The sequence below is a fragment of the Astatotilapia calliptera genome, chromosome 10 (assembly GCF_964374335.1).
Source record: "Astatotilapia calliptera chromosome 10, fAstCal68.1, whole genome shotgun sequence".
NCBI classification, from domain to species: Eukaryota; Metazoa; Chordata; class Actinopteri; order Cichliformes; family Cichlidae; genus Astatotilapia; species Astatotilapia calliptera.
This window is the reverse complement of record NC_137431.1, coordinates 15,921,925-16,062,927: the sequence shown is the minus strand read 5'-3', so window position 1 is coordinate 16,062,927 and position 141,003 is coordinate 15,921,925. Positions and strand designations below refer to the sequence as shown.

General features: G+C 40.9%; 11 protein-coding genes and 1 long non-coding RNA gene across 16 annotated transcripts in view; 6 read left to right on the top strand and 6 right to left on the bottom strand.

The window, feature by feature from the left end:
- LOC113030932 (uncharacterized) overlaps positions 1 to 1,783 on the bottom strand; it is a 9,114-nt gene extending 7,331 nt beyond the window's left edge. The window contains exons 1-4 of the mRNA XM_080307533.1: positions 1,538 to 1,783; positions 746 to 952; positions 533 to 643; positions 199 to 298 (exon numbers count right to left, since the gene is read on the bottom strand). Of these exons, the coding sequence (XP_080163659.1) occupies positions 199 to 298; positions 533 to 643; positions 746 to 952; positions 1,538 to 1,703 (584 nt within the window). The 5' untranslated portion in view covers positions 1,704 to 1,783. The remainder of the gene's footprint in view (positions 1 to 198; positions 299 to 532; positions 644 to 745; positions 953 to 1,537) is intronic.
- A 5,126-nt stretch (positions 1,784 to 6,909) lies between these two features.
- LOC145431556 (U11/U12 small nuclear ribonucleoprotein 35 kDa protein-like) lies at positions 6,910 to 8,614 on the bottom strand. Its single transcript, XM_080307538.1, has one exon. It carries the CDS (start codon positions 8,387 to 8,389, stop codon positions 7,682 to 7,684), a length of 708 nt encoding a protein of 235 aa, XP_080163664.1. The 5' UTR covers positions 8,390 to 8,614; the 3' UTR covers positions 6,910 to 7,681.
- A 3,675-nt stretch (positions 8,615 to 12,289) lies between these two features.
- On the bottom strand, positions 12,290 to 23,530 carry LOC113030516 (uncharacterized). The gene is made up of 17 exons (XM_080307531.1): positions 22,284 to 23,530; positions 21,492 to 21,698; positions 21,279 to 21,389; positions 20,945 to 21,044; positions 19,897 to 19,964; positions 19,727 to 19,797; positions 19,553 to 19,635; positions 19,356 to 19,467; positions 19,099 to 19,239; positions 18,784 to 18,884; positions 18,435 to 18,600; positions 15,925 to 16,009; positions 13,831 to 15,834; positions 13,330 to 13,634; positions 13,128 to 13,236; positions 12,821 to 12,959; positions 12,290 to 12,718 (listed from the first exon to the last, which is right to left on the bottom strand). The coding sequence occupies exons 1-17, from the start codon at positions 22,447 to 22,449 to the stop codon at positions 12,547 to 12,549; spliced, it is 4,140 nt and encodes a 1,379-aa protein (XP_080163657.1). The 5' UTR covers positions 22,450 to 23,530; the 3' UTR covers positions 12,290 to 12,546.
- On the top strand, positions 15,610 to 25,499 carry LOC145431563 (uncharacterized). 2 transcript variants are annotated; one of them, XR_013911908.1, is made up of 4 exons: positions 15,610 to 15,744; positions 24,148 to 24,283; positions 24,961 to 25,171; positions 25,251 to 25,499. It is a non-coding gene; the product is annotated as an uncharacterized LOC145431563 (long non-coding RNA). The 2 variants fall into 2 exon arrangements; XR_013911907.1 differs by lacking the exons at positions 15,610 to 15,744; positions 24,148 to 24,283 and having other exon boundaries at positions 24,290 to 25,171.
- Positions 25,500 to 33,468: 7,969 nt separating this feature from the next.
- On the bottom strand, positions 33,469 to 37,227 carry bud13 (BUD13 homolog). Its single transcript, XM_080307530.1, has 10 exons — positions 37,025 to 37,227; positions 36,782 to 36,872; positions 36,287 to 36,371; positions 35,636 to 36,196; positions 35,135 to 35,439; positions 34,928 to 35,036; positions 34,621 to 34,759; positions 34,337 to 34,518; positions 34,104 to 34,185; positions 33,469 to 33,871 (listed from the first exon to the last, which is right to left on the bottom strand). The coding sequence occupies exons 1-10, from the start codon at positions 37,165 to 37,167 to the stop codon at positions 33,778 to 33,780; spliced, it is 1,791 nt and encodes a 596-aa protein (XP_080163656.1). The 5' UTR covers positions 37,168 to 37,227; the 3' UTR covers positions 33,469 to 33,777.
- Positions 37,228 to 51,950: 14,723 nt separating this feature from the next.
- LOC113030781 (uncharacterized) lies at positions 51,951 to 53,707 on the bottom strand. Of its 2 annotated transcripts, none has more exons than XM_026182495.2 (4): positions 53,571 to 53,707; positions 52,954 to 53,010; positions 52,518 to 52,844; positions 51,951 to 52,410 (listed from the first exon to the last, which is right to left on the bottom strand). In XM_026182495.2, exons 2-4 carry the CDS (start codon positions 52,988 to 52,990, stop codon positions 52,313 to 52,315), a joined length of 462 nt encoding a protein of 153 aa, XP_026038280.1. In that variant the 5' UTR covers positions 52,991 to 53,010; positions 53,571 to 53,707; the 3' UTR covers positions 51,951 to 52,312. The 2 variants fall into 2 exon arrangements, with proteins under 2 accessions (XP_026038280.1, XP_026038279.1); XM_026182494.2 differs by having other exon boundaries at positions 52,954 to 53,042; positions 53,571 to 53,706.
- Positions 53,708 to 56,628: 2,921 nt separating this feature from the next.
- nectin1a (nectin cell adhesion molecule 1a) lies at positions 56,629 to 83,885 on the top strand. Of its 2 annotated transcripts, none has more exons than XM_026183070.2 (10): positions 56,629 to 57,120; positions 68,263 to 68,375; positions 75,544 to 75,802; positions 77,121 to 77,238; positions 77,797 to 77,978; positions 78,080 to 78,197; positions 79,058 to 79,209; positions 79,406 to 79,538; positions 79,642 to 79,702; positions 82,841 to 83,885. In XM_026183070.2, exons 1-10 carry the CDS (start codon positions 57,063 to 57,065, stop codon positions 83,153 to 83,155), a joined length of 1,509 nt encoding a protein of 502 aa, XP_026038855.1. In that variant the 5' UTR covers positions 56,629 to 57,062; the 3' UTR covers positions 83,156 to 83,885. The 2 variants fall into 2 exon arrangements, with proteins under 2 accessions (XP_026038855.1, XP_026038857.1); XM_026183072.2 differs by lacking the exon at positions 82,841 to 83,885 and adding an exon at positions 81,171 to 81,638 and having other exon boundaries at positions 56,682 to 57,120.
- A 2,480-nt stretch (positions 83,886 to 86,365) lies between these two features.
- Positions 86,366 to 94,324, top strand: LOC113030929 (V-set and immunoglobulin domain-containing protein 10-like 2). The gene is made up of 10 exons (XM_026182738.2): positions 86,366 to 87,052; positions 87,613 to 87,988; positions 89,151 to 89,426; positions 89,988 to 90,263; positions 90,511 to 90,807; positions 90,916 to 91,173; positions 92,093 to 92,368; positions 93,135 to 93,410; positions 93,658 to 93,936; positions 94,035 to 94,324. The coding sequence occupies exons 1-10, from the start codon at positions 86,975 to 86,977 to the stop codon at positions 94,322 to 94,324; spliced, it is 2,682 nt and encodes an 893-aa protein (XP_026038523.2). The 5' UTR covers positions 86,366 to 86,974.
- Positions 94,325 to 94,885: 561 nt separating this feature from the next.
- On the top strand, positions 94,886 to 115,663 carry vsig10l2 (V-set and immunoglobulin domain containing 10 like 2). The gene is made up of 14 exons (XM_080307097.1): positions 94,886 to 95,285; positions 95,619 to 95,894; positions 97,042 to 97,320; positions 97,419 to 97,676; positions 107,761 to 108,036; positions 108,396 to 108,671; positions 109,769 to 110,047; positions 110,146 to 110,403; positions 110,482 to 110,772; positions 110,980 to 111,315; positions 113,694 to 113,816; positions 113,900 to 113,924; positions 114,023 to 114,123; positions 114,304 to 115,663. Exons 1-14 carry the CDS (start codon positions 95,036 to 95,038, stop codon positions 114,450 to 114,452), a joined length of 3,177 nt encoding a protein of 1,058 aa, XP_080163223.1. The 5' UTR covers positions 94,886 to 95,035; the 3' UTR covers positions 114,453 to 115,663.
- On the top strand, positions 97,683 to 102,565 carry LOC113030873 (V-set and immunoglobulin domain-containing protein 10-like 2). Its single transcript, XM_080307096.1, has 5 exons — positions 97,683 to 98,045; positions 98,515 to 98,871; positions 99,123 to 99,242; positions 99,337 to 99,361; positions 101,811 to 102,565. The coding sequence occupies exons 1-5, from the start codon at positions 97,910 to 97,912 to the stop codon at positions 101,854 to 101,856; spliced, it is 684 nt and encodes a 227-aa protein (XP_080163222.1). The 5' UTR covers positions 97,683 to 97,909; the 3' UTR covers positions 101,857 to 102,565.
- Positions 115,664 to 115,840: 177 nt separating the features above from the next.
- On the bottom strand, positions 115,841 to 124,232 carry chek1 (checkpoint kinase 1). The gene is made up of 14 exons (XM_026183050.2): positions 124,057 to 124,232; positions 123,759 to 123,824; positions 122,606 to 122,720; positions 121,736 to 121,844; positions 121,474 to 121,538; positions 121,305 to 121,374; positions 121,007 to 121,195; positions 119,211 to 119,315; positions 119,043 to 119,126; positions 118,886 to 118,970; positions 118,635 to 118,803; positions 118,290 to 118,421; positions 118,081 to 118,182; positions 115,841 to 116,149 (listed from the first exon to the last, which is right to left on the bottom strand). Exons 2-14 carry the CDS (start codon positions 123,821 to 123,823, stop codon positions 116,057 to 116,059), a joined length of 1,383 nt encoding a protein of 460 aa, XP_026038835.2. The 5' UTR covers position 123,824; positions 124,057 to 124,232; the 3' UTR covers positions 115,841 to 116,056.
- Positions 124,233 to 126,714: 2,482 nt separating this feature from the next.
- On the top strand, positions 126,715 to 140,178 carry LOC113030597 (complement factor B-like). 2 transcript variants are annotated; one of them, XM_026182194.2, is made up of 18 exons: positions 126,715 to 126,871; positions 127,620 to 127,826; positions 127,911 to 128,096; positions 128,367 to 128,543; positions 128,885 to 128,971; positions 133,516 to 133,655; positions 134,435 to 134,579; positions 134,672 to 134,797; positions 134,959 to 135,057; positions 135,254 to 135,388; positions 136,922 to 137,028; positions 137,428 to 137,557; positions 137,678 to 137,816; positions 137,926 to 137,999; positions 138,772 to 138,872; positions 138,966 to 139,095; positions 139,217 to 139,266; positions 139,770 to 140,178. In XM_026182194.2, exons 1-18 carry the CDS (start codon positions 126,814 to 126,816, stop codon positions 139,941 to 139,943), a joined length of 2,265 nt encoding a protein of 754 aa, XP_026037979.2. In that variant the 5' UTR covers positions 126,715 to 126,813; the 3' UTR covers positions 139,944 to 140,178. The 2 variants fall into 2 exon arrangements, 1 of the variants encoding a protein (XP_026037979.2); XR_013911710.1 differs by lacking the exon at positions 138,772 to 138,872.
- Positions 140,179 to 141,003: the final 825 nt, after the last annotated feature.

Sequence of the window (141,003 nt, the reverse complement as noted above, 5' to 3'; positions counted from 1 at the left end):
GGAACTAGTATAAACTGCACTTCCTGAAAAACAGGATAAAGGATTTATTTCATATTCTCCTACTGTCACGGTGTTACCTCTACGTAGCTAATTATGGATCTTACTACATAATAAAGTGCAAACACTGTCAAGCCCAAGTAAAAATATTTTTGTGTGTTTAACTTGTTTAGAATGCATGCAATGTAAAATGACACTCACTTGGTTCCAGGTAAGCAGGACCTTTGCATAGCATCCACTGTGCACCGCAGGAATTCATGAGCATCTTCCTGGCTTCCATAGCGGAAGTGGTTTGCAATCCCTGTGTGAGGGGAACGAGGAAAAACAGAACCAAAAAACAAAGCAGGAGGTGAATTATTGTAAAGGATACCACAGTTAAATGCAAGTTTACACTTATTTAAAAACAGAATTCAAAATCCCTCCAGATTATTTCCCTCCAAAATTACAAAAGGTAAACAGTCACACAGCGCCTCCTATCATTAAAATATAGGTAAACACTTTGCACAGAGCACAGCAACAACAGTCATCCACTTACACCCAAGCTCATTGAGTACACCAATGGGCTTAATGACATTCCCAGAGTTGGTAAAAACCTGAATGATGTGGTTTTGCATGGTACACATCATACAGAACCCTGGCTCATGACCTGCAGCAGAGACAGAGACAAAATACTGAGTGAGTAAGGAGTGATACAATGTGAGAATCAGCGCAGGACTGCGTAACACCACTGTTGGTGAAATAAACTTACATGTTTTGGAGTGCTCCCGCGTCAGCATGTAGTTTGCTAAAGGAGGGGTGTAGCTGAGACACTGCAGGGCTGAGTTGAGGAAGCAGGTGTTCCCCATGTTCTGGAGGCCTGCACCAATGAGGTGAACCTGGGCCCAATTTAGGCTGAGCCGATCTGGTGAGAACAGCACCTTCTGGGGCAAGTCAATTCCATCGCCACTGTTGATCACTGACACACAGAGCCACAATTATTACTAAAAATCTGTTTCAATACATTTTAAAAAGGAGATAATTTAATGCCACCTTACTTATACAACCACACACTGGCACATGGCAAAGTCATGTCAGGACATCACAGTAATAGCTACAACTATTAACAGTTATATAATGTGATTCTGGCCACTGTGAAAAACTCCTAAACAGCCTCAGGAAGAAAGATAGGACAATTTGCCTTCTCCTTTGTTTCTGCTAAACAAGTTGGGCTGCCGGTCTTTATATAAAAACAGCAATTGCATCACGAGCTGAAGTGACTGATCATCCAAAGCTGGATGCATTACATAACTGGATGAATGAACGGAGAAGGGAAGCAGCAACACAACACCCACAAAAGCAGTTGTCAAACTTGTGTGAAAGCAGAAGCAAAAAGATTAGCTGTACGTTACTAAAACCAATTCTGACAAATATGGGTAAATAATGGCTAAAAAGTGTGGTTCCATATTTGCTAAAACTGGTTGGAAAACTATTCTGTCTGACAATAAAAATCTTCAAACAGCTTAAAAAGACATTTTGAAAAAAAGCCAGGCTTTGCTCTGACCTTGGTCCTTGGGCTGGTCCTCAGAGGAGGGTGTACTCTGAGGACCAGCCCCTTGGTCCTTGGGCTGGTCCTCAGAGGAGGGTGTACTGTTGTACACAGCAGCTCCAGGTCCGAGTCCGGCTGACTCGTGGTCAGACTTTTCTGAAGATCTGTCAACTATGGTCATTGTTCATAGCTGCATTAGGAACATAGACACATACGTTTATGAACTGAAAACAAAACAAAACAAAAAAATCAACAACAACTCATTGTTATTTTGGAAAAAGGGAAAGGGAAAGAAAACTTAAATACTACATCAATCCTACACTGGTTAGGTAGCAGTACAGTGAGTTTGGACAACAACAACTAAATACAAAAGCCAAACTATGTGAAGTTTAGTAACACAATCCAAAAAGATCTGATTAAATGGGCTCCGCTTGTCAAGGACCTTAGCTCAAGAATAGAGGTAATAAAAATGAATGTGCTTCCCCGGTTATTGTACCTATTCACCTCATTACCAGTCCAAATAACAGACGCACAGTTTGGTAAATGGGATAAATTAGTTAGTAGATTTATTTGGAAAGGGACAAAGCCAAGAATAAGATTTAAAATACTCCAATCAGGAAAAGAAAAAGGAGGACTTGCCCTCCCGAATTTCAAGGAATATTTCTATGCAGCTCAGCTGAGATATACTGTTTATTGGTGTTCATCAGAATATACTTCAAAATGGAAGCATATAGAGTTAAATTATTGCCTATCATGTCATCCACAAGCAAGATTGGGAGAAGAAACTACCCAGCCCACGAACAAAAATCTCATCACTGAATTTACTATTAAACTCTGGTGGACAATAATGAAGAAATATAGAATTACAGAAGATTGTAAATTGCTGATTTGGCCTGCATACTCTCGAAAATTCCAAAGTGGACAATGGGATAGCACATTTTTAAGATGGGTCAATAAAGGAATTACAGCAATGTGTACATTAATAGATGGGACAACATTTAAATCTTTTGAGAATCTACAGAAACAATTCGGATTGGATAAATCAGATTTATTTAGGTACTTTCAATTAAGACACTTTTACAATACAGAAATTAGAAAGAAGCTCTCGAGAGAAAGAAATCGTATAATAGGAACAATAACAGGTGCATATAAAAATCTTCCATCAGGAATTCTGTCGAAATTATATGATGGCCTACAAAATTCGAATAGGAATGAAACATTATATATTAAACAAAAGTGGGAATCGGAACTACAAATTGAGTTGTCAGAGGATGATTGGCGATCCTTATGTCTCACACAGCATAACTCCACTAGCTCTAGACGATGGAGAGAATATGGCTGGAAAAATGTGATTAGGTTTTTTATTACTCCGTATATCAAAAGCAAGCAGTTAAAAACACCCCAACAATGCTGGAGATTATGTGGAGACTGGAACGCCAATCACTCACATGTGTTTTGGAAGTGTAAATATATTAAACCATATTGGGAAAGAATCGCGGCAACAATGACGAAGGTGCTGGGGTATGAAGTACTGTGTGAGGCACGAGTAATGTATTTTGGAATATGGGAAAATGTAAAAAAGGAGGACTGGTATTTGTTTAAGATTATGTTGTTGTCAAGCAAAAAGGTGATAACAAAGAATTGGCTGAAAAGCGATCCTTTAAAACTGGAAGACTGGATGGACGTAATCGAGGACATATATACAATGGAAAAAATGACTTACACTCTGAGACTGAAATCTGACAAACACCGAAAACAGTGGACAAAATGGATAATTTATAAGTCTCAGTCAGCCTTATAGGGCGGGACCTCTCGTGTTTTGTTTTTTTTTTTTTTTGTTTTTTGTTTTTTTTTTTTTGTGTGTGTGTTTGTTGTTGTGTTATTATTATTATTGTCTTGTCCGTATGTAATACAAAGGAAAAAGTACAAAATAAAGAGTTATAAAAAAAAAAAATACAAAAGCCACATTAACAGATTATACCCAATTTCGCTGTGCAAAAAACTGCACAATGACAATAAAAAGCTCTAAGTCTCTTATAGCTTATAGTTAAATAACGCTATATTAAACACTGCCCTCATACCATCGCCTAAACTTTCAGCAAACAAGTATCAGAAATTGTGTTAGATTGGATGATTTGTTTACATTCAAAAACAGACTAGCATAAGTGAGAGCCAAATATTAGTTTTTGACCGTTTGTTTTTATTTGAATCATCTTGTCAGATTCCTTTTAAATAACAAACACCAGTAGACAAGAGTAACTTTCGACATCTAATTTAACTCTGTCCAACTAACAAACTTAAAATATCGACAAAAATTAGTGTTTAGAAAACTCAAGAGGGGAAATGCCAGATAACCCACTCGACCGAGGAAATTTCCAAGTCGGAAGCACGTTTACAACAGAAGCAGCTGTTCCCTCCCACCTGCTCTTACAGAGTGGCTCACATTGGCTAAATGACGGCTGCTAGGCCTTTAACACGCAGCGTCGCAAAACCTCAAGAAAACACACAAAAAACCCTGATCATATCAGACGGAGAGCAAGTTGAGAGCTTACCAGTCTTGTCGATTTCCGAGATGGACTGACGCGCACTTAAAGAAGATGCAAAAACCATGGAAACCACATAAACATATTTGTACATTAACATAAAGCTGTTGTACACACACACACACACACATATGAAGAGAGAGAGAGAGTATGCATAGTATGCAAACGGCTACCAAACAGCCATCATAATTCGTCATACAATGAGAACAGAACAAATCAACAATTGTTATAAACACTGTTATAAACACTGAAAAGTTATAAACACTGAAAAGAGTAAAACAGAAATAGAAACAATGTCCTAGTCAAGAAATAACAAAAGGATTCAAAATTACCGTCATTATTTCTGATCTCGCTTTAATCTCGGTGCACATCACTAAATAAACAGACAGAAATAAAACTTTGTTTTGTTGTCACAAAAATCAGGTCTGTGTGAATGATTAATTGTCACTGCCATTACGCATATTTTATAGAATTTATATGCAAAGTAAACAAGCTGTGAAAAAGAGACCTAACTGGAAAGATTTCAGAAACTGTGAAACTTGTAAAATATGTGTACACACACACACACACACACACACACACACACACACACACACACACACACACACACACACACACACACACACACACACACACACACACGTAGGAAAATATTTAGTATACACATCCAGAAATGCATATACTATTATATATTGTACATATATTTATTAGTTTCAGATGTAGCCATTCTTGTGTTTTGCTTGTTTACATTATTGTATTTTGCACAACTCTGTTGCTTGTGAAGCTCGCACACAAGAATTTCACTCACATGTGCTGTACCAATGTACCTGCACATGTGATGTGACAATAAAAGTGATTTGATTTGATTTGATTTGATTTAACTGGAATCACTCCAAAGTAGTGGGTTAAAAAAGGGGAACAAGAGTCAACAGTCTACATTTCACCCTTTTTAGGATTCCTCCTCTACCCGGACACACCTGCTAAGATGGAGACCACATCACGTGAGGCTTTCTGCTTCAGGCCTATCCCAGACCAAGATCCAGGCAAAGGTCAACAGACTTGGCTCACCCTAGAGAGTAAACTCATCATGTCTGTATAAAGATAAGACTCATTTATGATGGCACGCAAGGCTGTGGCTTTCTGTTCAGTGCATGTGTGTGTCTTGGAAATGGTTTGGGCAGTGTGCTATGAGTGAGAAGGCAGAGATGGTAGAGATTATAAAGGTGATTTTGTGATTAAAGCTTAGATTAAAAAAACCCCTACACTGCCATTAAACTGAAAAACACTGTAATAAAGTATTTAATACCTCAAATAGAACATAAGAAAGACCATATAAGGTTAAATGTGAAAATGCTGTTATAGACACAGAGCATCTGGAGGAGTGATATTGTTTTCTCTGCTGTGCAGTGAAATTCCTGCCACTCTTACTCACAGACACAGGATTGGATTGCCCTCAGCAGTAATTATTTGTGTATGTGTTCCCGTGTCCTTCACACAGCTCTGCGACATCCAAAGCAAATGATTTATATTCATAAGAACATTTCATCTCATTTATGTATAAAGTATTATTCTCTCAAGATTAAAATGAAAAAAGCAAATAGTGTAATACATGTAGTATGATCAAGAAAGTAAGAAAGTTTATTTATGGAAAGTGTGATTACTGTTGATGAAATTCTGCCTTTAGCAAAGTTCTGATTACCCTTCAGCAGGCTGTAACACACAACAGGAATCTCACCATTCTCCTCCTGCATCCTCATGATAAACAGGAAGAGGAAACAGACGCGAGGACAGAGAAGTGAGAGGGAATGAGCAAGAAGGCAACCGTGATCACATGTCAGCAGCAGCAAAAAACGAACAGGAAACAGCCCAGATGCAGTCTCAGTATCAGAAAGACTTCCCTCCCCCATCCTCCTGCCACAGGAGGCGGACACCTGCTTTCCCGCAGCCTGACAACATTGGCATCAACCCTGCGTTCAGGTGAGAGCAGGTTTATCATCATCACAGTGTCCTTCATGTAGGGAGCAGCTACTCTGTGTCTGCGTGCTCTGATTCTTCTGATTCACAGGATCAACTTCAGCACGGTCCAAAGAGAGACTTACCCAGGCTGGCCCATCGTGAATGTCGGGTACGGTGGAAGGCAAAGACCAGCTAAGCATGACTTCTAAGCGGCAGTGGAAATCATCTTGCATGTTTGCATACATGCATGATTAATATTAAATGTCAAAGTCATATTTAACAAATGCTTGAAATTTGTCTTGTCCCAGCATGTATTCCCAATAATCATACAGTAATAAACACAAACCAGTGGAAAAAAGCCTCAGTTTTCAGTGTGTTTGACGTATATGTGTTTGCACTAACTTCATTGTCTCTTCGTATAAATAACACTACAATTGACAGCTTACTACTCAGAACATACTTGGAAATAAAAGTCAGTTCTGCCTCTTGTTTTTTTCTGGTACATTAGAGAATTACCTTTTAATGAAATAAGAGATTCATTTCCCGTCATCTTTCATATTGATGACTTCAGAAATACTTGTGCACAGTTTAAGAATCCACCCAGTGACCCATAACCGAAAGCTGATTGACCTCACTGGGCAGGACCGAGGATCAGATGGCTGAGTAAGAGCTGAGTAAGCATTTGATTCAAATTCCTGAGTTGCATGTATATGGAAAAAGGAGTAAATGTGTTTGAATACTGAGTTTTCTTCCCTCAAGTATAAATCTTGCACAACACATCATTACCAACTCTGAAAACAGGGGTCACATGAGGCTACACTGGAAAACTACCCAACTTGGGAAATCTTAAACATGTTGCAACACTTTGACAAACAGTAACACCTTAGATTTCAAAACAATGACGAATTTTATTGTTTATGATATAATCTGATTTACATTTTTTAAAAATAAATGGGGCTGACAATGTGCTCTTAAACTTATGCTTTTTTAAAAACAAAACAAAACTGCAAACTCATTTTACATTGTGAGTCACATATAGCCTTTGACCTTGAGTGGGCCGGACCAGCGAAACTTCCCTTTCTGTCAGTGAAAAGAAGTTTAACTATGCATTTAATCCCTGGAATATCTTAATATCAGAAAAAGAAATGCAGTTTTGTTTGTCTCAGTTTATCTAAATGATAAACAACATTCTGTAGTAAATGGGGAAAAAAGTCTGTTGAGACTTAAATTGCAAGAAATAAAATTTGAATTGTATATGTGGGGTAATAATATTTATGATAACTGTATAAAAGTACAGTTCCGATTTCCCAAAGCAATCCAATTGGACTCTTAAGCAGTGATTCTGGCTGCTGGCGCTCATGTTTGACATGATGGATGTAAGTCTCATTTGGCTGGACACCACCCGTATTGTAATTTTTTCGCTAGAATAAAGACTTGTAAAAAAAAAAAACCCCAACAAAACACAACAACCCTACTTTGTCATTCCTGAGACTTCCCTGAGAAGAACTGAATATGACAGCCACAGGCAGAGTCCTGATTACCATACAGTACAATCTGAAGAATATCAGCATACAAAAAAGTAACCTTTCACACAAACAGTTATCCAAGTCACACACTCATTCACTGTCCTCCTTTGAAAGCTGAAGTGCAGCCACATGCTTCATCTCCGGTCCCGGTGCCTGCTCCTGTCTCCGTGCCTGCGGTCATCCCACTCTCGGCCTCTGTCCCGGTCATCTCTCCTTCCTCTGTTGCCCCACTCTGCTGTTCTGTGTCGGTCCCGATCGTCTCTGGCTCTCCCGCTTGGTCTGTCCCACTCCCTCCCTCCACCACCACCACCACCTCGTTCCTGCACCGGGTCTACCCCGAGATTGATGGGTTTACGGAAAGGCCTGTCCCTGCCGCCGAACCGCAGCTGTCCGGATTCCTTTTTCCCTCCAAGCCCGCCGCCGAGCCGCCGCGGCACCCATCCTTTAAGAGTCCTCTCTTGCTCAAAATCCACGAACACTTCATGCTGGTCGACCACCAGCTTGTTGGCGTCCCGGCGGGCCCGGACCACAGATCGCTCCTCTTTGTACTCAATGAAGGCATATCCTTTGGAGAAACCCGTGACAATGTCCCGGACCAGCCGGAGCCGCTGGATGTCTCCGTACTTAGAGAACACTTTGTGTAGTTTATCTTCGGTGGTCTGTGGGTTCAAGCGGGACACAAAAAGCGTGAGCAGTGGGTCTCCAACGACGCCTTTGTTGGGCTTGTACCGGGCACCCATGGCCCTCCAGACCGCTCGATCATGGGGTTCCACGTCTGTGCCGTCGATGCTACCAGCTTTCAGCGGGTCGTACACCTTCGCTATCGGACTCCAGTCAGCCATTTTAAACTAGAACGATGGCACAGGAGACTGGCGGGCTTTACAAACAGTTTTCAGGGCTAATATTTCTCTGCATTAGTCGCCAATTACGCGTTAAACCACACCAGTACCGCTGAATCTATTCACTCTTCCAAGTGCATCAACAAAAACATTCCGTAATGAAACGGGGTCCAGTGTGTCACATTTTAAAGTCCCCCTACTCGCCCGACTAAGGATACTAGAGTTCCGCTGTGCTAAGATACTTAGACCAACTTAAAACTTAAATTAAAAATAGATAACGTAGATTAATTATAGCATCAGTCGACAAATTTGCAAGTATGAAGTAAGGTTAATTATTATTAATAATAAATAATACTTTTTATAAAAATAAAAAGTTTATAAATAAAACTTTTTATTCATTGCACAATACTGTCACTTTAAAAAATTTTTTTTTATATAATTACACCATAATCAATAGCATAGATAGTGACAGATTAAAGGCAATAGCATTGTTGTGTTATTAAGCCATTGGTCTAGCATGTGCAACCAGGACACCGATTCCTTGATTCTACAAATCATTCTTCCATAATTCTTTTTGACAGTGCTGGTGGAAAGTGCCTTAAAACTTTTACAGATGTTAGACTGAATCGGACATTGCTAGAAAAAATATTAGAGCCCAACCTGATTCCCTCACTGTGAGAGTCACAGCATCCTGTCAGTGTATGTACTCCCTGATTAATATGGCAAGGAATGGCTTATTTGAATGCCGCTTTTTTCACATCTCTGTAGGTCAGTCTTTTTTAGCTACACCACAGAACTCTCAAATGTGCATTTATCTTGTACACAAAACCCTCACAGCTATACCATACCATCGACAGTCAGCTGTGGACACTCTCTTTCAGCATTTGGTTGCTGTGCACTACGTTTCATTTTGGAGTCATGAGGGACATGTCTCTATTTCTATGTCCAGGACCAAAATATGTTGGTTGTAACAAGCGGTTATTTGAGTTACTGTTGCCTAATAAAATGGGTGGTAAGTGTATAAAATGATCTAAAAAGACTGAATGTCAAATGCTATCCAAGTTACAGGTGCCTGAACACTCTTGGGACAATGCATTACAAAAACATTCTTTAATAAAACACTGAAACCACAACAGCTTCTGCTCCACGGTGAATAACTTCTTACAAAAATTGTGAACATGCTTCACTTCATTTTTCTGTACAGTTCCATCTGATACACATGGTACAGTATCAAAAGGGTTTGGAAAGGTGAAACAAATTCTTCTATGTAGTTTATTTAAAAAAGAACTTTTGCTGCGTAGATGCATCTAGTCTTGTTGTTCTAACAGCATAAAAATTATACATAAAGGTTGAGAAGGTGTGCTCTTTAGCTCTGCTCCAGATTCATCATTTTCTGAAAGCCTTTACATATCCTCCACACTCCATTTATAGGCCGCTTCCTGCACAGCCTTTTTATCCTCTGGTAGCGTTTCTGTTCAAAACCATTTGACCTGCAAGACACAAATAAAATAACCCTATTAATTATGATACAACAAGCTAAAAGGCCAAAGACAATCCATTCAATTAGGCGCAAATTTAATATAGACGTGGAAAAAAATGATCACAATTTCTTTACCATTAATGTGCAAAATGACAAACTGATGTGTGTATTAAAAACATTCAATATTAAACTACAGTTCTGTCCTCAACAGTTTTCCTCTGTCACCGATGCACAAACTCTACCTGTCAACTCCGTCCCAGCGGTGCCCCGGTGGAATATTGAACCGGTTTGGAGGTGGAGCAGGGCCTTTATATTGAGGTTTCTCTACAAAAAATCAAAACAAACATACAAATAAATAAAAATACAAACAGTAGCAAAAGCAAAACTGCTGCTATTTAAAAGCTTCTTACAAGGATTGACCTGGTGAAATAAAATAAAGTCATAAATAAAATAAAACATATGTAATGTTAAACATCTTGTGTTTTTGTGCCACGGTCCTTTTTACGCCTGCGCATTGCAGCCATAGGATCGCCTTCTCTTTCCTGTTCTCTCAACATGCGGTCAAGATCCTCAAGTGGCTTAAGGGCTTCGCGCAGCGCTTCCTTAAGTTTCTGGTGATGCATCTGGATCTGTGCCAACCTATACATACATTTTAACATAAACCATTGAACCACTTTTATAATTTTTTATGTGGATATAATCACATAAACTGTGATATTTGAAATGATCATGCACATTTACCGTTTTCCCCACTGAGCGTATTTCTCGTCTCTTGCCGCTTTTTCACCAGCTTTCTTTTTCTGTTCATTTCTCTCTGAATTCAGATCCCTGCTTTTGCCACTTTTGTCTCTGAAAATCGCCTGAGCGTTACGCGATTCATCTGGTCAAAGGGGATGAATGGGTAAGTATGTAGAAACTTCATTATTTAATTTTAGGACTAAATAAAATACGACAATATAGATGATAAGCTGAAATGAGATGCAAAGCTGTATGAAGCTCTTCAATCAATGGGTGTAAAAAAATCTTAAGAGAGAAAAGTTGATGAAACCTTCAAGTGGCTGATTGTGTTTTTCTCTGCGTCTGTTCTCCTTTTGCTCTTTCCTTAGAATGTCCACAGAAACCAGGCCTGCCTTTCCACCAGATAGCATCCTTTGGCCCTGGTTATAAAAAAAAAAAAGACAATTGAAAAATATAACATTTGAGTGAAATCAGATTTGACATTAATCTTTGTTCCAACACAGTCTGCTTACCTGTGACTGGCCTGGCCTACGAGGTGGTGACAAATCTCCATCCGAGTCCCTTCCACTCGGTGGCTGCCCCCTGGGTGGAGACTGGTCAGAGTCTGAGCCCCGTTTAGTTTTTGAGGGCCTCCTTGGGGGAGATTGGTCGGAGTCTGAGGCGTTTCCCTTCAGGGGCCTTTTCCTCGGGGGAGACGGATCCGAGTCTGAATCATGTCTATTCTGACCCTTCTTAGCCACCGCTGACCGATGAGGATCCGGTGAGCGTTTTTTACTTAACAAGGATGAGCTGAGCTTGCTTTTGTTGGAGGCTGAATCTGACAAAGACACAGTTAATTTGTTAATTTTCATTTTGTAATGCCTTTTGAACAAAAATTAAAGATTTATTATTAGATCAAGCTATGTCTTTAAAATAAATTTCAATTCAAAACTCATGTTAAATGGGTCTCTGCTTTTTACTTTTATTCATATGCCACACCAGATTCCACTTTACAATTTAAATGGATCACTGACCTTTACTTTGCATTTTTTCTGACTTTCCTGAACACTGTCTTGGTGGTGACAAGTCTGGGGAGTCATGGCGTCTTCTCCTGGGAGGAGAGACATCTGGAGAGTCGTGACGTCTTCTCTTGGGAGGAGAGACATCTGGAGAGTCATGACGTCTTCTCCTGGGAGGAGAGACATCAGGAGAGTCGTGACGTCTTCTCTTGGGAGGAGAGACATCTGGAGAGTTGTGATGTCTAGTCCTGGGAGGAGAGACATCAGGAGAGTCGTGACGTCTTCTCCTGGGAGGAGAGACATCTGGAGAGTCATGACGTCTTCTCTTGGGAGGAGAGACATCTGGAGAGTCATGACGTCTTCTCTTGGGAGGAGAGACATCTGGAGAGTCATGACGTCTTCTCTTGGGAGGAGAGACATCTGGAGAGTCATGACGTCTTCTCTTGGGAGGAGAGACATCTGGAGAGTCATGAGGTCTAGTCCTGGGAGGAGAGACATCAGGAGAGTCGTGACGTCTTGTCCTGGGAGGAGAGACATCTGGAGAGTCATGACGTCTTCTCCTGGGAGGAGAGACATCTGGAGAGTTGTGGCGTCTTCTCTTGGGAGGAGAGACATCTGGAGAGTCATGACGTCTTCTCCTGGGAGGAGAGACATCTGGAGAGTCGTGGCGTCTTCTCTTGGGAGGAGAGACATCTGGAGAGTCATGAGGTCTAGTCCTGGGAGGAGAGACATCTGGAGAGTCATGACGTCTTCTCCTGGGAGGAGAGACATCTGGAGAGTCGTGAGGTCTAGTCCTGGGAGGAGAGACATCTGGAGAGTCGTGACGTCTTGTCCTGGGAGGAGAGACATCCGGAGAGTACTTCCGACTTCTCTTTGGTGGAGAGATGTCTGGAGAGTCATGCCGGGTCTTTTTGACAGGAGAATCCTGTCCTCTTCTCTTTGAGTTAAATATCTTGTGTTTTTGTGCCACGGTCCTTTTTACGCCTGCGCATTGCAGCCATAGGATCGCCTTCTCTTTCCTGTTCTCTCAACATGCGGTCAAGATCCTCAAGTGGCTTAAGGGCTTCGTGCAGCGCTTCCTTAAGTTTCTGGTGATGCATCTGGATCTGTGCCAACCTATACATACATTTTAACATAAACCATTGAACCACTTTTATAATTTTTTATGTGGATATAATCACATAAACTGTGATATTTGAAATGATCATGCACATTTACCGTTTTCCCCACTGAGCGTATTTCTCGTCTGTTGCCGCTTTTTCACCAGCTTTCTTTTTCTGTTCATTTCTCTCTGAATTCAGATCCCTGCTTTTGCCACTTTTGTCTCTGAAAATCGCCTGAGCGTTACGCGATTCATCTGGTCAAAGGGGATGAATGGGTAAGTATGTAGAAACTTCATTATTTAATTTTAGGACTAAATAAAATACGACAATATAGATGATAAGCTGAAATGAGATGCAAAGCTGTATGAAGCTCTTCAATCAATGGGTGTAAAAAAATCTTAAGAGAGAAAAGTTGATGAAACCTTCAAGTGGCTGATTGTGTTTTTCTCTGCGTCTGTTCTCCTTTTGCTCTTTCCTTAGAATGTCCACAGAAACCAGGCCTGCCTTTCCACCAGATAGCATCCTTTGGCCCTGGTTATAAAAAAAAAAAAGACAATTGAAAAATATAACATTTGAGTGAAATCAGATTTGACATTAATCTTTGTTCCAACACAGTCTGCTTACCTGTGACTGGCCTGGCCTACGAGGTGGTGACAAATCTCCATCCAAGTCCCTTCCACTCGGTGGCTGCCCCCTGGGTGGAGACTGGTCAGAGTCTGAGCCCCGTTTAGTTTTTGAGGGCCTCCTTGGGGGAGATTGGTCGGAGTCTGAGGCGTTTCCCTTCAGGGGCCTTTTCCTCGGGGGAGACGGATCCGAGTCTGAATCATGTCTATTCTGACCCTTCTTAGCCACCGCTGACCGATGAGGATCCGGTGAGCGTTTTTTACTTAACAAGGATGAGCTGAGCTTGCTTTTGTTGGAGGCTGAATCTGACAAAGACACAGTTAATTTGTTAATTTTCATTTTGTAATGCCTTTTGAACAAAAATTAAAGATTTATTATTAGATCAAGCTATGTCTTTAAAATAAATTTCAATTCAAAACTCATGTTAAATGGGTCTCTGCTTTTTACTTTTATTCATATGCCACACCAGATTCCACTTTACAATTTAAATGGATCACTCACCTTTACTTTGCATTTTTTCTGACTTTCCTGAACACTGTCTTGGTGGTGACAAGTCTGGGGAGTCATGGCGTCTTCTCCTGGGAGGAGAGACATCTGGAGAGTCGTGACGTCTTCTCTTGGGAGGAGAGACATCTGGAGAGTCATGACGTCTTCTCCTGGGAGGAGAGACATCAGGAGAGTCGTGACGTCTTCTCCTGGGAGGAGAGACATCAGGAGAGTCGTGACGTCTTCTCTTGGGAGGAGAGACATCTGGAGAGTTGTGATGTCTAGTCCTGGGAGGAGAGAGATCTGGAGAGTCATGACTTCTTCTCCTGGGAGGAGAGACATCTGGAGAGTCGTGAGGTCTAGTCCTGTGAGGAGAGACATCAGGAGAGTCGTGACGTCTTCTCCTGGGAGGAGAGACATCTGGAGAGTCGTGAGGTCTAGTCCTGTGAGGAGAGACATCTGGAGAGTCATGACGTCTTCTCTTGGGAGGAGAGACATCTGGAGAGTCATGAGGTCTAGTCCTGGGAGGAGAGACATCAGGAGAGTCGTGACGTCTTGTCCTGGGAGGAGAGACATCTGGAGAGTCATGACGTCTTCTCCTGGGAGGAGAGACATCTGGAGAGTCGTGGCGTCTTCTCTTGGGAGGAGAGACATCTGGAGAGTCGTGAGGTCTAGTCCTGGGAGGAGAGACATCAGGAGAGTCGTGACGTCTTGTCCTGGGAGGAGAGACATCTGGAGAGTCATGACGTCTTCTCCTGGGAGGAGAGACATCTGGAGAGTCATGAGGTCTAGTCCTGGGAGGAGAGACATCTGGAGAGTCATGACGTCTTCTCCTGGGAGGAGAGACATCTGGAGAGTCGTGGCGTCTTCTCTTGGGAGGAGAGACATCTGGAGAGTTGTGGCGTCTTCTCTTGGGAGGAGAGACATCTGGAGAGTCATGACGTCTTCTCCTGGGAGGAGAGACATCTGGAGAGTCGTGGCGTCTTCTCTTGGGAGGAGAGACATCAGGAGAGTCGTGACGTCTTCTCTTGGGAGGAGAGACATCTGGAGAGTTGTGATGTCTAGTCCTGGGAGGAGAGAGATCTGGAGAGTCATGACTTCTTCTCCTGGGAGGAGAGACATCTGGAGAGTCGTGAGGTCTAGTCCTGTGAGGAGAGACATCAGGAGAGTCGTGACGTCTTCTCCTGGGAGGAGAGACATCTGGAGAGTCGTGAGGTCTAGTCCTGTGAGGAGAGACATCTGGAGAGTCATGACGTCTTCTCTTGGGAGGAGAGACATCTGGAGAGTCATGAGGTCTAGTCCTGGGAGGAGAGACATCAGGAGAGTCGTGACGTCTTGTCCTGGGAGGAGAGACATCTGGAGAGTCATGACGTCTTCTCCTGGGAGGAGAGACATCTGGAGAGTCGTGGCGTCTTCTCTTGGGAGGAGAGACATCTGGAGAGTCGTGAGGTCTAGTCCTGGGAGGAGAGACATCAGGAGAGTCGTGACGTCTTGTCCTGGGAGGAGAGACATCTGGAGAGTCATGACGTCTTCTCCTGGGAGGAGAGACATCTGGAGAGTCATGAGGTCTAGTCCTGGGAGGAGAGACATCTGGAGAGTCATGACGTCTTCTCCTGGGAGGAGAGACATCTGGAGAGTCGTGGCGTCTTCTCTTGGGAGGAGAGACATCTGGAGAGTCATGAGGTCTAGTCCTGGGAGGAGAGACATCTGGAGAGTCATGACGTCTTCTCCTGGGAGGAGAGACATCTGGAGAGTCGTGAGGTCTAGTCCTGGGAGGAGAGACATCTGGAGAGTCGTGACGTCTTGTCCTGGGAGGAGAGACATCCGGAGAGTACTTCCGACTTCTCTTTGGTGGAGAGATGTCTGGAGAGTCATGCCGGGTCTTTTTGACAGGAGAATCCTGTCCTCTTCTCTTTGAAGACAACTCGGGTGAGTCATGTCGACCTCTGCTTAATGAGCCAGCCTCTGTATTTTGATGTTCTTTTCCATTTCCTTCCTCTGTGTCATCATTTTGATCCACTTTTAGGAGAGGAAGTAAAACTATAGTAAACAACAGTCTTAACTTAATATTGCACAAATCCCCCCCTACTTCTGTGACTTCTTATTTACCTCCAATTGCTTTCCATCTGTTGCTGGTCCTAAAAACTTCCATCTGTTTCACTTCCTCAGGTCGATCATCAATCACCTCAGCAATCTGAACAGTTAACAAGAGATTAAGTTTTAAAACAGAACTTGTTGACATAACAAAATTACCCAAACTACAAGCATACCCATTTAATACAATAGATTAGATTTCAGCATTAAGTAAATGGCCTGTATTTGTATAGCGCTTTACTTAGTCCCTAAGGACCCCAAAGCACTTTACACGTTCAGTCATCCACCCATTCACACACACTGGTGATGGCAAGCTAAATTGTAGCCACAGCCGCCCTGAGGCGCACTGACAGAGGCGAGGCTGCCGGTGTTCCAGATCTACTGGCGTTTAGATCAACTGGCGTTAGTCGAACAGATGTGTGGCAGACTTCCGTTTCAGGAGCTGCTACCTACAGACTAGCAAAAAAACGCCAAATGTGTCATCTGTGACACTTGTGAGGTTATCTCAAACACACTCCGTCAGTCTTGATGCTGTTGAACAACAAAATGTTTAAAAATGTGGCGAGTTTACCTAGGGTTATCCTCATGCGCGACGCGATCGCGAAAACAGCAAACAATTAACACCATGCCGATGTTGTTCACAGGACAACAAGAGTAAACGATCGGGAGACTCTTGTTGTCGTTATCGTTCCCCTCACACGGTTTGTTTCTCCGAATTCAGCGTTTTTGCTTCACAACTAAAGCGAGCAGTTTACTTTGTGTGCACTAACATGGACTCGAGTCAACCAGTGCCACCACTGGCCAAGTGCCACAGCCTACAGCCAGATCAACTTGTGACACACATCTGCAGCACGTCTGAATTCGTTTCATGCACAATACATTTGTACCTTTCAATTGTGTCTGTTTGTGCGTCATGCAAATAAACCTTTGAAATGAATGAAATGACACTAATATTTCACTAGTTTTGTAACATCACATGTCGTTACCGTAGTCTGTGTCTTTTCTCTGCGAACAAACATTTTAGAGTTGGTTGTTATATACAGTCTGTATAAGTGTGGTTAATCTAATAAACATTTGTAAGGAGATGGCAGTTACTGTGAATGTACAGCAGTTACACAGTGATTAGTAATAAACAGTCAGACAATGACCCTGACTTTCTCATTCAGTCTTGTAGATTGAATGCACCTTCTGTGGAAAGTGGTACCACACAGTGTGTGTGGACTTCCCCTGTGCAGAAGGCGACTACAAATGTTGTGCATGTTAAATAAACAGAAAAAAGTGATCCCTGATGTCTTTGCTTACTGATTGTTTTCAGTGTTGACAAGCCACATTGCTGCCATTGCATCTTTCAACATGTTTGTGGGTAGATTTGGATGTACCAGGGGTAAGTGCAGCCACTCAGCCTCTACTCAATGTCATCATAGCAAGTTAATCTAGTAGTGGGCTATGGTATTTGGCCACAGGTGGCAGCAGTGGACTGACCTCCATTTGAAACTGCTCCAGCTGCTGTGTGATAGTGGATCTGCTACAAATTGAAGATCATATGGAAGTTTTGGAAATTAACCCTTGTATTATGTTGAAAAACAAAAAAGTGACATTGATTTTGTTGCGGGTCATTTTGACCCATACTGTGTAAATCCACTCAGAATTGTCAAGAAACTGCAATAAAACAATAGCACCTTTATTTTCCATCAGATAAACATGTAGAACACAGACATACAACAGTGACTTTCCATAACTATTTTAGGAACAATTTGGTTTTTCGTTCTTACAAACACGTATTTTGAACTTGCCCAACGTTCTCAGTTTTTCAATGCTCAACATTTTCGATTTTGTCCACATGATGGACAGAATGTAACTGTGTGCTTTCTGCAGATGTACTTCTTGTATTTCTCACAAAAAGTGCTTGTTTTCAAACAGGAATCTTCCTAACTAAGATTTAAAACAAAAGATTTCTACGTCTCCTCCAGTCTCACAAACAGAACCAATCGACACACCTGAGTCACTGACTTTCTTATATCCACTCACTCTCACTGGCTCTGTTTATTACTAATCACTGTGTAACTGCTGTAAATTCACAGTAACTGCCATCTCCTTACAAATCTTCATTGGATTAACCACACTTATACAGACTGTATATAACTACCAACTCTCCAGCCATGTTGATGGATTGCCTATATTGGCTGGAAATATTAATTTCCAGAGAAAGGACACAGACAGACGATGCTTACAGGATGTGATGTGACAACACTAATGAAATATTGACGTGTCATATTTGTCCAAGGCGTATTTCATTGTTATGGAAAAAGAGAATATTAAAATCATGATGACCAATTGGAGCAGTGATTTCTATGACTTTGTGTATATAATTTGGAATTTTGTACAAATGTAGGCCAATAAGGAATATATGATATCATTTCATTCTTTTCAAACAGACACAATTGAAAGGTACAAATGTGTTTTGCATGAAACACTGGGTTTAACAAAAACAACAACATTATCAGTACCCTCAGGTGAGGAAGTACCTTGTTCATGTGTGGTGGCAGCTGGGGACCTATGAAGCCAACACTGTTGTGAGGCATGGTGGCGATGGTGCCTGGGCTCACCACCGGCTGGGGAGATGCCTGACCAGATATGCCAGCGTTATGGTTCAAGTGGCTGTAGTCCCCAGTTTTTCCCACATCTGTGCACCTGATGACATGGAAAAAAGAATATTAACCATGACAAAGCATCAACATTATAACATTAGGTTATAATAATACATTTTCTACAAGAAAAGTGAGAATAAACATGTCTACATTATTAAATAATGATGGGAAAAGTTCTACTGAAGGAATAAGCCTAGAATGTTTAAAAATACCGATGTTTACTCACTTGATGTAGAAGAGGACATAGGCCTGCTGGTTGAGAACAGTGCTAATGTCACTGACTGACACGGACGAGTCATTCATCTGAAACCACTGCTCATTGCTGGCCTGTGAGACAGAATGAGAGAGATGTGACACAGCAGATTCAGTTTCTGAATTGAATTTGAGCTAAAAAGAAGAATCTTATGGTTATATAGGGGTCTTTTTTTTCTTTCTTTCAATGCATACAAAGTAGTTTTCTGCTGAAATGTGTTGTTTATGGTGTTTGTTTGTTTGTACTACGCAACAGCAGCATTCAAACAGATTCGGGCACAGCCAGTACCTTAATATAGCAGAAATAGTGTCCAGTATGACAACTCAATCCAGAGTGAACCAGCACAGCATACAGCCTGTAGAGCTGGGGCTCCCCGTGGGACTGCGACATGAAGGGCCGCAGATCCAGATGCTCCAAATACTTCACATCCTGATGACCACCAAACAAAAAAATTCAAACATTACATGCAAATATCCTGTTTTATAATAAAACAAAGCATCTGTCATGTATCTTTATGACTTAAGCAGACACTATTGGCCATTTGCCTTTGTGATTTTGCCTCCACTGAAGTCTGCAAAGCGTTTGAGTGAGATGGTGAGCACATTGGCGCTGCGATGGATTGTAAATCTTTTTGAGGCCGTTACCATTTTGTTGCACCTGAAGGAAACAAACATTCAGCTTGTTGACAAAAATCACACCTAAACACTAAAACTCATCATGGTTTGGCATCTCTTTGACTTACTTGGTGCATTTGTAAGCATTTTCACCACCCAGCTGTTCTGGCTTGACAAACTGCTCCAGAGCTTTGGAGACATTTGGAGCAGTCTATATGAACAGAGAGAGAGAGGAAAAACCTCACACTCCATAATGCAGAGAATACATAGTAGCAACGTCACTTTGAATGTTGTCCAATTACCTTAATTTCCAGAGTGACATCCAGAAAAGGGTCAAATGTATCTGAGACAGCTTTGCAGTTTAAACATTTAACTGAAACAGAAATCAGTGCTATGAGTATCACACAAGCTGTAAGACATAAAAAGACAAATAAAAGAAAAATAAATCAAACCTTAAAAAACAGTGACTTACCTCTGGATCTTAGGTACCCGCCAAACACTTGATGGATGAAAGAGGTTGCCTGCGTTTGCCTGTCCAATCTATAATAAAAAGATAAAGCACAAAAGTTAACTAATAAGGACAGTGCAACAGTTAACTGACTGACCATTTATTTTTTAGCATTTTGGAACCAGACAATCACTTTACAGTATTCAAGTAGCAGAAAAGACAATAGGAGGAATTGGAGCACGATTAATTACTTAAGAGGCCATCTGCTGCTACACGGGAAGAATTGATTTGATGAGAATTGACACTTTAGGTTCTTAAAAAAATAAATGAATTAATAAATTATTTTTAGGAGTCTAACAAGAAGCACAACACTCAGCCCAGTGCATCTGTTAAACGTGTAGTTTTGGTTAAATGTGCACATAGACTTCGAAGCTCTATAGTAACACATAGAAAAACCTGGATTTTCTGAATTTTGCTGCTGCAATAATAGCACTAATGCCATTAGGGTGAATAAGAGATGACCTGAGGGGTTGAGTGCTCCTGCTCACACTGCTTACCCTGTTGCCTCAGAAGAAATCTATACTAGACACTAAGTCTGGCAGCTCTCTGCCATAATCCCAGACACCTGTTTTACTACACGTTTAAGCCGCTTCTGATCTTTTCAAGCCCTGTTACCAAAACAAGCTACCACACCCAGTGTAAGAATACTTTCTGTGTTGGAGCAGTCAAGTTCATTAAAAAACTTGATATAATAATGAGGTATTATATCAAGTGGCTTGCCTAGTATGTAAACTGAGGTGTCAGTCAGGCAAGAGACTGAGGAATCTGCATTTCTGAAAAATACTCTCAGCAATTGAAGCATTAATAGTTAAAAGGAACTAGTATAAACTGCACTTCCTGAAAAACAGGATAAAGGATTTATTTCATATTCTCCTACTGTCACGGTGTTACCTCTACGTAGCTAATTATGGATCTTACTACATAATAAAGTGCAAACACTGTCAAGCCCAAGTAAAAATATTTTTGTGTGTTTAACTTGTTTAGAATGCATGCAATGTAAAATGACACTCACTTGGTTCCAGGTAAGCAGGACCTTTGCATAGCATCCACTGTGCACCGCAGGAATTCATGAGCATCTTCCTGGCTTCCATAGCGGAAGTGGTTTGCAATCCCTGTGTGAGGGGAACGAGGAAAAACAGAACCAAAAAACAAAGCAGGAGGTGAATTATTGTAAAGGATACCACAGTTAAATGCAAGTTTACACTTATTTAAAAACAGAATTCAAAATCCCTCCAGATTATTTCCCTCCAAAATTACAAAAGGTAAACAGTCACACAGCGCCTCCTATCATTAAAATATAGGTAAACACTTTGCACAGAGCACAGCAACAACAGTCATCCACTTACACCCAAGCTCATTGAGTACACCAATGGGCTTAATGACATTCCCAGAGTTGGTAAAAACCTGAATGATGTGGTTTTGCATGGTACACATCATACAGAACCCTGGCTCATGACCTGCAGCAGAGACAGAGACAAAATACTGAGTGAGTAAGGAGTGATACAATGTGAGAATCAGCGCAGGACTGCGTAACACCACTGTTGGTGAAATAAACTTACATGTTTTGGAGTGCTCCCGCGTCAGCATGTAGTTTGCTAAAGGAGGGGTGTAGCTGAGACACTGCAGGGCTGAGTTGAGGAAGCAGGTGTTCCCCATGTTCTGGAGGCCTGCACCAATGAGGTGAACCTGGGCCCAATTTAGGCTGAGCCGATCTGGTGAGAACAGCACCTTCTGGGGCAAGTCAATTCCATCGCCACTGCTGATCACTGACACACAGAGCCACAATTATTACTAAAAATCTGTTTCAATACATTTTAAAAAGGAGATAATTTAATGCCACCTTACTTATACAACCACACACTGGCACATGGCAAAGTCATGTCAGGACATCACAGTAATAGCTACAACTATTAACAGTTATATAATGTGATTCTGGCCACTGTGAAAAACTCCTAAACAGCCTCAGGAAGAAAGATAGGACAATTTGCCTTCTCCTTTGTTTCTGCTAAACAAGTTGGGCTGCCGGTCTTTATATAAAAACAGCAATTGCATCACGAGCTGAAGTGACTGATCATGCAAAGCTGGATGCATTACATAACTGGATGAATGAACGGAGAAGGGAAGCAGCAACACAACACCCACAAAAGCAGTTGTCAAACTTGTGTGAAAGCAGAAGCAAAAAGATTAGCTGTACGTTACTAAAACCAATTCTGACAAATATGGGTAAATAATGGCTAAAAAGTGTGGTTCCATATTTGCTAAAACTGGTTGGAAAACTATTCTGTCTGACAATAAAAATCTTCAAACAGCTTAAAAAGACATTTTGAAAAAAAGCCAGGCTTTGCTCTGACCTTGGTCCTTGGGCTGGTCCTCAGAGGAGGGTGTACTCTGAGGACCAGCCCCTTGGTCCTTGGGCTGGTCCTCAGAGGAGGGTGTACTGTTGTACACAGCAGCTCCAGGTCCGAGTCCGGCTGACTCGTGGTCAGACTTTTCTGAAGATCTGTCAACTATGGTCATTGTTCATAGCTGCATTAGGAACATAGACACATACGTTTATGAACTGAAAACAAAACAAAACAAAAAAAACAACAACAACTCATTGTTATTTTGGAAAAAGGGAAAGGGAAAGAAAACTTAAATACTACATCAATCCTACACTGGTTAGGTAGCAGTACAGTGAGTTTGGACAACAACAACTAAATACAAAAGCCACATTAACAGATTATACCCAATTTCGCTGTGCAAAAAACTGCACAATGACAATAAAAAGCTCTAAGTCTCTTATAGCTTATAGTTAAATAACGCTATATTAAACACTGCCCTCATACCATCGCCTAAACTTTCAGCAAACAAGTATCAGAAATTGTGTTAGATTGGATGATTTGTTTACATTCAAAAACAGACTAGCATAAGTGAGAGCCAAATATTAGTTTTTGACCGTTTGTTTTTATTTGAATCATCTTGTCAGATTCCTTTTAAATAACAAACACCAGTAGACAAGAGTAACTTTCGACATCTAATTTAACTCTGTCCAACTAACAAACTTAAAATATCGACAAAAATTAGTGTTTAGAAAACTCAAGAGGGGAAATGCCAGATAACCCACTCGACCGAGGAAATTTCTAAGTCGGAAGCACGTTTACAACAGAAGCAGCTGTTCCCTCCCACCTGCTCTTACAGAGTGGCTCACATTGGCTAAATGACGGCTGCTAGGCCTTTAACACGCAGCGTCGCAAAACCTCAAGAAAACACACAAAAAACCCTGATCATATCAGACGGAGAGCAAGTTGAGAGCTTACCAGTCTTGTCGATTTCCGAGATGGACTGACGCGCACTTAAAGAAGATGCAAAAACCATGGAAACCACATAAACATATTTGTACATTAACATAAAGCTGTTGCACACACACACACACACACATATGAAGAGAGAGAGAGAGTATGCATAGTATGCAAACGGCTACCAAACAGCCATCATAATTCGTCATACAATGAGAACAGAACAAATCAACAATTGTTATAAACACTGTTATAAACACTGAAAAGTTATAAACACTGAAAAGAGTAAAACAGAAATAGAAACAATGTCCTAGTCAAGAAATAACAAAAGGATTCAAAATTACCGTCATTATTTCTGATCTCGCTTTAATCTCGGTGCACATCACTAAATAAACAGACAGAAATAAAACTTTGTTTTGTTGTCACAAAAATCAGGTCTGTGTGAATGATTAATTGTCACTGCCATTACGCATATTTTATAGAATTTATATGCAAAGTAAACAAGCTGTGAAAAAGAGACCTAACTGGAAAGATTTCAGAAACTGTGAAACTTGTAAAATATGTGTACACACACACACACACACACACACACACACACACACACACACACACACACACACACACACGTAGGAAAATATTTAGTATACACATCCAGAAATGCATATACTATTATATATTGTACATATATTTATTAGTTTCAGATGTAGCCATTCTTGTGTTTTGCTTGTTTACATTATTGTATTTTGCACAACTCTGTTGCTTGTGAAGCTCGCACACAAGAATTTCACTCACATGTGCTGTACCAATGTACCTGCACATGTGATGTGACAATAAAAGTGATTTGATTTGATTTGATTTGATTTAACTGGAATCACTCCAAAGTAGTGGGTTAAAAAAGGGGAACAAGAGTCAACAGTCTACATTTCACCCTTTTTAGGATTCCTCCTCTACCCGGACACACCTGCTAAGATGGAGACCACATCACGTGAGGCTTTCTGCTTCAGGCCTATCCCAGACCAAGATCCAGGCAAAGGTCAACAGACTTGGCTCACCCTAGAGAGTAAACTCATCATGTCTGTATAAAGATAAGACTCATTTATGATGGCACGCAAGGCTGTGGCTTTCTGTTCAGTGCATGTGTGTGTCTTGGAAATGGTTTGGGCAGTGTGCTATGAGTGAGAAGGCAGAGATGGTAGAGATTATAAAGGTGATTTTGTGATTAAAGCTTAGATTAAAAAAAAACCTACACTGCCATTAAACTGAAAAACACTGTAATAAAGTATTTAATACCTCAAATAGAACATAAGAAAGACCATATAAGGTTAAATGTGAAAATGCTGTTATAGACACAGAGCATCTGGAGGAGTGATATTGTTTTCTCTGCTGTGCAGTGAAATTCCTGCCACTCTTACTCACAGACACAGGATTGGATTGCCCTCAGCAGTAATTATTTGTGTATGTGTTCCCGTGTCCTTCACACAGCTCTGCGACATCCAAAGCAAATGATTTATATTCATAAGAACATTTCATCTCATTTATGTATAAAGTATTATTCTCTCAAGATTAAAATGAAAAAAGCAAATAGTGTAATACATGTAGTATGATCAAGAAAGTAAGAAAGTTTATTTATGGAAAGTGTGATTACTGTTGATGAAATTCTGCCTTTAGCAAAGTTCTGATTACCCTTCAGCAGGCTGTAACACACAACAGGAATCTCACCATTCTCCTCCTGCATCCTCATGATAAACAGGAAGAGGAAACAGACGCGAGGACAGAGAAGTGAGAGGGAATGAGCAAGAAGGCAACCGTGATCACATGTCAGCAGCAGCAAAAAACGAACAGGAAACAGCCCAGATGCAGTCTCAGTATCAGAAAGACTTCCCTCCCCCATCCTCCTGCCACAGGAGGCGGACACCTGCTTTCCCGCAGCCTGACAACATTGGCATCAACCCTGCGTTCAGGTGAGAGCAGGTTTATCATCATCACAGTGTCCTTCATGTAGGGAGCAGCTACTCTGTGTCTGCGTGCTCTGATTCACAGGATCAACTTCAGCACGGTCCAAAGAGAGACTTACCCAGGCTGGCCCATCGTGAATGTCGGGTACGGTGGAAGGCAAAGACCAGCTAAGCATGACTTCTAAGTGGCAGTGGAAATCATCTTGCATGTTTGCATACATGCATGATTAATATTAAATGTCAAAGTCATATTTAACAAATGCTTGAAATTTGTCTTGTCCCAGCATGTATTCCCAATAATCATACAGTAATAAACACAAACCAGTGGAAAAAAGCCTCAGTTTTCAGTGTGTTTGACGTATATGTGTTTGCACTAACTTCATTGTCTCTTCGTATAAATAACACTACAATTGACAGCTTACTACTCAGAACATACTTGGAAATAAAAGTCAGTTCTGCCTCTTGTTTTTTTCTGGTACATTAGAGAATTACCTTTTAATGAAATAAGAGATTCATTTCCCGTCATCTTTCATATTGATGACTTCAGAAATACTTGTGCACAGTTTAAGAATCCACCCAGTGACCCATAACCGAAAGCTGATTGACCTCACTGGGCAGGACCGAGGATCAGATGGCTGAGTAAGAGCTGAGTAAGCATTTGATTCAAATTCCTGAGTTGCATGTATATGGAAAAAGGAGTAAATGTGTTTGAATACTGAGTTTTCTTCCCTCAAGTATAAATCTTGCACAACACATCATTACCAACTCTGAAAACAGGGGTCACATGAGGCTACACTGGAAAACTACCCAACTTGGGAAATCTTAAACATGTTGCAACACTTTGACAAACAGTAACACCTTAGATTTCAAAACAATGACGAATTTTATTGTTTATGATATAATCTGATTTACATTTTTTAAAAAGAAATGGGGCTGACAATGTGCTCTTAAACTTATGCTTTTTTAAAAACAAAACAAAACTGCAAACTCATTTTACATTGTGAGTCACATATAGCCTTTGACCTTGAGTGGGCCGGACCAGCGAAACTTCCCTTTCTGTCAGTGAAAAGAAGTTTAACTACACATTTAATCCCTGGAATATCTTAATATCAGAAAAAGAAATGCAGTTTTGTTTGTCTCAGTTTATCTAAATGATAAACAACATTCTGTAGTAAATGGGGAAAAAAGTCTGTTGGGACTTAAATTGCAAGAAATAAAATTTGAATTGTATATGTGGGGTAATAATATTTATGATAACTGTATAAAAATACAGTTCCGATTTCCCAAAGCAATCCAATTGGACTCTTAAGCAGTGATTCTGGCTGCTGGCCCATGTTTTGATAGTGCTGGTGGAAAGTGCCTTAAAACTTTTACAGATGTTAGACTGAATCGGACTGGTATGATGATTTCTGATATGAGGTTCAGTTCTACGGTGGTGATCGCAGGGTGTGCACAGGTCAAGTGCCACTATGACCCTCCAGAAATTAACGAGGACAGGGGATGATCGTTCAGCTCTTTAATGGCAGATTTAGCGTGGGTGTGGGTATGTGTGTGTGTGTGGTTCAGTCTTATGGACGCACACTCTCATTGAACCCACATAAACTGCTCCCGAGCATAACTTGTGATTCACACTGCCTTCATGAACACCATTTTCCATCCCAGTCAAACATTACTCACAAAACGGCCGCGCCCTCTAGTGGCGAGGCAGAAAACTGCATCACAGTCCTGCCTTCAGAACAGCCGCCCCCAAACTTGCCCTCGCAAGTTTGCAGAATGTCATTTACTGTCCATTTTGTTCTGGTACTGCAGGTAGTCGAATAAGGCGGCTCACTGGGCGTACGTAGGTACGGTCCTTTACGTCCACTTCTGCAGATCGGATCAAACCATCAGCTCCGGGGAATACCCTGTTGATCTTCCCAACAGGCCATGATGCTCTGGGAAGATGGGGATCCACTATCATCACCACAGTGCCCAGCTGGATCGGAGCAGTGTCTTTCTGCCACTTTGACCGTGTCTGCAGTGTAGGCAGGTAGTGGCGTATGAACTGTGTCCAGAAGCGATCGGATAACACCTGACAGGTCCTCCATGATCGTCGTCCAATGAGCTCTGAGTCGTGGTATATCACTTGGGGTAGGGAAGGGTCTAGCCGCCCCATCAGCAACAAATTTGGGGTAATGGGGTCTGGGTCAGCCACGTCTGATGACACGTACCCCAAAGGTTTCGAGTTGAGTATTCCCTCGATCTCGATCAACACTGTTTGGAGTATTTCCTCTTTTACAACCTGTGAGCCCAATGTGGAGGCCAGAGCTGCCTTTATGGACCTGATCTCTCGCTCCCAGGATCCTCCAAAGTGGGGAGAACTGGGAGGGTTAAATCGAAACTTGATCTGCTGCTCTGCTAACTTGCCTTGTAAAGAGGGATGCAGGGCTTTGAAAGTTTCCTGGAGCTCCCGATCCCCACCTCGGAAATTTGTTCCCTGGTCACACAGTATCTCAGCTGGTTTCCCACGACGAGAGACAAATCTTCTTAATGCCATTAGAAATGAGTCGGTGTTGATACTAGACAACACCTCAATATGAATGGCACGAGTCGTCAAGCATTTGAAGAGCAGGCCCCAGCGTTTTTCATTTCTCCGACCAACTTTCACCTGCATTGGCCCAAAGCAGTCGATGCCTGTTGAGAAGAAGGCTGGCTGATGTAATCGTAGGCGTGCAAGGGGAAGGTCAGCCATCTTTGGGTTGGCAGGTTGGGCTCTCCATTTTTGGCACTCAGGGCAGGAGCGCTGTTCGCTTCTTACGGCTTCACGGCCGCGAAGAATCCAGTATTTCCTTCTCAACTCTGCAAACAATCTCTCTGCTCCTGGGTGTTTCAAATCACTGTCAGCCTGTCGGATGAGTAGTCTGGTGACTGGATGTTTAGGGTCCAATACTACTGGATGTATCACAGCAGCTTCCAAATCATGGCATCGTCTGAGACGACCACCTACTCTTATGAGTTGAAGCGACTTATCAAATTCCGGGTCTAGGCAAAACAGACGGCTGGATGAGAGAACTGGTTTCCCAGTGGTCAGGCACTGGATCTCATCAGGGAAACTGTCTTTCTGAGCAGCTCTCAGCAGAATAAGCTCAGCCTCCTTGTAGTTCTCTGATGTGAGATTGTCACCAGCCGCCCCGTGAAGGCACCTGGCTGTTTCTTCCAAAAGCTTGCTAAAACTGGTAAACTGCTGTGCATCAGGCAGGGAGATAGAGTCAGTAGACACAGCTAAGCAAGTTATTGGTTTACGCTGCTCCTCAGCAAAGTCTGTACATGGTGTGGCTGGGTGCTCTGGCCACTGGTCTCGATGTAGCTGCAGAAACGGGGGCCCACATGCCCACCGGGACTGGACTGTGAGGTCTTGTAGCCTTTTACCCCTAGTTAGATCATCTGCCGGATTGTCATATGTTGTCACATAACGCCAAGACTGGCTGTCTGTCAGTTCCTGGATTTCAGCTATCCGAGTTCCCACGAACACCTTGAAATGACAGGACTCTGACTGGATCCATGTTAGGACAGTGGTGGAGTCTGTCCATAACACCACTCTGCATAGTGGTAGGGTGAGCTCTTTGGTCAGCAGGCTAGCAAGTTGAGCTCCAGTCAAGGCTGCACATAGTTCCAGACGTGGCATGGACATCTGCCGTTTAGGGGCCACCCTAGAGCGGGCAGTCAGGAAAGCAACTTCCACCTTTCCAGCAGCATCTTCCGTCCGTAGGTAGGCAACGCTTCCATATGCTTGTTGAGATGCATCGCAGAAGATGTGCAACTCACGCCTACTGTCAGATTTGTCCAGCTCTGGGCTTACATAACAACGTTGTAGACTAATGTCGTCCAGATGTTGCAGCTCACCCTCCCATTCGTTCCATGCCGAGAGCAGGTCACTTGGTAACAGGGGGTCATCCCACTCACGCTTTTTGTCCCACAGCTGCTGGACTAGTACCTTCGCCCTCGTTGTGAAGGGGACGAGAAACCCTAGTGGGTCATACTGACTCGCCAGAACCCGGTAGATGTTTCTCATGGTAGGAGGATTCCTCTCCAACTGCATGGACTTGTAGTGCAGAGTGTCAGAGCAGCACATCCAGCGCAAACCTAGAGCAGGTTCTTGAGGGTCCATATCAGTTTGATTCAGCCACTGTACGCTGCTCTCTGATCTTATTTCCTTTGGTAGATGGCTGATGAGATCTGGGGTGCTGCTGGCCCACTGTCTGAGCTCAAATCCTCCCTCCGATAATAGTGACCGTAGTTTGTCCACAACCTCTGTGGCCACATCTGGAGAAGAGAAGCTCTGTAACCAGTTGTCAACATAAAAATTCTTCTCAATGGAGTCACGCACGTCATCTCCCTGGTCACTGGGGTCATGGACGTGTCGCTGGAGTGCATAAATTGCACAGCACGGTGAGCATGTTGTCCCAAAGGGGAGCACCTGCCATTCATACACCTTGGGATGGGTGTCTCGTTGCAGATCGCGCCAGAGGAAACGTAGTAGTGGCCGGTCCTCAGGCAGTAGTCTCACCTGGTGGAACATCCCCTTGATATCACTGCTAACTGCGATGGAGCGTTCTCTGAAGCGTAGCAGCACACCAAGAAGAGAGGCCCCCAGGTTCGGGCCTGGTAAAAGCAGCTCGTTGAGGTTCTGATCCCTATAGGTGAATGAGCAATTAAACACCACACGGTTCTTTCCGTTGTGTGTCACCATGTGGTGGGGGATGAACCATGATTCTGTGGAGGCCCTCATTTCCTCCTCACTGATTTCTCTGACATAGCCTGCTGCTATCAACTTTGCCATCTCCGCTTGATAAGCTTTAGCCTTCTCTGGGTCTCGACTGAGGCGCTTCTCCGTGCCACGTAGATTGGGGAGTACTGCTTCAGGTGGCACCCGGAGTGTAGGCATATCACTGACACGCAGAAGGGGAGTTGAACATCTGTTTACTCCCTCGACATTCAGTCTTGTCGTCTTTGCCTCCAAAAGCCTCATAGCTTGCTCTTCCCTCCGAGACCGTGTCACTAGTTTCTCACTTCGATATGGGAGAGTGTCAAGTTGCCAAAGCCTCTCTACTTGACTATGAAGCTCTGATTGAAGAGAGGCAGTTGAGAGGAAGAGGCACTGTTGTGGTTGAGCAGAGTGCTTAAGGGAGGGGATTGGTCCCTGTAGTACCCAACCAAGTCTAGTCTTGACTGCAGCTGGTCCTCCAGGTAAGCCTAGGCGCACAGGTTTGATGGGCGTTACTAGGTGAGGACAGTCAGAGCCGATCAGAAGGAGTGGCTGGGCATTTGTGAAGGGCTGCAAGGGAAGCCTTCTCAAGTGTCTATATTTCTGTTGAAGTGCCTTCACAGGGTAGGAATGTTCAGCCAAGCCTAGGTCATCTGCTGTGAAGGCTCTCTCAATGGTGAATGTTCTGGATGGTTGGCTGGCAGGGGAGACTTTGACTGTCACTGATGCGCCATGCAAGGTTCTCAATCCTTGTCTCACCGTACGTAGAGTAAGACTCTCTGCCGTGCCCTGTAACTGCAGTCTTTGAGTGGCCTCAGGGAGAAGGATCGTCCTCTCAGATCCATCATCCAATATGGCGAATGTCTCCAGGGTGTGCTCACCGTTCTGCAGCAGCACTTTGGTTATCTTCAGAAGTACTTGGCTACAGCCAGCACGCCGGTCTAGATAAAGTACCTCAGTAGATGGTTTACTCCCCAGCTCAGCGACGTGTTCCATTGGTGGATTGGGTGCAGCAGGTCTGAGATTCACTTCATGCAGGGCCTCTAGGTGTTTTCCCCTGCATGTCTTACACTGCACTTTAAGTCGACACTGAGCGGCCTGGTGGTGCCGCCCACAACGCCAGCAGCGATTGTTGGACTTAATCCAAGTTGATTTCTGCTCCTTAGTCAGCATCTTGAAGTTGACACATTGATCTAGGAAGTGCAGAGTGTTATTACAATATGGACAATAAGCTGTGTGCTTGTCTTGGACCTCAGAAGTGGAAGGGGTTGTGGCTGAGGACCTTTGGGGGGCAGTGTTGTGTGTTGCACCATGCAGCACGGTGGTAGTCCTTTTGGTGGCTCGTTTATCTCTTTTCATGCTGCTCCTGGCTCTCGAGCTCTCCTCTACCTTCTCTGTGTGATCTCCGCCCTCTTGAATGACCAGCTCATACTCCAGCCACTCTGCAAAGTCTCTCAATGATGGTATTCCATCTTTCTGTGGGTAAAGGTAGCGGCGGAAAGCAGCACGTAGGTCTTGGGGTAGCTTTCGTGTCAGTCTAGCAACATGAGACCCGCATTGCAGCTCTATGTGTCCATCTTCCCCAAGTTGCTCTAACATGCCGACCAGAGCACGGACTCTCAGTGCAAACCTTCTGAATCCAGTTGTGTCACCTGGGCGGATGCTGGGCTCATCCATAAGCTCTGCTATCCTCTGCAGTGACAGCTGGTGCGGTTGACCGTAATGTTTAATGAGCGAGGCCATCGTGTCAGAGTAGGGGTGAGGTGAGTTACTGTAGGAGTCAGCAATTAAAAGAGCTTCCTCAAATTTAAGGTGGTCACATAAGACCTGATATTTGAACCTCTCCGTTGCATCAAAGGGGAGAATATTGTCTAGGGCAAGCCTTAATCTAGCAAACTGCCTGGGATCACCCTGCGTGAACTCTGGGATGGAGGGCGATGGTCCTCTGTAGGTCTTCTCCTTTACACCTATGGCTGTAGTGGGAGCCAGCACTTGTTCTGGGGGGAGCATGTTCGCGTCGAAACTAGGTCCAGCTAGTGATTGAGATAAGGGGGTGGACTGTGGCGCACGAGGCTGAAACTCAGGAGCTTCAGTGGCTGAGGGTTGCTGTAACTGTAGCTCTTGTAAGCGTTGGCTAAGCTCTTGTGCAATGGCTGGTAGCGGTGGAGGTGGAACAGACTGTACCTCTGGTAGATCAGGATGATCTCTTGGGAGAAAAACTGGAGGTGGTGGTACTGGCCATTCTTCAGCTGCATCCTGTGTGTAGGATATATTGTGCTGCTCTGGTCTCAGGGGAAAAGGCTGTGTAGTTAGAGGTGTGGAGACCCAAGTGTTATCAGCTGAAATGTAGCCCCCTGGTTGCTGGGCAGAACGTAAGCGGGTGGATTCCAACGTGCTGACATTACGATCCATCTGCCTCCTCATGTCTCCTACCATCATCTGAAGTTGCCTGTTGTCCTTCTGCAGTTGCTGCACAATGTTCATGAACTCCTGAGGGATGCTGGATGACACTGGAGTCTGTCCTGCAGCTCCAATAGAACCAGGAGTCTGGGTGAGGGGCGTCATCTTGGCGTATCCCTCTCTAGTCTGCTGTTGCTCCAATGTAGCAGTGGGTGGCAGTGTGTAGCCTTCATACTGAGTCATCCATCCTGGTGGTCGCACAGCCCTCCGTGGACGTGCACCTGCTCTCTGGGGGTCATAATCCATCTTCACTCTGTAATCACCTATCTGGCTCGAAGGACCAATTTTGTTATGATGATTTCTGATATGAGGTTCAGTTCTACGGTGGTGATCGCAGGGTGTGCACAGGTCAAGTGCCACTATGACCCTCCAGAAATTAACGAGGACAGGGGATGATCGTTCAGCTCTTTAATGGCAGATTTAGCGTGGGTGTGGGTATGTGTGTGTGTGTGGTTCAGTCTTATGGACGCACACTCTCATTGAACCCACATAAACTGCTCCCGAGCATAACTTGTGATTCACACTGCCTTCATGAACACCATTTTCCATCCCAGTCAAACATTACTCACAAAACGGCCGCGCCCTCTAGTGGCGAGGCAGAAAACTGCATCACAGTCCTGCCTTCAGAACACGGACATTGCTAGAAAAAATATTAGAGCCCAACCTGATTCCCTCACTGTGAGAGTCACAGCATCCTGTCAGTGTATGCACTCCCTGATTAATATGGCAAGGAATGACTTATTTGAATGCCGCTTTTTTCACATCTCTGTAGGTCAGTCTTTTTTAGCTACACCACAGAACTCTCAAATGTGCATTTATCTTGTACACAAAACCCTCACAGCTATACCATACCATCGACAGTCAGCTGTGGACACTCTCTTTCAGCATTTGGTTGCTGTGCACTACGTTTCATTTTGGAGTCATGAGGGACATGTCTCTATTTCTATGTCCAGGACCAAAATATGTTGGTTGTAACAAGCGGTTATTTGAGTCACTGTTGCCTAATAAAATGGGTGGTAAGTGTATAAAATTATCTAAAAAGACTGAATGTCAAATGCTATCCAAGTTACAGGTGCCTGAACACTCTTGGGACAATGCATTACAAAAACATTCTTTAATAAAACACTGAAACCACAACAGCTTCTGCTCCACGGTGAATAACTTCTTACAAAAATTGTGAACATGCTTCACTTCATTTTTCTGTACAGTTCCATCTGATACACATGGTACAGTATCAAAAGGGTTTGGAAAGGTGAAACAAATTCTTCTATGTAGTTTATTTAAAAAAAGAACTTTTGCTGCGTAGATGCATCTAGTCTTGTTGTTCTAACAGCATAACAATTATACATAAAGGTTGAGCAGGTGTGCTCTTTAGCTCTGCTCCAGATTCATCATTTTCTGAAAGCCTTTACATATCCTCCACACTCCATTTATAGGCCGCTTCCTGCACAGCCTTTTTATCTGCCATCCTCTGGTAGCGTTTCTGTTCAAAACCATTTGACCTGCAAGACACAAATAAAATAACCCTATTAATTATGATACGACAAGCTAAAAGGCCAAAGACAATCCATTCAATTAGGCGCAAATTTAATATAGACGTGGAAAAAAATGATCACAATTTCTTTACCATTAATGTGCAAAATGACAAACTGATGTGTGTATTAAAAACATTCAATATTAAACTACAGTTCTGTCCTCAACAGTTTTCCTCTGTCACCGATGCACAAACTCTACCTGTCAACTCCGTCCCAGCGGTACCCCGGTGGAATATTGAACCGGTTTGGAGGTGGAGCAGGGCCTTTATATCGAGGTTTCTCTACAAAAAATCAAAACAAACATACAAATAAATAAAAATACAAACAGTAGCAAAAGCAAAACTGCTGCTATTTAAAAGCTTCTTACAAGGATTGACCTGGTGAAATAAAATAAAGTCATAAATAAAATAAAAAATATATAATGTTAAACACCTTGTGTTTTTGTGCCACGGTCCTTTTTACGCCTGAGCATTGCAGCCATAGGATCGCCTTCTCTTTCCTGTTCTCTCAACATGCGGTCAAGATCCTCATCGTCACGGTGACGTGCCAGTGGCTTCTGGGCTTCGTGCAGCGCGTCCTCAAGTTTCTGCTGATGCATCTGGCTCTGTGCCAACCTATACATACATTTTAACATAAACCATTGAACCACTTTTATAATTTTTTATGTGGATATAATCACATAAACTGTGATATTTGAAATGATCATGCACATTTACCCTTTTCCCCACTGAGCGTATTTCTCGTCTCTTGCCGCTTTTTCACCAGCTTTCTTTTTCTGTTCATTTCTCTCTGAATTCAGATCCCTCCTTTTGCCACTTTTGTCTCTGAAAATCGTCTGAGCGTTACGCGATTCATCTGGTCAAAGGGGATGAATGGGTAAGTATGTAGAAACTTCATTATTTAATTTTAGGACTAAATAAAATACGACAATATAGATGATAAGCTGAAATGAGATGCAAAGCTGTATGAAGCTCTTCAATCAATGGGTGTAAAAATATCTTAAGAGAGAAAAGTTGATGAAACCTTCAAGTGGCTGATTGTGTTTTTCTCTGCGTCTGTTCTCCTCTTGCTCTTTCCTTAGAATGTCCACAGAAACCAGGCCTGCCTTTCCACCAGATAGCATCCTTTGGCCCTGGTTATAAAAAAAAAAAAAAGACAATTGAAAAATATAATAACATTTGAGTGAAATCAGATTTGACATTAATCTTTGTTCCAACACAGTCTGCTTACCTGTGACTGGCCTGGCCTACGAGGTGGTGACAAATCTCCATCCGAGTCCCTTCCACTCGGTGGCTGCCCCCTGGGTGGAGACTGGTCAGAGTCTGAGCCCCGTTTAGTTTTTGAGGGCCTCCTTGGGGGAGATTGATCGGAGTCTGAGGCGTTTCCCTTCAGGGGCCTTTTCCTCGGGGGAGACGGATCCGAGTCTGAATCATGTCTATTCTGACCCTTCTTAGCCACCGCTGACCGATGAGGATCCGGTGAGCGTTTTTTACTTAACAAGGATGAGCTGAGCTTGCTTTTGTTGGAGGCTGAATCTGACAAAGACACAGTTAATTTGTTAATTTTCATTTTGTAATGCCTTTTGAACAAAAATTAAAGATTTATTATTAGATCAAGCTATGTCTTTAAAATAAATTTCAATTCAAAACTCATGTTAAATGGGTCTCTGCTTTTTACTTTTATTCATATGCCACACCAGATTCCACTTTACAATTTAAATGGATCACTCACCTTTACTTTGCATTTTTTCTGACTTTCCTGAACACTGTCTTGGTGGTGACAAGTCTGGGGAGTCATGGCGTCTTCTCCTGGGAGGAGAGACATCTGGAGAGTCGTGACGTCTTCTCTTGGGAGGAGAGACATCTGGAGAGTCATGACGTCTTCTCCTGGGAGGAGAGACATCAGGAGAGTCGTGACGTCTTCTCTTGGGAGGAGAGACATCTGGAGAGTTGTGATGTCTTCTCTTGGGAGGAGAGACATCTGGAGAGTCATGTCGTCTTCTCCTGGGATGAGAGACATCAGGAGAGTCGTGATGTCTTGTCCTGTGAGGAGAGACATCCGGAGAGTACTTCCGACTTCTCTTTGGTGGAGAGATGTCTGGAGAGTCATGCCGGCGTCTCCTCAGAGGTGAGACATCTGGAGAGTCATGCCGGGTCTTTTTGACAGGAGAATCCTGTCCTCTTCTCTTTGAAGACAACTCGGGTGAGTCATGTAGACCTCTGCTTAATGAGCCAGCCTCTGTACTTTGATGTTCTTTTCCATTTCCTTCCTCTGTGTCATCATTTTGGTCCACTTTTAGGAGAGGAAGTAAAACTATAGTAAACAACAGTCTTAACTTAATATTGCACAAATCCCCTCCTACTTCTGTGACTTCTTATTTACCTCCAATTACTTTCCATCTGTTGCTGGTCCTAAAAACTTCCATCTGTTTCACTTCCTCAGGTCGATCATCAATCACCTCAGCAATCTGAACAGTTAACAAAAGATTAAGTTTTAAAACAGAACTTGTTGACATAACAAAATTACCCAAACTACAAGCATACCCATTTAATACAATAGATTAGATTTCAGCATTAAGTAAACGGCCTGTATTTGTATAGCGCTTTACACGTTCAGTCATCCACCCATTCACACACACACTGGTGATGACAAGCTAAATTGTAGCCACAGCCGCCCTGGGGCGCACTGACAGAGGCGAGGCTGCCGGACACTGGCGCCACCGGGCCCTCTGACCAGTGGTGTCCCAAATCATCAGGCGCATTTTTATTGTTTAAAAGAACCCTTCATATACAGGAGCGTATATAGCATATGTTTCCGTAATCATTTCAACTGAATGAATGGACAGGTTAGCCAGGTAGCTAGCTAACGTCATCTTACCACCGGAGCTTCTTCTTCATCCTCTTCCTCAATCTCCGTCTGCTGTGTGACCATCTGTTTCCAATCTATGTCATCGTCCACTATTTTAAGTCTTGAATCAAAGAAGTAAACACGAGTAAGTTATTACATTAGGCAGTGAGGAAAACAGCGCTGCACAACAACAGAGTCGTTAACTAGCTTAACGGCTAACAAATACAGCTAAATCTGCGGCAAAAGTCGACTAAACCGTCGCCACCGGCTCACCCCTTCTCGGGAACCTTGCGCCGCTTCTTTTTTGCCTTTCCTTTAGATTTCAGGGAATCATCGTCGGCTGATAAATAACGTTTTAGGTACTCAGCCTTGGAGAGTTCCTGTCCTTTCTTACTGCATGTAGAAGCAGCCATCATTGTGTTGTTAGAAACTACGGGTGGCGCTGAGGTTCAAGAATGCCAGTTCGGATAGAGGATGCAAAGGATAGACTGAGATTGAGGCAGCCAAGCAAGCATGCCTAAATTGTAAACAATAATATTATTAATAAATTCGAAATAAGGGCAGTATAGTTAGCAAATATAATAATACAAATAAATTAATACAAATAAATCATGAAAGGGTTTTGAGGAATTTACCATTGTTAAATCCAATTTCACTCCAGGTGCAGTGCTGTGAAAGTATTTGTGTGATAAACCACATTTTTTGCTGAGGTGCAAAAGCGAGAGTGAAATAAGTGAACACCAACTGTGTAGTTATATAGTTTTAATTGATATCAGTAAGAGGAAGTTAAACTATCACCAAAAAATTGTCAGTCATGTGTTGGTATTGTTTCTATGTCATCAAAACAATGTTGGTCCAGGATTACTGACACTTACTGACACCATCACTTTATCAATGCTGGTCATCATGCCCTTTTGCTGCTAAAGTATTTAGTATTTAGTATTTAGTATTTATTTATTTATTGTCATTGTCAAGAACAATGAAATTGCGTTTGGGGCTTCCATACAACCCCCCAAAAAAGAAGAAAATAATAAATACCCCTTAAAACCCAAGTGTACATATTTAACCCAGTGTGACTCCAATGCAATAAGACAATCCTTAGCAATAATGTTCGTAGAAATTCAGACAAAGACCTGAGAAACATGACAAAATACAACAATGCAACCCATTCAATATTATTGTACTGTGAGATATGATATCAGATATGATAGTTATCTATTTAAGAAAGAGGGGAGGGGGGGGGGGGGGGGCAGGAGGGGGAAGAGAATAAAGATATGATGCACCAATGCAGACCAGTTCATTGCTATTAAGAAGTTGGATATGGTTATTGTCCGTGAGAGGGGGGCAGAGAGTTCAGGAGTCTCACAGCCTGTGGATACAGGCTGTTGGCCAGTCTGGATGTTCTGGCCTGTATAGACCTGTACCTTCTCCCTGAGGGCAGCAGATGGAAAAGGTGGCGCGCAGGGTGATGTTGGTCCCGCAGGATACTGTGCACCCTCCTCAGACAGCGAGTGGGGAAGATATTACTGATCTCTGGCAGACTTGTTCCAATAATTCTGCCAGCTTCTTTCACCACCCGCTGGAGTGCTTGCTGATCGGCCTTGGTGCAGCTGGGGAACCACACTAGAAATCCATACGTCAGAACGCTGCTGATGGCACAGTTGTAGAAGTTCAACATCAGAGATCTGGGAATGTGTGCGCTCCGCAGTCTCCTCAGGTAGTAGAGGCGCTGTTGGGCCTTCCGTACAACTGAGGTGATATGGTTGCCCCAGGACAGGTCCTCGGTCACAGTTACCCCCAAGAATTTAAAACTGCTCACCCTCTCCACCGCCTCACTGCCAATGAAGAGAGGCAGATGGTTGTTATGACCCCTCTTCCGGAAATCTACAATGATCTCCTTGGTCTTTTTGGTGTTTAAGACCAAGTTATTGTCGTGGCACCATGACTCTAGTTGTTGCACCTCTGTCCTATAGTTTGTCTCATCATTGTTGGATATAAGTCCGAGCACCTACTTTTCTATACCTATACTCTAGGGGTGCAACGATACTCGTATCGATATTGAACCGTTCGATACAGTGCTTTTGGTTCGGTACGCATATAAGATAAGATAACTTTTATTAGTCCCACACGTGGGAAATTTGTTTTGTCACAGCAGGAAGTGGACAGTGCAAAAGTTGTGAGGCAAAAATTAGAATACAATAAGAATAAATACAGTACACAACTGTACAGAATAGAATAAAATACTATATACAGTAGAATAAAATAAAATAAATATACAATAAGATAAAAATAGAATACAAATACAAATACTATATACAACTGAGTAAAAATACAACGATGACAGAAAGGATTATTGCACTTAGTATTATTGCATATGTATGGATGTGTGTGCTTAATCAGTTAAAGTCTTTATTATGGAGTCTGACAGCAGTGGGGAGGAAAGACCTGCGAAATCTCTCCGTCCCACACCGTGGGTGCCGCAGTCTCCCACTGAAGGAGCTGCTCAGTGCTGTCACAGTCTGCTGCATGGGGTGGGAGATGTTGTCCAACAGGGATGACAGCTTAGCCGCCGTTCTCCTGTCACTCACCACCTCCACTGGGTTCAGAGGGCATCCTAGAACAGAGCTGGCCCTTCGGATCACCCTGTTCAGTCTCTTCCTGTCCCCAGCAGAGATGCTGCCGCCCCAGCAGACCACACCATAAAAGATAGCAGAAGCCACAACAGAGTCATAGAAGGTCTTCAGGAGTGGGCCCTCCACTCCAAACGACCTGAGTCTCCGCAGCAGGTACAGCCTGCTCTGCCCTTTCCTGTATGAGTATGTACTGTGAGATATGATATCAGATATGATTTCCTGTATGAGACTGAGTTATGAGTCCAGTCCAGTCTATTGTTCAGATGAACACCAAGGTACCTGTAGCTGTCCACAGCCTCAATGTCCATACCTTGGATGTTCAGTGGTTGCAGTGGATAATGCTTGTGCCTGCGGAAGTCTACCACCAGTTCCTTGGTTTTACTGGCGTTGATCTGGAGGTAGTTCAGCTGGCACCAGTCCACAAAGTCTTGGGTCAGACCTCTGTACTCCTTGTCGTCCCCATCAGTGATGAGGCCGACTATTGCAGAGTCATCAGAGAACTTCTGCAGGAAGCACTGGGTGGAATTGTGGGAGAAGTCTGCAGTGTAGATGGTGAAGAGGAACGGAGCCAGAACCGTTCCCTGTGGGGCCCCCGTACTGCAGACGACCCTGTCCGACACACAGCCCTGAGTCCTCACATACTGTGGTCGGTCGGTGAGGTAGTCCAGGATCCAGGTAGTGAGGTGATGGTCCACTCCAGAGTTCTCCAGCTTGTCCTTTAGAACCGAGGGAAGAATGGTGTTGAAGGCACTGGAGAAATCAAAGAACATGATTCTCACAGTGCTTCCAGCGGTCTCCAGGTGAGCGAGGGAACGATGTAGGAGGTGAATGACGGCATCATCCGCTCCAATGCCAGGCTGGTAGGCAAACTGAAGTGGGTCCAGTGATGAGCTTATTAGGCGCCGAAGCTGAGCCAGGACCAACCGCTCCAGGGTCTTCATCAGGTGGGATGTCAGAGCCACCGGCCTGTAGCTGTTGAGGTCCTTGGGGTGTGAAGTCTTTGGCACTGGTACAACACAGGAGGTTTTCCAGAGCTGTGGGACTCTTCCCAACCTCAGGCTCAGGTTGAAGAGGTGCTCCATCACCCCACACAGTTGGTCCGCGCAGGACCTGACGACCCTCGAGCTGATGCCATCTGGACCCGCTGCCTTCTTGCCATTAATCCTCCTCAGTTCCCTCCTAACCTGGGTGGTTGAGAGAGACAGGCTGGAGCCTTGTGTTGAGTGTGTATTGGATGCTGCAGTTGGGGGTGGGGGGGAGTGAGCAGGGTGAATAGAGGAGGTGTGAAGTGTCTGAGGTGGAACAGCAGCAGTGGGGGTGGGTGAGTCTGCAGCCGATGTTGCAGACTGCCTCATGGCTGAATCAAATCTGTTGAAGAAATGATTCAGTTCATTTGCCCACCTCACATCCCTCCCAGGCAGTATCGAACAATACACAATTTTTAATTTATTTTATCAACTTTCCTTCTGACGATGCTGTCTGTGTTGAGCGCTCAGGGGATCTGCGCTCGACAGTGCAGCCTAGGCGGAGTAGTCGAACGCAGATTCACTGAGCGCAGGGCAAGCTAGCGAGACAGAAGTTAAACTCTCCTTGCAACATGGCAAATTGAACCTTCCCCACCCTCATTCAGAATCAGAATCAGAATCAGAAAGGGTTTTATTGCCAAATGTTGAGCGGGTTTACAACATTAGGAAATTGCTGCGGTGCTTCAGTGCAGACATATTGTTATAAATTAAGCTTAAATAGACATGAAAATAAAAATGGGAATAAGAATTAAAAGTGCTAAGTAGATAGATAGATATATACATGATATATACATGAGTGCAGGTGGTGATCAGTGCCAAACATGGAATGATGCAGTGAACACAGCGTAGGGTCATGTATTAGTGGTGGGAACAGTCATACGGTTATTGTTCATGTGTTCAACAGCAGAGGAGAAGAAACTGTTCTTTTGAGTTAAAATATATATATATATAATTTTAATAAATGACAAATTAAAAAGGCATGAACATTTTTTTTTGTATCGAAAAAATATCGAACCGTGACACCAAAGTATCAAACCGAACCGTGAATTTTGTGTATCGTTGCACCCCTACTATACTCCATACTGGTACCCAGGTTGTTGCACTGTATTTATTTGTATTACTTTATTACTTGTTATTCTGTTTTTTAAATCTGTTTTTTTTTTTTAAATTCTGTTTCTTCATTATTCTGTTTCTTTTCGCTTTTCGCTCTCTGTACGTAATTTTCATTCCACCTCATGTAAACTTGTGATGCAAATGACAATAAAGCTTCCTTGGATCCTTGAATCAGCATTGCGACTGACCTGTGATAATGTCTGAGCATCCAAGAAGTTGGCTAATTCATTAAACACATCAGAGCTGCTTTTCCACCATCCCTGGACTCGCACCAGTTTGCATACAGGGAGAACCGGTCAACCGAGGATGCGATCGCCACAGTGCTGCACACATTACTGAAGCACTTGGAACACAGGAACACCTATGCACGGCTCCTCTTTGTAGACTACAGCTCGGCTTTTAATACCATCCAGCCATACAAACTCCGTCCCAAACTCCACCAACTGGGACTTAACTCTTCTCTGTGCAACTGGATTGTGGACTTCCTCACTAACCGTAGACAGAGTGTCAGAGTGGGTAAGAACACCTCTTCCACCCTTGTGGTCAACACCGGTGCCCCTCAGGGGTGTGTTCTGAGCCCTCTGCTATACACTCTCTTCACCCATGACTGTATTTCCTCCTGCGCGTCCAATCTCATTGTTAAGTTTGCAGATGACACTACAGTGCTCGGACTTATATCCAACAATGATGAGACAAACTATAGGACAGAGGTGCAACAACTAGAGTCATGGTGCCACGACAATAACTTGGTCTTAAACACCAAAAAGACCAAGGAGATCATTGTAGATTTCCGGAAGAGGGGTCATAACAACCATCTGCCTCTCTTCATTGGCAGTGAGGCGGTGGAGAGGGTGAGCAGTTTTAAATTCTTGGGGGTAACTGTGACCGAGGACCTGTCCTGGGGCAACCATATCACCTCAGTTGTACGGAAGGCCCAACAGCGCCTCTACTACCTGAGGAGACTGCGGAGCGCACACATTCCCAGATCTCTGATGTTGAACTTCTACAACTGTGCCATCAGCAGCGTTCTGACGTATGGATTTCTAGTGTGGTTCCCCAGCTGCACCAAGGCCGATCAGCAAGCACTCCAGCGGGTGGTGAAAGAAGCTGGCAGAATTATTGGAACAAGTCTGCCAGAGATCAGTAATATCTTCCCCACTCGCTGTCTGAGGAGGGTGCACAGTATCCTGCGGGACCAACATCACCCTGCGCGCCACCTTTTCCATCTGCTGCCCTCAGGGAGAAGGTACAGGTCTATACAGGCCAGAACATCCAGACTGGCCAACAGCCTGTATCCACAGGCTGTGAGGCTCCTGAACTCTCTGCCCCCCTCTCACGGACAATAACCATATCCAACTTCTTAATAGCAATGAACTGGTCTGCATTGGTGCATCATATCTTTATTCTCTTCCCCCTCCTGCCCCCCCCCCCCCCTCTTTCTTAAATAGATAACTATCATATCTGATATCATATCTCACAGTACAATAATATTGAATGGGTTGCATTGTTGTATTTTGTCATGTTTCTCAGGTCTTTGTCTGAATTTCTACGAACATTATTGCTAAGGATTGTCTTATTGCATTGGAGTCACACTGGGTTAAATATGTACACTTGGGTTTTAAGGGGTATTTATTATTTTCTTCTTTTTTGGGGGTTGTATGGAAGCCCCAAACGCAATTTCATTGTTCTTGACAATGACAATAAATAAATAAATACTAAATACTAAATACTATCACTGGCAAACCAATGTGAGTAAACTGTAAACTAATCTGGCTAAACTAAATAGCAAACCTAACTTAAAAATGTATTTACTATATTCTATAAATTAATAAAGAAAAAACTTATACTGACTATTTGTTCTAGGAGAGAGTTTTATATAAACAAGCACATATTTGAGGACATTGCAACGTTATGACATTACAACAAAATGATTGGTCAGTACCAATGTTGATCCTGGATTAGCATTATTATACGGATGCAACACCAACACAAGGACATCAGATACACTGTCACTCATCATGAAAAACAGCATGCCAGAGTCATGCCATGGCCTCAACATAAAAGACAATACCTCTTACAAATACCTCTGTCATGAGAGTGATAAACACACAGTGCAACATTATAGATTACAGATTAAGTTACTAAACTGCTGATCTTTTGTCTTGATGCATGCTCAGTCATCCAGGTAATGAAATCCCAAAAAATGGATTCTGTTCATTTGGATGTAACATTTTGAGTGGGAGAAACACTTCGTAACTCATCCAAGTGACTTCTTCAGTCTCAACTGTCTGCAGGTTTCCTCAATCTCAAAAACCGTGCCTTTGCAGAATTACTAAAACTAGCACCACTGGCAAACAGTGGGTTGTGAGGTAGTTTCTTGATCATTAACCATTTATGACTGTCACTGCTCAGTGACAGAAATACTTATGAGCCCCTGAAACAAGCCCAGGAAGTGGTAACAGGAAGAGGGTGATAGATTGTCTGAAGCAGTTAGAACAACTGCTTCAGCCATTGTTATACACAGACACAAATTTTCAGAGGCTTAGAAGTAATTGAACAAATTAGCATTAAATATAAGAAAAGTCAATGACTGAAGTCTCTCTCTGTCTTCATATTTCTCAGTAACTTCAGTAAACACATGTTCTGTTGGGCTGAGATCAGGTGAATGGCTTAGCTAGTGAAAAATATCTCATTTCTTTACCTCAAGAAACTCTTGGGTTGCTTTTACAGTAAGCTTTGGGTCATTATACATTTGCACTGTGAGCCACCATTTGATCAATTTTACAGCATTTGGCTGAATATGAGCGCAGAGTATTGCGCTGTACAATTCACAGTTCATCCTGCTACTTCTATCAGCAGTCACATCATTAATAAACACTAGTGAACCGGTTCCACTGGCAGCCATATATTCTCATGCCATAACACTGACTCCACCATGTCTGACAGATGAAGTGGTGTACTTTGTCACCTCGCAGTTTCAGACATGCAGATTTTCAGTAAGGTCAACAAGTTGTTGGACAATGACAGACCTTTTAAAATTCCCCCTCTCTGCACGATATATAATTAAAAAACAAAGCAAACAAAAAAAAACAACCGCGATGTGATTGAAGTCCATACCACAGGCTATACCCAGGGACAGTCTATATTGTGTACCTTTAGGACCAATTGTCCTAAAACTCGGTCACCTATAACACCTTAAAGTTTCTGGCTTTGATCCTCAACCCGTTGGTAGGCAACTCTAAACATTACATCCAGAACAGTTAGTTTCGGTCATTGTGCAAGGGTACTGTTTATTCATGTTACAGCAACTCATGAGTGAATGAACATGGTGCAATAAAAGTACTTTTAAAAGTAAATTTTTCCAAACTCTTACATGTACTTAAATTTACTGGAGTAGGGTTAGGGGTTGCCACTTCAGCATGCAGTGAAATTCTATACTCTTGCTAATAACCTACTAATTTTATTCAGGCGTGTTGCAACAGGGACACATGGAAAAGTTTCCGGACACCGGTCCTCGAGGACTGGAGTTTGAGACCCCTGCTCTAGTCTAACCTCCCTGGTACCTGTCCTAGCCTGTGTAACACAGACTTCCTCCCACCCGTAGGGTTGCAGCAATATCTAATGCGTGCATCACCTTTTGCCCTTAAATGGTGTCAAATTTGTAAGGAAAATGTGAGTTGAGCACCAGAGTTGAGTATGTGGGTTGCGGCCATGAAAAATTTGCCAATAACAAACAGTTTATTTTGCTATTGACACTTGTTGGGTGTCGTTTATAGAATTCTGAAAAAACAAGCCACATCCACAATTTAAGATTTTATTCTTTTAACAAATAGGGGCGTCAATAACATGTGGAAGAACAATACGCAGCCACAACAGCCTGGTATCTCAGCCTCATGCTGGTCACCAGGTTGGCCACACACTGCAACTCAGCCAGTGTGTGACCAAGTGCTGTGTTGGTCACTCTGTTAAATGGGGTTGTGTCCTTGTTTTATTTTGTTACATTTTTGGAAGAACCAAACTGCAGGTTCAGAGAGTGTTTCATTTTGCAACAACAGTATGTCATTGATATCTATGATCAACTACTTATTCCAAGACAAAACCAAGTTCCCGAAGGATGTACTAAAATATATTCTGTAGATACCATCCAAGATGTTGGGTCTAAATACCCCCTTTACGAAGTTCTACCAGAGTACTGCACTCAAGCTTGTATCTTTTTCCGACTTCTACAAGTTCATTTTTTTTGTGATTAATATTTTATTGTGCTTTTAGAACACTACAGTCCACTGCAGAGACAGGTTACATCACATAAAAAAAAACATCAGCATAGCAGCAGAACAGTAGAGAATACAAAACCAAAATGAGGGGGGACAAACAAAGCAAGAGAAACAAAAAAACAACAACAAACAAACCAAAAAAAACAAAAACAACAACAACAACAAAAAAGAAACAAAAACAGCCAGCCTTTGACTATGTGGGTCTCACTGCATGCCACACTCTGACATCCCTGAGAGTGCTTTGTCAGAATTCCAATGTCTGTCCCACTCTAAGTTCTAGTCTGATCCTTTTATTCTGGACAGATATGGATCCCACTTCAGATGGAAACTCTCCACTTTGTTCAGAAGCCTGTATGAGAGTTGTTCTAGTGCAGCGAGTCTCCCTAGTTGAATATGCCATACAGAGACAGGTGGGGTGGAAGGGGCATTCCACTGGGAGATAATGAGTTTACGCCCCAGCATCAATGCAGTCTGTACCCACTCAGCAGCTTTAGGCGGAGCATATTTAAGGAGTGATGGGTCCCCCAAAACAAATATAGTCTTGGTGAAAAAGGAATATCCCATCGTATGGTTGATTTGATAAAGTCATGTATCTCAGTCCAAAAGATTTGGGTTTTAGGAAAGGGCCAAATCATATGGGTCAATGTGCCCACCCCAGTCTAACATCTCCAGCATTCAGGGGACTGCATGAGGTTTGTCCTATACAGTCTATGTGGCGACCAGTAAATTCAGTGTAGTAATATGAATTGGATTAGTCTCGTTCTAAGTTCCCTGGACACCTTTTTACTATTCTGCAAAATTGTAGTCCATTCCTGATCTGTAAAAACCACATCAAGGTCAGATTCCCAAGCTAACCGGAGGGTGGGTAGCCCTTTACTCGTGCCCTTAACAAGCACTGAGTAATATTTAGAGACTTCACGACCTCCCCCAAAGATTTATTTTGATGTAGCTGAGATATTCAATAGTTGGAGGTGGTGTGGAGGAGGAACCAAAGGTTTTCAGCAATAAGTGCCGGAGCTGCAGGTACCTCCAAAACTGACTCTGTGGCAACTGAAACTGTTCTTTAAGGTCGTTGAAGGACTTGAGAGTTCTCCCCTGATTAGAGATGAGTATTGATAAGATTTTCACGATTCCGATTCCATTTTCGATTCTGTTTAACGATTCGATTCTTTATTCTTTTTAAAAAAAGAGAACACTAAGGTCGCTTAGCTTAGAACTTTGTTTTATATCTTCTCTTTGAACAAGATAGAAATTTAGGAGTAACATGGCCTTACAAACCCAACAGTGAGATCTTAAGAGATCCACAGCCTACGGCTCTTCAATGGGTCACAGGGTCCCCAGGAAAAAAAATTGTAAATGTAAAATAATATAATAAATATAAAGTGTAACATAAATTATTCTGTAGCAATTACACAAGAATATCCAGTAATGTCCCTGCCTACAATTAATCACATTCACTTACCGAAAATCGGGGCCATATGCTGTGGCAAATGGGTGCAAGCCTTTGACCACAAACTTAGTCACTGCTAATATGCTAATATGCACTGTTAGTTGATTATTTACCTGCCGCATTAACGGGAGAGGATGGGCAAACATTACCGCTGCTTCTGGGTTGAGATTCACGAGTCCGGAGCGGAATTAAAAACACGACATTCATTTAAGGTTATCACGTGTTTTGTGAGCAAATGCTTTTGCATATTCGTAGTGTTTCCTCCCTTAAATGAAATATCTACTTTTCAAGTATTGCAAGTCGCCCTGTTGTCATCCATTCTCGTAAAGTATAAACAAACTTTTGAGCGTTTGAGCCGCTTAGGCGCCGTGTTTCCTGCCAGGTAAATGAAGCTCCGCAACATGGTGACGTCATTCGGGGCGACTGGAATCGATAAGGGAATCGTTTGCAAAAATGGCAAACAATTCCAAGGAATTGAAACAGTGGAAACCGGTTCTCAACAAGAGCCGGTTTTCGATACCCATCCCTACCCCTGATACAGGTCTCCGAGAACAAGTATCCCTCTCTGGACCCACAGTTTCCAGAAAAATGGAATACAAGTTCATTTTTAGATAAAATTAAAATTTAACCTCAAGGCCCAAACACAGTCATTTTAACCTGTTTTCCTACCATCAAAATATTTATAAATACATTACACAGCACATTTCGACACCCAGACTGTTGAATGCTTTTATTTTCAAACTTTTCAATCCAGGAAAGCCAAATGGAAAATACAAAGTATAGATTTTATTTGAACAACAGAGTCTGCGTCTAACTAATCAAAAGGTTTTTAACCCATGAAGCAGTTCAGCAAACATGTAACGCAGCAAAAATACACTAAAGGTAGAAAAGTGTTTTAAATAATTAATTAATGACGGAAGACTCACTCTAGTTTACCTGAGTTAATTTATTTAAATTCAGCAAGAAAGGGAAAAAAATTCACTGTGGTGTGAACATAAACCAAAAAGCCAACAAATGGTGTCCACAACCTGAAAAATGGCACCATCTTGTGGCCTCTATCTGTCCCCGTAATTCCTTCAAAGCTTTGTGAACAAAACTGTCCCCGCTGACAGTTTTGTTCACCTGCAGAACGTTGAGCGGCTTCAGTCGATGACGTCACACGAGAGTCAGAACGCAAAACTAGCAAGGAAACCTATAACGTTCATCTCTGCATCATTATATTTGGATGTAATTGGTGGAGAAATATCAGTTAACACTTAGCAGCGTTCCTCACAGCATTCACTTGGCTTACTCTACATTTACATCGTGTTTTTAAAAAGCTTGCTAAAACGTTTTCAGACAATTTTAAACGACTTTCGACAGTCTGAAAGTTTTAAACCAGTCAGCTTAAAAGTTGGACAACTGTACCGACCAGTTTCCTTCAGACTGTTTTCATAAATCAAATGGAGACAGGAGACGGAGAGCATAACGACCCCATTCGAAGTAAGAGCGTGATTTCTCTTTTCAGTTTTCAGATGGATTATCTGACAGTTTGTTAGGGTTGCAATTGCAATTCGCCCGATGATCCGCTGGCTGCAAGTCGGTCTTTCATGTGGTGTCTTGACTGAAGAAAGCCTCGTTGTTTTGAGTCAAGTGATTCTTCAAGTGTCGCAAGATGAAATTGACGACAATCTTTCTAACAATGAAGAAGAGGCTGATATTCTTGCAGGAGGAATTGAAATTAATCCACCTCAGGAAGAAGAAGGACCCTGGGAAAATATCATAGCAGAGATCCCAGCAGAAGAAATTGAATTAAACCTGGCCCAGCAAGCAGTAGATCCGATAGTGGAAGAAATGAGATGGTTCTGGGAAGACGAAGGGTCTGATAGTGACAACGAAAGTGTCCCTGAAAATGACAATGATGACAGTGACCCTGATAACAGTGACAATGAAGACTCAGACAGTGGACAGGCTGCCCCTGTGTTATTGCCCCCCAGCCCAGTACCGGGGGGTTCCAGGAGGAGACCAAGAGAAGAGGAGGACGATGAAGAGGAAGATGGGAGAGACAGAAAACATTTCAAATGCTGAATTTTGCTGCTGGACACTCAGCATTGCACCCCATCTTCCAATCCCATTGTCCGTCTTGTAACTCCTAAGAGACTGAATCTTGGCTGGCCTCCTCTGACCCACTGATTTAATTCCCTGCCACCAGGGACCTTTTTACCCGTGGCACAATATGATTGTGCATACAAATGGATTAGCTTTTCAATACTACCCAAGAACGAGGACGGCTCACACTGGAGCCGACACTGAACTCATCAGTGTCAATCAAACTCATCAGCAACCAGCTTCAGGTATGTTGCTTTGACTGATCATTATACCTTACAGTGATATCACCTATGATTGTAATAACTTGTTTCAGACTGATTCACTGTTTATTAGAATATAATATACATTCTGTTTCTTTCTCCAGAGGAGCTTGCATCTGATAAAAGCAGCAAGGACAAATCCAGGAAACAAATGGTTAGACGGAAAGAGTGAAAGGGTACACCGTGCACAAAGTTTTGAACCTCATTACAGCGCCAGTTTAAGATGGGGTTTTGGTCCACTGATCTGGTCTGGATTCTGCTGACTTCAATGAAGGGATAGATCCTTGCCATGAAATGCAGGAATGTATTCATAAAATATAGTTTGAGTTAGAGTTAATGGCACCAAATGTGATTTAATAGAATGAATGAAAAACTGATGTGTGTATTAAAAACATTGAATGTTAAACTGCAAATCTGTCCTCAGTAGTTTTCCTCTGACACCGATGCATAAACTCTACCGGTCAACTCCGTCCCAGTGGTACCCCAGTGGAATATTGAACCGTTTTGGAGCTGGAGCTGGGCCTTTATATCGAGGTATATTGTGGGAGTAGAAGTGTGTTTCCCTAGATCAGGGGTGTCCAACTCCAGGCCTCAAGGACCGGCACTCGAGGCCTAGAGTTGCCTACACCATCCCTGAGCATCTAGAGCAGGGGTGTCAACACACTTGAGTCAGATGATTAGTTCATTCCCAGGCCTCTGGAGAACTTCAAGACATGTTGGAGAGGTAATTTAGCCATTTGAATCAGCTGTGTTGGATCAAGGACACATCTAAAACCTGCAGGACACCGGCACTCGAGGCCTGGAGTTGCCTATCCTGACATAAACCAAACAGCCAACAAATGGTATCCACTACCTCAGGGGTGCCCAATCCCGGTCCTCGAGAGCTACCGTCCTGTAGCTTTTAGATGCATCCCTACCCCAACACAGCTGAATCAAATGGTTTGATTACCTCTTCAGCATGCCATCGTGTTTGGCAAAGGCCTGATAACAAGCCATTCATTTGATTCAGCTGTGTTGGAGTAGGGATGCATCTAAAAGCTGCAGGATAGTAGCTCTCGAGGACTGGGATTGGGCACCCCTGCACTACCTGAACAAACGCGCCATCTTGTGGCCTCTTTCTGTCACTATATCTCCTTCAAAGCTTTGAAGTCTGATTTAGGAAAAAGCCCAATTTTATCTGCTTTGCTTTGGTGTAGAAAGCAATGAAACATTTTCCAAAGTCATGCCCTTTAATTCAGAAAAGCGCATTACAAACATAAAGTTACTAAAAATGTGACTCAGAAAATTCACAAAAAATAGAAACAAACAAACAAAGCCCCAACATAACAATAACAGGATCGCCAAATGTATACTGCAGTTGAAGCACAGTACTGAACACCAATAAATAGTATCAATAAATAAATAGTAACAGCTTAGAATAACAGTGGCAAAACAGACCAAGCAGAAAGGTTCTGTTCTGTTTATTTTAAATCACTACAGTATGAAGCAGAGCTCACATTACCTGGAAGGGCGTTGCAGAAAAGTGGAGCATAAAATTCAAATGTAACTTCTGTATGTTTAGTCTTGACTCTTGGAGCAGAAAGTAAACCTTTTGCAAGTGATCTGAGAACAGTTCAGGGTAGCAGCTATTGTTAAGAGATTGGTGGTTGAAAGAGGAGTTAAAGAAGCCATGTATGTCCACTGTGAGCGACCATTTTTTAATAGAGGCGGTGGTTTACGACACCGTCTGCCATCTATAATCCAGTTTTGATATCCCTTCCCAGACGCCTTAACGCCCACTCACATCCTGGGCCATCTGACCTCAGGAAATCACATGATAGGGTGGGGCTAGGTTTCACAATGAGCTCACCCGAAACCTTGGCTGATTGTGACCTACACCCATTTTCACACCTTGGCTCATGTGATTAGGTAGAGGATCATTAGGGGGTCCATTGTCCCTCTCGGTGGGTTACTCCCACAGATCTTAAATCTGGGACTCTCCACCATTGGACCCTAGAACTGAAGAAGCTTCTCGGATGAGAGGTGAAACGTCTTCGAGGAACTTAAAGAAGTCCAGACGCTTTTCTTTCCAAGCTCCTTAGACTAAAAAGACAAGCTTCTTATGAATCCTTAGCTTTTTCTTTTAGGAGTCTTTAAAGACACCACTTGAGGTTTTTTTCTCTTTTTAAATCATGCCAAGACATGACCCCTTTAAATCATTATTTAGTGTCAAGATGAAGGTAAGACTGATTTTATAATTAGAACCCCCCCCCCCCCACACACACACACACACACACACACACACACACATGTTCCATTTTCTTCATCTCAAACTCTATCTCAGTCCAGTGAGCTCTGACTTCACAGTAAATTAGAATCAGGTTTTAAGTTGTATCTTTATTGAAAACACAGGAAACAAATGCAGCATCTTCCAAAGTAATATTTACAATAATATTAATATTTACCCAGAGTACAGTTGTGTTTATGCATACAAATAGCAAATCGCTAAATATTTATGTTGAACCATATCTGAGTCATCATTATTACCGGAAACATTCCAATATTGTTTCATTGCTTCTTGGAAGAAAAGATTAGACAGAGAGAGACGGTTACATCTGTGCAGCATGTTGTTCAGCGTTTTTTATGCAAGGGGTGTTTGTGGACGTAGACAAAAAGCAGAGATGGGTTAGATGTGTGTGCTCGTGCACTAGCCTGTATGTTTTCTGTAACATAGCTTTCTTAGCTGTGTGTATGATAGAAGAAAAGCAGCAGGTAGACCATCCATGACCAGGAGTTCTTCAGAAGCAGGCTTACAGCTGAGCAGCTGAGAATATTATCTGCCAAAGAAGAAAAGTGGGTTCACACAGACCTCTTAATATTTGTCTTCCCCTCATGCCCACTGCTTCAGATCCACCCATACATGCGCACTTGCCAGTACACTTACCCTTCTGAACAGTGATGTTTTCACCCTGCCCAGATATTTTGCACAGGAAGGTGGTGTTGTCTGAGAGTTTATCTCTGAAGTCGGACAGCGTCATTCTGTAGCCGACGGGCTCCAGCTCCTCCACTCTGCTTTTGTCTTTGAACAAGTTATTTGCTGATTCACCGGACACATTGGTGTTAATGGTCTCCTGCCTGGGTCCGATAGACCACGAGAACTGATAGGTGTTGATTTTATTAGGCTTGGGCTCGATCAGACAGTCTACTCTCAGTTCCTCATCATCTTCCACGCACACGGTCATACGCTTAGATTTTACTGGAATGAGCATCACTGGGACAAAAAACACAAAATTACATACTTTGTGAAGCAGTTTCAAACCTAAGCATTCAAGTGCTTTTTTCCCTCCTCGACAGTAATATTTCCTAAAAATGTTTCTCACCTCCCAACACTCCATATACAAATAGAGACTTAAGCATGTTGAAAAAGTCCCATCCACCTTTAAACAAAAAAAAAGAAGAAAGAGGAAACCTGAGGACAAAGAAAGAAAGAGCAACACATAAATTGTAAACAAGCTTGCAGTGACGCATCAAATTGTATTATGATCTCTGTGGGTTGGGCTCTCTGGGTACATATGAGGTCAGGTTGGGTGAGGTCATAACAATATTTCTAGTATGGATTTTGATTTAAAAAACAAAAACAAAACAAGGTTAAAATGCTCTGTCCTCTGCCTACATCCACAACTTGATCCACCTGTGGCAAAATCTAATGATGATGCAGAATAAAAAGAGGATGACACGGTTCTGGTTTTCCCTTGTTTGTTTAGCTAAACTGTTTCTCATGCCTTTCCAATTACATTGAAACACTTCATATTTATCATTATCACAAGCATTATCATTTTAATCTTAAAGGTTAAAGCCTGTTTATCTCTGCTCGCAGCTTTTGCCTCCTATCATAATCTGGGTATTTCCACAGTCTTGCTCATCTAGTACCATCCAGTGACCCAGTCCTCACATATAGTCCCTGAAGGTGCAGATGAACATCTTCTTGGGGTCTTACCTCCTGCCAAGGCTGAATGATGCAGCAGCTTCTTCCTGCGTGGTCTCGTCTGGCTGTGGAGCTGCAGGAGGTCACCTCAATGTGCTGCACCGCAAAGCCCGACAAGTCTGAGAAGAGATGGAGCAGCACAGAAATGTGGAGGGAGAGTGGGAGGGATGATGGTTGAAGAGAGAGTGCTGATTCGTCTTTCTCCTCTGCAGTGCCTGACGAAGGACATCAGTGGGCAGGCTGTCTATGCATGGAAAGGAAAAACTCAGTCATCATTTTTACCAGCACAGTGTGAGGACAGTGAGTCTCCTCCTCTGGTCATCTCACTTTTCTCGTACATTCTGAGTCCTCTCCTCCTAATTTGTCCTTCATTTTGTTATCTTGTACTCTCTGTCTGATTTACTCTTCTGCAACATTAATGACTTTCAACATGATGAATAATTCTTTTAATGCGTTTTATGTAACAAGAATATGACTATAACCTTACTGTACTGATCAGAGGTATGACACAAATTATTTTGCAGTATAGAGAGAACACACACACACACACACACACACACACACACACACACACACACACACACACACACACACACACAGGCTAGAAATTTCTAGCACCAGTTACAGTGACTCAGGGTCTCCATCCAGAGGCCAATTCAAGGAATTGCACAGACTGATGCAGATTTTATATAGTGCGCTTCTAACGTGACTGTGCTGGGTTTCCTGTATATGGACTGATATAGAGACTGATTTGTGAAGGGCCCTGCTGGGCACGCTATATTAAATTGCCACAAAGTAGCTACAAAGAAATGTAAAACAACTGATATTAGACACATAATGTCATACAAAACACTGGCAAAACACACAAAACAACAAAGAAAAGAGTAAAAATGATCCAAATGAAACAAAAAGTGATAAAAGTGGGACAAAAAATAGGTGCAAATGACCACAAAGCTACAAAGATTTGTTACAGATGCAGAATAACCGAAGTGAGACAAAAACTGTGATGCAAAATGAGCAGAGATGGAAAGCAATTAAAAGCAAGTAACAAAGTAACTACGAAGACATCAAACTAATATTAGAGTACAAAAATAAGTTTAAAGAGATGTAAAATGATCCCAAGGTTACACAAAACGTGAACAAATACACAATGTGAAACATAACTCTTTAAGTGTGGGTGTCCTCAGTCGTTTACATGTTGGTTCCCATGTTCATTTAATCATCTGTGTACATATCAAATATCAAAAGTACTGTGTAAAAATGACAATATGGAAACCATCTGCATCATCCACAGTCTGATATTCAGAGAGTAAAAACATAAGGAAACTTCTAATCAAACTTCTAATATGAACATTTTTTTTTCGATACTTTTTTACTCTCTTCGCCTGTTTTCATGATCACATGGGATTGTGCAGTTCCCAGGCTGTAAGAACACATCTGGACAGGTTGCTTGTTGCTCAGATGATAACACTGGCAGATTATTAAAATTCATACTATAGCTATAGTCCACTTACAGCTGCATGAGCTGAAAGCATTGACCTCACAGGACAGTGCTGCCTCTTTCCCTTAAATTTTCAATTGCATTCTCAGTCTTGCTTCCTTATATGCTGTAATGTTGTAGATTCAATTTCGGGTGCCTTTCTGGAGCTGCCCTCTGCAGCAGTCACCCTGGACATACAGGCAAGGGTTTAATACTTCATTTTGTAATCATTTCACCGTGATGCAGACTCGTTCATACAATTAATGTTATCATTAAATAAAATTTGTTAAAATTAGTTTATGTCATTTTCTATAATGCAGGGATGGGTATTTCAGCATATTCACATATGACAGGAAACTATTGAGTCATTTAGTCTTTCACATTCTCGCCATGAATTACTAGGATTTAAAGCAGTTTATTTTTTGATCTTGTCTGATATAATGCTGTGCAAAACTCTTAAGCCACCCATCATTTATTTATTATTGCACAGTTTTAAAAAACTTCTTGAAGGACATTCAAAGCTTCTTTGGATATTTGGTTCCTTTTGTCTTCTTCTCTGTCAAGATGATCCCACAAACTCTAGGAGTACTTTTGTACATGGATAATTCCACCAATTTTGACATGATATCCAACACTACATCCAGACTCAAACAATGACAGAGTCTCCACTATGCTTTACAGATGGCTGCAGACATTCACTGTTGTACCTCCCTCCTGACCTCCTCAGTAACTGATGATGATTTAAACTGAGAGTTTCAAATTTGGATTAATCACTCAATAAGACCTGCTACCACTGATTTTCAGATAAGTCCTTGTGGAACTTAGCACACCTGTTTTTTCTCCCTGTTTCCCTTCTTTAAGAATGATTTCTTGACAGTTGCCTTAAGATCATTTCTGACGAGGCTTCAGTGAACAGAAAATGGATCTGCTTAAGGTCCAGATGCATCCAATTTGTAAGGACACGTTGCATGTTGAGATGTACCAAGTTTTTGGCTAATAGCTTGTCTAAACTTATTGATGTGAAAATACAATTTTGTGTCTGTTAAACTATGATATCTTGGCATTTTTTTGTAGACTTGACAAAAGAAATGAGAAACAAATGATGTGTTTTTGACAGACAGTTAGTAACAAAATGCATAAAGTTGGTTCTTTGCTAAGTTGCCTGTTATGTGTGGACACAATGCTGGTTCATCCCCTGAGTTAGGTGCTTTTGTATGGTTGAACGATTCATTGTACAGTACACGGACTGGATTAAAATGGGTGAAAAAGAAGAAAGACTTTAGAAGAAGTCTGCCTTCTTAAAATATAAATATATATTTATATACATACAGGAAAATATAAAGTAAAATAAAGAGACAGCACAAATCAGTTGGAACATTTTTTTCCTGCAAAACCTAGGCTCCATTATTATTAACTGATTGCTTAATTCAAAAGGTAGCATACAGTATAGACTACAAATGTAACTGTGGCTGTATCAATGTGTGCGGTTTCAGCTCACTGTTAAAGGAGGGTTGGCAGGGGTAAGTCCCCCCGGACCACAATTGCTGAAGCTCTGCTTCTGTCCGAGCGCTTAATTGCGTCAACTGAGAGTGCTCATTTAAAATAGGATGTACACACTAACAGTTTACGCTGCTCAGCCCTCACACAGTGGCAGATATCTGTCAGGCGGGACTGGGGGTAGGCTCTCTCGGAAATAATCTGCCCACGCGTTAAGCTGCTTTATCCCCGCCAAGCCTCGGTCGGACAGAGACGCCGCAGCTCCGCTCGCAGTCACAGCCTCAATTAGAAGAGGGGGGCAGAGAAAGGAAAAGTGACCAAAGGTGCGGAGCAAGTTTGAGAAATCGTTTTCTTTTTTCAGGATAACTGTGTGAATCAGAAGTGTGCGCTGCTGTTTGCTCGGATACATGACTGGACTCAGACAGACGCTCCTGAAGTCGAACCTACTGCTGTCTGGGAGGCAGGAGGCGTAAAACAAGTTAACAGAGGGAATTTAATAGCCACAGCCAGACGCTGGCAAGGGTGGCATGGGCATGGAAAAGGCTGGAGTGTGGATATTCCTGATAACAGCTTTTTTTAATCCAGGTGAGCTACTCTGCTTTTACAAAAGCCCGTTAATTAATGTTAATGTGAGCCCGGTTCTGCTCAACCAGGTGAAAGAAGTGCTGTGTGATCATGCGAATTTTGATGTCGATCCGCTACCTGTATTGCCGACACCAAAACCTATACTTTGAACCTGTAGAGGCAGCTGTAATTTAAGAGATGAATCAGTCAGTTTGCTAATTCTGAACACAATTTAATGACTACTAAATCACTGTGATTTTTACTTTCTACGATAATTAGTTAACAGCATAAAAGCACACATTTCAGGTTCATGTACATCACAGTCAACATAAAAGGGTTCATAAAGTACTGGACTGATCATGCTAATATCAATTCAGTACCAATACTAGCATTGGTTTCGATACTGCCGATTTTTGGATTGATCTGCCCAACTCGAGGTGAAAATCATGATTTCTCCGCTCTATGGCGATCCCAGTGAATGGGATGAAGTAAAAAAAAAAAAACTCATTTAATATAAACAGGTTAACCCAAAAGATAGAGAACTAACATGATTTTCAGAGCTTTATGATATTTATAAACCCTTTATAAAACAGAGAATTAACACATCTCTGTTGTTTTATTAATGCACTCTTATTTTGGGTTGCCAGGTTGTGGATGGTTATTACTTCTGCTAAATATTAGTGCATTTTTGTATGCGTATACACCAGGTGGATATATTAATACCCATTACCATTAATTCTAGCATCATAAAGAGTTTGCATGTTGCATTAAAGGCAGAAATAATCTAGACATATTTGTTGCACCCCGGATCTTTTTTTCCCCACTGTGATTGACACATTCACAGCCTGAAACTCCACTCTCATCTGCCCGTTTAAGTCTTTTCATCTGTCAAACTACAATCAGCAGTGATCAACTCCACAGGAAGTTGTACACAATGTCAGCAGGTGCGCTGCTGCAATCACACTAAAAACACAGGTGCCAGCGGAGAAAGTGTGCCACATATAAATGTGTGTATGTGTTTGGATGAATGGAGTAACTCTTGCTTTACTGTAACAGGTGCAGCGGTGTAATCACACTAAGCCAGGGCCAAACATACAGCTGTCATAAGAGTTGTGGTCTTGTAATATTGAAGCAGAGGGTGGGTGGGTGGGACCGAGGTATATATATTGCGTAATGGCAAAAGCTATTGTGGCTGCATATGGACGCTGAGCTGCTTGGACATCTACTGTGATTGCTTTTTTCGCTCGTTCAGTGATAAACCCCCCAACTCCTGTGTGAGCTGAGCAGTAGTTTGCCTGTGTGCATACATGTGTTATTAGTGAGTATGAGGCTGGTGCATGTGTGCAGGATTGTCATGCTGAAGGCCAGAGCTGTGGATTAGAGCAGGGAGCAGAAGGGTGTAACAAGTTGATTGCTGCCAAGTCCCAGCCGGCTGACTGTTGCTGCAGTGTATCTGTCTTTTCTCTGGGCTCATGCAGACTCAGAGCACCTCTGCAGGTCTGTCAGATGGTGTAGGGTGTCACCAGGCTGATGTGAGTGCTGTCGCCACACTGTCCCCCCCTTTTGGAATATAAAAGTTTGAAATCCGTGTCTGCGGACTGACACAAAAAAAGGCTGAGTGAGACCAACAAATAGACATCCTCATGAATTCTAGCATAATCCACTGTCCACAGCTGGAACACACAGACGCTACCCCACAAAAATAATCCATCACAAACACACAGCCCGTCTGTTCCCTCCAGTTTTTTTTCCTTTCTCTTCTGTGTACCCCTTTCTCATTAGAGTCTGCAAATATTACGGCTCCCCCCCCGCCGTCCCCCATTGTCTCTCAAACATTTGCTCTTCCTTCACAGATATTTTCCTCATTTCTCAGCATCTACCTCCCCCTCTTGGCTCTGTGTTCTCCTTTCATGTCTCAAACACAGATGCAGCAGCCATCATAATCCTTCATGAACTGCCCGCTGAACACCGGCCAAGCGTACTCTCCACGTTCCTGCGCTGCCACAGGGATTACACACTCGCATAGACACAAACATGTGTGGGTGTGTATTACACGCGCACAAACACACGTGCACACAAATTCCAAACAAACACAATGAGAGCTTATAATCGATCTGGGGGGAAATTAAAGAGAAGTTGTTGTTTTTTCATTTCATATTAGACAGAAATGGGCTGGAGCTCACACAGTTTAGTAAATGGAGTAAATGGAGGTCTACAAGTCAGTTTGATGCTGTGCAACCTTTTTGTTGGTGCTGCTGTGTGAATTTACATATAGTGGCATATATCATATCATATATGTTACTGTCAGGCCACCTGTAGTATGCACAAGGCAGGCTTCGGTGTGAGTGTTGTGTGTTTTTGTGCATGAGCACTCTACCTTTTAAAGAGGGCCTCTTTAAAAGTCTCACTATATTAGTTTTTTAATATCTGATTGACTTGAAATTTTGAACTTTTTATAGTAAATTTTGGCATAAAAAATGGACTTAGTGTCAGTCAAACCCCCAAAAAGAGAGAGGGAAATAGTTTGGTTTTCCTCTTTTGCCAGTTTAATCAGTCAAATGATTTTACAATGTGAATATACAATAATAAAAAAGAGACACAAATAGAGTGTATAATCCCCGATCAATCACAGATTTGATGGCCTAAAGATTAAACTGCTAATCTGTCCTCTTCCTCTGTCACATCAGGTCAGTTTTTTTCTTCTGGGTAGCAAAACACTGCAGTTTACTGCAGAAATCTTTATTAACAGAACCACGGCAGGTGATGAGATCAGTCTGAGTTTTTTTTAAACTCTCAGACACATGTTTGTAGTTACTTTATCTCTTTGGTATTGAGTTTGATCTCTGTGAACCAGTCATTCACAGAGATCATTTCATGAGTTAACCATAAGTCAGAAAGTTGTTTAACTGCAATTGAATGTTTAACTTGACCAAAATTGTAAAATAATTTACTGCTACCATAACTACAGATTTATGGCTACTGGTTGCTGCAGAGGTACTTTAAATTTAATGTATTGTCACATTAGGTCATTGTTTTTCATTGGTTTTGTGGTTTCAGACAGACTTTAGGAGTTGTTTTAATTAGAGTTTCAATAATTAGCAATCTCTTTAGGGCTGTATTTTACTGGTTGCTTACAAAAGGTTGGTGGGTCACTTCCAGCCGGAGACACAAATCCCCTTTGGGGTTGTGTCAGGAAGGGCATCCGGTTTAAACTGCTGTCAGATCAAACATGGAGAGCGACCTGTTTGGGCGACCCCTTGTGACAAGGGAACAACGGGGAAAAAAGGCAGCTCTAAAGAAAACAGAGATCAGCATTTTTACAGGAACTTAAAGTAATTACAGCAACAACTTGTACAATAATAAAACTCATGCTTGAACTGTTAATTAAGAGATTGATCGTGATAATACTCTTCCTTTCTTCCTTATTTTTTAAAAGCCTTCTACAACACCTGCAGGCACCTCTATTTTGAATTGTCACACATACAAGAAAATGTTCAAATTAGCCTCTCACGTAATGGCGCAGAAAGATGGGGATATCCACTCAGGATGCAAGGGAAAGGTCCAGCATGGTCTGGCTGCACGTTGCACATTCAAGTGTGAAACAATATTGGTATTGTTTTGTGCTTTTCCCATGCTCTTCTGTTGCCCATGCAGTGCTGTTTATGGAGTATTGCCATGTGGAGCTGTGAGGTCATTTCCCATACTCTAAACAATGGAAGAATGTGAATGGACGCAATAGGAAAGAGGAACGTGGGAGAGATGTAGGGCAAATGAGATATGAGTGTGGTGGGTGTGTGTGTGTGTGTGTGTGTGTGTGTGTGTGTGTCAAGTTGGTCTATCGGTTCTTACCTTAAGCCCATAATGAGCTCAGCTGCTCAGCTCAGTAGGGGGTGCTATCAATGGGAGGTGTGTGTGTTAAAAAAAAATCCCACATAAGTGAAAGTGGGTCACGCCATGGATGAAGTTACAATTACACTTTTCAGTGTTACTCGCCGTGTTGTCTCATATTAACCAGATCTGATTAACAGTGAAAGAAAATTGCCCGGTTAAGTGAACTGCAAGAGCAAATCTTAAGCGGTGGGATAAGCAGCAGGTTAAAACTCACTGCTCGACATCTTTGGGGTTAGAAGCAGGAATAATAGGTACATTAAGCAGATCTGTGGGGTCAGGAACCTTTTCTCTAAAAGGAGTCATTTTCATGCATGGAGCTGCAAACTATATGTCGGTTCGACCCAGTATTTTGAGTTTCTTATGTTTTGGTTTATTTTTGCATTATGGATTAGTTCTTATTCTCTGGTGATACTGTTTTGATTATAATTATATTCTGATTCTTTAGTTATCCGATGATGATGATGTTGATGATGACGATGATGATTATTTCTGGTTTAGGTTTTGTTATCTTGCCCTCATGTTTGGTTTAGGTTGCCTGTGCTTAGTCTTCTCTGCCCGTATGTCCCTCTGTCTGTCCATGACATCATTATGCCTGTTTACGAGTCTGTGTCTCTGTCTGTCGTGTGCTTCCTGTTTTATTTTGTAGGTCTGTGTCCTATGTCAGTGCGTTCAGCTTTGTGCTCTCCCTGTCTCGTCAGTGTAATCAGCGTCAGCCGTGTCTCCCAGCTGTTTCCTCTTCGCTTCGTTCACCTCTTGTATTTAGTGTCTGTCTTCCCCTACTCGGTGTCGCGTCGTTAACGTCTGTTCACCCTCGCTTCCTCTGTGTGTTCCGTTTGCCAGCCAGCCAGCCAGCCAGCCAGCCAGCCAGCCTGCCTGCCTGCCTGCCTGCCTGCCTACCTGCCTACCTGCCTGCCTGCCTAGTTATTCTGTTCTTCCAGTTTAGTTAGTGTTTTTCTGTTCTGCTTCTTACCAGCAATAAAGCTGTGTTTTGAGTTACTTCCGCCTCAGTGAGTCCTGCATTTTGGGTCCTCTCTTCCTGCCTGCCTACACACAGACATGACACAGGCTTTTTCATGGCACCACCACCAGTGTATATGCCACAGGTTAACCTACCAGTATGCACAACCTCTTTAATCAAAATTATATTTTTAATGCTAAAATAGAATTACTGGGTAAAACTTTATAATAGTGTCACACCATTAAGTGCTATTAAGGTATTAGCAAGTGCTTTATTCATAATTCGGCTTTCTTAAAAGTCAAGTTTGTGACAGATTTCTAAAATATTTGTTTGTTTTTTTGACATTTGGTCTAATAAATGTGTTAAGCAGTGTATAGTTAAGGCAAAGACTCCTTGTTATCTTTGGCATGAATAATTTCTTGTCACAGCTACTCGAAATGTGTTTCCGCTGCCACATTCGTTTCCAGTCCTAAATGTATTTAGCATACCTTAGCATAATGACTGGAAACAGGGTGCAAGAGTTTTCCTGGCTTATATAGCTGGCTTCCCAGCCCCTCTGTTTATGTACAGAATATATAGTTATGGTACAGTATATTTCCTGAACTGTCTGGCTCACATAAATGTCACCACACATTTCATTCTTCATGATTTTGCAGGCTTTTTCAAAGTTTTAAGTGTGAGTTTAAAGCGCTAACATATGATTGAGCACACCAAAAGATAAATGCTGTGGCATTAGTGAGTCACTTTCGGATCCTTTTAAATGCCATTTACATATTTGTTTATAATTCTTTAGCCATTAGTGGCATTTTTTTTGCGACAAGCTGTTATTTGTTACTTTTAAAAAGCTTTGACTTGAAGTTGAAGACAAATGCTCCATTGTTACCTTTCTGAGGTGCTATATCATAGAATTACATGAAGTAAATGTACTCCATAACCTGTACTTATTCTTGTCGTGCTGTCAGGCCACAAAAAAAATTAAATAAAAATTAAGGGCTGTCGTAGACACATTCTTAATATTGTCATGATCAAATTCTTGTCAACAGTAAATCAAAGAAACAGCAGTTCTAATAATGATTTTTTTTCATTTACCTAAAAACTGGACAGCCAGTGTTGTATCATAGTGATACAGATATTTCATTCTGCAAACACACAGCTTCTTTATTTCTGATGTTCATCTTCCACCAGCTGTGTTTCAATATGTTGATTACCTTGATTCAATATGTTTTCGGGGAAATAGCTTGCATTCACTGGCAACACTTTTGTTAAAATTGAATAGGAGGTGATGGCTGAAATATTACATATTACCATATTTAGAACAAGAATCATGCTTCAGGTTAATAATTATATATATATATATATATATATAATAATATAATGCAAACGCACTTTAATATCCTGAATGCTGTAATCTGACATTGCTGGCCTTCCCCCCTCCTACAGACCCCCCACAAAAGCACACAATGCATTAATGAAAATGACCTTGCAAAGCGCAGTGAACCCCAGCATTAATACAAAACTTGCTAATATCATAAAACACACAGCTGTGTTTGACCATGGAAAGATTTTGTTCATATTGTGCAGTTGGGTCCTCCTAAGAGATCTGTCCAAGCTCTTGAGTGCATGTTTGCATGCAAATGCACAAAAGCCTATTAAATTCTCTGCGGATGTATATGATGAGACCAAACAAATCTATTCAAGTACTGAGTTTATACACTTTTTCATAATTGGTTTCTGTAACGTGACAGGAAAATGACAACAGCCTTTTCTCTGTAAATCTGTGTGATTTTGTGTCCCACAAATCAGTGTTCACAATCAAAATTCAGTCTGGCAACGGCTGAAATTGAACATTTGAATGAGGTACTGATTAAATAGCTAAGAGAGGACGGTGAAATTAGACAGCAAATTACCTTTGCTTTATCAACTGTCTTAGTTCCTGATCGCACTGATTCAGCAAGGTGCTGGAAGATGGCTACACTGAGGTCATAAAGGGATGACATGGTCAGCAACATTACTCAAGCAGGCTGGGGTGTTTAAATGACTCATGTGGTGCTCATTTATGCAAAATTTTTGATGCTATTATCCAGATGTTGCAGATGAGATTGGGATTCATGAGACCAGACAACGTTTTTGTTCTATTATCCAAGTTTTGGTGAGCACACAAGAATTATGGCCTCATTTTCCTGTTCTTAGCTGTTAGGAGTGGCATCCCATGTGGTCTAAAGCTGCTGTAGCCCATCTGCATCAAGGCTTGATGTGCATTCAGGGGTGCTCTTCTGCATACTTTAGTTGTAACAAGTGCTTATTTGAGTTGCTGTTGCCTGGTGAGCTCATCACTGGACCCACTTCAGTTTGCCTACCAACCTGACATTGGAGTGGATGATGCCATCATCCACCTCCTACATCGTTCCCTCGCTCACCTGGAGACTGCTGGGAGCACTGTGATTTTGGACTACCTCACCGACCGACCACAGTATGTGAGGACTCAGAGCTGTGTGTCGGACAGGGTCATCTGCAGTACGGGGGCCCCACAGGGAACGGTTCTGGCTCCGTTCCTCTTCACCATCTACACTGCAGATTTCTCCCACAACTCCACCCAGTGCTTCCTGCAGAAGTTCTCTGATGACTCTGCAATAGTCGGCCTCATCATTGATGGGGACGACAAGGAGTACAGAGGACTGACTCAGGACTTTGTGGACTGGTGCCAGCTGAACTACCTCCAGATCAATGCCAGTAAAACCAAGGAGCTGGTGGTAGACTTCCGCAGGCACAAGCATCCTCCACTGCAACCACTGAACATCCAAGGTATGGACATTGAGGCTGTGGACAGCTACAGGTACCTTGGTGTTCATCTGAACAACAAACTGGACTGCACTCATAATTCAGAAGCCCTCTACAGGAAAGGGCAGAGCAGGCTGTACCTGCTGCGGAGACTCAGGTCGTTTGGAGTAGAGGGCCCACTCCTGAAGACCTTCTATGACTCTGTGGTGGCCTCAGCCATCTTCTATGGTGTGGTCTGCTGGGGCGGCAGCATCTCTGCTGGGGATAGGAAGAAACTGAACAGGCTGATCCGAAGGGCCAGCTCTGTTCTAGGATGCCCTCTGGACCCAGTGGAGGTGGTGAGTGACAGGAGAATGGCGGCTAAGCTGTCATCCCTGTTGGACGACATCTCCCACCCCATGCAGGAGACTCTGACAGCACTGAGCAGCTACTTCAGTGGGAGACTGTGGCACCCACGGTGTGGGACGGAGAGATTTCGCAGGTCTTTCCTCCCCACTGCTGTCAGACTCCACAACAAAGACTTTTTCAGCTGATCAAACCCTCACACGTGCAATAAGACTGCTATATGTGCAATTCTTGTACAATTCTTCTTCTGACGAAGTTGTACTTTTGTATTTTCTTACTCAGTTGTATATAGCATTTGTATTTCTATTTTATTCTATTGTATATATTATTCTATTCTATTCTATTCTATTTTATTCTATTGTATATAGTATTTTATTGCATTCCAGTGTTTTCTAATTTCTGCTACATAACTTTGCACTTTTGCTGTAACAAAACAAATTTCCCACCTGTGGGACTAATAAAGGTCATCTTATCTTATCTTTCTATCACCTCAAGTTAGTCTGGCTACTCTCCTGACCCATCTGACCTCTGACATCAACAACGCCTTTTCCCACTAGATATTTTCTTTTTTCTAGACCATTCTCTATAATCCTTAGAGATGGTGGCGTGGGAAAATCCCTATATATTTTTGAAATACTTAGACCAATCAAATTTCATTCCCATTCTGATGCTCGATTTGAACTTCGGGTGGTCTTAATCATACGTCAGTGTATTTAACTGCTGCAATTTCATTGGCTGTTAGATATTTGAGTTAACAAGCAGTACATAATAAAGTGACTTTTGTGTGCCACTAGGTGACAGTTGTTGTGAATTAGCATTAAATAAATAGAACAGAATTATTGAATTATTGCCCTTAATGTTACCATTTGATTTGCCAGAAACCAGATGTAGTAGAGATGCTACTATCTATTCTTTAATTACAAATTCTCCCCTTTGTATTGCATAATCATCTGTTAGACGAACAGGTGTGCCTAACAAAATCCAGTGAGTGCCTGTGGGATTGTAGCTGCTCAGTTTGTCTCCTTCGTTGTATTTTCTTGTTCATGATGCTCCAAATGTTTTCACTGGATGACAGTGAGCCAACAAACAACCATGTTCCTCCATACCATCGCGTTTGCTGGCTTTTGAACTGTGAGCCGTTAAAGAGTCTGTGCAGTGATTTCCATTGCAGACTCTGGTGATCTCTGGATTTTCTGAGTCCTTTGATGATTTTATGCACAGTAAAATGAAATTCCCAAACCAGCTCTGATGTTATGTTGAGAAATGCTATTCATCAGTCGTTGAAGCATTTGGTCGCAAACTCTTACCCAGAGTGGTAGAAACGCCTCCCCATCTTTACTTCAGAAAGACTCAGCTTCGCTCAGCTCTGATATTTTTTAGTCTTGTTACACACTTTATCATGCAACAGACTGGCGACCTGTCCAGGGTGTACCCTGTCTCTTGCCCTACGACAGCTGGGATAGGCTCCAGCGCCCCCAGCATCCCTGAAAAGGATAAGTGGAAGCGAATAGATGGATAATGTAACAGCCTATGAAAAAACAAACAAACTGTGAGGTTTATACCAGCAACTTTTTCTATATCCCATTTTTTAAAAATCAGTCCTTAGTATGTGCTTTTCAAAACCCAACAAATTCAGTTGCAGCATTTTAATACATATGAAGATATGTCCAACAAATTATAGGGGTTAAAAGTTTTGCAAATCAGTTTTCTGGTTATCTTGGTCTTAGGCCTTAAATCTGAGCCCTTGCAATTTTGCTTTGCTGGAGATTTTCAGTGCTAAGTGAGTGATTTCCCATGATGCTTAAAGTTCAGAGAGTGGTAAAACTATTTGAAAAGATTCTTAACAGTCCTGATTGAGGCAATTTAGTTTTGAACAATGCTCTGGAGTTCACTTTATGTTGGTAATGAACTGTGTCTACATCAGCAAGATCTCTGGAATTAAATTAGAGATACAGCTGTGTGTTGTTAGCACAGCAATGATAAAGCATGTAACAAGACAGTGCAGTCCAGGAGTAGTAACGCAGCAAATATCACCGGAGCACTATTCGAGCCCTCGGGAGAACCACAAAGCTGTATTCAGTCCTATCAGTTAGTATCTTTATCATAAACCCACTCTACTTCCTAATTCACAGCCACCTCTTTAATCATAAACAGACAGTTGAAATTAAACCTCAGTTCTACTACTTCAATAGATCCAAATGCACACACTCTGAGACTGGCAAGAATAGAACAAACATAAAGTAAGCTTTTAATAAAACAATGATAGGAACTTACAAGCAAATACGAAAGTTATTAGATCCTATTCTGCGCTGCTCCCTTATTCAAAAGCTGGTAAATATGCAGCTGATAGCGCTGCATATTTATTTTGGATTTTTACACTGCACGCCTATTTTTGCATGCCTGGGGATGTTTCACTTATTAGGTGAATTTGTAAATGGTTATTCTTAAGGAGTCACCAAGCTAAGCTGATAATACGTCCAAAGTAAATAAGGAAACCAAAACTAACTAGACTAAGATAACCAAAGGCAGGGAACTGATGAAGATAGATTTTATTTAAAGTTCTAATTATTTTTCTAATGATACTACTCAAAGTGCTTTAGACTACAAGTCCATAACCATATATTCATACAGTACTGTATACACTCCAAGAACTGATTTATTAATTAATTAATTTTCTATGGTAAAAAGTAAACTAAAGCATCTAATGGGCTCTATTCATAACATGAAAATAATGGCCTGCAGAATGAAATATGGCACCTCGTGATCTTGTTTGTTTTCTTCTTCTTTTAATTATTTCAAACATGGAAACCCCTCCATGTGCAAATTATGTCTACGGTGTCTAATGTACAATGATGGTTTGGTTAGTTAGTAAGTTCCACTAACTAACTTGTACTTGTGTATGTGGTGGATGTGGCTCTGTGTTGGATTTGTTGAAGGAGATCAGTAAGTCAGTGGGAAAAGTAACAAATCACGCTTATTTTTATCTCTCTCTAATCCACAACCTTCGACCTCAGCTGACCCGTTACGCTGCTGAAATCACCTCTCACAGCTCAGCTCACTTTATGAGCTCAGCATATTTTCTGAGTGTGAACAACTTAAAGCACACCAGTCTAACGCTGTCAGCGTGTATGTTTGTGTGTTTGTTCATGGGAGTGTTTGTGTGTCTTTAACCTCTTCTGCTTCTCCTCTAGGAATAAATGGACAGACTGTGGAAATGGATGATGGGAAGTCAGGGTATGTTGGCTCAAGGGTGGATCTGCTGTGCCGGTTCATTAACAGCTCTCCGCCTGTCAAAATCTCCCAGGTATTAATTGCTCACCTAAATGAATGTACTATGCCAAGTGTATATGGTCCAAAACGTACTAAATCACAAAAACACAGTATATCTGGTCCAGGGGGTGCCTCATTTGTCACCCTCCCATCAAGGATGGCAGATGGCTGCCTCTACTTGGGCCTGGTTCTACTGCAGGTTTCTTCCGGTGAAAAGCTACTTTTTCCTTCCAGCTGTCACTAAATGCTTACTCAGTGTTGATCGTCTGGTTGTTAGCGTTTTCCTTCTATTATTGGAGGGTGTTTACCTTCCAAATAGAGCACCTTTAAATGACTATTAAATGACTATTATTGGCAGTCTTCAAAATTGAATTAAAGACTTTGACAGGTGGGATTGGCTCCAGTCCCCCCTGTGACACTAAAAATGGATCGATAAATGGATGGATGGATATAACAGACAAATAATAATTATCACTGAGATGACAAAACCACAACTATATTTGCAAAACTAAGGCTAAAAGTAGAGTTAGCAGAGGTATAATAAACTCTTAAAATAAGGTTTTTAGAAACAGCCTCTTAAACATTTTAGTAAATGGGACACAAATCCAGTAAAACCTGGAGTAATTCGCCTTTGCATGCAAGCGTGGTGGATATAATAATAATAGTAAACCTCGATCTATTTTCTAAACCGGTTATCCAACCAGGGTCATGAGAGGCTGGAGTCTATTCCAGCTGACATTAAGCAAGCACCAAAGTAACACCCTCGTCAGCCACTTACTCTCACATCCTCACCTATAGCTAATTTAAACTCACCAGTACAAGTATTTATTACGACACAGAACAGGTTCTTACATGGATTTCTCAGTGGTGGTTTTCACAAATAGTAGAAATGCACTAACATTTAACAATAAGATAAGATGTCAGTTTTGTAAACTGCTTTTTATCCTTACAACATTGTCTCTGTAGTAAGAAGTCAATCTAAATCTGTATTTGAAATCTGTATTTGGTTGAATAAAACAAATAAATAAACACTGCTAAATGCAGTCTGTTCCATAGGTATTTGGAAAGTGGTGGAGTTTTCACAACTTTCCGTCTCTTCTCCATCATAGTTATATTTAAATGAATAAGTCAAGATGCATTTGAGGTACAGTTAAGAATTACAGACATTTTTTTAACCCCACGTTCAAAGTTAACTGAGCAAACTGTCATAATTACGCTCATGGATTTTTGTAATCAAGGCAGCACGGTGGCACGGTGGTTAGCACTGTTGCCGCACAGCAAGAAGGTCCTGAGTTCAATTCCACCATCAGGCCGGGGTCTTTCTGTGTAGAGTTTGCATGTTCTCCCCGTGTTTGCGCGGCTTCCTCCCACCGTCCAAAGACATGCAGCTTGTGGGGATAGGTTAATTGGATAATCCAAATTGCCACTAGGTGGGAGTGTGAATGGTTGTCTGTCCCTATGTGTTAGCCCTGCGACAGACTGGCGACCTGTCCAGGATGTACCCCGCCTTTTGCCCTATGACAGCTGGGATAGGCTCCAGTGCCCCCCGTGACCCTGAAAAGGATAAGCGGATGGATGGATGGATTTTTGTAATCACCTGAAGGTAAATCATTTGCAGCCCATGACTGAAACCAAATGCTGATTTTCTTCCTCTGAGATGCTTTATCAGGTTGCTGCTTGTTTATGTGTATTTCTAAATTCAGTTTTATTGCTAGTAAGTGACAGACATGCTTAGTGGAGCGTATCTTGGTTAAAAACAATATATCTTTTCTCCCATATGGAAAAGATATATATAAATCTTATAAAGTTTTTATCTGTCTTGTATGAAACTTGTATGAAAAGCATACAAGAGTGAAAACACATATAAGATCCCTTGAAAAATTATATAATGAAACTTGTATGTTTTGTATACTTACTAAAAAATATATGAAAGTAATGAGAAAGTGGCCACTTTCATGAGTAAATCATGTAAGCCTTAAATGATTTATATATGATTTACTCATGAAAGTGGCCACTTTCATGAGCAAATCATATATGTTTTTACTATTTCTTTTCCATATGGGCTAATTGGCTCAGTCATTTTGGGGTCATTATCTTTTTGCACTGCATTTGATTAAATCAGAAAGTGTCATTTCGAAATTCATCCTGCTACTTCTGCCAGCAGTCACATTATAAATAAACACCAGTGAAGCTGTCCGTTTGGCAGCCATACCTGCCCACAACCTCACACACTGACCTAGCAGGTGTGTGAGAATCTCGTGTGCTTCGGATAATGAGCTCTTTCTTTCCTTCTCCCTGCTTTTCTTTTCCCATTATTCTGGTTAAAGCCAGTCTTAGTTTAATCTGTCCAATGAGCGTTGCAGACATCCTGAAAGGTGACTCTAGTTCATAGAGTTTGACTGTAATAAGCATACCACCTTGAGATTGTTCTTGACTTTGTAATAAACAGGAAAACAACTCTACAGTCATCCAGGTCACTTGTGTTCCTGTTTGGTGTTACTGAATTGGCCAGTGTCTTTCAAATAGCTAATTTTAGACACTTCTTAAGTTTCTCTCCTGTCTTTTGTCTTTCCTGCCTAATTTCACCCCATTAGCGTCTCTTTGGACCTCATATTGAGAGCATATTGAAATTAACTTCAGACCTTTAGTCTCCTGAATTTATTAGTACTTCTTAGTAGGGCTGGGAGTTGTTTAAAAATATCGATATATTTTTATACGAGATAAGATGTGACAATATCCTTTATATCGATATAGTCTATGTTACGTTATAATTATAGTTGTGGAGCCACAAGTTTGCCTCTCTTTCGTCAACTTTTGTCTTTACGCAACGTTACTCGGCCTCGCCTCTCCTTCACTGAACACAACTCCCCCTCCTTCCCCATCGCTTCACCTGCAGGCAGCGACAAAATGGACACGGCAAATCTCCGTTTGGAGATCCTTAAAAAATGCATCCACCTTGGTCCCTAATGGACATAAATGTCCATTCCCCAAAAAGTGCAATAAAAAATATTATGTATTAATATTTTTTTCCACTTTAAATTGGTCAGTCTTTTAAAACTACTTCTCCCTGAAATATTCATATAAAGTTTTAATTATATTTTCGTTGTTTTAACCCTTTAAATCCCAGTTGTATTACATGAGCGCCCTGTTTTTTTAGCCCCAAAAAACAAAAAAACAAAATATTTTCCAAAAAAAACATTTGAAGTAATATTTGATTGTTATTATAATTAGGCCTTTAGATGGTCCAAAGATTGGCACCAAAATTCATTTTGACCTGCCATTATTTTTTTTGCAGGAGCACATTAAAAAATGCATGCCTAAGGACAATTCCCCAAAAAGTGCAATAAAAATATTAAATATTAATTTTTTTTTTCACTTTAAATTGGTCAGTCTTTTAAAACTACTTCTCCCTGAAATATTCATATAAAGTTTTAATTATATTTTCGTTGTTTTAACCCTTTAAATTACAAAAAAACTAAAAAAAAAACTAAATATTTTCCCAAAAAACATTTGAAGTAATATTTGATTGTTATTATAATTAGGCCTTTAGATGGTCCAAAGATTGGCACCAAAATTAATTTCGATCTACTTTTAATTTTTTTTTCCGGAGCCCAAAACGGTCTCCAGGCGGTCAATGCTGCTCTTCTAGGCCGAAAATAGTGCTTCTTCCCGGGGTAAGTCGCGACGAAGAACCGGGGCATGTTGCGTGGGACTCCTTTCTCCAGCAGACACGTGCGATACCACGTGACAACAAATACGTCATTTCCTGTTGACTAAAAAAAAAATGCACCCTCTCATGGTCCTAGGGACCAAAAAATGGTCCCGCCCGATCAGCGGGCGAAGCCGCTGCTGCACGCCGGAGATGAGGCTTCAATTCCGGCAGGTCTGTCCAAGCAGCCCGCTGTTTTCCAGCAGAGGTCAAATGTGAAGCAAGGGCGCCACCCGGTGGACAAATAAAAAAATTACAACTCTAAGGCCTGTAGTCCAAAACGAAACCTAAGCTGGAAACCTGAGGATCCCTTTGACCGTAATTTTTCTGGCGTGAAAAATAGCGTTTATAATGGGTTTCAATGTGGACATTTTTGTCCAAAGGGACTAAGGTGGATGCATTTCTGTAGCTTAGCCATTTTAGGCTAATTCAATGAATTTACACCACAATTATAAAATATAATTAAAAAGAAAATTCTTTGACAAATTTGGCTATATTCCACTCAACACAGTGAAAATGGTTTAAAATTAAAAATGCAAAAAACAATAAATGTCCCTAAGGACCTCTGAGGGTTTTAACGAGTTACTGCGCATCGCTCCGTGCGTGGGGCTGGACGGCGTCAACGTGTTAACGAGCTAACCACGCTAACGCCATGAAGCCCACAGGGGCTGCACGGCCTAAAATCCTTTCATTCTCTTTAAAAGTTGACAGTGCGCCTTTTGTATGAATTCTGGTTGTGCTTGATGACCGCGAACCGATTTCATGTGGTACACAGCGCTCAGCAATCTGTCAAAAAATGTTTTAGTACGACTTTGGTAAGCTACGGAGCTGCACCGCTTGATGGATTGTCGGAGCATTATGGCTACCGAGGAGCCTCGCGTAGTAATACGAACTAGTGATCCTGAAATATCGATTCCTCCGATACCAGTTTTAGAATCGATTCTCACATTAAAATATCGATATTTTAGTAATTTAGGGTAAATTTGTAGTTTACCATTAACATGAACACAGTGGAAAGTAACTATATCATTCAGATTGTCTACATTCGAAGGAACTACTTCCTCTTCCACCTTTCATAGTCATGTGCAAAATACGGGTGCATAAATGTCTGCAGCCCCTTGGCGTGCGCACTCACAACAATGGCTGAGCGTAATTGGAGTCATGTGCGGACTATTTTACCTCCACAAACAGCTGAGCTGGTTTGCGATACATGTGGCAAAAAAGTGAGGTGTTGTGGCAACACCACTAACCTTGTCAAACACCTCAGAGTAAATCATATCACAGAATATGACAAGCGTATGTTGAGGCGAACTGAAGAGGAGGAGAGGGACAGGTGCTGCTAGGGCGAGACAGACGTCTCATGGAGTCCTTTAGTGCTGCAGGCAGGCAAGGTGTTCAAATAGCGCATAACTTCAGTTTTTTTATTTCTATATGATTAACTCTGCATTATTAAGTGATAAGAACAAGTAATCTGTTGTCCTTTAATCATTATGACACTTAAATTTGAGATACAGTAAATAAAATAAGTTTTTGTACAAAGTATCGGTATCGGATCAGTATCGTCGATACCACCCTGAATTCTACTTCGTATCGGATCGGAAAGGAAATCAGTGGTATCGCACATCACTAATACGTACTCTGCTTCAACGTAATATTACCGTATTGTGTGTGTATAAGGACCATAAATGGCACCTGTTAAGAGACATGCTTACGAAGCGGATTTCAAACTCCAGGCTGTCAGTCATGCAGTAGAAGTTGGGAACAGAGCAGCTGTGAAATCTGTCTCTTTGTTATTATGCTCAGCGTCTTTTAGTTTATATTTTGACTGCACAATTGTGAGCTCTTTGTTATACACAAAACCAACATAGTTTTCTTTTATTTATGGAGCCTTATTATTTAATAAATGCTCACAATTTATTTTTGAGTAATTCTTTTCATGCACATCTATGCTGTATGTTAATAAAAGTGCCCGTGTGACATCTGGGACACAGCTTTGACTAAGAACTCTCTTTTTGTTCTTACTTTATGGCTTTAAAAAAATATCAAGATATGAATTTTGGGTCATATCGCCCAGCCCTACTTCTTACCGCTAAGTTGTTCAGTGGGTGTTGTTCCTGAAAAAATGGGGCACTATGTAAAATGGGTTTAGTTAACAGTTAATGTAATGTTATTGAATATTTTGATCACATCCTGATTATTTGGATCCAGATTATTAACTGGATTTTGGACCTCCTAACAGACTGACCACGTGGTGAGGATGGGGAGCAGAGTCTCCTCTGAGCTAACAATCAGCACAGGATCACCACAGGGCTGTTGTCTCAGCACTAAACTCTTCACAACACTGTCATCATCAAGTACGCTAATGGCATCACCATCCTCGGGCTCATAAAAGGTGGGGGATGAGTCTGCATATAGGGACTTGGTTAAAAACAATGTCTACAGAGAGGAGAATAACCTCCTCCTCCTTAACATAAAAAAAACATCAAATAATTGCAGACTTCAGAAAACACCCCCCGCTTCTATAGCCATCAATAGGACTGAGGTAATGAGAGCCGACAGCCACAAGTTCTTTGGTTTTCATGTGACATTGACTATGACTGTAAACATCACAGCAACAGTGAAAAAGCTCCAGCAGCAGCAGCTTTATTTCATCATGCTGCTCAGGAAGGCAGAAGTGAGCATTCATGCCCTCACTCAAGCTTACAGAGAACTGATGGACAGCATCCTGACTCCTGGCATTACTGTCTGGTACAGAAACACCACCCAGGCCGAGAGGAAGGCTCTCCAGAGAGTCATAAAGACTGCAGAGGGATTATAAGGCTTCATCTTCCATCAATGAAACAAACCACTGTAAGATAAGAGCACTTCATATCATCAGAGACATCCCCATCCTTAATAACAATAAAAAAACAATCAGCACACAGCCTGAGACGCAGCACAGCAGACACAGCACACTTCCACTACAGCTTCGCTCCTGCCACAATCAGAATGATGGCAAGAAACAAAATAAGGACTGACTAAAATACACACAAGTGTAATAAACATTTCCATAGCATGCAATATGTTTTCATACTATAGTTATTTAAGTGTTTATAGTAATTTACAGTGACTTGCTGTTCCTTAAACTTGGAATAACTTGAAATATTGCCCCTTAATTGATCTTTGTTTTATTTAGCTTTGACTCTAATCGCTGCTCAATGTCTCTAGTATGTGGCAAATAAAGATTTTTTAATCTATCTTTTCTGATTTGATTTAATTTTAAATACGTTATGATGTACAGGGATACAATTACAAAACTTGTGCCACTGTCTAAAAAATGATGGGCCTGACCCAAGTGGGATAAACTCATTTCCTACAATAGGAATGTTGCCTCAAATCATATTTGTTGTGTGACATCTGTGGCTCATCTAAGATCTTTCAAACTTGAGCAGTATGATGTTCTCCGTCATGTCAGGCATCTTTTCTCCATCGTGAATCATCCTTCTTTCTTTAGGTAACATGGCAGAAACTGGTGAACGGCACAAAGCAGAACGTGGCAATAGCAAATCCATCCCTGGGTGTGTCTGTGGCCCCGCCCTACAGGGACCGCGTTACCTTCAAGAACGCAGCGGTGAGGCGACGAACTCCCACTCTTGAAGACACCACCATCACTTTCTCTTCACTTCGCCTCTCTGATGAGGCCACCTACATCTGCGAATACACCACCTTCCCCGCAGGAAACCGAGAGAACACAGTGAACCTGACTGTCTACGGTAAGGCAGACCTTGTCGGTGTAGCACAGGTGGATTGCCATCCTCCATCCTTGACAGGAGATGCTGGACGTAAAATTGTTAGAGTTATGATAAGCATAAAAGGTTCAGGACTTTAGAAACTGTAGACTCATGAACAAAAACTTGTAACGTGAGGTCCATATTCAAATGCATCTACTCCTCATATTTCTCTAATTTTAACAGACAACATCAATCGCTGTCATCATTTATCTGCCAGCAGGAAAACCAATATGAATGTCAGAGATGATGTGTTTGGTTATTTGAATATTTAGAGTGCCAGTGTATTGCTCTCTTAAAAATATCAACAGTCCCACCGTCCTTTAAGCTGCTTATTACAGAGTTTTTTGATTATCTGAACACTCACAGTCAGACATGCCAGGACATTTGAAGACATCATATTCAAATCAAGAAACAACCCAACTATTTCATAATTTTGTTTGGCCTAAATAAAATAAAAAAAGTATCATCAGTGCACCGTTTAAAAAAAAAAAATCCTGTTTTACTAGGCGGTTCTTTATTCATCTGTAACAAGTTTAGTTTTTTTCAAGGTCGAGAATGCACTGTCGCACTCATTACTTCATTCATATAACAGAAGTTTTCTTGATTGATTTTGTTACTTTCCTAAATATACAGTGTAAACCAGCTTTCAGGTGACTGCTGTCGATACGCTATATGAACGAAAGCTTTCGCTTAATCGTTAAATTCAGGTGTTTTCATCCATACACTTAGCCTCTGCAAACATTTGTGAAAGAATCGGTTGTTCTTAAGGTGTTAAGGAAACACAGCAACTCTGGAAAAAAAGAGCCAGACCACGTAAAGCAGGGGTGTCGAACTCCAGGCCTCGAGGGCCGGTGTCCTGCAGGTTTTAGATCTCACCCTGGGTCAACACACCTGAATCAAATGATTACTTCATTCATTAGCAGGCATCTGGAGAACTTCAAGACATGTTGAGGAGGTCATTTAGCCATTTGAATCAGCTGTGTTGGATCAAGGACACATCTAAAACCTGCAGGACACCGGCCCTCGAGGCCTGGAGTTTGACACCTGTGACGTAAAGAATCACAAGTCGCTGAGTATTGAGCTCCATAGTGCATAAAAGTTGCTGACTCAGTAACTCCAGAGCTCCAAACCTCCTCTTACATTGACATCAGCACAAAAACTGTGTGCTGGGAGCTTCATGGCTCCTGTACATGTAACGTGTGGCCCGGTACTTTTGTCTATACAGTTTATATAAGGTCAAAGCCATAGTTTTACTTATCAGCACTTTCATCAAACATTGTGTTGTATTACATTTTCACAGTTCGCCCAACAACTCAGATGAGTCTGTCCACACCAACACTGGTGGCTCGTTCATCCAACCTAAAAACTCCAGTGGCTACCTGCGTCTCTTCCAATGGAAAGCCACCCGGTACAATCAGGTGTGTGGGAATTCACTTTTCCTTTTCACAGCGTGCTGTCCTCTGATTAAGGTTTGCCTTTGTCATCTTCAGATAATGGTAAATGGCCTGTATTTATATAGCGCTTTACTAGTCCCTAAGGACCCCAAAGCGCTTTACATATCCAGTCATCCACCCATTCACACACACATTCGCACACTGGTGATGGCAAGCTACATTGTAGCCACAGCCACCCTGGGGCGCACTGACAGAGGCGAGGCTGCCGGACACTGGCGCCACCGGGCCCTCTGACCACCACCAGTAGGCAACGGGTGAAGTGTCTTGCCCAAGGACACAACGACTGAGACTGTCCAAGCCGGGGCTCAAACCGGCAACCTTCCGATTGCAAGGCGAACTCCCAACTCTTGAGCCACGATCGCCCCAGATAATGAGAGTGTTACTGCTAAATCTTTTTCATCTCCATGCTTTCCTCTTTTTAAAAACTTCTACTTTTTGTCCACTAAAATAAACATTTAGGTTACATTTACTGCATACACATGTATTTGTGCATCTCCATTAAGTCCTCACTGATGTGAGCAGGTGGGAGACCAGGGTACCTGGAGAAGTGACCACCCGAGAGTACAGGAACTCAGACGGGACATTCACGGTTCAGAGCGACTACATTTTGGTGCCCAGCAAAGAAACGCACAAAGAGACACTCACCTGCGTCACCACCTACAACGAGGAAGTCTACACTGACAGCGTCACCCTCGATATTCAGTGTAGGCCTCTTTTAAACCTAACAACCACATGACAGTACAGGCACTGAGAGCTTTTGTTGTGATAGTATTGCCAGCTAAATGTTTGTGCATGTGTGCGATAGATGAGCCAGATGTTTTAGTGGATGGGTTTGATGGAAACTGGTACCTGAACCGAGACAATGTTCAGCTGAGCTGCATAGCTGATGCCAACCCGGCCGTCTCTCTGTATCAGTGGAGAGTGTGAGTATAGCTCTAACATTTATTTTCTTACTTTCAGCACTCATGCAGCAGAGAGCAGATCATTTTCACTGGCTTCACCAGCGTGGTGTCTGAGTGTGATTCCAGCTTCTGCTTATGCATTATATTAAACTGCCATTTGACTGATTAATAGTCACAAACACCATGTAAACTCTTTATACTATTGACCAAATTACAATAGTGTCAATTTAATTTAGTTTAGCTCATTTTTATGCCATCTTGGGTGTAATGGCCGACCTAACAGCTCATTCAAGAGCTATATTTTTAGTTGTCACAGAAACCCTGTCCCACAGCGATGTAAGCAGGCTTTTATATAAAGAACCAGTTCAAATAATATAGACTGAATGTAACTTTTAAACTCTTGCGAGCCCTGAAGTGAGGTTCCCTCTTGGTTTTATTTCTTTCCCTTTTAGCTTCCTACGATAAAAGCATTCTTTCTTCCTTTTCTGGGGAGAGTTTACGTAGTGGTCTCTGTTGTCCTACTAGTCACCGTTTTAGCTCCAGATAGCTCCAGGAGAAACCTGTTTTGATTCAACAAGTCTTCATTTTCCTGGGAGATTTCATATCCAGTGGCAAATAGTGGTAGTGAGGCTTATAAGAACAGAAGGTGTTTTTATAATTTAGCTTCCACATAGGGAGATCAGAATCCGCTTCATAATTAAAAAGTTAAAGCCTAACAGCTGCTGCTGAGTGTCTAAGAAACATTGTAATATCTGGTCGTACTTTATCAGTTACACAGGAGTCTATTATTCCTAACGGCTTTATATATTTTTGTAGCTTCTGTTTTGTGGTGTACTCCTGGGTTTGTAAACTTTGATTTCACACCACTGTGTACTGTTCAGGATTAATGGCACCATCCCGAGCAATGCTGAGATCCGAGACAACGTCCTTACCTTTAAAGGGCCGGTCACATATGACCTGCAGGGAATCTACGTGTGCGATGCAACGAACAGCATCGGGACAAGATCGGGCTCCGTGGAGGTCAGCGTTTTAGGTAAGATTACATGAATTTGTCTGAAATTCAACATTACTACTTCTGATATTGTTAATGCTTTACTATTAATAATAGTAATATATAACACTCCTTCAGAAACAAGGTTTTGCTTACTGCTTTACACTCAAATTTTCCGTGCTGCACAGTTTTTGGAGCTTTTCCTTAAAAGTGTGTTGTTGGGTTTTTTTTTCTGCAGAAAAACCATTACCGCAGATCGCAACGAGTGATGTCATCAGCGTAATCGCCTTATTATTGGCTGCTGGAGTGCTCCTGGGCATTACTATCACAGTCCTGGTGCTTAAAATAAGAAGTAGAAAGTACGACGCCTCGTACGTAAACAGCTCTCCATCTTTTTGCTTCACACGTGCCTGTTTTTTACGACACGGTTTAAAACCTTTAATACATCACTTATTTTGTTTTCTGCTTGATCAGTGACTCTCCATCCAGAAAATTGTCCCAGCCAATAAGAAAAAGGCCAGCAGATGACGTCCAGGTAACGTTTGCACTGAGTGGAATTTAGATAGCACATATTTAAAAAGTTTGTAAAATGTCCACAGGGATTTGGCTAATCCACTAATAAAATAGAAATAAAAATAAAATTGTTCCGGGCCACTACTGAGAGGACAGAAACTTCAGTGAGGACTTTTATGTCGTAAAGTATGTACCTATAGTTCAGGATTTGTACTAGCTTAGATACAATTACCCCTTATTTCTTCATGTTTTCCTTCCAAGAAGACAGACTTGTTTTTTTAAGTAAGTAAGTAAGTAAGTAAGTAAGTAAACTTTATTTATTAAGCGCTTTTCACAGACAGACAATCACAAAGCGCTGTACACAAATATTAAAATAAACAATAAATTCAATAGACATTATATACAATGTAAAAGATCAAATGTAAAAAATGTAAAAAATATAAAATATGTAGATCAACAAAAGGCTTGTTTGAACAGAAGAGTTTTTAACTGTTTTTTAAAAGAATCCACAGAGTCAAGCAAACGTAATTGTAGTGGTAAACTGTTCCACAGCCAGTGGGCTTGAGCAAGTTTTCCAGGTTCATAAAGGCCTTTTAAAGCTTTTCTTTGCTGCTTTTTCCACTGTTCATGACCATTTTTAGAGGAATTATTTGTTTGTTTGTTAAACCACTTAACACTGACTGAGTCATTCAAGCTTAAAAAAAGTCACTTAACTCAAGGGATAAACCAGTGTTGAGTGTACACACTGGTTCAAAAGAAAGAACCAATTTTAAATTGTACTGTTAGACACTTTATTACCAGCAGCCCCCCCTCAATTTAGTTATTTGAATGTCAACCTTAACACAGTTTGACAGGCATAAAATAGTAATTTGGCATCTAGATGATCCCCAAATAGGTTTTAGCCAAAAACTTTGATTGGTGTGCAGTATGTTCTCAGGAAATTTCAAGTAACTGGACAAGTGGAAGACAACAGAAGACCTGAAAACTATTTACAGCAGATAAACAGTATCTGACGCCGCTTTCTTAAGAAACAGGAAGAAAAATCCAGCAAAAACATGACACAGGAGCTGGGAGATGCATCTGGCCCCTCTCTTGAATAGTTTTCTGTTCACTGACGCCTCATCAGGATTGGTCTCAGTGGAAGTGTGGATGTTAAGAAGCTATTCTTAATGAAGGGAAACAGGGAGAAAAGGGTGGCGGTATGCCACATTACACAAGAACTGGCCTGAAAATCAGTGTCAAATTTAAAAATGTCATTAGATATCAGGTCAGGATAGAGGTACAGTGACTGTCTTCAGCCATCTGTAAAACATTGTGGAGGTTCTGTCACGGTTCAAAGCTGCATTTCAGCCAGTGGTGAACATAGATTATAGTAGATAGAAAAACATGAACATAGCAAATGACCACAAACACACTTCCAATTCTATCAAAAGCATACCTGGATAGAAAAACACAGCGGAGCACTATCAGTCATGGATTGTCCTCCCCAGACCCTGGACATCAGCATTAGCCGCGTGGGGTCATCCTGACAGAGAACGGAGGAAAAGCCAGCCGACATCCAAAGAAGAGCTTTGAGTACCCTTCAAGAAGCTTAAAGAATTATTCCTGAAGACTAATTAAGGAAATTACAATAAAGTTTGACTGAGAGTGTTCAGGCTATGTTGAAGAGTAAAGGCAGTCATACTAAATACTGACTGTAAATCTTATTAGAATTGTACAAACTCTGTTTTTGCCTTATATGCCTTATTTATGTATTTCCATGTAAGTTTGTACCTGTTTCCCATCTTCCTTCACTGAAAAAAAGACCATGTTGGATTTACTTAATTCAATAGTGGACATTGGTGGCACACAGTTGTTTTGCTTTGGCAGAAACTTAAACAACTTAGTTAAATCAACATAACTTATTCATATTCAATAAACCTGTGCATTTTGTGTTGATTAAACAGGATTGAAACATGTGTAGATGAAGTAAGTTGAACTCCTGGAATATTTTAATCGTTCACAATTTTGTCATTTTATTCCAAAACTATTCAATAGCTTTTACCCCAGTACTATGTGGTCACTTAAATACTACATGTTATCTTCATATTATATAATGTTCAACAAAGTCTAGAGTCTGGTTAACATAAACATTAAATGGATTTAATGTGTGTTAGCCCTGCGACAGACTGGCGACCTGTCCAGGGTGTACCCTGCCTCTCGCCCTATGACAGCTGGGATAGGCTCCAGCGCCCCCCGCGACCCTGAAAAGGATAAGCGGAAGCGAATGGATGGATGGATGGATTTACAGCAATTACCTTCCTCCTATCTTTATACAAGTTGGAGGGGTGGCTGGGGCATAACCCTGAAGTGATAGATTAAGAGGCAGGGTACACCTTGGACAGCTCACCAGTCTATCAAGTAGAGACAAACAACCATTCATGGGCAATTTGGAATTAACCTAACTCTAATAATTGCATGATTTTTAACTGTGGGAGGAAACCAGAATACCCAGAGAGAACCCAGTGCAAACTAGCCAGATTGCAGATTTGAACCCAGGACCTTCTTGCTGTGAGACAACAAAATTGACAAAAGTTTGAAATCTCATGTGATCTTGTGAATTTCATAAGTCCAGCAACTAGCCACTCTTACTAGATTGTATCATGTCATCTCAACAAGAACAAATTAAGGTGTTGAATTTCATACAAATCCTACATGATTTAATTGCGTTCACCATAGAAACATGAAATTATTTTGTTCAAATTACAAGTTAGACTTTTGTAAATGTAACAATCACCCAGCCTTCAGCGGCTGCTCGACTTGACTGAGATGGATGCCTTCCTCAAACCACGATCCAAAGCCGTCGAGATGAAATCACATGCAGTGTCGCGAGATTTAACATTGCTATATTATTGACTTACTTACTCACTCGAACATGATATGAACAATTTAATATACCATCTCTGCATATAATGCAGTTTCTACACTATACTGTATCTACACTTCACTTTAAAGCATCAGGCAATTGTGTTGAATACACGCAAGATGCTTACATAAATCCAAGAGATGGGCAATCCCTTTTTTTCAGTGTAGTGAAATTTAAACCCCCCCCCCCCCCCACAGATGATTCACGACTCACAATACTGTAGATCTTTAATAAACACGCCTCCTTTCTTCACAGCATTCAGCACGGTTTTACGAAGAGCTTCCAAGCACAGCTGACTATGTGAGCTACAGACTGGCCTGTAACAAAGAGGATTACCCAGAGCCCTACTCCCCTCCAATCAACCCTCCTCTTACATTTCTTCCCCAGCACCCCTACCACTCTACTCCTCCAAACCCTGCAACGACCATCAGCAGCACCGCCGCATCAGGAAACACCTTCTCTCCTCCTTCACACACCACTGCCATCTTTAAATACCCCTCTGTACCAGGTCTGTCCTCTCCTCCCCCAGGAGTAGCAGCGTACACTTTTCCCAAAGAGCAGTATGTCTGAAACGACATCAGCGAAACGACACGAATGAAAAAAACCAAAAAAAACCCCAAACATATTTAACCTGACTGGACTATGGGGCAGTGTCTCTGCACCACTGAGGATAAGGACAATAAAGGTTTGGCTATTGGACTTTGAATTAAGGCCAGTTTGGAAACATTTTCTCTCTTTGTCCTGATTTATTGTGCTCTACTTGTTCAATGAAAAAAGGAAGGCTGTGACCCTTAAAGGTGAATTGAATTTCTTTTGAAAAATGTCTATTTCATGGTTGTATTAGATTTTGATTATATCAAACTGAATGGATGGGGTTATCTCTTGATGTGGTTGATTACTTACTTTATCCTCTATAGCATCATTTTGTAAAAAAAAAAAAAAAAAGAAAAGAAAAAAAAAGGAAAAAAATAAAGAAAAGAAAAGAGGAAAAAGTAAATGGAAACAAAAAGAAAAAAGAAAATACAGTTTCCTACTTGATATTTGATTCCCATTGTCTTCATCCCGTGGAACAACAGATATTACCTTTTGATTTTACCTCTTGGTTTAATGTAATACTACTGCTGTGCTTGTATTTTGTATAATCTACCTTTTTTTCTATGTAAAGAAAAATGTTTTTATTTACTGAGGAGATTATGTGATGATTTGTAAAGTTGATGTTTTTATTTGTGGTATCTGTGGGTTTTAGCATTCATTGACACTGGTTGTTATTTTGTTAAATAAAAATGATCACATAAATGTGCTTCAACAGTCTAGTAGCTGGGTAAAACAAACTCACCGCAACATGGCTGTGATGGTAGGACCCTCTTTTGACATTCAGATCTGTTTGAGATCTTCGTGGCACAGATTCAACAAGGTGCTGGAAACACTCCTCAGAGATTTTGGTTAATACCGACATGGCAGCATCACACAGTTGCTGCAGATTTGCTGCAGGTCCAGGATGGGAATATCCGGTTCCAACCCATCCCAAAGCTGCTCTATTTAATTAATTAATCTAATAATGGTGTGTTATCCTGCTGGAATCAGGAGCCTCAAGACGATGGATACACTGTGGTTATAAAGACAACCTGCGGTGTTTCAAGGACGCTCAGTTGGCACTTAAGGGCCCAAAAAGAAAAATCCCCCACCATCACACCACCAGTCTGAGTCATTAATAAAATCCAGGATGGAGTCATGCTTTTACGTTATCTACACTAAACTCTGACCCTACCATCTGAGACCCTTCTGACCGGGCAACATCTTTCAAATTTTCAGTTGTCCAGTTTGGTGAGTCTGAGACGCTCTTCTGCATACCTTGGCTGTAACAAGTGGTTATTAAAGTTACTCTTGCCTACCTAACAGCTCAAACCAGTCAGGCCTTTCTCCTCTGACCTCTGGCGTCAATAAGGCATTTTCATTCGGAGAACAGCTGCTCACTGGATGTTTTCTCTTTTTCTAGTCATTCTCTGTAAAACAGAAAGATGGTTGTGCGGGAAGATCAGCAGTTTCTTAAAATATTTAGAACAGTCCATCTAGCCAATAAACGTGCCAAGTTCAAAGTCACTTTATTCACCCTACAACTCCATTGTAATGCAGGTCATCTCGACAGTGTCTACATGCCCAAATTCAGTGAGTTGCTGCCATGTGATTGGCTGATTAGATCTTTGAGTTAACCAATAGAACAGATCTACCTAATCAAGTTTCTATAAGTAGGCGGCCCATTTAAATAATTGTGTTACAAACACTGAAGTCTGCAATGGCTTTCTTTCATTTTGGATAAAAAAAAAATCTCTAACATTAGTGACCAATTTACTTTTTAACTAGTGAGACTGAATAAAAAGTTATTAAAATTTAACCTGTCAATGCTGAAAGGGTAACTGAATTTGTTTGTGTGTGATAGTTTCACACACAAACAAACTCTCCCATGTACACAACTATGCACTTACTCTGTGATTTAAATCCCTCAGGGATTTAGCTAATTATTTCAAAGAAGCAGATTAACAGCGGGATCAAGAAGTGTCAGCCCCACTAATTGTAAGAACAACCAGAAATGACACTTTAGCTTCCTAATGCTGAAGTCCTGTTTATTTAAAATGTGGATTTGGGCCAACAAGGCTTAGCACTGAAAGGAAGAGGATATTAGCTTAGTAATAACATCAATGTTACAGCTTTAAACATGAATACTTAAATCACTTAAATCTTCACCATTATGACACTGGTATCATTAACTATCATTAACTGACTGACTACCTAAACCATGTTAATTAAAACATTTTTAATGCTTAATTTGTGTGTTTTGATTTAATGTTATTTCCCAGAAGATTATAATTGCCATTATATTTACAATCTAGATGTTTAAAAAAACAGATCTATTATGGATTCTATGTCTGGCTCATAGCTCCCTCTCTCTCCTTGTCAGCTGCTACTTTCAAATGTGCAGTTTTTATAGTGAAAGCGAGTGCATCGACTCACTCTTGAGTCTGCTGCTGCTGCCGCTGGGCTTTAAAGTTGATGAATATTGTAATCAGTTTCTGATTGTACCAAGGGAACGCCTTGTTCCTCTGCATAAATCTGATCAGATTTACTATTAAGCTCTCAGACAATAAGTATATAAATGCATACGTTGTACTTCCATAAAACAAAACTGCTCCGAGTGGCACCAGGCTCAGATTATTTTCTTTTGGATTCATTTTCTGATTTATTATGAACCTTAATATCTTGTTGGGATTTGATGAACTGAAGCTAAAACTGATCTCATCTCACATTACATGCTACCTAAAAGTCCCTCCTGCTCCTCTACAAAGATAAAAACTTTCTTTAAAAAGAAGGATTAGGAAAAATGGACCCCAAGACCGTGCATACATGCAGGATCCGTTTTTTATTAACTGGAAATATACATCTTAGTATGTGCAATGATAAAGACCATGCTACGAGGAAACACGGCAAATGACTGCATGATGCCAGATATCTAAATCAATTTCAACACTAATCCCATCAGTACAGGTTAAGCTTCCCATTTGCTCCTCATATGATCCGATGAAGAAATCTGAAGCCTTTGATTTCACTGTTTACCTAACAAAACAAAGATACAATAAAAAAAAACATTGTTTGATCATACTTTGACTATACAAATGAATATTTTTGCTGAGATCCTCACCTACTAAATCATTAAAACCTCTTGTTTTTTGCACAAGATATTTTTGTATTTAAGCTGACACTAAAAGAAAAACAAAGGACATCCCTGAGCTTTGAGTGCATCCTCTGCGAGGCTATATGAAAATGACTGTTGATAACATTGATCAGCATTCCCACTTTGGTCACAGCTTGAAGAGGATGATGTAAGAAAATAAAAGAAAAACTGCACTCTATGAATATGAAAAAAAAAGGATTTCATTACAGTAAAACCTTTGTGAGATTTTCACATGTGAAAGACGTGTAGAGGAATGTCAGCTTCATCCAGTGCAGCCTTGGCTGTATGAGTAGTTGCGTGAAAGGCTAACCCATCCACTCATGCATATATCTTGCATAATAGATGATTTTGGTATAACTGATATTCTAAACCAGCAGGAGAAACAAAGACGGACAGAGAGAAAGGAAAAACCCATTAATACTTCGGTCTAAATCAGTTTACCGATCCTCCGTCCCTTCCTGCTCTCAGTCTTGTGAAGTCAGTCTCTGCAACTGGATTCCCCGAGAAACTCGTGCATCAGAAAGACAGAACGACGAAAGCCTCAGGCACCTGAGGGCAGGCAATAACGTGCTATTTTCAGGGCCACGAAATATTCACCTTTCAATCTCAAACACATTTTTTTGGAGTAAAGAAGTTGTTGGACTCAAGATCATCATGATACCATGGTGGCACCACTGCTAGAACTGGCTGTTCTGTTTCTAACTACCAGTCTGGTCACTTTGGGGGCAAATGGTAAGAGTTTTCCAGTGTCCGTGGATTAATTTACACTTTTATTGTTATTGTCTACATAACATCAGACACTGATTATTATAACATCACCTAAGTAGGTACTTCAGTACCTGCAATTCTGTTGGAATTATTGCATAACAGACAAACTAGTAAAGACTTATTACAATTTCTATGGTATTTTTTACTCTCTGTCACATTTCAAAATTCGTTATGCTCAAAAAAATTTGAGATTTTGGAATGTTTTTTAAACAGAAAAACGGATAAATCTGTTTGTATTTGTCTCACATGGATCAAATGATGATATACAGAACCTTGCAGATGAAATTAAAAACAAAGAAGAAAGAAAATGTGTTTGAAAACTGAATCTGGCATTAAAAAAATATTAGAATTGCTTTTTATAACATTACACTGCCTCTGAAACTGACTGTGTAATCAATCCTGCAACTGAACACTGACCAGGCATTTGACACCACCGTCTCCTGTTGCTTAATAGACACTCACAAACAAAGTGTTTGTGTGTGGGTCCATTATTTTATGGACCCACACACATTGTACCCACACACATTGGCCATTGTATCCTCTGCCTCCTCCAGATGTGCAGATCAATCATAAAGGGGAGGTGGTGTACCAGGACACCAGTGTGTATGGGGTGGTGGACAACGCGGTGACCCTGGAGTGTGGTACCACCGTGCCTGACATGTATATATGGAGCTTCACCAAACCCGGCACTGAAGCAATAAAGGCTGTGGTGTATAATGTGGGTCAAGGAATAAAGACCCAGAAGTTGGCTGAGACACTCGGCCAACCAACAGTCATCTCAAACAGCTCAGCTTTAAAGATCGAGAAGCTCCCTCTGGCATCACATGGCTTATTCACCTGCCAGGCCTTCTATGACATAGCACAGGAGGCCAAAGTCTACTACTACTATGTCCATCTGACTGTTCGAGGTAAGAACTCCCCTCAGAAACAATGTTCTTCCTAAACACTCTCAGATCACGGCAAAAAAGAGCTAGTCTGCACAAGGTGAAAAACTTCAGCGGCTTTATAGAAACTAATATTTGAAGCAGTTGCAAAATAATCTTGGAGAAACAAAAAACCTTTGGGCCATCTTTCATCTTGGTGCCCTATGTGTTGACCAAACTTTAAAAACAATAGTTAATGGACATAATTTTAATTCTATAAATATGTACATATAAAGACAGCATTAACCAAGAGTCACGAAAGAGAGAATAGTACACCAAATGTGGAGGCCAAGAAAGTGAAGGCATAAAGTGACACCTTGATGTCCACACAGGTGTGGGCCCTTTTTTCATATCACCCTACACACAGTTTTGGAGCTCAGTTGGTCAACACAACCTGCCATAAATTCCAAGATGCTTGTCAGTGTCACCTGCTGTGATCAGTGATTCTTGATTCAAGCTACTAGCCATCAATGGCAGTATTTCGCTTTGCAGCTCAACGTAGTGAAAGATGTTTTTCAAAGAAGTTTCCAAAGAGACTTGCAGTGGAAACGTGGTTTCCACTAAAGCGATACAAGAGGAGAGCTTATGTATTTGGTTGCTCAGAAAATTACCAAGAAGGTAACTGTGAGCCAGGCTGTTTGTCTTTGCAGGCAAAGACCAGATCCTCCTCCTTGTGCATGCAGCAGTTATCTTGTTTGTTGTACTTGTCTCAGGTCTCTACTACTACAAGCACAGATTAAACAGGAGTTGCTGTTGGCCTTGTGACTACATCGGAAGACACAAAAACAGGCCCAGGTCCCAGGCAGTGAAGTGCAGATGGAGACTCTGAAATATGTTAGAATCTGACACGTTCTCTTAAACATGCCATCAAGCATTCCTGACAGAAGAAAGACAACAGCCAGAGTGCATTAACAATCAAAAATGGTGTGATAAAGTATATAATGGAGTTGAAGGGTGTGATGTTTGTGACTGGGCTATAAGTGCAAAAATGAGGTCCTTGGTACTGAGGGGGAGGAGCCTTGGGAAGATTAACTGATATCAAAGCCTCTTCGAAGCTGAAGATTGTGTTATTTATTGAACACTGTGACTCATTTTCAGTGAAGACGGTAAACATACCTTCACGTGTGTAACTTTATCTTAACCACAGTGCCTGTCAGCAAGCCTTACCTCCTCGTGAACAATGCTCCTCCAGTGGAAGGATCTACAGTGTGGATGAACTGCAGTGTGGAAAATGGGACTGGACCGATCCTGTATGTGTGGCACTATGAAACCTACAATGGTAACGCCACAACCTTTGAAATGGGCAACAGCAGCATTATTAACATGAACAAAGTTAACCGCAATCACACCGGTTGGTACCGCTGTGTGGCCAGCAACGCCGTCAACAGCGAGAGCTCCAAACGTCTATGGCTGGACATCCTCTGTGAGTATAATTAGATCAGGCAGACCTATTTCTTCATTCGTTATTCATTTCTTCATTTAACAATTAAAAGAAAGCATCAGTATGTAAAAACTTAATGCACTGAAGGTGTTTTGAGCATTTTTCAGTTAAATTTATTTACTTCTGTATTGTTTCCATCTAAAAAAAAAAGTAATGCCCTGTTAAGAATTTGGCTTTTATCCCCAAATTCAAAAAATGCTGATCACAGTACAAAAATTATGCAATTATCTGAATTTTTAGGGAATTACACATATTAGGGTTAATTTAGCTGCTGTATGTCTCAACTGCTAATGTAAAACTAAGTAAGAGTCCTACTTTAAACTGGATTTCTTATTAGCTTTCTGTAATCTGCATTTAACACGCCTGTGTTATGTGGGCTTGGGCTTGAAGCTTTCCTTGTTGATAAAGCTTGTAGTTAATGATGGATCAAGTTAGAGTTAGTTTGCTTTCTGTCGCATAAAACAAAGATTTCTTTGTTTCACAGGCACATAACACGCCTGTGTCCCTTATTTCTTGATTTGCGTTCATATTCTTTCTCCTCAGTTGGACCAGACATTCCTCAGATAGACGTGACTCCGTACACTATGACCAGGCGGGGTTACACAGCTCTGGAGACGGAGGCTGTTTCCTTGCTGTGTCAGGCCCAGTCCAATCCAGCCAGTCAGTACGTCTGGTTCTACAACAGCTCCCAGGTCTATACTGGGCAGAAGTTCACCATCACCAAGATCCTCCGTATGCACACTGGTGACTACACCTGTTTGGCACAGAACACCTACCTCAACACCAGCTCCAATAACACCATCAGCCTGACTGTCTACTGTGAGTGTGACCTCTGACCTCGTGACCATGCTATTAATCATCTTACTCCTCTGTCAATCCTTGTATGCTGCACTGACCTGAGCTGTTCCATCGCTGTGCTGCATTTACCAGGATTATAAAACACTACAATGTCATTAAAATCACAATTTCACATTTTTAATAAAACACTACAAACAACTTTTATTTTCATCTTTCTTGTTCATGAATATCCTACCAACTTCTAACTTCATATGTTCTCCCCCCACAGACCCCCCAGATGGCTCCCCGTCCTGTTCTGTGGAGCCGGCCCTGAATCACACCTCTCTGCGGCTGCTGTGTTCCTGGCCTGGTGGATTCCCCTCACCTTCCCTCCACTGGACTGGAGACCTGATACAAGATCAGTTCAACACACCCCAGCAAACAAGTTCAGCCTCCAGCACTACCATCCTCATCAGCACTGCAATCTCGCTGCCCTCTGGAGGCCCGACTTCTAATAACAGCTTGTTTACGTGCCTGGGCTCCCATCCTGCCTTGAAACAGTCGACACAGTGCAGCACACGCACATGTGGGTGCAGAAATGTCAACAAAGAACAACAGAAAGTTAAACAAATGAGAGAGTAAATGTGAAGATTATACACTTTCAACATCACTCATTTGATTTATCCTCCATCAGATATTCCCCCTGCAGAGCCAGTGTGTTTTGTTGACGTGACTAATGACAAACAGTACTTCATGATGTCCTGCTCCTGGGAAGGAGGGTTCCCTAAAGCCTTGGTGTGGTGGGAGGGACCTGCGGGCCAGAGCAGGGGTGGAAAAGAAAACTCCAACATCCTCATCCTCCCGTACGGGACAGCTCACAGCGGGAAACCTTACACCTGCTATGCCAGGCACCCACTTCTGGTTCAATCCAAGACCTGCAGCCTCACACTGGGTCGGTGCGAGTGATGTTCAGCTTACTTAATCTGAGAACCATGTTATCACTTCTACACAAACATTGCACAAAGATTTTAAAGGATCCTTAAATTTTTAAGCCTTTGAATTGTGACAACTTCATGTACAAATCCAGACATTTTTTAGACCTTTTTAATGGAAGGAATAAAACGTAAATGCCATTATTAATTTATTTGAATTTATATTTTCTAATTCAGGATGTTACATAGAATAAGTTAAAATATGTCACGTTTATCTGAGTGATGCTTCGTTATAACAAATGCTCATCATACGAATTTGCTCAACCACACGAATTCAATTTAGTTTTATTTATAAAGCACCATATCACAACAAGAGTTGCCTGAAAGTGCTTTACATTGTAAGATAGATACTACAATAATACAAAGAAAGCAGAGAAAACTCCAACAATCATATGACCCCCTATGAGCAAGCGCTTTGGCGACAGTGGGAAGGGAAAACTCCCATTTAACAGGAAGAAGCCTCAAGCAGAAACAGGGTTACTAAGGGTCGGGCATCTGCATCGACAGTTTGGGGTGAAGAGAGGAAGACAGGAAAACAGGAAAGCTGTCATGAATAGAGAAACTACTGCATCCATAGAGACCAAAAGAATTTATTTTACCAGTTTGTAAACATGCTTTATATTTCCTATTAAATCTGCATTTTAATATATGAGCAGGCCATTACAGATGTTGTCTGGTCAAACCAAGAACAAAATTATACTGGTTGAGAAAAACTTTGGGACAAATATTTTGAAGTCTTTGACCCCTTTCTTAGGTTTGAACCTGGATTTGACTAAAGCTTACATACCAGAGGTTAACATATAATCCATATTTTTAGTCAAAAATGTGACAATATTCTTCTTCAACAGACCTGCATGTATGATTTTGTCTTAAACACAGTGCCTGTCAGTAAGCCTTACATCCTGATGAGTAATGCTTCTCCAGTGGAAGGATCTTCAATGTGGATGCGCTGCAGTGTGGAAAATGGAACGGAACCGATCCAGTACACCTGGCACTATGAAACCTACAATGGTAACGCCACAACCTTCGCACTGGGCAACAGCAGCATCATCAACATGACCAATGTCAACCGCAACCACACTGGCTGGTACCGCTGTGTTGCCAGCAACGCCGTCAACAGCGAGAGATCTGACCGCCTGTGGCTGAACACTCTGTGTGAGTTTTAATATATAAACATTTTTAAAACAAGTTTTCAGTAAATACATTAAAAAACTACAAGCAATTAAAAGCACACAACTGTTACAGACCACAAGTAAGCGAAATTTTTGTTTTCTATACTTGGATTTTTTTAGTACCCAGCATGATTCAGTTTTTTCTTTGATATTTTATGTCTGATTAAATTTAAAGAGAATATGCTGGTATCTGGCACCAAGATTTTAGCAACAGATCCTTTAATTCCCATACGTTGCAAGATAGGGCCTCCATAGATCTGACTTATATCGCCGACAAATCCCACAGATGCTCGAAAACACCTCAGACTTCTTGCTTTCTGTAATATCAGGAACCAAATTAAAAGTCCCTCTACTCACATATAGCCCTTAATTACACATTTACATAACATCCTCAAAACCTAACAGTAACATTTTGACCCGAAAGAGAGTGCTCTCAGAGTGCAGGCTTACTTGTTGTTCCTAGATTTTCCTAAAGTACACTGAGAAGCGGAGCCTTTAGCTATCAGGGTCTCTACTGTGCAGCTCCCTCTTTGGGTTTGGGAGACAGAGAGCTACTCTACTTTTAAGATTGGGCTTGAAGCTTTCCTTGTTGATAAAGCTTGTAGTTATGGCTGTATCAAGTAAGGGTTAATTTTCTTACTGTAGCATAAAACAAGATTTCTTATCAGACTAATATGAGTTTTTCACATAACACGCCTGTGTCCCTTATTTCTTGATTAAGGGAAAGAATTCATATTCTTTCTCCTCAGTTGGACCAGACATTCCTCAGATAGACGTGACTCCGTACACTATGACCAGGCGGGGTTACTCGGCTCTGGAGACGGAGGCTGTTTCCTTGCTGTGTCAGGCCCAGTCCAATCCAGCCAGTCAGTACGTCTGGTTCTACAACAGCTCCCAGGTCTACACCGGGCAGAAGTTCACCATCACCAAGAGCCTCCGTATGCACACTGGCAACTACACCTGTTTGGCACAGAACACCTACCTCAACACCAGCTCCAATAACACCATCAGCCTGACTGTCTACTGTGAGTGTGACCTCTGACCTCGTGACCATGCTATTAATCATCTTACTCCTCTGTCAATCCTTGTATGCTGCACTGACCTGAGCTGTTCCATCGCTGTACTGCATTTACCAGGATTATAAAACACTACAATGTCATTAAAATCACAATTTCACATTTTTAATAAAACACTACAAACAACTTTTATTTTCATCTTTCTTGTTCATGAATATCCTACCAACTTCTAACTTCATATGTTCTCCCCCCACAGACCCCCCAGATGGCTCCCCGTCCTGTTCTGTGGAGCCGGCTCTGAATCACACCTCTCTGCGGCTGCTGTGCTCCTGGCCTGGTGGATTCCCCTCACCTTCCCTCCACTGGACTGGAGACCTGATACAAGATCAGTCCAACACAGCCCAGCTAACAAGTTCAGCCTCCAGCACTACCATCATGCTGCCCTCTGGAGGACTGACTTCTAATAACAGTTTGTTTACATGCCTGGGCTCCCATCCTGCCCTGAAACAGTCGACACAGTGCAGCACACGCACATGTGAGTGCAGCAATGTCAACAAACAGTAAAAGATAAGTTAGTGGCAGTTTTGTGATCATGTATCTGAATGTGTTTATATCGCTCCTCTCCTTCATCAGATATTCCTCCTGCAGAGCCACTGTGTTTTGCTTATGTGACTAATGACAAACAGTATCTGACGCTTTCCTGCTCCTGGGAGGGAGGGGCCCCGAAAGCTTTGGTGTGGTGGGAGGGCCCCGAAGGTCAGAGCAAAGGTGGAGAAGAAACCTCCAACAACTTTACCCTTCGCTATAGCACTGTACGGTTTGGGAGACCTTACACCTGCCATGCTAGACATCCACTTCTGGTCGAAACCAAGACCTGCAGACTCACGCTGGGTCAGTGCACATTTTCACTTCATTCTTTTTGATCGATGCTGATGCAGTGCAGAGTCACATTTGTATACACGGGAAATTATTTGGAGTGTTCCTTCCACCTGGAAACAAATTATCTATCTTTCAGTAAACTAACATGATTTTAAAATCAGCATCTGAGGTCCTTTGATACAACACATGCAATAACTGACCACCAGCTAAAAAATCTATATGTGATGTCTTACTACCCAAAATTATACAGCAGTACAAATATATTCAAAATGATCTTATCAGTGTTCATAAGCTGGGGTTTTTTTGTTTTTTTTAATTTTTAAGGTTCATTGTGCCTCTAAAGCTGACCATTTAAGAGTTGTCTTTACTTGATCTATTAAAAAAAATCTCAGCGACAACAATTTGTCCTTTGAACTCTGCAAAACATGACTGGTTAAGTCTGAGCATAATGACAAATGGTATACACATGTCCCTTTATCTTCATAAAATAGTATCACTGCATCAGCATTTATTAGTCATTTTGTATTAACATGCCCACATCAGATTAAACCTATACTATTCGAGAAACTTTGAGCCTCTTTCTCAGTTTGGTGTCCTGATTGGCCAAAGGTTTACACATACTGGAAATGAAATTATAAGATCATCTTTTTAGTGTTTGTTTACTGCCCTTCAGTTCTACTACTGACTGTTAACATCCAGACACATCTGTGTTATTCATCTTCATTGTAGTCCCCGTCAATAAGCCTTACATCCTGATGAGTGATACTTCTCCAGTGGAAGGATCTTCAATGTGGATGCGCTGCAATGTGGAAAATGGGACTGAACCGATCCGGTATGTGTGGCAACGTGAAACCAGCAGTGAAGACGTCACAACATTTGCACAGGGCAACAACAGCATCATCAACGTCACCAACGTCAACCGCAACCACACCGGCTGGTACCTCTGTGTCGCCAGCAACAATATCAACAGCCAGACATCAGATCGCGTGTGGCTGGACACCATCTGTAAGTATTGAAGCTGAGGTAGGGAATCACTGGATAAAAGAAAAAACGACCAAAATCATGATATTTTGGTCAATGGCTTATTTTTTCTGATCAGACTGAGTGAGTAATTTTTGGCATTATAGCTGCTTTACAACAAATGACCGCCACAGTTGGTGACCTAATGGCAACAGGATGCAGTAATTTTGTGTGTGATCCTACATGGATCACATGATAAAACTTTTCATTGTACCCTGGTTTGAATTTTAGCTCTTAACAACATTTTCTTGCTCTGCTTTCAGCATAAGTTGTTTGTTTCTTGTATATCTTACATGCACTGCTACGTTTTCTCATCAGTTGGCCCAGATGTTCCTCAAATAGATGTGACTCCACCTCGTACAGTAAAGCAGGGCTACACAGCTCTGGAGACGGAGGCTGTTTCTTTGCTGTGTCAGGCCCAGTCCAATCCAGCCAGTCAGTACGTCTGGTTCTACAACAACTCGCAGGTCTACACCGGGCAGAAGTTCACCATCACCAAGATCCTCCGTGTGGATGCTGGCGACTACACCTGTTTGGCACAGAACACCTACCTCAACACGCGCACCAAAAAAACCATCAGCATGACTGTCTACTGTGAGTGTGACCTCTGACCTCTAACCATTATGATCATTTCACTTTCAATTAAACCTCTCCTGTAATTAAACCTCTCCGCCTCTGTCAGTGCGCCCCAGGGTGGCTGTGGCTACAATGTAGCTTGCCATCACCAGTGTGTGAATGTGTGTGTGAATGGGTGGATGACTGGATATGTAAAGCGCTTTGGGGTCCTTAGGGACTGGTAAAGCGCTATATAAATACAGGCCATTTAACATTTACCATAATGCAGAAATCCTCATAGGTTCCTTTGTTTTAATTCATCCTTGGCTGTGGGGATGAACACAGTATGGGGATGACGTCTGACTCAGATACTAATTAAAGATGTCAATAAGAAATAACAAGAAGCAGAAGTGCCACACCTCAGTTTCTACAAAGACAGACCATGCTCCATGTTTATTGGACAAATATGGTAGAGAAATATAATGGCCATTTCATTGCTATAGCCCACTCCAAGGCGACTCCTAACCCATTTTAACGTGTTTTGTGATTGTCAAATGTGAGACAAGCTTTTGTGATCCTTTTTGGTCAGGAGTGGTTTTCTCCTTGGAGCATTTTTGCCTAGTCTCTTTGCTGTTGTTAAATCATGAAATCTGACCTTTACTGAGGAAAGTGAAGCCTCGATTTCTTTAGATGTTTTTCTGGGTTCTTTTGTGACTTTCTGGATGAGTTGTTGATGCACTACTGGAGTAATTTTGGTAGGCCTGCTACATCTGGGAAGTTTCATCACTGTTCCAAGTTTTGATTTGTTATTTGTGGATAACTCGCTGGAATCCGAAATACTTAGAAGTAGCTTTGTAACCCTTTCCAGACAGATAGATGTCAGTGACGTTGTTTCTCATCTGTTCTTGAGTTTCTTTAGAACTTTGATGTGTTGCTATCTGAGATTTTTTTCGCCTACTTCACTTTGTCAGACAGATTCCAGTAAAGCAGCTTCTGGTTCTGTCAGTAATCAGGCCTGGGTGTTGCTCATGAACCTGAACTCAGCTTCCCAAAATATGTGTATATAATCAAATAATTTTATAACTTACTCATGCCCAACATTGTAAATACACAACATCTTTCTTGGGCCTTGATTTCACCGCACTTTAAACATCATTACCTTGTTACCTCTATCATATCCCCACAGACCCCCCTGATGGCTCCCCGTCCTGTTCTGTGGAGCCGGCTCTGAATCACACCTCTCTGCGGCTGCTGTGCTCCTGGCCTGGTGGATTCCCTTCACCTTCCCTCCACTGGACTGGAGACCTGATACAAGATCAGTCCAACACAGCCCAGCTAACAAGTTCAGCCTCCAGCACTACCATCATGCTGCCCTCTGGAGGACTGACTTCTAATAACAGCTTGTTTACATGCCTGGGCTCCCATCCTGCCCTGAAACAGTCGACACAGTGCAGCACACGCACATGTGAGTGCAGCAATGTCAACAAACAGTAAAAGAGAAGTTAGTGGCAGTTTTGTGATCATGTATCTGAATGTGTTTATATCTCTCCTCTCCTTCATCAGATATTCCCCCTGCAGAGCCACTGTGTTTTGCTTATGTGACTAAAGACAAACAATACTTGATGCTGTCTTGCTCCTGGGAGGGAGGGGCCCCGAAAGCCTTGGTGTGGTGGGAGGGCCCCGAAGGTCAGAGCAAAGGTGGGGAACAAACCTTCAACATTCTGATCCTCCACTATGGCACAGCTCGCAGTGGGAAACCTTACACCTGCCACGCTAAACACCCACTTCTGGTCGAAACCAAGACCTGCAGACTCACGCTGGGTGAGTGCACATTCTCACTGTACAACAAATAGCAGATATAAATTGTTAAATAATTAGTCTGTACATTGTCACACGTAGAGGCACCAGTGCTGCAGACACAGCGCAGAGTCGTGTCTGTGTACGAGGGGAGCGACGTTCAGCTTACCTGCAGTCTGAGAGACAACTACCTTCCTGTCAATGAAATCACCTGGTTTAATAATCAGGGTGTCGGTGTGCAAGATACCTCAAAGTACATGCTTCTGAGAACGTCTGCATGGGCCAATCTGACTGTGAGAGACACAGATGAAACTCAAGACAGCGGCGAGTACAGGTGCTCCACTTCCAACGCAGTGGGAGGAACCGAAATCAATATCACTTTAGTCATCAAGAGTAAGGACCTGTTTTATTTTTCTGATCTTTTTTGGGCTTGTTGAATAATTTCCCTGTTGAGAACTGTATTACATTCCTTGAGTCTGTACAGCATATGAATCTCAGTCAGCTTAGAATAAAGATGTGAAGCGAGAGGGAAATGTGTCGACTTCTTCTCCTGATATTTTCCAGTTAAAAACACCTTAAATCAGAATTCAATACACAAAAAAACAACATGGAAAACTCATTCTTTCACTTTTTACTTTTGTGCAGTTTAGACAATGCTTTCACTGTCTAAATTCAGCCGAGGGGTTAATATCTCCAGTTTAATATATTGGTAATAGAAGTATTACTTAAAAGTAATTAGTAGTCTGAGAATTGACTACACATTATTTAATGGAAATCCACACATTAATTGATTAGATATACAAACTGGATTGATGTCATATCGAAGTCATATTTATTTATGTTTGTTTTATGTGTGTATAAGAGTACCCCATGCCACCCAATGCAACCCTGGTCAGAGTGATGTACACCAGCCGACAGCGTAATGAGGTGGAGCTGGAGTGGGTGGTGGAGAATGAGGAAGCAGGAAGTTGGACAGGTTTCTTTTTGGAGCACCGATGGTTGTCTGAGCGTCCACGAAGGAAAGGAAGTGGGAATGACTCTTCAAGTGAGCGGATGGAGGAGAAAGTTGGTCCCGTAGTCTGGTACCGTAACATCCTCCAGGATCCAGCTGTCAGGATTTATACAGTGGGGAGCCTGACGCCAACGGTTACCTACCAGTTTCGCATCATACCGGTGAACCACCGCACTGTGGGACACCCTTCTACTCCAAAGAAACCAGGTACAGGAAATGCGAGACATATGAGACTGGCAAAGAATTGGGCAAAGTGGGTGGGGGGCTTTAACAAAAATGTATTAAAATGTATCTGAAAAATTAACCCACAATACTCTAGTTCAACAGAGTTTACATTAATGTGGAACCTAGTAGTCATTCCTATTATGGGATAACGGTACGGTGAACGCTTATCACTTTGCAGATGTGTTTTCACAGAGCTCAGCTCCTTCGCAATGTTTAACTCTGATGTGTTTTAGTGGAACCACGCAACAATTTGTACCCCGCTGTGATTGGAGCAGCTATTGGTGGGATGATTGCAGCCATTGTCACTGTTCTGCTGCTCATGTTCATCCTCCGTAACTGCAGCATCAATCCTCGTGAGTCCTCCACACACATGACCACCACCAGCATCTTGCTGACCTGTGCATAAAGCAACATTATGTAGCTTTAATACTCTGTATCTTCCCCCAGGACTCCATGACTTGCTGTTTGGCTTGTAAGTATATGTGTATCTGTTGCAACCTTCACCCGGCACTTTATTAGGTACACACTGGTAGTATTGGGTTGGACCATCTTTTACTTTCCAATCTGTCTGAATTCTCTGTGATATTTTCTGACCTGAACCATTTCTGTTATGTTTCAGTCTTGTTTCCAGAACAAAACGGCTACATGTTCATCAGAAGTTATTGTGGGTAACCTCTGCTTGTACAGCTTGCAAGGGATAACCTCGGGAAAACACAGAATCTATTCTAATGATCATCAAACCATGTCTTTATTGATCATTACTCAGGTGTCAAAACTTGTTATTAAAGGTACTCAAGAGATGTTCAAGGGGTAACAAGTTAAGTAAGGTCTTGAAAACATCATCCAGTGCTTTTTAGTTCAATTCAGTCCAATTCTATTTTATTTATACAGCACCAAATAACAACAGCAGTTGCCTCGAGTAGCATTATATTGTAAAGTAAAGAACTTACAATAATAGAGAGAAAACCCCAAAATCAAATGACCCCCTGTGAGCAATCACTTGGCTACAATGGTAAGAAAAAACTTCCTAACAGTAAGAAACATCTAAAAGAAATTGACTCAGGTTGGGGGTGTTTCTACAGCTTATAGAGGTCACCTGCCCCATCATGTCAGGTCCTCCAGGGGAAAAACAAGGCATTCTGTACTCAGCAGATATATAATTTCTTCAGTTTTTTCTAGTTCTGTGCCTTCCAAATTGTACAAAACGCCACCGTCAAGAGATGCCCGAATGGAGCTCTTCATCCTGCATTTGTAAATATTAGTGAGTCTTTTCTGCTTATACTTTTAGCTGTCAGCTGATTCAAAACACTGCAGCAAGAGTAATAACAAGGACTGGAAAGAACGAGCCTGAATAATCAGGCTCTATTAAATTCTAAACTCTTTTTGTACTATATCATCCCGATAGAGGCCTTCAAGCTCCGTTTCAAGGCTTATTTCTGATTCTGAGAATTTCCAGAATCAGAAAGCGGACAACTGCTCTACCTCCCTTTTGATTAAGATTGCAGTAAATAAAGCAACCCTCAAGCAGCTCTTAGTTATGTTGCTACAGCCTGTGTTTATGTGCCGCTCTTGGATAGCAGGAATGTTTGCTTTCTCTTTTCTCTTTCCCCTCCACCCCTACAACCACTCAAGACAGATGGCTGCTCTTCCCTAAGCCTGCTTCTGTCAGAGGTTTCTTCCTGGTAAAAGAAAGTTCTTGCTCTCAACTATTGATATTGCAATATAAAGTTCAACAAGACAATTGATGTCAATACCTGCAAATGGCAGGCCCACTGGTGGGTGGTCCCATGTGGCTATTTACTAAAAGTCTCATAGTACGTATTCACAGTATTACTTATTTTTAAATAAGTAAACTTGGTAATGGACCCTCTGAACTTGAGATTCTTTCATTCTAGCATTTATTCCCAGTTACTTGCATAGTACGGACTAATAAAAAAAATTTTTTTTTTTAAAAGGCTCACCTCAGATTCCTGCACATTCAGTATTTTTCACATGTGAACTTGTTTTTGTAATGTATATATACACAGTATAAGTCTAACAAAAAGAGGAACTTTGGGGGAAAAAAAGAGGTTGACATCAAGAGACGATGAGCTGCTTCTGAAGTTTCTAAGCAGGAAAGTGGAACTGAGACTCAGGTTTCATGCAGTTCTCAAGAGAAGGGAGCAGCAGGGACAATTTCATGGTTTGATGCAGCAGTTGAAACTGCAACATGGACACTTTTGTACATATTTCAGGATGTCAGTGGCGCACTTTGAGTTCGAGTTAGCAGAGATGGGCCCAGATCTGAGGAGGCAGAGAAATCATTTTAGAGACGATTGACCCGAAGCAGTCAGTTTTGAGTTTAAAAGCGCACTTGTTGCCAAAAGCATTAATCTGACTGATGAGATCTGTTTATTCTATACTGAAAAATTAGAAAAATCGAGCTTGATCCAAAAAGACAAATGCAGAATATTCATCATATGAAATTAACGGCTGTGAACAACTTTAGTAAGACAGGCGAGTATAAAAACTATTTGGACTAACGCTGGAAACATTAGCATGAATTTTACTAGTTAGGTTTGTAAAGGCCTTTAGACACAGAGGCAACACTCATATATTTTCCCTTTTTAGACATCTACTCCTTGCCTTTAATCATTAGCTTGACATTGTATTCTACTGTTTCTCAGCTGCTTCTACTAAAATGAAAACATAAGCATTAAGCGGGTCAGCTCTAACTCACACTTATAGCCACAAATGCAGCGGGGCTTTGGCAGGTATGGCAAAAACCTGTTTATGCACAGGTAAGGACCCCTTCAACAATAAGGTGAACAGGTGTACCTAATGAAGTGTCTGGTGACTGGTAATGAAACATTTCCAGTTCGCAGCGCTGATGGTAACGATTACTATTTGTAATGCCTTTTCATCTTTGATGATGACTGCAGGCAGCACAGCCAGTCGCAGGAAAACATCAACTTCCCAGAGGATTAAGTGTTTGGTGGGTCAGAGGGAGCAACTGGTGGATCACCCAGTCCAGGAAAGTTGAATAGACACATTTATAGATTCATAGTCTCGAGTCCAGATTAAATTATTTTCTATTTTTAATTAATGAAAAAAAAATCCAATTCATTAGGTTCTATTTTATGGATTTTGTTGTTGTTGTTTATTTGATTGTTTTATGACTTTATCTTTTAGCAATAATTAATGCCAGCACTCTTAGTTACCCATCTGCATAGATGCAAATGATGAATTGGACTGAACTTCATTTTCTAATAGATATGTGCTCATTTTTCCCTCATTATGAGCTTTGTTGAAAAAAACAAAATGCCAACAATAGTCTTTGATGTTTGTCTTTTTCCAGGTCCAGCAACGGCTTTACCCCGAGCAGCTTCAACCCTCACCTCCTCACCTATGACTGCCACCCCCATCCCCGCCACCACCAGCCAAGCCCCTCCCTCTGGAGGCGATAACAAGCCAGTCAGCGTCACCATCACCGTCAAGGCGACGAGCTCATAGTCACACGCCCCTCTCTTTCAGCTGTAATTCACATGTGACTATTTTTGTTGACAGTTTGCTTTTGAGCTCTTTTAAAATACAGTAAAAAGTTACGAGTTCCCCACATCGACTTTTCACTGCAAAGCTCACAGTCATTTAAAGCATGTTCGACACAGTAAATTAAATGTTATACAGAAAACTCTGACCAGCCTACTGTAGTTTTTTATTTATAAAATAGGAGAAATATTTTGAGTCCATCCATCCATCCACTCATCCATCTTCTGCTTATCCAATTCAGCGTCACCACTCAGGACACAGTGTGGTTCATCGACCAATTAGAAACAACTCCTCAAGTCTGCATGTTGAAGCATCCTTGAGTTGCCCCCAGTGTGTCTATTCAAGTGTGAATGTGTATTTGTGAAAGAAATCCTAGTTTCAGACACTAGAAAAAGTCACTTTATAAGGCACATCTCTCATTCAGATCAGTGGATATGTGCATTTTTACACCAATAGCTTCTAATTACCTGAAAAAATTCTGTGATTCACCTTTGGAGTTCTTGTAGATGTTTTCTGCATCAACTGATGTTAGGGTGATTTGGATAGGGTGGCCAGTGCTGGACTCACCGACAGTAGTTTGAAATTTAGGCCAATTTTAGATGATTTCAATGATTTCCCTTAAAGTAAAATGATTGATCTAAAAAAAAATCTTTTTAAAACCTCTTTTTTAAGCCTTTATTCTGATGCCTTACAGATCTCGGCATAGTCACACTGCACACTACAGTAGCAAAGAGAACATTGTAGATATCAGGTGATGTTACTGGAGATGATCAAAGAAGATTAAGTGTTTGTAGTCCACATACGTAAAAAAAAAAACAGCTTTTTTTATTTATTGAGACTTACAACCCGTTTCGTATCATTCTACATAACATCAACATAAATTTGGTCATATTTGGTCAAGACTGAAGCTTTACACACAATATCTTTTATAGCTGTATCAAAAGGTGTCCATCACTGGGAATGACTGGACAACATGGAGGCAAGAACATCTTGAATGGCTCTGTACATAAATCATGTAACATCTTTCAAAATGCTGAATTCTGTGTTTAGAATGCTAAAAAAAAAAAGACAAAGCAAACTGATTGGAAGTCACCATAAACGTATAGGTAACAGAAATATAACAACCAATAAGACACTTTATAATTTGTTTATGAACATGTATGTGGGTCAAAATTGAAATTCTTTTTGGGAAAACATAGGCACCTTTTCCTTGGACCAAAGAGAAAAGGAACCATCTTTTTTTCAGTGCTTATCTTCTTTTCTTTTCTTTTCTTCTTTTTTTTAAAAAAAAAAAATGTATTTGTTGTTTGATGTGTGGACATGCTGCAAATCAATTTCCCACTGGGGACAATAAAGTCACTGACCATTGACTCAGCTTAAAAGCCTGCGTCTCTGATGGCATGGTGCCTACGAACTTGGCTGCTGAAAAAGCACCATCAATTCTGAGAGGTGTATACAGGTTTTAGAGCAACAGGTGACATCTTTTTCAGGGAAGGCCTGAATATTTCAATAAAACAATGACAAACCGCATACTGCATCTACTGCAGCAACATGTCTTTGTAAGTAGAAACGTCTAGATGTGAAAACATTTGAAGTATCATCAAGCAGCTATATCCACAAAACTCCAGCAGCTGCTCTCCTCAGCTCCCAGGTGTTTACAGACTGTTGTTAGAAGAGGGGATGTTACACAGTGGTAAACATGACACTGTCCCAACTTTTCTTGTCTATATGCTAAATATAATACAAAAACAAAACAAACCAACAAATAGAAAAGAGCTCTTAGCCAAATTGTTGTAGTGAAAGGCTGCATCTGATTTGAGAAATTATGATTCTGAACGGCACATTTCTGTGCCTGAGGAATTAATTGCACGGGACTATAGACGCCTTAATTTCCCTAAATAAATCTCACGCTGGGATAAAGCTGCATTTTAACATTTGATTAGTTTCCCCTAAATAAGGGAGTAACCTGCTGTATTCCATCATTCTGTTTGTCTGCCAAGTGAGGGAAACTGATCTGCGCCCTGCATTCATTCATGACAAACGTCTCACATTACATACTCACGGCTCCACCAAGCAGTCTATTCTGCTCTTGTATAAACATAAAAACATGTTGAAAATGGTTACAATTACTGAATAAAAGTGTTTGATGGACAGACTGTGCATTCTTGCAGTCCACTTTAAAGTGGAGATTACATTTTTAAATGTTGGCATGCAATGAGAGCATGCTGTGAGGCAACATGACGGTGAAATACTGAATACTTTTACTGAATGATTTTAATCCCACTGGTAGAGTTTACTCTGCTCCTTGGATCCTCATAAAACCTTTGAAATCTGAAGCCTTTAATCTCACAAGTCACCCAAGATGACTGCACATTACAAATGCAGTTTAATCGTACTCTGACTGCATAAATGTTTTTGCAGAGCTCTCCACCTATATATTTTTGTCTTGTATATATTTATACATTTACATATATAGAGAGAGAAATTTTATATATAGATAAAGATATATGTTTATGGCATTCCAGAGATCTGAAATTTGTATGAAATTCCAGTGTAGAGGATTGTGGTATTAAGTCCGCAAATGACAGATTCAGCTGCAACTGTGACTGCATTAGTTAATGTGCAGGTGTGTGTGTGTGTGTGTGAAAGGCCAGCCCATCCACTTACGTGGCTTTCTTGTATAATAGATGGTCTCGGTGTCAGTGTGTTATTCTAACCCAGCAGGAGAAAGAAAGAAGGATAGAGGGATAGAGAGAAAGGAAAACACATTAATAATTGAGCCTAAATCAGTTTACTGACCCTCCGTCCCTTCCTACTCTCAGTTGAATGCACTGGAATCTCCAAGAAGACCTGCAGATCAGAGAGTACGAAAGACGGAACATCAGGCATCTGAAGGAGGGCTGTAATGATCAGTTAGGCTTCACCTTTTGATCTTTTCCACATTTTTTTGGAGTAAAGAGGTTGTTGGACTCGGGATCATCATGATACCATGGTGGCTCCACTGCTAGGACTGGCCATTCTATATCTAACTACCAGTCTGGTCACTTTGGGGTCAAATGGTAAGAGTTTTCCAGTGTCTGTGGATTCATTTAAACCCCTACTTTTTAAACATCCTTTAAAACAGCAAATTAAGAGAAGTGAATTCTTCATGATCTGGAATGCTGTTGCAAAAATGTAGGATTTGAATACTTGCATGTCATACATTTACATTTTCTGAAAGCACATATCAGTATGTAGACTGTATAAATAATGCAAAGTATTCAATATAACATTTCAAAATTCGCCAAGAACATATATTTGGCATTTCTGTAATCAAATTTGGGGTGAGCAGCAAATACACTGATGCATCTACAGTTATTTGGTTCTTACTGATTTAAATGACGGGTCACAGGGCACTGTAGATAACAAGCAGAAAGGCTATGCTAGCAAAAGCTGTTTTAGAACCTGCATGTGGAAATTAAGGAAAAGAAATGCCTGGAATCACTTGTAACAATGTTATGCTGCCTCTGAGACTCACTGTGTAATCAATCCTGTGACCGAACACCGACGAGGTAAACAACACCAGCGTCTCCTGTTCCTTTACACTCATATCTTTGTATCCTTTCCCACCACCAGCCCTGCAGATCAACCCCAATGGAGAGGTTGTGTACAAGGACACCCAGATGTATGAGGTGGTGTACCAGGACGCCAGTGTGTATGGGGTAGTGGGCAAAGCCGTGATCCTGGAGTGTGGTCCTTCTGTACCTGACATGTACATATGGAGCTTCACCAAGCCTGGTACTGAAGGCATAAAAGCTGTGGTGTATAATGTGGGACGAGGACCGAAGATTCAGAAGCTGGCTGAGACGCTGGGACAGCTGACTGTCATCTCAAACAGTGCAGCTATAAGCATTGAGAAGCTGCCTCTGGCTGCACAAGGCTTATTCACCTGCCAGGCTTTCTATGACATAGAGAACGAGCCCAAAGTCTACTACTACTACGTGCATCTCATTGTCCGAGGTAAGACTTCCTGCTGTCATGAATGCTACAAATTTTTAGTCAGTTTATAGCTGAAACAGAGACTGACATTCAGTCTTGTTGCCCAATTTCTCCAGCATGGCTAATTTGTCTTATTCCAAAATAGGACAGTAGACTTGTTGTGTTTACTTGGGTGTATTATCCTAAATTATTATACAGTGTATTACTATCCCTGTTGCCATGTGCATTGGAGAGAAAGAGGAAGAGATGGAACAACTGAAAATAAAAATCTGTAGATATTTCTCTCTTTTTTTGACTTTTATCAACTAAGAAACTCTACTGTTCAGCATGTGCTGCTTTGTCTTTTGATTATTTGTTGGTCTTTTGAACAGAGCATTTTAAAACTTTATGAAATAAAGGCTTCTTTACTTTATTTGGCAAAGACGATTTAGATTATAAAAGTCTAAAACACAATTCCCTATAATCAGGAGATTATAGCTTTGTATTAAGGCTGGCCATAGAGGGACCATAGACTGCATACAAAAGATGAATACAGGCACTACCGATTATTTCTCACCCTTTTTAAAGGGTGAGCTTGTTTTTTCAAGCCCACAAAATAGGAATTTTAGGATAAGGGGGTGGAGGCCCAGCTTATGTAAACTAGCTTGTTTGGCAAGTGCCTCCATAAACGGTATTGAGGTTTTGCAGACAGGTGACCACTAACCACACAATTAACTTGTCAGCAAATTTAAATGTTTAACAATCAAGTTTTCAATGTAGGATCACATGAAGAAGGCCTAAGTGACATAGGCCTTGACCAACTGCAACTTAGCTAGTAGTTAGTGGATACTTGCAGACAAACACAAAAAACTACAAGCAACTGTGGCACTCTGATAGCAACCAAAGCAATCACACAGAGGGTTTTGGTGTAGCACTTTCTTTGCAACCAGATTCCACAAGTGAGAGTCAGCAACCTCCAGGAAACATCACCAACCACCCAAGAAATATGTTTGAGAAGCTCATTAAGTGCAATATGGTAGACATGAAAGAACTATTGCTAAAAAATTCATTCACTTCGACTGGAGCAGAGACTGTAGAAAAGCTGTTAGATTAAATACCGAAAAGGAAACATTATTTTGTCAAATGACTGCATTGAAAATGTTAAATGCTAACAGTGGTGAGCTCCTGTTTTGTAATCGAAATTAGCATAAGTAAAGGCAGGAGAAAGTAAAAAATTAGCCATAGGGCCCCTTTGTAGGGCCCCTTTTGACACTGGTCTCATGTTCAATCTCCAATGTTGCTGCTTGTGGGAACTTGCAGCTTTGTTCTGTTTGTAAAATGATCTTTCCAGTTACTGAACACTGTGTTTCTTCGCCGCCAATGCAGTCCCCGTCACTAAGCCTTACCTCTCGCTGAGTGAAGTATCTCCAGTGGAAGGATCTACAATGTGGATGCGCTGCAATTTGGAAAATGGGACTGGACCGATCCAGTACGTGTGGCAACATGAAACCCGCAGTGGTAACATCACGATCATCGCACAGGGCGACAGCAGTGTTATCAATGTGACCGACGTCAACCGCAACCACACCGGCTGGTACCGCTGTGTGGCCAGCAACGCAGTTAACAGTGAAAGCTCCAACCGCTTGTGGCTGGACACCATCTGTAAGTTGAGGAAGTTGGATCAATATGGAGATTTTTGTAAAACTTTTTTTTTTTTAAAAAGAAGCAAAAAGAATAAGACAGTGGTTTAAGTTACAGTCTTAAAGAAACAGAAATTGGTATGACTTTGATATTTTCTGTGTAATTTAAACTTGTCTTTGGCATTTTCTGTGTGAGTAATCAGTAAATTACAGGTAAACTGTGCATCATCAGCATTTGTCACTCTCAGAGAAAATGTCATCTTGTGAATCTAAACTAACTTGGATGAAACATTTTGTTATGAGTCAGCTTTTGTGGACAATTTTTAAATGAAGCAGAAGGTCCATCACATTAAATTTCACAGCAATGATTTTTCTCCTCAGTCGGCCCGGACATTCCTCAGATAAACGTAACTCCGTACAGTATAACAGAGCGGGGTTACTCGGCTTTGGAGAGAGAGACTGTTTCTTTGCTGTGTCAGGCCCAGTCCAATCCAGCCAGTCAGTATGTCTGGTTCTACAACAACTCACAGGTCTACAGCGGGCCGCAGCTCACCATCACCAAGATCCTCCGCATGCACACTGGCGACTACGCCTGCTTGGCTCTGAACACCTACCTTAACACCCGCTCCAAAAAAACCATCAGCCTGACCGTCTACTGTGAGTGTGACCTCTGATCTCTGATCATGCTATTAAGCATCTTACTCCTCTGTCAATTCTACCCTAAAGCCTATTGTTCTCTTGTTACTGCAAGGAGTGTAAAAGAGTCAAATGTGATCAAACTGTTCAGATTTGACATTTTCAGTACAATACTATCAACAGCTTAAACTCCTAAGACCCAAACTCTTCCATGGCATGTATTTTTAATTTCTCTTTGATATTTGGGCATATTGGGACCCGATGAATGTAAAAACAAAGAATCACTGGAATTTTTTGTTCCTAAGAAAAAGAGAGCCACATATGAGGATATTCGTTTTTAATTTTGATAAAACAGGGGCAGTATAATGTCCTCATAAGTGGATATCAGGCCCTTGTAGAGCAAAATTACGTTTTTTGGTCTAGACAACCCAAAATGTGATGTCCACATATGTGGATGCCAGGTCCTAGGAGGTTAAACATCTTTGATTTTCACCCAGGATCTCTGACCTAGAAACATCTCCCTGAACATTTCACTTAATGCAGAATCCTTTTCAGTTTCTTTTTCTGAATGTCTTCTGACTCCATTCAGCACATTCATCTGATATACTTATTTCAAAAGCTTAAACACCTTCAAACTCTGTCTCACTCACACACACACACACACACACACACACACACACACACACACACACACACACACACACACACACACACACACACACACACATACAGCAGATAATGGAAAGCTTGCTGAGCTGTTCTCCTGTTTGGACCATCTTGGAAGTTGATGGGACTCTCTGGCAGGTATCTCACTGTGACGTCACAATCATGGCAAGCACGTCATTCACTCTCCCTACTTTTGGTTTTGCACACGTCTTATGTTTTTGCTATTTGCTAAGATTACATTTTCAGAAGAACTCCACCACCAACAAAAGAAAAAAACAGCAAAATCATAACAACATATCTCTTCTTCGATAATTTATGTATAGTTATTTTAACCAAACATCCTTAACAATGTAGCAATAGTTGGAAAAAAAAAAAAGGTTCCGGGCCCTGATGACATCAGTTTACTCCACTCGGCACATCATTACCTTGTTACCTCTATCATATCCCCACAGACCCCCCTGATGGCTCCCCGTCCTGTTCTGTGGAGCCGGCTCTGAATCACACCTCTCTGCGGCTGCTGTGCTCCTGGCCTGGTGGATTCCCCTCACCTTCCCTCCACTGGACTGGAGACCTGATACAAGATCAGTCCAACACAGCCCAGCTAACAAGTTCAGCCTCCAGCACTACCATCATGCTGCCCTCTGGAGGACTGACTTCTAATAACAGTTTGTTTACATGCCTGGGCTCCCATCCTGCCCTGAAACAGTCGACACAGTGCAGCACACGCACATGTGAGTGCAGCAATGTCAACAAACAGTAAAAGATAAGTTAGTGGCAGTTTTGTGATCATGTATCTGAATGTGTTTATATCTCTCCTCTCCTTCATCAGATATTCCCCCTGCAGAGCCACTGTGTTTTGCTTATGTGACTAAAGACAAACAATACTTGACGCTGTCCTGCTCCTGGGAGGGAGGGGCCCCGAAAGCCTTGGTGTGGTGGGAGGGCCCCGAAGGTCAGAGCAAAGGTGGGGAACAAACCTTCAACATCCTGATCCTCCACTATGGCACAGCTCGCAGTGGGAAACCTTACACCTGCCACGCTAAACACCCACTTCTGGTCCAAACCAAGACCTGCAGACTCACACTGGGTGAGTGCACATTCTCACTGTACAACAAATAGCAGATATAAATTGTTAAATAATTAGTCTGTACATTGTCACACGTAGAGGCACCAGTGCTGCAGACACAGCGCAGAGTCGTGTCTGTGTACGAGGGGAGCGACGTTCAGCTTACCTGCAGTCTGAGAGACAACTACCTTCCTGTCAATGAAATCACCTGGTTTAATAATCAGGGTGTCGGTGTGCAAGATACCTCAAAGTACATGCTTCTGAGAACGTCTGCATGGGCCAATCTGACTGTGAGAGACACAGATGAAACTCAAGACAGCGGCGAGTACAGGTGCTCCACTTCCAACGCAGTGGGAGGAACCGAAATCAATATCACTTTAGTCATCAAGAGTAAGAATTATTAATCTATGTTTAATTCTAAATTACTTTCTTGCTGAGTGTAAGATCAGAATACTATAACACCTCTGATGTTTGTACAATTATTGTCCATAAAGTTACAGTCAGCATGAAAGTCGATGAGCTATATAAAAAGTTACAAGTGGTCATCACAAAGAAGTCATACAGATGAGGATATTTCTGTTTGTGTTATCTCTGTAGAGTACCCCATGCCACCCAATGCAACCCTGGTCAGAGTGATGTACACCAGTCGGCAGCGTAATGAGGTGGAGCTGGAGTGGGTGGTGAAGAACCAGGAAGTTGGAGGCTGGACAGGTTTCTTCCTGGAGCACCGAAATATGTCTGAGCAACCACAAAGGAAAGGAAGTGGGAAGGAGGAGAAAGTTGGTCCCGTAGTCTGGTACCGTAACATCCTCCAGGATCCAGCTGTCAGGATTTATACAGTGGGGAGCCTGACGCCAACGGTTACCTACCAGTTTCGCATCATACCGGTGAACCACCGCACTGTGGGACACCCTTCTACTCCAAAGACACCAGGTACAGGAAATGTGAGACATATGAGACTTTTAGCAAAGAGACGGGCATTTTCAGCTTGTTAAGCTTAAATAAAAAGAGGCAAAATCACAAAGATGAAGTAAAATAACATGTAATATATAATATGTAATATAGATGATGCATATAGATGTAATAATAACTGTTCTGAAAGGTGTGTTCAGTTTCAAACTTCTCCATTAACATGCCATAAAACATGATCACGATGAGCTCTAAAAGTAGATAAGACCCCAATTAAACAAATGATACAAACATATTAATGATCAGTTCTTTACTGAGGAAGACGATCCAATCCAACTGTGACTGACAAAGGTATGTGAAACATTGCTTTCTGTACAGACCTAACATTATGCAGAAGTAACTGCACCTTAAACATCGGTCTGGCATACAAGAAATTGGCTTAAAATTGGGACTTTTACTTTACCCGTTAAAAAAAAACTAGCATTAAATCAATTTGTGATCGAACAGGATCCTCATCTTGCTGCAACTTTCTCATAACAGGCGGGAACGAAGTGATCTCTTTTCTCCAAACACGCAATTTACAATTAAAATACAATTAAAATACAGTTAAACCATCTATTAAGCATCTATTTTGTTCTCACACAGTGGGCCAAATATCACACCAACAGGACTCTTATGTGCTCTGGACAGAGTTCTTTTTGAACAGCCAAGCACACCATGATTGCTTATTTACTCATGAATGTGAAAGAGGGCGTTATTGCACACCTTGCGTTGATGTTCAACCACTTCGATGGAGTAAAACAAAGACTTATTATTCCCATTATTTGTGTACTGTCTGTTCATTAGGATCTGCCTAGGTGGTAGATAATATTTTTGTGTCATTTGCTTAACTGTGTTGTCTTTTTTTACACTCGTGTTAAAATCAGATGATGCTTCAGGTTATTTTTATACAGGAATATAAAAGATTCTTTCAAGCAGCATTGCTAATTATGAGATACAATCTTTAATGTTGTGTTATGATTAATGTGTCTAACTGTGGTGTTTTTTTGTTTTTGTTATCCACTCAGGTGAAAGACTCAAACAAAAACACATGCAAACAACGACACATACCTCATGCTTACACACCTTTCCCTCACTTCCTTGTTACTTTCTTCTTTTCTGTCCTCCTGATCTTCCCTCGAATTCATCCTGTGTGATAAATGTGCCACTTTGTATTATATTATTGCAGGAAACTGTTCTGAATAAGCCATTTGTTTTATTTAGGTTGCAGAGAAACCTGTGCAGTTATGGTCAGATTTTCATACACTGATCATTGGCATGAATGTAATTTTGGGTTTCAGCAATTTCTTTGATTTTTTCTTTTTATAGGCTTGTATGATGGTGCAGCATATGTCTTTATTACTGATGTAATAAAGAATTATTACATCTGAGGGCACTCCCTGGGTTGACTAATACTCACAACAACAAGAAAGTCCAAGAAATTCAGTGAAGAGATTTGCAGTTCGGAAAGTCTCTTAGAGCCATTTCTAAAACAGATTCTAAGATCATTGGTTCAAACAAGAGTGCATAAGTACAAGTTATTCTGATGTGCCTCCACTTTGCCAAGGACGCAAAGAAAACCCAAACGGTCACCCTCAGATCAGAGGAAATTGGTTATGTTGTTCAGGAACAACCCAGGAACCAACAAGGCTCAAGCCTCCCATTAACTAGAAACTGCTGGAACACCAGTATCACTGTCCACACTAAAGGTAACTATTTGACCACAATGACTAAGAGGTATGTTTGGAGTAAAGGTGAGACTTTCAAAGCTAAGAGCACTGTGCCAGACGTCAATGGTGGCACATAAAGTTCATAAAGTGGGTGGAATAGTGAAGAAGGAGGACTACCTCCAAATTCTTTATTTTCATCATTAATCAGCAGCTACATGGTTGAAAATGCAGATGAAACAGGCTAACACAGGCTAATTTCTGTTGATTACAGAAAAAAAGAAAATTGTGCACCTAATTCTTGTTTTTTTAGTCATTAAAGATGTATGCTGTACAATCCTTCCACCCTGAAAAAAGAACAGTTCAAATAAATCATTAAAACCCTTAATTTATCATGAGATTCATGCCCCCGATGAGTAGATGTAAACATCTGACTAGAACTGTAACATGGTAGGATGGTTCAGTGGTTTTCAACCCTTGTATGAATGAATGAATGAATCCACGTTGTTCTGTTCAACAGAGCTCCTTTTAAAGAAGAACCTAAGCAACATTTATTTACAGGATAATAGTAAAGTGATGTTTTCAAATCATGACATACACTGACCTGGGTTGAGAACCACTCGAGCTCCTGGATGTAGCTGCGGTGTTCTGACAGATATGAACTTTTTTGCAATCTGTAACTATGATGTGTTGCAGCTGAACCACGCTACAATGTGTACCCTGCTGTGATTGGAGCGGCTATTGGTGGGATGCTCTTTGCAGCCATTCTTACGGTTCTGCTGCTCATGTACATAATCCGCAACCGCAACAACAACCCTCGTGAGTCCACCGCACATGAGCACCAATATCCTGCTGATCTGTTTAAAATCACTGTGATGTTAATGTCGTCTTCTTTCCACCAGGACTACATGACTTGTTATTTGGCAGGTGAGTATCTAGATATATGTCTATAAAACCAAGAATTAATGATTTCCTGTTTGCAGTTATTGCTACAGACATGGCGTTTTAACATTTCCTGCTTCCAGGCAGCACAGCCAGTCAAGGGAAAACATCAACTTCCCAGAGGATGAAGTGGTCAGCACGTCAGAGGGAGGAATAGAGGAGATTGGTGGATCATCCAGCCTAGGCAAGATGAGCTACCCTAAATGACCATACACCTATAAACACACATATAGACCCATATAGGACGTTGCTGATGGCCCACATGGAAGTGATGGAATATCTCTAAGCAGATGTTTCAACCGTCAGCAGGCCTAAAAATCGTAATGCACATCTGTCTTATCTGCTGAACTTTGATGTTTTGCAGGTCCAGCCATGGCTTTACCCCGGGCATCTTCACCCCTCACTTCTTCACCTATGAGTGCCACCCTAACAACCACCAGCCAAGCCCCTCCCTCTGGAGACGATAATGAGCCAGTCAGCGTCACCATCACTGTCAAGGCGACAGGCTCGTAGTCATATATCCGACCCATCCAGCAGGAAATACGCAAAACCCTTGAGCCATCTCCCATTTCTTCATATTTTGCTTCCAAGGAGACAATAATACATCTTCAGGCTTTCTGATGGGTTTTTCTTTGGACATTGGCTGCTTTTTCACTCATTTTCAGTCCAGTCCTTGTACCTGAGCATTTTCACATTAATGGTTTTAACACTGATAAGAAAGTTCACTGTTGTGTCACATGTGACATTAAACCCAGCAAAGAGTCAGTTTGAAATCATGTCTTTGGGCACCCTGTTAATATCAGATTTTCATGAAAACATTATTTGTTCATTTTTCTTTATTTCAATCTGTGAAAAAAAAAATGGACAAGCAGAGGACAAAAGAAGTGGCAGGCCTAAAGGCTATTTACAGCAAATGAACAGTATCTGAAAGTCGTGTCCATGAACAAATCCAACAAAGACCTGAAACGGGACCAAAAGATCAGACTTGATCAGAAATGTGTCATCTGAAGCGTGGCTGTCAAAAAGCCATTCTTAAAGAAAGAAAACTGGGAGAATAGGCTGAGGTATGCCAAAATACACAAGAACTGGACTGAAAATTAGTGGTAACAGTTCTTATGGAGTCACGAATCCAAATTTGTCATGTTTTACTGAAATTGTCATCAATACATACAGAGGAGGTCAGGAGAGAGGTACAAGTGGGGTCCACAGCCATCTGTAAAACACCATGGAAGCTCTGTCATGGTTGGAGCAGCATTTCAGCCTGTGGTGTTGGAGCTTTTCAAAACCAACGAAATTATGATGAGCAAAGTACTACTGTTTTGATCCAACATGCAACATCATCTGTAAACCATCTCATTGGCAACAACTTTTCAAAAGGACAATGATCCCAAACACACTGCCAGTATAATAAAAGCTTACATAAACAGAAAAAACACACAGTGGAACACGAATTGGCTTCCCCAGACCTGTATCTTTATATTATTGAAGCAGTGTGGGAATCATGTTGACAGATATCCGAATAAAAAGCAGCCAACATATAAGGAAGAGGTTTGAATGTCCTTCAAGAAGCCTGGAGAACCATTCCTGAAGACTACTTAGCCTTGAGAGTTCAGGCTGTGTTGAAGAATAAAGGTGGTCATACCAAATATTGACTTGTTAGAATTGCCTTATACTCTATATTTCTATTTATGTTTGCATGTTTCAATAAATAACACTTATGTCTGTGTAGATCTTCAGTTATTCTAGGCCGTGATAGCCTTAAGGTAAGACTAGCAAACTAGCACCTAACAAAGTATAAAGCAATGAGGTGTAACTCCAGACTTTAACAGTACTGTGTACTTGATTTTCATGGATAACAGCAAAGCTACAGTGTGAATTTATCAAAATACTCTGCGCACAACTTTGGTCTTTTAATAATTTATTCAAGACTTTGGACTGTTTAAACATAATCAGAACACATCAGTCTTTAATAGCAGAAACACAAACGACAATGTAGACATACTCATACTCACTCAACAGCAGAATACATGAAAAACATCAACAAAACAAGTAAATATATACACAGGTTTGCCTCTCTACAGTCCATGGTAGAGAGCATTAGTGTGAAGATCTGCTCACTAGATGGGGACCAAAATCTTTTGAGTGCTGATTATGTCACCGAGCTTGTGTTTGATCTTCACAAAGAGACGCTTGAACTCCAAACCATCACCCTGGAAACAAACACACACACACACACACACACACACACACACCCATCTTGATTAGATGAAAGTGCACTCATACACTGAGGACATTGTACTCTTAGACCTGTTCATTAGGTGACTCAGACCAGTGGGTTTCTCTGTATCAATTCTGCTACAGTTTGTCTTTCAGTAAACCCGTTTTAAACAAACATGAGTGAAACCAACTGACCTATAAGGATGACTGCATGCATACATCTATATAGATAGAGTTAAGTTTTACAGATATTTTACATGAATATAGGCTACAATATAGGCTAAGTGAATGGGTTAAATGCAGAGAGCAATTTCCCCACGGGGCTCAATAAAGTACAATCTAAGCCCTATATGCTTACATCTGTTTACCTACGGGTATCATTAAAAACAATATTGTTTTACAGACACATATGGATGAATATTAGGGGTAATATACACTAACAAGTTCCACTCCACTCACCCAAGGACACTGTACAAGTTTAAGAGCATGGGAAGTTATACAGAGTAGGCTATCTTAAACAGGCGGGTTTTGAGGGTTGACTTAAAAAAAGGGAATAGTGATGTTTTCGAGGTCAGAGGGTAGGCAATTCCAAAGTCGAGGGGCAGAGCGACTAAAAGCCCTGCTCCTTATTGTGATAAGACGAAAGGATGGAACAGAAAGAAAAAGAGGAGGATCTGAGGCACTGGGATGTGATGGAGATCTGTACCAAACCAGAACGGTATGGTGGGGAGAGAGAATGAATAGCCTTAAATGTATAAAGGAGTATTTTAAAATTAATGCGAAGTTTAACCGGGAGTCAGTGAAGCTGCTTCAGGATAGGGGTGATGTGGTGGGTAGAGGGAGTCCTAGTAATAATACGGGGAGCAGAGTTCTGGACACGTTGAAGCTTATTGATGGATTTTTGTGTAAGGCCAAATAAGAGTGATTTGCCCTGCTTATCCATGTAGAGGTTTTCAAGTGAGTTTATTGGTTCAGCCAGTTTGAAAAATCCTTATTTACAGACAGCTGAAACCAACTTTCCACCAGTCTGGGGAAAAGACTGAAAATGATCTTCATTTCTTCCATTGTCCAAGTTCAAAAGCACAAGTCACAATGTTTGTTGTAAAGTCATATGAAATAGAAAGCTTTCAAAAGGACTCCATGCAGTCCTGCAAAACACAAACTACATCCTTACTGCAAGTGCCAAAGCCCAAGAGCTACATCTCAGACTCTACAGGACTCAGTTTGCATGCTAAATGTTAAACAATCATTTCAAAAAGTTCTAGTTGAAAAAGACTGAACAAGTAAAAAAAAGAAAGAAAAAAGAACAGGCAGGTTTTCAAAGTCGCATCTAAACACACCACAAGACTTCTGGAAGAATTCTTTGGACAGATGAGACGAAGGTAAATATGTTTAACTATAATACACAGGACCATGTGTCAAGCACAGTGGTGGCGGTGTAAAGATTCAGGCTTGTTCTGCAGCCACAGGACCCGGGCACTTTGCGGTCACTGAGGTTTCTGTGTATACCAAAGTATTCTAGAGGCAGATCTGAGGCCATCTGGCCAACAGCTTAAGCTTAGCCAAAACTGGGTCATGCAACAGGACAATGATCCCAAGCACAGCAGTGCATTTACCACAGAGGTTTTGCAATGCTCCACTCAAAGTCCAGACCTCAACGTGACTGAATAGCTGTAGTGGGACCTTAAGAGAACTGTGCATAAACAAACCTCAATAAAGTGAAGCAGTACTGTAAAGAAGAGTGGGCCAAAATTCCTCCACAATGATGTGAGACACTGATGTAGCTACTGAATCTGAACTTCATTTTTCACACGACTGCATGGACTGCAAGCTTGAGTGGTTAAGATGTCAGAACGTGCAGAAGGCAGGGGATAAATCGTGTTAGAAATAATATACAATTCATCTTTTAAATGATAAAACCTACCTTAGACAGTCTGAAGTCCAGCAGCACTCTCTGATTCATATCCAACAAATGAATTTTAAAGATGAGCTTATTATTGCGTTTGTCAAGCGTGCTCACGGTCACCTAAAATGTGTGTTATAAAAAATAAAAGTATGTTATGATGAGACGCAGAAGAAAAGGCTGTGTTATCAGGAAATGTAAAAATCTTGTATATTTGAGTATAGATATACCTGTTTGGTGCTAGTGAGTTTGAAGCCAAGTGCCAGGCCTTCACAGATGTCTTTCAGGGCAGTTAAGGAGGCATCAGCACTGACAGTAGTGAAGAAACGCGTCATTCTCCGCACTAACCTCTGCCACGGCGACTGTGCACAGAAAGAAGAAATGAGGACATGTTAAAAAGCTCACAGCAATAATGCATCAGAGTTTTGTTGATATTCAGATGCCTTTAAATCAAAAGAAACTTTGGTGAAAGGTTAAAAAAAAAAAAGAATAATCTGCATCTTTGTGTGTGAGAATAAATACACATATAAACATTTACGTAGTGAAACCAATCCAGCACTGAGTATGTGAATTACCTGACTGGCTCCTGGTGTAGCTAGTAACTGACTACCCAGTAACATGTGCTCAGGTTTGGTCGGCTGGGAGAAGCTGACTTGACCGTCATTTTGACTAATTAACAACATGGCTTCCCAGCCACCGGCTGCAAAGTCAGGCTGAGAGCTTGAAAACTGCATCCTGTCATCACTACAGAAAGAGAAAGACATTCTTAAGATTATCAGACACAAAAAGAAATTGAGCTAAAATTAGAAAAGCGCAAAGTTCTGACCTGTTGGCCCGAGATATGAGTGACCCATCAGATCGAAGACTGTTGTTCCCTCCTGAGTGCAGAGAACTTGTTGGCTGCTTCACTCCTACAGAGACAGAAAGACCATTATGAGTACAGTGAACACTGAAGCTAAACTAAACCTGTTGCTGGGACTTGCCTTCAGTAAACCAGCGGTCTTTCTGGATGTCTGTGATGGAAATGCGTGCATCTGGACTGGCCAGCAGCAATTTGGATAACAAACCTGAATTTAAAAAAAGTTACACATGAACCAAAGAACAACATGTAAAACATGCAGTAACTAAACTTACAATAGCGTGCGACTCACTAAGAGGCAGTGGTTGTATTTTTTTCCAAGGAGGTAGATATGTTTTCTTCTGAAGCCAGTCTGCGTACTCCTGACAGCTCTCAGTTGGCTGGTCCCACGGCAACTCTAACAAGGAAACAACAAAAAGGTTTCCTCACATTAACTGCATGGACTTCAATGATGCACAACCTCAGAGAAGTAGCGTTTGCATTTTTTCTAATGATGTAAGACATGCTGTCTGATCTTTCAGAACTGTATACAATAAATAAACTGAATTTTTAAACAGACCTCAATCTCTTTTTTTTACCATTACAGTGATGTGACTGTATTTCAAGATAACTAATAGATCACCTTGAGTCTATAATTTGGTTAAGTTTACAACCAATTCTTAAGCGTATAAACACAGATATCTATATCTGTATGTGATATAAATATATCTATAAAACTGTAACTTGCCAGCGTCCATCGACCTGACTGATTTCCGCAGCGATGGGGCAAAAAATAAGCAGCGGATAACAGACATGTAGTGACAAAGTTTAAGAAAACATACACAGCTTTCACCTTAGAAATACTTTACTTTTTAATTTAGTCATTTTCCCCTTCACGTCCCTCCTGCTGGGTGTCACTGCTAAAGTAATGTTCCCTCTCACAGAGCAAAACTCAAGCATCTCAGTCTCTTCCACTGGTTGTAAAAGGCAACTTGAATTTTTGCCTCAATGTTTGTCATGTTCAACAACAAAAACAAAAAACAAAACATGTTTTCAATACACTGTGTGTCAACTCCGTACCAGCACTCTGGACTAAAAGTTTCACCCTCCTGGGGTAAACAACTTTTCTAGCGCACAACTCCTTGTCAGAGAGACAGAGAGAGAGTGTGTGTGTGTGTGTGTGTGTGTGTGTGTGTGTGTGTGTGTGTAAGCATCTAGTTGATCACTGGATTGTAGCCAACCTCAGTAGCAGTGCTGATTTGCAATGTGGAGGTTGGGGCAGTTAAACATAGAAGTTAATCTTTAAACAAGTTTGACATTCATGGTGAAATCAGAGACGGGTCAGAGCTTTGATGGAACTTAAAAAAAAAAAGAAGAAAAAAAAAAGTCAAAAACTGCTGAACAGAGGCCAAACTTAAATCCAGTAAGCGTTTAGATTTTTATGGACAGAGTGAAAGAACTTAAATGGCACCGTGTACAACAGTGAGAACCATGTGGACCTGTACATTCTCTCAACATCACCAGAAGGGCACAGTCAGGAAATCTGTCAAACGAAACGGATTAAGGGCTTTAATGTTTTGTTGTTGTTTTTTTTAATATATACACTAACTGTTTATACTTCTATTATAAAAATTCTAACCGCTATAACCAAAGAATTTCATATATAAGAGATAAATAAAGTATTTCTTCTTTTATTTCTATTACCATGTGATCTCCTAGCTTGTTTGTACTTCACTGTTGACTTAAAATAAGATGATATTCAGGTAAACAGGTCAGGCTGTAAAGATTGAAAACTGAATCTGCTCGACTGTAAAGTTCAGACAATGTCAGACTGAAGATGGAGACGAAAACTGAGGATGGTCCTGTCTGACATCAGGCAGAAATATGACAGCAAGTTACAAGACAGTAAAAATGATGAAAAATCAGCTATTTAATTTAGTAAAATTAGTAATTCAATGCAAATTCACACAAGCACAACAACCACTTGCAGCTTTGACACTGGCCCTGCTAACCTAACAGCTTTGTGATATCATCAACTTCTCATTGCCATTGCTGTCATATGGTATTGGACTACAGATGTGTGTATGATCTTCAAATTTTGGATCTTACCACCAGCCAGCATGGCAGTGAGAACTATGCCACAAGCCCAGATATCTGCAGGCTGAGCTCTGTACTCTGTTTGGCTCAGAAGCTCCGGAGCCACGTAGGGAAGAGTCCCACACAATCGATTCAGACGGCGCTCTCGGCCTTTAAAGCGAAACATGGTCGCCAGGCCAAAATCTGTCAGCTTCAGGTTATCTGAAGGTAAAAAAATAAAATAAAAAATCAACCCTAGAGGGCGGTGGTTATAAGAAATAAAAGAGAATCCTAAAAAGAGAATCCCTCAATAAAGATTGCATTTCCTCACCTTTGTCATCCAGCAAAATGTTCTCTGGCTTTATGTCTCTATGTGTGATGCCAAAATCATGGAGGTACTCCTAGAAAAGGTCAAATAAAAATAAAAAAACTTAAAAAAGAGAACAACAGCAGGAAAATATGCAGGAAGTCACATAAACACAAAGATGTTCTTCACTCACCACAGCTGCTATTAGCTGCTGGAAAAATCTATGAGCATCCTTTTCAGCCATCCCTACATCGGGCTCTAAAGAGAGCGTAAAAGAAGAAAGAGTAAGCCTGAAATCAAATACTTGCAAAGAATGATTACTGAAAACTCCAGACGCATTTCAGCTAAGTTGAATTCATGTATTCATGCTAATCATATCCGAGTCAGGAAAGCTACAGTTGGAAGAATAAATCAGCAAACAAAAGGTTTTTCTTGTATGACAGTTTACGGCTCACCGATTCGATCAAACAGCTCTCCCCCGGTGCAGTACTCCAGGAAGAGGTACACAGTTGGTCCTTCCTTCCGATGGCCAAAGAAGCGTACAATGTTGGTGTGTTTGAGCATCTATGAGTTAAGTGCACACACAAAGATCCTCAAAACAGTGCTCTCAGCTATCATTCTACCTAGCTAAGAGCTTAACGTTTTTAATTAATTCTACAAATCTAAAACAATTAAAAATAAAATAAAAACAACTTCAGTCTGTGTTAAATTGCTTACAATCAGTTTGTACCTGTAAACCAGAGGAACAAACTGGTCAGTCTCAGCCAGTTTATCTTTATGAATCTAACCAACATTAATAACAAATGCCATTTCTTTATATTTTACTTTAGTATGAAGTACGACTTCATACATGTTTGCTTTCAGTTTGCCTCTTCGGTGTCTGTTCAGCTGGTTTTTGGATCTTCTGTCATCATGTCACATCATTTTAGGTGAGCCAAAACAAGCAGACACATCTGTACATCTGTATTCTTATCTGCATGTTTGCTTTCAGTTTGCCTGGAATAGCATTAGCTTTAACAAACTTTTCCCAACAAATGACACCCTCGAGCTGAGGGCTACCAACGTCCCCAGATCAGCTGAGGCTAGAGTTGGTTTTCACAACAGTAACAGTTTTTATCTAATCCTCACAGTCAGTAACTGATGCAAGGAAAAGGGAAATGAGAGCATACAAAGCTGTGATTCAGTTAATTAACAATTTCTTTCATGCAGCTGTTTACTGTATTAATATATGGATTTAAGAACAGCTGGACTTGTTTTACAACACACCACTGGTGAGCCGCTGCTTTCATTCATACTAACTGTGCAGGTGAAAGTGATGGATGTACCTTGTGGATGCAGACCTCCTTCTTGACATTTTCAGCACACTCTTTTGCCTGCGAGGTATCGATGACCTTCACTGCTACCGCCTCTTCAGTCTGTCTGTTCACCAGGAGCCTCACTCTGAGACCAAGAACACAAAGAGGACAAACCGGTTAGATCATAAAGAGAAAAGAGAACACAGAGGTGAAGAGAAGTGAGAGGAAGTCTGAATGGAAACAGGATGTACAAAGAGCTAAAGTCTTCCTAAAGTGTTTCTAGATATAATTTTCAAGTAATTTAAACTTTGTTAAACTTTTCAATAAAATCAGAAGGTCAGGTGTCAAAGTCCGTCTGTTTTAGTTGTTTATATTTTATTTATTTTTTTCCCCTTCTATATGTTACTACATCACTGTTGTGCATTTTATTTATTTTTGTTGCATTTTAGATTCTTAAGTACTTTGTGCAGCATGCAATGTTGAAAATGTGCTATATAAGTTAACTTGACTTTGACCTCTAGAAAACAAGAAAAGCATGATTGATATTAGTGATGTCATTCACAGCTGCAGGTCTTTCTGATTCAGTTGATTAAATACCTGCAATCATCATACATCAGAAAAACAAAAACAAACAAACAGAAATATTTAAGATCATTTTAAACCCACTCAAAGAGTCAATCTAAAGTTAAAAGGTTCTTTTTGTGCAGTAGTTTTCTTCTATAACAAACTTTGAGCATTTGTATCTCTGGACACCTCATTTAATGGTGGCATAATGCCATAATTTAAGAATGATAGAAGCAGTCATTGCTACCCTGACTGTTTGATTTGTTTTCTAACAATTCCATTGCAAAAAACATGGAATTGTTATTGTAAAAATGGTTAAACTTTCAAGTCTCATAACACTACATTAAACATGTTTTCGCATATGTAAGGTCTCATTTTTACCTACATTTTGATACCTGGTTCATCTACCTTTTTTTCAAAGCTAACTGTGACTGCGATGGAGTCAGGTGTCTCCTGTGAGTGATGTTTTTGGATTATCAGATGAACATTTCTAGTGCATATACATGCCTGTCATGATCCCATGAAACAAGAAAAAAAAATCCTTGTCCGATGGCTAGAAGAGGACAGCTATTAAAGGCGATAAGCTAATGATAAAACAATGATAAGGAATCTTTCATACTCTCCGTAGGCTCCTTCTCCCAGAGTCTGAACAACGTCCCAGTCCTGCACAAAAGGCACCGCCATGCTAGAGACAGAAACACACGCATTCATCACTTTCGCTTTCTAATATTTACTTATGTATTCGTTATTTTCACAACATGGGTCCTATTTCTTCTAACAAGTGTCTGTTAAGCCTTTACCGGTTTGCAAAACTGTTAACTTTGACAGCACTTTGACAGAGTTCTGTCAAATGTCATGATGCTCAAAAGAAAACCGCTAAGAAAACTAAAATACGAAAATATGAAAGAATAACCTACCTGCTCAGCCTTTTCACACAGCAGCGACTGCCACATGTAGCTATCCTTAAAGCTCAGACGTACGTCTTCAACCTGCTGCACTGACTTCTAAAGATTTTTCACAAATTTGGCGCGTTGTTGTCTCATTGGCGATAACTTCCGCATTTCCGCCTTGTCTTCTTCTACGCCTCTCTTCTTTTTCTTCTTCTTTGAGTTTAGCCGGTCAGACACATATTGCTGCCACCTACTGTTCACCTACTGTTATCCAAGTCTTATTCGAATTAAACATGCCAGATTTACAATTCATTATTCAACATTATTTAAAGCCTGAATAATTGCCACAAAATTTTTAAATGGAGAGTTTATTGAACCAGCTGAAAGATTTGTTTATAAAGTTATTTAGATATTTCCCCCCTTATAGTAGTTGTAATTTGCGTCATATTTGCTACATCTGGCCTTTAAAAAATGCTTTAAAAAGCATTGCAAAATTTATTTATACTTTAAAACGGGTAACAAATCACACTGATGATGTAGAAGTCTCAAAAATTCACAAAAAACTGCATGTATTAAATACGATACACTAGGCATGAAAGGGTTAAACATCCATCCATTCTCTTCCGTTTATCCTTATTAGGGTCTCACGGGGTTGGAGCCTATAAAGTTAAACATGTGGCATGTTTTTTTATTTTCTATGTAAATAAGATTTGGGTTTATGAGATATGCCAGTCATTGCATTCTGTCTTCAGCGCTTTGGACAGCTTCCCAATTCTTTTTGAATTGGGCTTGTAAAGAGCTGAAAAACATTTTAAATCTTTCTTTGAAATTACTGATGCAGGTGTTTCACAGTAATAATTGGCACTTTGCTGTTTTAAGAAGTATAATAAAAGATAGAAAACAAACAATAACATGAGAAGAAAACAAAAACCCACCCATCCACCCATCCTCATTTAGAGTCGCCCTAACTCAGGTCAGCACCAACACAGAAAGAATGACACCAAACTCTACCACTACCCTGACATTAAAAATGATGTCCTAATATCTATTCCCTTCTACAATATATTTACCAATATTTATACACTCACTTAATGTAATTACATGTTAATAATCTAATGTGACTCATTGTGCAGTGTAAAAAACTGTAAGAAATACAGATTATGACATTTACAATAACATGCTAGCTGCATGTGGAATCCACAAGATCCAATTTTAGTAACAAAAAGTGCTACAATACACATGGGTCAAAAATAAGGGAAATGCAATGCAGCTGTGAGTTTCATGCAAATGAATGTTCAAAAAGCCTTTCTTGCCATGTGAGAAAACATTTTCTAGTTAATGGATGTTACAAAGCTTTTATTTAAACCACTTTCAGGTGTCTGGAAGTGTGAAGCTTCAGCTGGAAGCTCCTGCAGATACTGTCATTTCAGAAGGCCCTTACAGAACTAAGGCTTTTCAAATTGAGGGCACTAAAGGGAAAATAATAGTGGAGTTTTGTTACTGGAGGAACTGATGTGTCCAGTATTCACACTGTAAAACTGCCCAGTTAGTCTGTGTGGCATGTAAATTAAAAAGAAGACCAAAAAAATCACATTTTCAAAACATAATCTCTTAAATGTTTTTCAGAAAACAAACTCAAAGCCAGAGAGAGCTTGAGGCACGACGGAGTGTTTAATCAATACTTGAATCAATGTGTCAACAAGCAAGCCTGGTGCTTTTGGGAAATGATGAAGTGAATGTTTGTACTTTGTCTTGATTTCACAATGACTTTGTTTTTCGTGTAACATGTGACAGCATGTGTACACATAACGGGAAATCCTGGATCCAAAAAAACTTAGTTAAGGTCAGGACACACAACACAAACCATGCAACCCACATTTGTAGTTGATGCATTTAACTATTTCATATATAAACAATTGAATAAATGAAAACAGTTAATCAAAAAATCAAAAATCTGAGTCAAGAGCACTTTTGTTACTGTAGTGCTTCACCTTTTGTTTTAAGTGAAAGATAATTGCTTAATACAGCGGTTCAGCTGCTCAGCTGCTTTCTGTTTGTCACTTCTTACTGCACCAACCAGGTGTTATAACACAACATCACATAGTTTGGCATCTTTTTCATAACATGAGCAAAGTCTTCCCAGAAAAAAAGATATCAAGAAAAAAGACAGCAAAATATTCCTAGTAAAGTGTCAAGTGTGTCTTTAATGGAGGACCAGCTGGAGATCCAGAGATTGGGGGCATTCGGGATCAGTTCTTGGCCTCGTGCCTTGTGTACTCTGAATTTGTCAGTTTTCCACGTAGTCTTTCACAAAGTGATGAAGTGATCTTCATTCTTATTGCTGAAAGATACAGAGACTCTTTGTATGGCAAATCTTTTTACTAATGAACCTAATCAGTTTGGTAAATGTTTTGCTACTGGTTGTATTTATTTATGTATTTAATTGAGATGCTCAGCACGTAATAAAAGTAAAGCGAAGTTTACAAATAATAACTACTGTAAATAGCGTCCCAGCTCACATTGTAAGTAATATATTAGATAAGAGATCTTTGCGTAATTCTAAATAAGTTATCAGTTGAGAAGGATTTATGTAAATGTAGAAATTGTTTGAGTGTTTTCTGTGATAAACATGTATTGATCCTCTTTTACGGGTCATAAAGTTAATAAGTACCAGGATGGTCTTTGTCCACTCCCAGTTTAAACATCACTCTCTATTCCGAAATAAATCGGCCACTTCTGCAATATACTCTCATTTTTAAACTGTCCCCCAGTTTAAGCTTCAAGATGGGATTTTCTATCCACTGGAGTCGGCTTGCAGCGCTTTTATGTGCACTTTGGATGGGTAAGATACTTTTATTTTAGATAAAAAATTATATACAGTTTTGAGTTTCCAATAATGTTTTTGTTGTTTATTTAGGTTTATGCATTGTATAAGGTTTAGTATTCATAACACAGATATAAAAACTGATCAATTTTCAAATATATTTATTTATTAACTAATATATAACTGAATATTACACAAACGTCCTTCTATCCATCAGGTTTTAGAGACTTCTATGCTTATTTTTCTTAAGGTACAATAGTTTTATGTTCTTAAAACTATGTTTTGTTCTTAATTTGAGGTAGTTATATTGCCAAGAATTAAATAAATAAAATCATTATCAAGTAGCAACATCATCAAATGTGATTATAGTGAATTTTAAAGATTTTTTTTTCGGAAAATGTAAGTCTGTTCTAAATGTTGTTCATCATCTATTTATGGAAATAAAGAAATAATGTTGTGTTAAATATAAAATATCAGACTTTTGCATTTTTACACATTAAAACATAACAATTTAAATTCTTGTAATACAAACAATACTTCGCAAAGGTAAGTAAAACAATGTATAAACCGTTCGTGATGATAAGATTTTAATAAAATAATAAAATGATGATTTTAATAAAAGAATGTTTATTCATTGCATACTGTGCACTTTAAAAAAGGCAAGTTTTCAATTTTACACTACTTTAGTAATTGTGTAGTGGTACGTATGTAAGTGTATGATATACTTAAATTGTAGCCTCTGAGAACTGTGGACTTTTTTTTTCAGGAGCTGGTGTTCGATGTGCTTGCCCTGAGAGTAATTTGCAAATGCAAGGAGGGAATTACACACTGAGTAACAACCTGGAGAGAGGCAGCATGTTGGTATACCACTGTCCTGAGGGCTACTATCCATACCCAGCAATAACCCGCTTATGTCAGGCTAATAACTCCTGGAGACCAAAACCCAAAAGATCTCCAGCTCAGAGATGCAGGCGTGAGTGGCAAAGATGTTTCTCCCTTGCCTCACACTGCCTGATAACAACATATTAACTGAGGGTCCTTTTGTTTTGTTTCACAGTGATTGAATGCCCAGACCCCAATGTGCTAGAGTACGGAAGTGTCTCCCCCCCTCAGGACAAGTACTATGTGGACAACGAGACCACGTATGAGTGCTACTCTGGATACACAATGCAAGGCTCAGTCACACGCGCGTGCTTAAAGAATGGGAAGTGGAGCGGCTCCACTCCAATCTGCAGGCGTGACTGTGAGTCCCAAACAGCAATGATTAAAACTTGATCATTGCTGTTCCAGCTTTCTAGATTTCATTCTCGTATTTAAAAAAATACAATTTATTATGTATATTTAGACAGACTGAAATTGACATTTTATACCTTTAGATTTGACAGCTGTTAAAACACACAGTATGATGAATGTAAGGTTTTTGTTGTAGCCCCACAACGGTCTTTTCTTGAGTAGGTGCTTGCATTCAGGCCTTCCATTGTGTTTTTGACATTGGGTTTTTTTCTTACCAAAGCTGGGGATCATTGTCCTAATCCTGGTATCCCACCTGGTGCCTCAAGAGTGGGGAATATTTTTGGAATTGATGACACGGTGAGATACACCTGCAATGGAAACCTGTTTTTGGTGGGCTCCAGTGAACGAGTGTGTCAGCAGACCAGCGAGTGGACTGGCATTGAGCCAGCATGCTACTGTAAGAATGACACAAACACATACTGTTTACACTCTGTGCCATCATCTTAGCCACTCTTTGCTCTTTTAAATGTTCTGGTTGTATGATATATACTGTTTTCCTTTGGAGGCCTTAATGGTGGGAAGCCAGTGTGGGATCACGTCCTGCTGTGACTTAGTCACTGGTTAAGCAAATAGGATCTGCAGATGTGTGCTGACCATCTAAATATCACGTGTCCAGTGACAATATGATCCCTCACCAGCTTCTTATCTATAAATGTTTCCTGAAACTCCTGAGAGTCACCTTGTTATAAAGTCTTTCTTTAGTATAATTGTTATATATCACATACGTATTTCTTGCAGATAAACACACCTTCGACACACCACTGGAGGTTTCAAAGGCATTTGGCAATTCAATTAAAGAGAGCCTGACCACTTTAGAGTCCACAGGTAAGTTATTGATCAACAACTACATACTCTCACTGGACACTATATTAGCTACATCTTGCTAGTACCATTCTGGAGCCCAGGTACAGGATATCTTGAAAAACGTTCAGCAGAGAATTTGGTCTATATTCACATGACAGCAAAATGCATATCTGTTGGCTTCAGATGTGAATCATCCCCACATCCCAAATATCCTTTGTTGGGTTGATAGCTGGTGACTGGAGACCATTTGAGTTAATTTACTGAAGTCTTTGAGAAACCAGTTTGAGATGATTTGGGCTTTGAGACATGGTGGGTTTCCTGCTGGGAGCAGCCATCAGAAGATGGGTACGCTGTGATTGCCAATATTCTAAAAATGTTTTCTAAAAGGGAACGGGGATACAATTTGAGGGGGGAATTAAATTTAAAACATCCTCGTATCCGTACAACATTAAAAAGTTTTTGCATCTCTGTGTGTGGAGTGAAGCTGTGGAACAGACTAAGTAAAGATATGAAGCAATGTCCAAGCATGGCGCAGTTTAAAAAGCGGTTTAAGGATATGGTTTTTACAGGGTACAGGGAAAAGGTAGAGATTTGATAGGGTGTTCTTGTCTAATATTTTCATGTGTGTGCGCATGCACGGGTTTGTTGGTATGGGTATATATGTATGTGTATATATATATATATATATATATATATATATATATATATTAAATATATATAAAATTGTAGGTTGTGTATCCTTCAGGTGTTAATGGGGTTATTGAAAATGTGTATATGTGCGTATGTGTGTATATACGTAGGTATGGATAGATAGAAACATATATGTGTATATATTAAAAAAAAAAAAAATTACACATAACATATAATGTAATTACAAGGAGGTATTTCTGTAGTCTATTGATACTAGATAGTGGAAAAGGGGTGGGATTAAATAAGCTTATGCTTCTTCCTGCTCCTTTTTGAACATGGACGTTATTTGGAGTTGTGGTTGCTCGTTTTCCTTTTGTTTGCTTTGTTCATTTGTCTCTTTTAATTCTATTTTTTTTTTTTATACTTTTTCAACATGTTCAAAATAAAGATTCAATCAATCAATCAATTGCAAAGCAGCAGACATGGTAAACAACAATACTTAGGCAGTGGCATTAAAATGTGTTCTGTTTGGCCCATAATTTGTCAAGAAAACCATCCCACATCATTGCACAACCACCAGCAGGGTGAATTGCTCATGCTTTCATGGAGTTGTTTACACATCATGAATGTCTTTGCACTATAATCCGAATGTTGCAGCAGAAATCAAGACTCATCGAACCGGGCAAATTTTTTCAAATCTTCTGTTGTCCATTTTTTGTGAGCCTGTATGAATTGTAGTCTCGCACTCCTGCTCTTAGCTGACAGCAGTGACAGCCAGAGTGGTCTTCTGTTGATGTGTCAGGCATTCAGAGATGCTCTCCTGCATACTTTTTTTGTAACCAGAGGTTTACATCAAGAGTAGCAAAGCTGAATTTGATGCTGAGATTCATTGCCTGAATCCGGCCTTTATATCAACTTTATATTGGAAATATAAATGTTTGTGAAACATCTGCTTACATCTCATTGAACTCAGTTTTGTAAATCCACGAAGAGCAGTAAACATCAGAGGAACAGCAGCAAGTCAGCTGATCGCAGCTTGTACACCAAGAAAATCTACAACTCACAATAAAAATTATACTGAGGTTATTGTTCCCCATGCTGAGTCAGTACAACGGATCTTAGGGTACCACATCCACTGAATCCCACTTTCACCCCTGGCTGTACAAATTTTCCAGTTTAGGTGTGAAGGCAAAGTCACTCTCTAACACACATGTAACAAAAAATAGAGCTTTTTTAAAAAAAATTCTACTTTTTCTCTGCTCATATTTTACATATCTGATTCAAGCTTTAGTTTTTCACTTTTACTTGCGTAAAGAAGTTGATTCAGTACTTCAACTTTTACCAGAGTACTTTTAACACAAATATTTGTACTTCAACTTAAGTATAAATATGCATACTTATGCCACCTCTGGTTGTGACAAGTGGCTATCTGAGTTACTGTTGGCTTCCTATCAGCTCAAAGAAGTCTGTCCATTCATAGGCGGCTGTGGCTACAATGTCAGGGCAGCTGTGGCTACAATGTCAGGGCAGCTGTGGCTACAATGTCAGGGCAGCTGTGGCTACAATGTAGCTTGCCATCACCAGTGTGTGTGTGAATGGGTGGATGACTGGATGTGTAAAGCGCTTTGGGGTCCTCAGGGACTAGTAAAGCGCTATACAAATACAGGCCATTTACAGGCCATTTTTATTCTATGACCTCTGACCCCTGGATATTAGGGGTGCAACGATACACAAAATTCACGATTCGGTTCAGTTCGATACTTTGGTGTCACGGTTCGATATTTTTTCGATACATAAAAAATGTTCATGCCTTTTTAATTTGTCATTTATTAAAATTATAAATATATATTTTAACTCAAAAGTACAGTTTTTAAATTTAACCCTAACCCTTGTGCGTGTTTTTTATTCTTACAGCGAATGCGCACCTGCGGACCACTTATGTGCAGCCCTGGTTATTTAGCTCGTCATATTGCAGCCACAGAAATTCTTTTGTCCATGAAACCATAAAGCTGCACTTTCTTTTTGCCTTATAGTCTGATTTGTCATAACTTCTCCGTTTTGTGGTAAGCTTTTCTTTGGCTGTCACTTCTTCACCCTGACCTGTCTTATTTGGCTCAGCAGAACTAAAATATATATCTGTCTGTGAAGGTTCTCAGTCATCCAGGTCATCGTAGTCAAATATAAATCCTGCTGCTTTTACACACGCACTCACATAAGCTCAGCGATTCTCTGCGCGATCAACCTCTCACATGTTTAAGCTGCGGGAGATTTCACTTGTCATGTTTCATGTTTGCATAGTAAGCTAACAATTAATAAGACGATGTCAGAGGAATTGGTGCGCAAATTATCATCACTCACAGATCAGTGCTGTCGCTCTCTATACACAGTTCGCGCGATTGCAAAGTGAAAGCAAAAGAACAAGCGCAAATTCAAACGAGATTTCAATATGTCACATATTGACAGTGGCTCACCGATGCCAATGACATAATTACCCAGCTACATTTCCGAAAGAATGCAAAAGCATTGACATATATTTTTCTTCCTACAATAGCCCGACGGGCAGGGCAGAGATAGATTTTGGTACCCCGACTGAAAAAATCGCTAGCACCGGGACGTTGGGCTAGCGATATTGCGAGCCCTGTATCTGATTGAGGAATCACTCATCTTTGGAAAAGAGAGTTTATTACAGAGAAATGTCTCTTTCCAAAATAAAAGCTATACTATCCGCTTCTTCTGGGCTATATTCTCAGCAGCATATTAAACAGCTGTCTAAATGACTCGGCTAAAGTTAGTAGCATGCTTGCTTGTTTTTTTTTCTGCTTCCACTTGTCTTTGCACTAGGATGATGTCGGTGTAAATGTGCAGTCATATTCGTTGTGTTCCCACTAGTGCTTTCAGGTTACTCTCGTTGAAATGACCTTAACGCCACAACACGGCAAATCTCCGTTAACGAGCTACCGCGATCCCCCCCCCCCCTGCATGGGGCTAGACGGCCAACACGTTAACGAGCTAACTGCGCTAACACACTAGTTCCCACCCATGTAATTGAGCATTGCACGGCACATCCAACATACTGTTTTACTTTAGTCCATGACTCACTTACCTTCAGGGTCATACCTCACATGAAAACCAAAATAATTCCAAACGCCAGATCTGAATGAGGGTGGGGGAGGTCCATGTTACAAGGGGAGCTTAACTTCTGTCTCGCTAGCTTGCCCTGCGCTCTTCCTTCTGACGATGCTGTCTATGTTGAGCGCTCAGTGAATCTGCGTTCGACTACTCCGCCTAGGCTGCACTGTCGACCCTAGGCGGAGTAGTCGAACGCAGATTCACTGAGCGCTCAACACAGACAGCATCGTCAGAAGGAAAGTTGATAAAATAAATTACAAATTTTGTATTGTTCATACATATGCGTACCGAACCGAAAGCACTGTATCAAACGGTTCAATATCGATACGAATATCGTTGCACCCCTACTGGATATGTAGTTTTTTCTATGCAAATCCTAGAAATGGTTGTGCGAGAAAATCCCAGTTGGTCAGCAGTTTCTGATCTACTCAGTCACCTTTCTTCAGTCTGATGCTCGGTTTGAACTTCAGTGGGTCGTCTTGACCACATCTGCATTAGATTCGATTTTTGCTTTAATGAGCAGTTGAACAAGTGTATCTAATAAAGTGATGGGTGCGTTTTGCTGTTTAGGCATATTTAAATAACAATAAAATTACTTGTGGCAATGACTGGGGGTGTTATGAGAGAATTAATCATAGCATAATAATGCATGCTTCTTTGTTGTTAATTCAGCCCAACAAAATGTGCTAATATATGCAAACATATAGTGTAACAGAGTTGCTATCTGTATAATAATTTAACAATGACAGTGTTTATTCAGACTTTTGTTTGTGAGGTGTAAGCTGACAGTATCTTTTGTCATTCAGAGGAAACACAGGAGGGCAGAAAAATCAGGATTTCAAAAAATGGCACACTTAACATCTACATTGGTGTGGATATTTCTGACAGCATCAGCGAAGATTATGTCAATAAATCCAGAGACGCTGTGGTGAAACTCATCACAACGGTGAGAAACAAACAGCTTTTCTTTCAAAAATTGAGAAAAAAAGTCAAAAGTAGAGTTTTCCAAAATGATATGAAAGCACATTTTACTGGAAGCTTTTTGTTTTTTATGCTGCTACAAAACCTCCTTTTGTGCTATAGCGTGCTGATTTTGCGAACAGTCAGCAACATTGGGCTTGGACTGGAGTTATATTAGGATTGCTTTGCAAATTGCAGGCTCAGTTTGGAGGTCTAACGCTGTGCATAGGGTGAAGCTACAGGCTGCTGTTGAAGGATGCTGGCAACATATTCGCTGAGTCTTTAGAACATTCGATCAGATATTTGATAAAATGACAGGCTGCAGTTTAATTATTCACGTGTCACTGGTTTATTTCTGCCTTTAAATGTGGCACATGGACCCACAGGCGTACGTGAGTGTGAAGCTTTTTACTCTGACACACTTTAAGGAGCGCATCTTCCATGATGTACACATAACGTACACACTAAATCCCATCCAATCTGGCTGCCACCACAACGTCCCATTAGAAGTAAATTTCATTATGTATTACAATTCATAACCGTGACTGATGCTTCTTGGCATGAGTCCTTTGGCTGGTTGTCAATGTTCAGCACAGGATACGCTAGCTGCTGATTTATGGACCAATTACTAAACAAAATAACAAACATAAGCAATCTGAAATGTAAGGAGGTGTTGCATTAAGTTTACACGTGTTCACAATGGCGTGACAGAAGTTCATATGAGATCAACTCTTTATGTAACTGATTTCCTTTATGTATCAACAGATTGCCTCCTTTGCCGTGACCCCAAACTACGAAATCATCTTTTTCTCCTCTGAACTCTATGAAATTGTCGACATTATTGACTTTATGGACGGCACTGCCAAACTATCAGATGTCAAAACTAAATTAGAAGAATTTGATATTGGTGGTGAGTAAAGCACGTATTGCTATTGTACTCTGTTAGTTTGTTTCTAACAATAAGTTAAGGAATGTGCGTTTTGTGCTTCTTCCTGCTCAAAGACAGAAACACGGGAACAAATCTGAACCTTGTCTTTGAGAAATTCTTGGAGAAAATGGCTCTTATAAAGGTTCGAGCTGGAGAGAATTTTAAGGAGCATCGTCACGTCATCATCGTTTTTACAGATGGTATTTCCAGCCTCTTGATTAACTCTGCCGTCAACAATAAGAAATGCTCGTTAACTTCTTGTTATCACAATGTGGTTGTTTTTTTTTTTTGGCTCTAATAATATCTAAAAATATTGTTTTTAAAAAAAAAAAAAAGGTTTTGTCATTGTTTTTCACAACAGGGGCTTATAACTTGGGCGGTTCACCAGCACCCACTGTAGCGAAAATAAAAAACTCAGCGTATTTGAACCTGGCAGATGGATCCAGAGACGACTATCTTGGTGAGTTTTCCATCCAATTTGTGCATGTTTCTATTTTTATACAGTGTAATCATTCCAACTTGATCCTTCTTTACAATAACATTTTATTGATACACAACAGTTTCTTGTTCGATGCTCGCTTTAATGCATAGCGTGCTCAATAGCATTCTGTATATATTGTATATAAATAAACATGTTATGCTTCATTCTGCTACAGACATTTATATCTTTGCCATTGGAGATGACATCTTTGATGATGACCTAATGCCCCTCACAGCAGGAACTGGAGGAACCCATTATTTCAGAGTTAAGGACTTAGAAAAACTACAAGACACTTTTGATGAAATGATCAGTAAGTTGTGTTTGAAGTGAAGCATGAACGTCCATCTGTTTGTAGTTCAGCTGTGTGTGTATTTGTGTGTTTGCATTCACTCCAGCATTCATCATCCAGCACTAATAAACACAAGGGAGACAAATGATCATAACTGGAGGCCTGCTTGGTTCTCTCGTTTCCTAAAGTACCTGAGATCAGAGCGATTACTCTTTATCTAGCCTGACACCAGTGATGTAGCCGTGATAGAAATATGATCATGTATCCCTCTGGACCTGTATAATGCAGTTTAATGTAATGTAAAGGGTTTGAGATACTGAAATCCAAACTGAATGCAGCCTAATGTTCATTGTTCAACTTCAGTCTTCACTGCTGCTGCTACCAACTACTACTAACAACAGCAGTACTGATGATAATAATTTATAAAAACCAATTTAGAATTGAACAAAATTGCAAAGTGCTTCACAGAACAGATGAAAACGAAATTTTAAAAACTTCAATAAGAAAATAATGATAAGTCATGAAAAAAACATCTTACTGTGAAACTGCACACTCATTGAGCTGCAGTGTTAATGTGGACTGTATTTTACAAAATATAGATGATGTTGTATTCAAGAAGACTTTAAAATGAGGACCTGCGAGCATAAACTCATTAGGAATGGGCTCACTGTGCTTACATATGCAAGCACAGTTATTATAGTTAACAAATGCTCTCCACAACATAAAAACTAAAATGAAAGCAAACCCACTACGTAAACAGAAATTGAACTTTAATTATTTCAGATTTAAGGACTTAGAAATTAAACTGAATTACAAACAAACACATTAGAAAATACAAAGCCTGGGGAATTTTTCCTCACAGAAGCTACGTGCAGTTTTACATGCAGTCATATGTGAGTCCATGAACATAAGCAACCTACAACCAGATGATTAATGTAACTATCGCGATGTCAACCACTGGCTTTTTGCATCTTGCAGCTAAGATGTTGATTTTGGGGACTGGAGGGGCAGGTCTGAATGGGAACTCGCACACGCATTGTTTTTTTTTGTTGTTTGTTCTTTTTAAACATACTTAATATTTCAATAATAAATTACAGAGATCAAGACAAAAAGCCTTTTCCCCTGTAAACTTCTACAGCACCACAATTACCCCAATCTGGTGGCCCTCTGATAGAATTTAGGCTTAAAGCACTTCTGAATTGGCACTTTGAAATTAATTTTTCCAATCTGGAGGCTACATCCATGTTGTATACTTATGCAACCTGTCTGTGCAGCAGGCCACAGTCCCTGTCTGCCTCACGTCCTTTATCATTTTACCTGTAACAAAAAGATCAGCTGTTTCCTGCCTCAGTGATTACCGCGATTACTCGCCCCATCTCCCTGACTATTTTAAATGGTAAGCTAAGTGCCCCTTCTCTTCCGTGCTGAAAGCTGCAAAAGAAATTTAATTGATAAACACATAACAAAAAAATGTATTCCTTGTCTTCTGCTATCTACATGAACAACACTGGATTTTCTATTTTTAAATATCATTCATTTATTGTTTTCATGCAGATGAAGATGAAGTCAAGGGTCTCTGTGGACTTCACAAAGAGTATACGGATAACCGCAATGAGCTGAAGAGGAAAATGTATCCATGGATGGTGTTTATTTCTACTCAGGTGAAAAGTTTCGCTGTTTCATTTAAACCAGTAGAGTAATGCGACTGAATATATAAATCTCTATCCTTACATGTTTGCTAGTGAACCATCCAAAAACTTATAGGCATAACTTTGTGCTGAACATTGGGGAGGGGGGGGGGGGGGGGGGGGGTCTGTCTCATTGAATAAATAAATCTGAGTAAATTCCCATAGCCCCCCTGGAAATTACGCCCCTGCAAAAACTCATAGATTTAATGAATTTTTATTTTTAGGTGAACAGACATCAGATTCATCTACCATATTGCTATGTTCTCCCTACCAGATGTTTTACATAGTAGATTAATTATGTAAATTAAGCGTGTCTTGCTTCAGTGCATGCAGCAGTCTAAGTATATGATTGTTTTTTATTTCAAATTTTAGGCTGACGGTCACTCGAAGAAATGTATGGGCTCTCTGGTGACGCCTGAGTTCGTCCTGACTGCTGCTCACTGCGTGTTTGGTTTTTTGCCTGAAAAAGTCACTGTTGAAATTGATGATGGAGATAACAAAAGTAATGAAAACTTTATCTAAAGATAGCATGATACCCTGTTTTATAAATTTGCTATAGATAAATATGTCTAATGTTTTTGATTGATGATATTAACAATAATACAACTGATTTTTTTTTCAGTTAAAAAAGCAAAAACTTTATTTTATCATCCACTCTACAATGTTACTGCCAAAAAGAATAAAGGCATTAACGAGTTTTATGACTATGATGTGGCTCTGATCCAACTGGAGAAATATGTTGTCATATCCACTAACGTGAGGTAAGAAATTAGGCTATGCAAATTATTCTGTTTGTACTGTACTGATTTACTGATTATTGATAAAACACTTTTTATTGTTTGGAATGTTTGAAATAATAAATTTTTTCAGGCCCATTTGCATACCTTGCACCCGGGAGACCAATGCTGCTCTACATTTGGTGGACCAGAGCTGCGAGTCACAAGGTGTGATAACTTTGTATGTATGCTGTATAGCTTCATCATAGAGCCAAGTCTGTAAAAACAACAAAAGATATAGAATTTTATGTAGAGCTGGGTGATGTTGCCTAAACAGACTGTGAGTTATTGAGCTCAGAGCCACACTGTCCTTATATATTTGTACAATTAGTTTTGTCATTGTCTTTCTGAAATAAGCAAAACCCTAAGAGGAAAAGTGGATAACTGGACTGCAAGTGGTTGCAGACCTGGTCCAGTTTTAGAAGCAACCATTGCAAAGGTAGCAAGATCGCACGTTTATCACACACAGTTGTGCCGCAGTGTCCAACCACTGTTTTTCTTGTGTTCCCCACAAGGAAAAAAATGTGTATCTCGTGACCAGCGTTTAGAGGAGTTTGCTGGTTCTTGCTCCTTGTATTTGCTTTGGCTGCTCGCAGGATGCAGCAGACAAAGTGATCCAGTGTTTAGGGACTCACTTTGCAAATTTTCACTGACACGCGGATGTTTGCTACACATTTCCATTATTCTTTTTCTTCGTGCTTCTGCTTGTTTTGTTTTTTTCCCTAACTACTACTTATGTGTCTGGTGTGCATTGGCTCCCTGTCTGATGGTTCTTTGTTGCTTTTTAGCTTTTCCCTCTGTTTCATCAGAAAGCTTTGTCTTTTGTTGGGTATACACTGTGAATAGGTGTGCTTTGTTGAAAAAAAAAAAAAGGAAAAAACTGATGGAACGGGTTGCAGAGTGGCTCACCTGTATTCTTCTGTCTCTCTGTTATCTACAGAGAGACTTCTGTTAAAAAATCACCTCGAAAGACTGAATTTCCTGACAAGGACAAGCAATGTAGTGGACCTGAAAGATGTCCATGCTAAGCTTGGTGATAATGTAAGTTTTACACTTGTGAGCTGTGTTGTGCATGTGTCTTTGGGTATGTAAGCACAGGTTCCTTATTCTTCTCCTAAAACCTCTTTGATGTAGAGATATGAATGCATCAAACATGCCGTAGGTGTAGAGGGCATAACGGCTGATACACTGAGAGATGCTGTGACGGATAACTTCATATGCACTGGTGGTCGGGAACCTTTCAGAGATCATATTGCATGTACCGGTAAGTTCCTAATTTTATATCAAATTTTATACTCCAATACAGTGACAGTGGTGCAGATGAGTGACTCGGACTTTGTTTTCTGTTTTTTTGTATCTCTGTGTGTTTCTATTCATTGGTACAGGTGACTCTGGAGGTGCTGTGTATAAAAACTTTCAACAACGCACAATACAGGTAGGCTGCAATATACACGGTGCAACCACTGCACTCAAACGGTTCTGCTGCACAGCCATTACAAACAGAAAAAACACACATTTTAAATTTGGCTGACATTCCGTGCAAAAGTCCTACTCAGAACAGGCAGACATCCAAACAGCAATTTTAGCAAGAAGAGCAGGTAGTGAGCAAAGATTTCCTTGGTTTGGTGGTGTGAGTGGTAGCACATTGGTGAGTTGACAATTTGCAGGACTCAACCCCGTGATTGTCAAGGTCAAGCAGAAAGCAGAATCAGTAAAGCGATAAGTCGTGTACGACCGCTCCATAAGGCTATCTTACATGTGAGGGCAAATCAGTGAAATCTAAATCAGCTACTTTGTTTTGTACATCACAACCAAGTATAACCTTAGGGAATAAATTCACTAAGAAAATAAGTTCATGTCATTTTACCTTGTACATTCTTTTTTAAATAACCAATATTTTAAATAACCAATTGTTTTTTTGTTTTGTTTTTTTGACAGGTCGCATTGGTCAGCTGGGGAAGCCAGAAAGTGTGCACAGCCGGTGGTGTTAAAGAATCAACGTCAAACTCCAGAGACTTTCACATTAATCTCTTCAGAGTTATCCCTTTCCTCAAGGGTGTACTTGGAAGACAAGATATGGACTATGCACCACTTGTGTTTTTGGAAAATTAAACTCTTTGACATGCTGCAAATTCGTTTTGGGATTTCTCTTATACAATGTGTGCTCGGTTTAAAACGCTGCCTTGGTTTATTTTTCTAATTGAAGAACATATGATTGAACCCACTGAATCATTCATTTATTCTTTTTGTCACACTGTAAATTCACAGTGAAAACAGACTTTCACAAAGTCTGTTTTCACTTTTTTACTCAGAATTTTCTGAAATAAAACCAATAATTGAGGTTTGAGCTGTGCTTTGCTATGTTTTGAACAGAAGCTTGTTCAAGATCAGTTTGATCAGGGTAAAAGATATGACCGTATGCAGGAAAGAAATGAACAGTTTATTCGACGCACATAGTTCACAACCTGCCAAAACAAACTAACAAACAGACTTTAGCTTCTGTAAACGTTACAGACCCAGGTCACAGTTCATGAACAGGTGCCTGTGTACAAAAGGGTCGATAAGAGAATCTTCACTAATACAGCAGATGGGCATTGCAGTATGGATACCAGGGGAGGGGCTGGGATTAATGATGAATGGGAGCTGCTGTGTAATGTGACTGTGTATAGATAGTTTTTATATAGGCGCTTCCTGCTGTGGAAGGTAACTCCATTGAAAAGTGCAGAAATGCATTTGTTATGGTTTTAATTTCTAGTTTCAAACACTTAAGTGGCTGCATTGTTAGTGATTGGGTTGATCTTTATATACACAGACACATTAACCTCATGCAGTCCCACTGATGCAAATATTATGGATTCAATCGGCAAAACTAAAAAGTGCCTTGTAATCTATTTCTCACACACACACACACACACACACACACACACACACACACACACACACACACACACACACACACACACACACACACACACACACACACACACTCAGAATACAGACAAAATTAGGACACAACATTTCTGCAGTATCAAATATGATGTCAGTGGCGTGTCTCACACACACACCTGCAAGCAGACATACCTGAGCCTTTTTTGAAATAATTAAAAACAACATAATGACAACAGCATAGATGTCAAAATTTTCTATCATTTTCCAAACAGATGCCATGATC

What these genes read in the sequence shown, in the direction of transcription:
- LOC113030781 (XM_026182495.2), bottom strand. Translation starts at nt 52,990, where the DNA reads ATGCTTAAGTCTCTATTTGTATATGGAGTGTTGGGAG. An exon ending in TGTATATGGAGTGTTGGGAG is followed by an intron (nt 52,845 to 52,953) that starts GTGAGAAACATT and finishes TTTTTGTCCCAG; the next exon opens with TGATGCTCATTCCAGTAAAA. An exon ending in AAACATCACTGTTCAGAAGG is followed by an intron (nt 52,411 to 52,517) that starts GTAAGTGTACTG and finishes CTTCTTTGGCAG; the next exon opens with ATAATATTCTCAGCTGCTCA.
- LOC113030873 (XM_080307096.1), top strand. Translation starts at nt 97,910, where the DNA reads ATGCTTCTGAGAACGTCTGCATGGGCCAATCTGACTGTGAGAGACACA. An exon ending in TATCACTTTAGTCATCAAGA is followed by an intron (nt 98,046 to 98,514) that starts GTAAGGACCTGT and finishes TGTGTGTATAAG; the next exon opens with AGTACCCCATGCCACCCAAT. An exon ending in TAACTGCAGCATCAATCCTC is followed by an intron (nt 99,243 to 99,336) that starts GTGAGTCCTCCA and finishes ATCTTCCCCCAG; the next exon opens with GACTCCATGACTTGCTGTTT.
- LOC113030929 (XM_026182738.2), top strand. Translation starts at nt 86,975, where the DNA reads ATGGTGGCACCACTGCTAGAACTGGCTGTTCTGTTTCTAACTACCAGT. An exon ending in TGGGGGCAAATGGTAAGAGT is followed by an intron (nt 87,053 to 87,612) that starts TTTCCAGTGTCC and finishes ACACATTGGCCA; the next exon opens with TTGTATCCTCTGCCTCCTCC. An exon ending in CATCAGCCTGACTGTCTACT is followed by an intron (nt 93,411 to 93,657) that starts GTGAGTGTGACC and finishes CTCCCCCCACAG; the next exon opens with ACCCCCCAGATGGCTCCCCG.
- LOC113030597 (XM_026182194.2), top strand. Translation starts at nt 126,814, where the DNA reads ATGGGATTTTCTATCCACTGGAGTCGGCTTGCAGCGCTTTTATGTGCA. An exon ending in AGAAGAATTTGATATTGGTG is followed by an intron (nt 134,580 to 134,671) that starts GTGAGTAAAGCA and finishes TCCTGCTCAAAG; the next exon opens with ACAGAAACACGGGAACAAAT. An exon ending in CACTTTTGATGAAATGATCA is followed by an intron (nt 135,389 to 136,921) that starts GTAAGTTGTGTT and finishes GTTTTCATGCAG; the next exon opens with ATGAAGATGAAGTCAAGGGT.
- LOC145431556 (XM_080307538.1), bottom strand. Translation starts at nt 8,389, where the DNA reads ATGGCTGACTGGAGTCCGATAGCGAAGGTGTACGACCCGCTGAAAGCT.
- nectin1a (XM_026183070.2), top strand. Translation starts at nt 57,063, where the DNA reads ATGGGCATGGAAAAGGCTGGAGTGTGGATATTCCTGATAACAGCTTTT. An exon ending in AACAGCTTTTTTTAATCCAG is followed by an intron (nt 57,121 to 68,262) that starts GTGAGCTACTCT and finishes CTTCTCCTCTAG; the next exon opens with GAATAAATGGACAGACTGTG. An exon ending in AGTGAACCTGACTGTCTACG is followed by an intron (nt 75,803 to 77,120) that starts GTAAGGCAGACC and finishes ACATTTTCACAG; the next exon opens with TTCGCCCAACAACTCAGATG.
- LOC113030516 (XM_080307531.1), bottom strand. Translation starts at nt 22,449, where the DNA reads ATGACCATAGTTGACAGATCTTCAGAAAAGTCTGACCACGAGTCAGCC. An exon ending in GTGGAGGCAAAATCACAAAG is followed by an intron (nt 19,240 to 19,355) that starts GCAAATGGCCAA and finishes GGTGGTCATCAG; the next exon opens with GATGTGAAGTATTTGGAGCA. An exon ending in CAGATGGAAAGCAATTGGAG is followed by an intron (nt 15,835 to 15,924) that starts GTAAATAAGAAG and finishes CTCTCCTAAAAG; the next exon opens with TGGATCAAAATGATGACACA.
- bud13 (XM_080307530.1), bottom strand. Translation starts at nt 37,167, where the DNA reads ATGATGGCTGCTTCTACATGCAGTAAGAAAGGACAGGAACTCTCCAAG. An exon ending in ACACAATCAGCCACTTGAAG is followed by an intron (nt 34,760 to 34,927) that starts GTTTCATCAACT and finishes CCCTTTGACCAG; the next exon opens with ATGAATCGCGTAACGCTCAG. An exon ending in TACGCTCAGTGGGGAAAAGG is followed by an intron (nt 34,519 to 34,620) that starts GTAAATGTGCAT and finishes ATGTATGTATAG; the next exon opens with GTTGGCACAGAGCCAGATGC.
- vsig10l2 (XM_080307097.1), top strand. Translation starts at nt 95,036, where the DNA reads ATGAGTGATACTTCTCCAGTGGAAGGATCTTCAATGTGGATGCGCTGC. An exon ending in CATCAGCATGACTGTCTACT is followed by an intron (nt 95,895 to 97,041) that starts GTGAGTGTGACC and finishes ATATCCCCACAG; the next exon opens with ACCCCCCTGATGGCTCCCCG. An exon ending in ACAGTGCAGCACACGCACAT is followed by an intron (nt 97,321 to 97,418) that starts GTGAGTGCAGCA and finishes CTCCTTCATCAG; the next exon opens with ATATTCCCCCTGCAGAGCCA.
- chek1 (XM_026183050.2), bottom strand. Translation starts at nt 123,823, where the DNA reads ATGGCGGTGCCTTTTGTGCAGGACTGGGACGTTGTTCAGACTCTGGGA. An exon ending in AGACCGCTGGTTTACTGAAG is followed by an intron (nt 118,971 to 119,042) that starts GCAAGTCCCAGC and finishes CTGTCTCTGTAG; the next exon opens with GAGTGAAGCAGCCAACAAGT. An exon ending in CTCATATCTCGGGCCAACAG is followed by an intron (nt 118,804 to 118,885) that starts GTCAGAACTTTG and finishes CTCTTTCTGTAG; the next exon opens with TGATGACAGGATGCAGTTTT.